General features: G+C 39.3%; 3 protein-coding genes and 1 long non-coding RNA gene across 5 annotated transcripts; 1 reads left to right on the top strand and 3 right to left on the bottom strand.

The window, feature by feature from the left end:
• Positions 1-6,935: 6,935 nt before the first annotated feature.
• On the bottom strand, positions 6,936-94,205 carry LOC139975463 (UDP-glucuronic acid decarboxylase 1-like). Its single transcript, XM_071983461.1, has 13 exons — positions 93,971-94,205; positions 83,210-83,261; positions 82,733-82,802; positions 81,541-81,584; positions 79,159-79,219; positions 78,742-78,922; positions 69,541-69,705; positions 40,813-40,934; positions 38,722-38,885; positions 24,244-24,304; positions 20,133-20,190; positions 16,921-17,024; positions 6,936-7,300 (listed from the first exon to the last, which is right to left on the bottom strand). The coding sequence occupies exons 1-13, from the start codon at positions 94,056-94,058 to the stop codon at positions 7,223-7,225; spliced, it is 1,248 nt and encodes a 415-aa protein (XP_071839562.1). The 5' UTR covers positions 94,059-94,205; the 3' UTR covers positions 6,936-7,222.
• LOC139975391 (uncharacterized) lies at positions 57,644-62,812 on the bottom strand. The gene is made up of 3 exons (XM_071983331.1): positions 62,078-62,812; positions 59,778-59,875; positions 57,644-58,098 (listed from the first exon to the last, which is right to left on the bottom strand). The coding sequence occupies exons 1-3, from the start codon at positions 62,347-62,349 to the stop codon at positions 57,836-57,838; spliced, it is 633 nt and encodes a 210-aa protein (XP_071839432.1). The 5' UTR covers positions 62,350-62,812; the 3' UTR covers positions 57,644-57,835.
• Positions 94,206-98,956: 4,751 nt separating the features above from the next.
• On the top strand, positions 98,957-101,808 carry LOC139975465 (uncharacterized). Its single transcript, XM_071983464.1, has 3 exons — positions 98,957-99,373; positions 100,258-100,480; positions 101,498-101,808. Exons 1-3 carry the CDS (start codon positions 99,326-99,328, stop codon positions 101,806-101,808), a joined length of 582 nt encoding a protein of 193 aa, XP_071839565.1. The 5' UTR covers positions 98,957-99,325.
• A 5,008-nt stretch (positions 101,809-106,816) lies between these two features.
• On the bottom strand, positions 106,817-116,640 carry LOC139975466 (uncharacterized). 2 transcript variants are annotated; one of them, XR_011795741.1, is made up of 4 exons: positions 116,606-116,640; positions 110,619-110,816; positions 108,040-110,180; positions 106,817-106,909 (listed from the first exon to the last, which is right to left on the bottom strand). It is a non-coding gene; the product is annotated as an uncharacterized lncRNA (long non-coding RNA). The 2 variants fall into 2 exon arrangements; XR_011795740.1 differs by lacking the exons at positions 106,817-106,909; positions 116,606-116,640 and having other exon boundaries at positions 109,904-110,180; positions 110,619-111,482.
• Between the last annotated feature and the right edge of the window lie 27,539 nt (positions 116,641-144,179).

The raw sequence follows: 144,179 nt of genomic DNA on the forward strand, positions 1-144,179 counted from the left end.
TTGTTCAGTTACCGTGTTTACGAGCTATTTTAGCGAAAATCAACTTAAGCCCCGCCCCTAATAAATATGCATAATATCAACTTGAAATATAGCAACATGTACCTGCCATCTAGCAACATATTAAGATCAAGTATAAATTAATCTGACATTTGGTTGCGAAGTTATAAGCATTCGGAGATTTTCACGTTTGACCCCTTGACCTCATAATTATTCATGAAATGAGAAGCAAAATCAATAGGGTTAATTTACTCACCATGGCGCATCTACGTACCAAGTATGACTTGAATCCAACTTGTCGTTGTTCAGTTACCGTGTTTACGAGCTATTTTAGCGAAAATCAACTTAAGCCCCGCCCCTTATAAATATGCATAATATCAACTTGAAAATATAGCAACATGTACCTGCCATCTAGCAACATATTAAGATCAAGTATAAATTAATCTGACATTTGGTTGCGAAGTTATAAGCATTCGGAGATTTTCACGTTTGACCCCTTGACCTCATAATTATTCATGAAATGAGAAGCAAAATCAATAGGGTTAATTTACTCACCATGGCGCATCTACGTACCAAGTATGACTTGAATCCAACTTGTCGTTGTTCAGTTACCGTGTTTACGAGCTATTTTAGCGAAAATCAACTTAAGCCCCTCCCCTAATAAATATGCATCATATCAACTTGAAAATATAGCAACATGAACCAACTATCTACCAACATATTAATACTAAGTATAAATAAATCTGACATTTGGTTGCGGAGTTATAAGCATTCGGAGATTTTCTCGTTTGACCCCTTGACCTCATAATTATTCATGAAATGAGAAGCAAAATCAATAGGGTTAATTTACTCACCATGGCGCATCTACGTACCAAGTATGACTTGAATCCAACTTGTCGTTGTTCAGTTACCGTGTTTACGAGCTATTTTAGCGAAAATCAACTTAAGCCCCGGCCCTAATAAATATGCATAATATCAACTTGAAAATATAGCAACATGTACCTGCCATCTAGCAACATATTAATATCAAGTATAAATTAATCTGACATTTGGTTGCGAAGTTATAAGCATTCGGAGATTTTCACGTTTGACCCCTTGACCTCATAATTATTCATGAAATGAGAAGCAAAATCAATAGGGTTAATTTACTCACCATGGCGCATCTACGTACCAAGTATGACTTGTATCCAACTTGTAGTTGTTCAGTTACCGTGTTTACGAGCTATTTTAGCGAAAATCAACTTAAGCCCCGCCCCTAATAAATATGCATAATTCAATTTGAAAATAAAGCAACATGTACCTGCCATCTACCAACATATTAATATCAAGTATGAATAAATCTGACATTTGGTTGTGGAGTTATAAGCATTCGGAGATTTTCACGTTTGACCTTGTGAGTTGTGACCTCATAATTATTCATGAAATGAGCAACAAAATCAAAAGGGTTAATTTACTCACTATGGCGCATCTACGTACCAAGTATGACTTGTATCCAACTTGTCGTTGTTCAGTTACCGTGTTTACGAGCTATTTTAGCGAAAATCAACTTAAGCCCCGCCCCTAATAAATATGCATAATATCAACTTGAAATATAGCAACATGTACCTGCCATCTAGCAACATATTAAGATCAAGTATAAATTAATCTGACATTTGGTTGCGAAGTTATAAGCATTCGGAGATTTTCACGTTTGACCCCTTGACCTCATAATTATTCATGAAATGAGAAGCAAAATCAATAGGGTTAATTTACTCACCATGGCGCATCTACGTACCAAGTATGACTTGAATCCAACTTGTCGTTGTTCAGTTACCGTGTTTACGAGCTATTTTAGCGAAAATCAACTTAAGCCCCTCCCCTAATAAATATGCATCATATCAACTTGAAAATATAGCAACATGAACCAACTATCTACCAACATATTAATACTAAGTATAAATAAATCTGACATTTGGTTGCGGAGTTATAAGCATTCGGAGATTTTCTCGTTTGACCCCTTGACCTCATAATTATTCATGAAATGAGAAGCAAAATCAATAGGGTTAATTTACTCACCATGGCGCATCTACGTACCAAGTATGACTTGAATCCAACTTGTCGTTGTTCAGTTACCGTGTTTACGAGCTATTTTAGCGAAAATCAACTTAAGCCCCGCCCCTAATAAATATGCATAATATCAACTTGAAAATATAGCAACATGTACCTGCCATCTAGCAACATATTAATATCAAGTATAAATTAATCTGACATTTGGTTGCGAAGTTATAAAGCATTCGGAGATTTTCACGTTTGACCCCTTGACCTCATAATTATTCATGAAATGAGAAGCAAAATCAATAGGGTTAATTTACTCACCATGGCGCATCTACGTACCAAGTATGACTTGAATCCAACTTGTCGTTGTTCAGTTACCGTGTTTACGAGCTATTTTAGCGAAAACCAACTTAAGCCCCGCCCCTAATAAATATGCATAATATCAACTTGAAAATATAGCAACATGTACCTGCCATCTAGCAACATATTAAGATCAAGTATAAATTAATCTGACATTTGGTTGCGAAGTTATATTCGGAGATTTTCACGTTTGACCCCTTGACCTCATAATTATTCATGAAATGAGAAGCAAAATCAATAGGGTTAATTTACTCACCATGGCGCATCTACGTACCAAGTATGACTTGTATCCAACTTGTCGTTGTTCAGTTACCGTGTTTACGAGCTATTTTAGCGAAAAGTAACTTAAGCCCCGGCCCTAATAAATATGCATAATATCAACTTGAAAATATAGCAACATGTACCTGCCATCTAGCAACATATTAATATCAAGTATAAATTAATCTGACATTTGGTTGCGAAGTTATAAGCATTCGGAGATTTTCACGTTTGACCCCTTGACCTCATAATTATTCATGAAATGAGAAGCAAAATCAATAGGGTTAATTTACTCACCATGGCGCATCTACGTACCAAGTATGACTTGTATCCAACTTGTAGTTGTTCAGTTACCGTGTTTACGAGCTATTTTAGCGAAAATCAACTTAAGCCCCGCCCCTAATAAATATGCATAAATCAACTTGAAAATAAAGCAACATGTACCTGCCATCTACCAACATATTAATATCAAGTATGAATAAACCTGACATTTGGTTGTGGAGTTATAAGCATTGGGTGATTTTCACGTTTGACCTTGTGAGTTGTGACCTCATAATTATTCATGAAATGAGCAACAAAATCAAAAGGGTTAATTTACTCACTATGGCGCATCTACGTACCAAGTATGACTTGTATCCAACTTGTCGTTGTTCAGTTACCGTGTTTACGAGCTATTTTAGCGAAAAGTAACTTAAGCCCCGCCCCTAATAAATATGCATAATATCAACTTGAAAATATAGCAACATGTACCTGCCATCTAGCAACATATTAAGATCAAGTATAAATTAATCTGACATTTGGTTGCGCAGTTATAAGCATTCGGAGCTTTTCACATTTGACCCCTTGACCTCATAATTATTCATGAAATGAGAAGCAAAATCAATAGGGTTAATTTACTCACCATGGCGCATCTACGTACCAAGTATGACTTGTATCCAACTTGTCGTTGTTCAGTTACCGTGTTTACGAGCTATTTTAGCGAAAATCAACTCAAGCCCCGCCCCTAATAAATATGCATAATATCAACTTGAAAATATAGCAACATGTACCTGCCATCTAGCAACATATTAATATCAAGTATAAATTAATCTGACATTTGGTTGCGAAGTTATAAGCATTCGGAGATTTTCACGTTTGACCCCTTGACCTCATAATTATTCATGAAATGAGAAGCAAAATCAATAGGGTTAATTTACTCACCATGGCGCATCTACGTACCAAGTATGACTTGAATCCAACTTGTCGTTGTTCAGTTACCGTGTTTACGAGCTATTTTAGCGAACATCAACTTAAGCCCCGCCCCTAATAAATATGCATAATATCAACTTGAAAATATAGCAACATGTACCTGCCATCTAGCAACATATTAATACTAAGTATAAATTAATCTGACATTTGGTTGCGAAGTTATAAGCATTCGGAGATTTTCACGTTTGACCCCGTGACCTCATAATTATTCATGAAATGAGAAGCAAAATCAATAGGGTTAATTTACTCACCATGGCGCATCTACGTACCAAGTATGACTTGTATCCAACTTGTCGTTGTTCAGTTACCGTGTTTACGAGCTATTTTAGCGAAAATCAACTTAAGCCCCGCCCCTAATAAATATGCATAATATCAACTTGAAAATATAGCAACATGTACCTGCCATCTACCAACATATTAATATCAAGTATGAATAAATCTGACATTTGGTTGTGGAGTTATAAGCATTGGGAGATTTTCACGTTTGACCTTGTGAGTTGTGACCTCATAATTATTCATGAAATGAGCAACAAAATCAAAAGGGTTAATTTACTCACTATGGCACATCTACGTACCAAGTATGACTTGTATCCAACTTGTCGTTGTTCAGTTACCGTGTTTACGGGCTATTTTAGCGAAAATCAACTTAAGCCCCGCCCCTAATAAATATGCATAATATCAACTTGAAAATATAGCAACATGTACCTGCCATCTAGCAACATATTAATATCAAGTATAAATTAATCTGACATTTGGTTGCGAAGTTATAAGCATTCGGAGCTTTTCACATTTGACCCCTTGACCTCATAATTATTCATGAAATGAGAAGCAAAATCAATAGGGTTAATTTACTCACCATGGCGCATCTACGTACCAAGTATGACTTGTATCCAACTTGTCGTTGTTCAGTTACCGTGTTTACGAGCTATTTTAGCGAAAATCAACTTAAGCCCCGGCCCTAATAAATATGCATAATATCAACTTGAAAATATAGCAACATGTACCTGCCATCTAGCAACATATTAATATCAAGTATAAATTAATCTGACATTTGGTTGCGAAGTTATAAGCATTCGGAGCTTTTCACATTTGACCCCTTGACCTCATAATTATTCATGAAATGAGAAGCAAAATCAATAGGGTTAATTTACTCACCATGGCGCATCTACGTACCAAGTATGACTTGTATCCAACTTGTCGTTGTTCAGTTACCGTGTTTACGAGCTATTTTAGCGAAAATCAACTTAACCCCGCCCCTAATAAATATGCATAAATCAACTTGAAAATAAAGCAAAATGTACCTGCCATCTACCAACATATTAATATCAAGTATGAATAAATCTGACATTTGGTTGTGGAGTTATAAGCATTGGGAGATTTTCACGTTTGACCTTGTGAGTTGTGACCTCATAATTATTCATGAAATGAGCAACAAAATCAATAGGGTTAATTTACTCACCATGACGCATCTACGTACTAAGTATCAACATGCCATTGTTTGAGTTAGGGCCTCACATACACACACACACAATCACCATCGCATAGATTCCTTGAGCCTTCGGGCAAAGAATCAAAAAGTGAAGTGTAAGCTGATGAATGTGATGACAATCTGCAGTTTTTCAATAGACATAAGCTAAGATTGAACGACACTGTAGTCCAGCTTGGTGGATAAAAATGTTTTAGGGGATGCTATCTCAAGTTAGGGGTAACAATCTGTCCCTTATTATGTGAATGTTATCACCAAAGCCATGAAAATGAATGCTTCTGGCTATGAATGGATTGATCATTATTTTAGTTAAGTCTGTGAGAATTGCAAACAATCCAATGTAAAATTGAATGTTATGAGCAGGGTAAATACTTAAAAACAAACACTCTAAAGAGGGTTGAGAAATGACGTAAGAAGAGAGATCATATAATCACAAGTTTTTGTTGACAAGATGCTAATTACATAAATATAACATAATTAAACACCTTGTTCCTCTTACAGACACGTGAAAATGTTAAACAAGATATGCTTAGATAAATATATATACATACATATATATATATATATATATATATATATATATATATATATATATATATATATATATATATATATATAAATAAACATATATAAATATAAATAAACATATTATATATATATATATATATTTATATAAATATATATATGTGTATATATATATATATATTTATATATGTGTATATATATATATATATGTATATATATATATATATATATATGTGTGTATATATATATATATGTGTATATATATATATGTGTATATATATATGTGTATATATATATATATACACACATATATATATATATATATATATATATATACACATATATATATATATATATATATATATACACATATATATATATACACATATATATATACACATATATATATATATATATATATATATATATATATATATATATATATATATATATATATATATAATAATTTCATTATCAGATGAGTGACCAGTTCATTTGGTGTACCTATTTTAAAGAAAGTTTTACTACTATTGTCCTTTAAACTTACAGAGTAATGGTGCATCATACAGAAAACCAGTTGCTTTCTGTTAAGTGTCATATAAAAATGTGTAGGAATTATTTACTCTTTTCACAAACATTTCAATGTCAACTCTCTGAGACAATTGAAACAAAACTGAAACAAATATTGCAAGATGCCAACTCAACCCAGTACCTAAAACCAACCAAATGCAGAGAAGTTATCTAAATTACATAACAGAAAACATGATAAAAATAAACAGAAATACATGTTGAAATTTAAAAGATGAACAAAATATGCCTTTTCCTTGTAAAGATAACTTAGTATGACATATGAGAAGTATTTTATAAAGGTTAATGGATGATCCTGTAAATACACAAAGTATAGTGATAGTTAAGTAAGAAACTCACCTATACCTTCATTGTTATCAGGCTAAATCCCTACTAATTCATGGACTTATAAATTCCTTCCACTCATAAACTTAGACTGAACTGGAAGTCCTCTTCACTAATTTGACAGCTTGGTAAACATATCTGTTACATTAACATGCACAGTTATTGTTTTATGTTATGTTTGGTAACTAAAATGTGATTCTACAGATATATTTTTTAGAAATATTGATATATATGACAAAGTAACTATTAGTTGTTTGCCATAATTATGGAAGACTCAACCCTCCACCATGGTGCTAGACATCTATTTTGTCAACTTTGGATCCAACATGTGTTACCAAATTAGCATCCGTTGGTATCTTGACAAGTCCTCTGGTTTTACCATTAGCAAGGCAGAAAATAACTTCATCTTTTATTTTGTAACAATTTAACTTCCTCTCTGAAATAATCTATAGTTTTTTCTAAACCGTCGGAGAGTGGCACCTGTGAAAACAACAATATAAGTACAGTGTTAGAAAGTGTTAACACATGTATAAGATGTTAGGAGTTTCTTCTCTTCTTAATCTCAACTAATCATAAACCATCTGGTTTCCAGTATGCAAAATAACAAAATAAGAGTGCAGTCAATGCAGTCACTTCCACAGGTCTTGAAATATAGGCCTGAAAGTGCGGCAGAGAAATTGTGGCTCATAATTTTGTTATGGTTTCAAGGCAATGTTTTGCAGCTGGCAATGTGAATGTCAATGTTTGGAGGTCACTATAGGTGATTTGATGTCAGCTATCATGAACAGTGCTTTTCAGCTATATGCAAAGACAAATGGAATGTCTATGTTGAGAAAATATCACTTAAAGTTTTGAAGTGACTTGTACAATCTATCATGCTTTCAATCACCATGAAAGGCAGCCTTCCATATTGTCTGTGTGTAACAGATGAAAAACCAATTCAAGATTTTTTTGCATCTAATAGCTAATAATGTGACCGGTAAATTATTTTGCCTTTTCTATTGACCACTGTGAGCTGATTATAATCAACTGTGGTCTAAATTAGATTTGCATTTGAAAATTCAGTTAATTACTTACTGCAAAGACCTCTTATCCTTTTGAAACTTTTTGTGCCTTTCACCAACTGAACACTGCCACTAAGTTTCATACATTTCAGAATTGTAAATGCCTTGACCCAAAAAGACCTTGGACATACTTTATCTGTTAACTTTAATGAAGCCACTGACATGGACAATAACTTGGACATCTTGGTCAGGACCATGCAAATGACATGCGGGCAACAGCCCTTCAATTGATGTTGACAGACAGATCCATTGTCTGATTTAAAATTGCTTGGATTTAAGAGTGCCTATGCAATTGCTAACCAAAGCCCAGGCACTCTCTCTACTCCATCCTTGCCACACTTTACGTGAGAACGATCATGGTATACCACACAAGGTTTCCAGGTTTGACTATTGCTACCAACAAGTTACATGCACTCAAGTGGGCAAACATATTGATCAACTTCATCCTATCTTTAACTTAGCATGTTTACAAGAAGTTTTTTAGACAAAAAGCAATACGGTTGTTGAACCTGCTATGGTGGATCTACATACCATGCACCAAGTTGATCAGTGCTTTACTTTTAAAATGATGCATTTTGCATTTTCTTAAAGGCTTAAACATCCATTCCGGGGCAAGTAGCTTGTAAATTCCAAACTTGCTGGCTTAAATATTCACAAGTGTTGGGCTTACCTGTCTCCTCTTAACCACAGCACCTCCTTCTACCGTGCCTAAAATGAACTGGTAACCTTTTTACACTATGTCCGGATATCTCAATTCAATGGATTTCCTTCTCATTAGACCACTTCCTCTTCCCAAAGTGATTCCCTATCACACACTATGGGTAGTCTAGACTACACTCACAGGAATGGCTACCCTCAGTCCCTTGGCTTTCACATTCCAACCAAGAGAAATTCATGTACAACGTACAATATACAACTTATCATATACAGCAATATAAAACTATAAAGACAGCTATAAGCAATATTGATATGACATGGCACAATCTGCAAAATAAGTGAGCAAATTGTATGTCACCCTGACCGAGTGCTGTATGCTGCTTCAACATTTTCTTTTTTAACCTAGTTACTACACTTTTCAAGTTCAAAGTTGGTTCAAAACATTACACTCACCAATAGTAACTCTGTTCACCATCTGGGTTCAGACTGATGATGGCCCTGACCTCTATTAACTTGAGCTGAACTCTCCAGGGAGCTTTAAATGTACTCTAGGGTGACCACCCCTCTGTCCCGCTGTCTCCCTAACCCTCACAGGGGAGGGAGGTGGGAATGGGACAGGTAAGCTTGTCACTCGTAAATATCCAAACCAGTGAGTTTTGGAATATTTACTTTGCTCCTCGCTTACCCTTCTTGTCACAACCTCAACTGCAAGAAGATGGGTGGGATGCCCAAGGGTAGGAGCTGGGATCTCGCATCACCGCGTTAGACTCAGCTGACTCGGCCTGTAAAGTATCTGATAAGTAACATGTGACAAAACTTGTCAGTGTTCTCCAGGCTGCCGCAAAATGGCGCCTGTGCTAAAATAAACATGTTTGTGGTTGTCGTAAAGTTTCTTGGTTCCTTCAGGTACCATTTCAATGCCCAGACTGGTCATCATAATTTATCTTTGGCGATAGAAGACATAGCGTTGATTCCTGGGATGAAAATACCCCCTGGAAGGAAATTCAATGCCCGGCTTGTGTTAATTTTACGCCATAGTCGGGAATTGTAAGTTGACATCGTAGATCTCCAGTTGGCTGCATTGGAGGCAACTGCCTGCAGAAATCCTGTGTCTGTCTGAAGGAAGCCCTGACAACTTCCAGGCAACTCTTCGATATCTGGGTATATGTATGAGCATTCCTCTCTTCTGTGATAACAGGTGGTAAGTAACCATCAGAATTACAGTGGGATTGTGAATGCTTCCAGATAATCCCAAGAAAACGATAGAGCATCTGTATGGTAAGCCCTTGGGTGGAACTGTATTGTGCAAAACAATACAGCCTGGTGTTCTGGGAGGTGGCATACCGAATCTATTAGTGGTCTTCCCAGAATCTTGAATACTGTGTCACATATCCTTGGGTACAGGGGATCTAAGTTCCCCTTCGACAGATAATCTGCTTCTACGTTCTCTTTCCCTGCTGTGTGAGACCTAGGACTACCTTCCACTCCGTGCACTGCATCAGTAGTTCCAATGTCGACTGGCACAACTTTTTGGAGCGTGCCCCCAGTTGCAGCTTGACATAGGCCACCACCATGTTGTTGTTGGTGAAGACTGTCACCTTTGAGATCCTCACCTGCTAGAGAGGCCTCCAATGTCGGTCTAACAGATTGATCTGCTCCTTCTCTTGCCAATGAGCTCCCCACCCTGTCGGTGAGGCACCTGTAGTGGATGTCATTGGTAGATCTAACTTGAAGGGAACCCCTTAGTTCCATTGTTTGGTCTTCTATTGAAGGGACTGCCAGTAATCAACTGTGGCACGTAAGAAATCTAATTAAGCTCCCAGAAACTGGACACTTTGTGTTGGGACTAGATTCGGCTTTGCCTCGTTCACCAGCCAACCTTGATCAAGTAAGACCTGCAAGGTTTGTGGACGTTGTCCCTTGTATATTCCTTTGGTTTCCCAACAATCAGCCAATCATCGAGGTAAACAACGGAGTCACCCACTTTTTTGAGAAAGGAAACCCCTGCTCCTGCACATCTGGCAAATACATATGGTGACGTTTACAAGCCTAACAGCAGTTCCCTGAACTGAAAATCTCTTCCTTTGTATCGGAAGGCCAGGTAGCATAGATGTTTCTGGTGCAGCTGTATGTGTTAGTAAGTGTCTTGGAGGTCGATGCTCGCCATATATATGCCTTTTCTCAGCAATGGAATAAAGCGAGTTAGTGTTCCATGCGGAAATGCTCTGGCTTGACACCGATATTGTTGAGGGGTTTCAAATTTAGAAAAAGATGCCACGACCTGTCCCTCTTTTTGGTTCGGAGAAATGAGGACCTGAAGAGTGTTCCCAACTCTCCCAATACCTCTACCACTGCCCATTTTGTAGTAACAAATTTCCCCCTTCAATGGTAACTTTTGGACTGGAACTGAGAATGTTGGTGTAACTCTTCTCCAAAAAGCAGACCGGACGTAACTCTATCTTCCCTTATACCTTTGATGATGTCACTGTGCCAATAAGTGCACACTGCTGGGCAATAGACCATTTTTTCTAGTTTTTACACGGGTCCAAATATTGGGAACCGGGTATCCGAGAGCCGTTACCCGTCGGGTATCTGGGTACCCGAAGAAAAATTGTTTACCCTCGTGTTTCGCCCCTTTCAAGAAATTACATATTGGATGCTATACTTCATGAATTATATTCTCCACTGACAATGTTTCCATGTTCAAATAAGGTGTAAGATAAGGTATAAAACCTTCCTCAATATTTTCTATTTGCTTCTGTTTCTTTCATTAACTTGTTAAAAACTTCATACAAATGAAAAAATAGTAATTGTGAGAATTCTTTCAATTCAGGGATGAGACTGAGCCGGGGAAAAAAAATCTGAAATTTATTGATCGCCGTCCTGGGGGAGGGGTTTAAGGGGGGTGCCCCCTCCCCTTTAGAATTTTTTTGTCAGGTAAGGAGGGCTTAGATGCAAAATGGTGGACTCTAGATGGAATCTATCACATCACGTAACTCGCCAAAAAAGTGTGGAATTTCTGCTTGTATAATTTATCCATTAGCTTTTTTGAACCAAAAAATCGATTTTTTGCTTGCTTTGTGCTACTTGATTCCACCACTGGTCAAATTCGGTGTTCCTTCCCTTCAGTCCAGCATCTTCGGCCAAAAAAAAAAAAAAAATTAAATTAAATCAAAAAAATAATAAAAAACGCGAATTACGAGAAAAAACGCGAAAATGAAAAAAAAAAAATCGGAAATCCGCGTTTCCGCGGAAGAGTCTCATGCCTGCAATTTCTTCCACATGGTAGCCTAACACCACACTAATCCAACAGGGAAATCTAGCCTAATAATCTGTTTACTTGCTGAAATTGTGACGCAGTTATGAGATATCCATGAAATACATTCATTTTACTGTTATCTTCGACCACATGGTAGCCTAACACCACACTAAGTCAATGGGAAAATCTTGCCTGACCATCGGTGCAAAAAAAAAAACAAATCACACTTTGTGTAGGATTGGGGTAATAAATGAGGAACCTGGTAGTATCGCGTCAGGTGGGTACCCATGTTATTTCCAACCCCCAACCTCCAGTTTTGCCAAGGTTGGGTGAGCATCCCTAGGGCCAGGCGGTGAACAATAATAATAATTATAATCAGCAGTTATTTTATGACACTTAAGCGATGGCAAATGTGGGAGGAACCCACAAGGGCTATGGCTACAACTTACACGTCAGGTGGCTTCCAATTCAACATTTTAAGTGAAATTTGGAATCTTTTCAATTTAGAAATTCATTCAGATGGGAAATTGATTGCTCTTGGATGAAAGACCCACTTTACTATGATTCATTGCTTCAAATACCACAGCCTTTATCTGCCTACTGGAGGAGCGCCCACTGTCCAGTCTAGTTGTTGCTGCAGAAGATCCTTTAGTGATAGTAGTGTTTACATGGGTCCAAAAATCGGGAACCGGGTACCCGAGAGCCGTTACCCGTCGGGTATCCAGGTACCCAGAAAAAAAATTGTTTACCCTTGTGTATCACGATTTTCAAGAAATTACATATTGTATGCTATAATAAATGAATTGTATTCTGTACTGACAATGTTTTCATGTTCAAATACGTAGGTGTAACATAAGGTATAAAACCTTCCTGAATAATTTCTATTTGGTTTTGTTTCTCTCATTAACTTGTTATAAATTTCATATAATTAACATCACTACTAACATCGCACTGCTGCCGCTGCTTATGCTTGCTCTCCGCCTCTATTGGATCAGACCACATAAATATCCAATTTAGCCCTTAAGCAGTTGTTACTACTACTATCTATTATGCATTATCTGCGAGATGCATTTGGAATAAACGTCTAGTAAAAAGCAACTTGTGATTTATATTTTTTAGTTATCCCATCTATAATTCATTAACCTCTCGTGAAATTCCTTGTCAGCCTTCACTTCTATGAAATAAATGAATGAATAAATAATAATTGTGAGAATTCTTTCAATTTCCTCCACATGGTAGCCTAACACCACACTAAGTCAATGAGAAATCTAGCTAAGCCTAACCATCAGTTAATTCGCTAAAATTGTGACGCAGTTATAAGATATCAATGAAATACTTTCATTATTGCTGTTACGTTTGACCACATGGTTGCCTAACACCACACTGCGTCAATGGGGTAATCTAACCTAGCTATCTGTTTATTAGCTGAAATTGTGACGCAGTTATAAGATATCCATGGAATACTTTCGTTATTGCTGTTATCTTCGACCACATGGTAGCCATGGTAGCCCACACTAAGTCAATGGGAAATCTGCCTACCCATCAGTTTGCCCACAAAAAATCACACTTTGCGTAGGATACGGGTTGTTAATTAGGAACCGGGTAGCATCGCGGCAGTCGGGTACCTTCGTTATTGCTGTTATCCTCGACTACATGGTAGCCTAACACCAAACTAAGTCAATGGGAAATCTGCCTAACCGTAGGTTTGCCAAAAAAAAAAAAAAAAAAATCACACTTTGCGTAGGATTTCGGGTCATAAATTAGGAACCAGGTAGTACCGTTGGGCTGGTACCCGGATAACCCATGCAAACACTAAGTCATAGCTCCCCTAGAGCCTATCCACAGTATAAGAACTGAGTCTACCTATTGCCCTGTTCGTGAATGACCTTCTCTGCGTATTCCCCTGTAAGACTCCTCGAACCCCTTTGGTAGGTCTTGCCTCTCTTGGTCAATAGCGTCAAGGTCTACTTCTCTCCCATGACCTGAACTCCTACTTTGCCTGGGTCTCTTTACGGGTCAACTCTTCCTGCAGCTTTAGATGGATTTTACCTGCAAATAGGTCATCCCCCCCCCCAAAAAACAGCAGTGCTATCATCCTTGTTCACCTGGTGGATGAGGCCACCTTCTCCTTTCTGCATTGTGTTACGAGGGCCCATTGTAGCCTAACGCTAGTTACTGCTAGTGAGGAGCCTAATGTTATAATATAGAAAGTATTGAAATTGCCTACGTGATAAATCAGTATTTGAGAAATTAGGTCGGGTTACTGTGTCAGAATGTTATAATACACGATTGTTCTGGTATATTCCTTATGATGACGCGCTGGTCTCTGGTTAACGTCGGTTTACGTGAAATCGCGTGTAAGCTGTGCACACATTTTCGTGGATTCTCTGGAATGTTCGCGAGATATGCAAAGGACTTCCCAGAATAGAGAAACTGGGTCAAGTGTATCGAGAAAGATCTAGATGATTCTTGACATGGCGAATCGTATAAAAACCCGCCCAGATCGGAGAGTTTCTCAGTTTCTGAACGAATACAAGCGACGACACATATTATACCATTCCACTATATATCGTCAGTGCTCAACTACCAGTAGTTTCTGAGGGATTGAGATATCGATACCAAGATTGATTCTGCACTTCCATTCAGAAGTTTGAAGAGGACTTTGCTGTGAAATACAGTTTTTCAGTCTTTATTTCGGAGAAGGTGAAGAATTTCTGTCTCCGTTGAGGAAGTTCTTTATGCCAGGAGTTGGTGGCTATAAAGCTGATTTTCGGACTGACTCTGGTAATATTTAGTCGGCGAGAAGTTCGACTTGTGCTTCACTCGATTGTGGCTGGAAGTCCGTCTTCTATTTTGGAGCATCGCCGGAAAGAAGGTGACTGCTGTTTCTGGGATCGCGAGAAACTTCGTCGAGGACCAGTGAATTTTGCAGTACAACGGACCGAGAATAGTCGTCATCAAGGTCGTGGCCGCTGAGGGATATCGCCGTTGGAAGAGACCAGCGTGTTTTAAAGTGTATCCTATCTTATTAAGTTTGTGAGTAATTTTCTATATATTTGTAATTACCACTTATTGTGGTTGGTTCCGACTCCATTGTTCAATATAGTTTACGTTCTCATTCAAATTCTCTAGACTCGTCAATTTGTCTGTGTTCCTTACGGAAACGAACCCAGGCTTGTGTCTCGTTAAAAATTAGTTATCGAGACCTCTCGCATTCCAACGTAACAATTGTTATTGATCTCTTGACACCCTGGCAAATTGATCATAAGTTAATCATTTCAACGGACCCCTTATATCAACGGACCCAACAGTAGAAGGAGCTGCCCGCACTGTTTCTGAAGACAGGCAATTGTTGATGGTATCTCATGAGGACTTCTGCAATCAGAATAAGGACCAATGTAAACTTCATGCCTGCGTTGCTATTGTGGCTCCTGAAACCCCAGTCCAATATTGGCCACTCTCACTGAGCACTAACTCCGGAGGTACCGTCATTCCCCCTGCCGAGGTGTCCTCCTTTTCCACGACTCTTGAAGAATACTCCTCTAACACTCACTGAAACCAAGAACATGTCTTCTAGACCTGAGTTTTCTACTGATGCTCTACAGTCTAGAAAATCCTCCTCTCGCAGGCCCTCTGCCATCTCTGGCTCCACTGCCATGGTGGACGTGGACACTGTTGTTTCTGCCAGGCCATATTTCTGTTCCCTTTCAAGGAGCTCGTCTCTTGCTCCCTTTTCCAAAAGAGGTTTCAAGAGGCCTGTCAACTAGGTCTTACCTATATCTAGGTAACCTGTTTCTTCTCTTCACCCTCTGATATCCTCATCTGAGGATTTGGACGACACGTCCAAGCAAGGGAACCATTTCCTACTGCTCCTCAGGGACCTCTCACACTTTCTCCTTCCCCACTGGTCTCCTCTGCTCTACTCCTGCTACCTCCTCTCCTTCCTCTCTTACTCTCCCCCATCTCTACTTCCCCCTTTTCCGAAGAGACATTCGGTTTCAGTAGCTGAGCTTGCTTCTGCAACTTATTCCTCCACTCTTTTAACCATGAGTTAATCTCTTTCCAATGTGATAGGAGAAAATTGAATACAAACTAGACAAGGATCTATTCTAGTGCACGTTCGGCATTTTGGCAAAGATCATGCTCGTCCCAAAATCTTTCTGGACGAAGCAACGAACAGTTCACACACTTAAGTTGGCTCCTTGAAGACATCTCTGAATTAAGGCAAATATGAATAGCAAATGGAGTAACAAAGGTGGATAGAATGATAAGCTTACAAAAACAGCCTAGCAAGTACGGAGGTAGCAATATGCTTCATGTAAGCTAGAAGCAAGTGGCTTACAAGGAGAGTAGTAACCGAAACCCTAACAAGAATACATAGAAATAGGCAAACGAATGGGAAAATGAAAGAATGCCAACTATAAACAGTTAATAGTCTTTGACAGAAAACTTAAAAAGAGAATGTGAAAATACAAGTCGAATATGACAACAATATGACTAGTACACAGACAGGAAAACTAGTGTGAGCAGTTTGAGGAACCTACCTTTTCCCCCGAAAATACTAAACAAAGCGAGGAAAGGGATGTCCCGAAAACCTTCCCAAATGAAAAGGTTATTTCTCAGGTTGGACACAACAACTTCAGACTTCTTCCAAAACACCAAAAAGGGGCTTGAAAATCCAGTTCAGTAGAACTGAAATGATACACAATCAGACGTACTTTGGGTGGTAGGATAAGAAGGACGTGCATTGACCGGAGGGATCCAGACAGAGCGGGCGAACTGTGTTAAAAGATTCCCAGTTCATTATTTAAAAGGTACCATGCCTAGAATGCTAGGCACGGTATCATGCAAGAGCTAAGGCTGTGAGGAGCAAAATAAATCTATCAGATTGACCACTAGTGTAGGTGTTGGGTAAGCTCCTATAAGACTGTTCATATTTTTTCTCTGTGACCTCCTTGATCATTGGGGTTACTCAACACAGACAGCCAAGAAATTAGAATGAGGAATCTATGTACCAAGTCTGAAGTTATTGTAACCTTCAGTTCCTGAGTTATGTCTATGCACCAGGTTGTCACATATGTACACACATACAATAAACATGAAGGATTGTTTGTACTCACAACTGGTTCCCACTTAAGGTGCTTCTTAGCTTTTGCTATATCTGGTTTTCTTCTCTTGGGATCATCCTCTGCTGCTTCGATGTTAGTTATTTTGCTGTCTCCCCCTGCAAGTGCAAACACTTTACTTGAATTAAAATTTCCATCATTGTTGAATATTAATTAGACACAGCGTGGCAGATTTCTCCATGCGATTCAATATTAAAATCCAAAGCAAAGCTCATTCATTAACTCAAGTAATGAAGGAAACTTAAAAATTCCTATTTTTATGAGTTTAATATATAGTAGGGCTGTAACGGTTAAACGGTTAACCGACTGAACGGCCGGATAAACGTCCGCTGTACATCGTATAAGTTTAACCGTTTTTGTAATGCCAATTACGCAGTCGCAATGGCGCGTCTTCACATCACTTTGTTTCCGAAATAGACCGCAACATTTGCTTGCCGAAAATCACGTAATAATTGCAAACTTGATCACGCATCCATACAAAAGATTTTTAAGATCGGCGGTACGAATGAAGGGATTACCAAGCGGTAGGTGACCCGTGAGGCGCCTATTATTACCCCGTTCGACAACGTGGCGAGTATGCATCTAATCCTTTCAAATTTATATTGCATTAAAGTAGTAAACGTTTTCTGTCGTATGAAGTTGACTTCAGTTCAGTGTTCTCTCTAAGGTGCGGGATTCCATTTAACTGACTCAGTAATCCCACAAAGAAAACATTTGTCAGCTGGAAATCCCCGCATCGCTTCCTTGCATTCGTGATTAGTTTATACTCAATGCACAACGTACTCACTTGATTGTATAGAAAAAAACACTCTGAAAATCAATAGAGAAACTACCAATTGTGTACGAAAGGTAAACTGGTACACCTTCAAATATTACGAAAGATCGAGCAAAACACTTTCAAATCATTCACGCGAAACTAGCATATCGTGCTAAATGTTAAAATGTCATGTAAACAAGACACTAGTACACCCATTTATGAATAAAACGTAAGAACACATCTGGTGTTAAGCGGGGGAAAAAATTATTTTCTAGAATTTCCAAAATTACGGAGAAAATAATATCCTACCATAGTTAAGTGTATAGCAAATAGCCTAACCACCTCGTTGGTTACGGATCTCACGTAACTACAAAAACACAACTAATTGTATATTGCGAAGTTGACGTTTTCTACATGAACATGGAAACAATATTAAGCATTTAGTTAATCATGCAGAGTGGCCTTTAACATGTGATTACAAGGTTTACTTTCATGTATCATGGGGAACAGACTGTTTTGCTCATGCGGAGGAATCAGTCGGCTGTTTTACTTACCTAACTGTTAATACGGGGATCATATTTTACCTACTTTTCTTAAACGTCTAAGATAATAATTCGCATTACTTTACCGAACCTTTACTGACTGACCTTATTAAATCTAGACCATGAAACGTTCCTTGGCAACATGCCAAAAATGTTAACAAACAGGTGTTAGACAGGGGAAGAGCTCACAGTTGTTTGTCAAGGTACCTTGGAAAATGTAGCCTACCATACAGTAGTTGTAGTATAGTGCAAGCTATTCATTGTTAGGCAGTCTAGAAACGGGGTTTTGCCGAACGTTGCTTGTTTCATAATATCGCATGTTTTGTAAGTTAAACTTTTTAAAGATTGTAAGACAGATAAATCTCTTTTCATTTTATAACGCTACTCTAACTTGTCATTTCAAAATTTTCATCAGTTTCGTGACAATTTAAATTAAAAAAGTTGTCAGTATTTTGCATCCACAGCTGCGAATATTTTATCGCCAGACACGCCAAATTTTCCGAGGCGTTAACCCCTGACCCCCACAAGGTGTTCCACCACATGACCCCACCGGGGGACTACCCCATGCCATTATGCTACGCATGCTACAGTAATTGTGTTCGCTGCGCGAACTCCATTGGGAAATCGACAGGGTGTTCGCGGGAAATTTAACAAAGTTTTCCACACTGCCCCCCTACCCTCTGCCTACCCCGCCACAATGCACAAATTAAATATAATTGTGACCCATTGTTGTACTTGTAGTTGCGTAGGCCTTGCCCTACTACCGTACACTCCTGTAGTAATTGCTTCCTAACAACTTTCCTAACCTTGGCCTAGCTGGTGAAAGCCTTGTAGTCTAACACTCCATATGATCGCGAACTTCAATACCCAATGCCAATATTAAGTAGGCCTAGTAATATTAGGCTTGTAACTGCCATACAATGCCTACGCTATTACAGTAGGGGCTACGCAATGAACGAAGAAATATTTCCTTCAAAATCTCTGTAACAGTTACCGATGAACTGAAAAGAGAAACAAAAATCTATTGAAAACTTCATGAAAACGCGCGATTCGTCTTTTTCAATGTAACGATCGTCAAAACTAAGCAAATACAACCTAATTCCTGACATACGTGTTATGAAAAAAACGGTACTTGCAGCGCTATTTTGAGAATGTACTTCCGCATCAAAAGTGGTGGCGCTCTTTCCGAATTATAATCTGAGATATGTAACTCTGATTTTCGGCTCTTATTTTGAGGCAACAACACTGGTTACGTTTAAACGTTAACCGTTCGGTTAATAGAAATGGTTAACCGGTTAGTGAATTAACCGGAATGACACAGCCCTAATATATAGTAATGTGAATATATAGTAATGTGAACAGTGTCTGAGTGGTTGAGATGTGAACCAAATTCACTTGGTGAAAAAATGTATGATGGTGTCTTAGTTTGATCATTTGCAATACTACTTTGATAATACTGGGTAGGTTGGTGAAGGGATTGACTATATGGTTGTTGAATAAACTCCTTTAAAGATCAAAAAGCTATTTGCAGGAATATAAAGCACTCCACAAAGATAGAGAGCCAAAATGGTAAGTGGAATTGGACATCTGAGGGAATACCAAGATGTAAAATTCTGGCTGCCTTACCACCAAAAAATATATACTGCCAGAAATGACAGGCAGCCTCAATAGTTACTTTTTAAAATGTTACTGAGCACAGGTTGACAACTTACTAAAGCTTACATCAGAATTCAAATATTGAAAGATAAACTTGAAAAGTGGTTAAAACCCAAACTTCTCACAATTTGGACAGTTTATATGTACACAAAAATCCCTCCCTCTTAGAGAGCTGTATGCAGAGCCCATGTATGTAAAACAAAGCTATTAAATATATTTTATTTTAAACATGGTAACATTATTTAACTCACCAATTTTCTCTTTGATTATGTTAGCAAAATCCATAATAGTATGCTCCTCTGGATTGCCCTACATTTAATAATGAAAGAAATGTGATCATATACCTTTGATATGTAATTGGTCTAATCCGAACAAAGTAATTTAGAGAGAATATATCCACTTTTTCAATATATGTTCGAAGTGGAGCAGGTGCTGCATGTTATCATATCCTATGCAATATCGGATTAAAAGGGTATTTATGATGAGAACTGGCAGTTATTTAGGGGCCTTTTCAAAACTCCCCGTTGCGGTGTGCCGCGGAGAGCCGAATTTCCACGGAGGCTATGAATATTCTGAATGACATCACTAGGCTTTGACCGAAAAGTCCCGAAGATTAATTAGGTAGTCAGCAGACAGAGCTTTGTCCGCGGGCACAATGGACAGCCTGCACTGAATGGAACGGCTTATGGTAGAGTGAATGAGTAGGCCTAGCCTATGCCTATTGTGTTCAGCAGAGTGAAACCCGGTCCTGCAATGCAAGTTTATTTTGTTCGGAGAGAGAAATAAACACAACCTGGCTTACTTGTTTTTTGGCTTGCTTCTTTTTTATGTTATTTCAATTGCCATTTCATATTTTATACCCTGAGAAACAAACCGAAATCCTAATTAAGTCAGGGAGTTGTTATGCATAACAACTCCCTGATTAAACTCTTAAATCGATTCGCCAACGAACAGAGTATAGTAGCTGAAGGAGTTCGACAACGTTGCCTACAGTACATACACCCATATATACTGTTAACACTCGTACAGCGCGTGTGTGGTGTTCACGACGAAACTTCGAAGTTCGAGCTGTACCTACTTCGTGTAATAATTAACGAATATTTAATCATATTTAGAAGGAGACTTAAGTGTGAATAACACATGAATAATAGTGGAAACGGTGTTTATGACGAAAAGAAATTTAGCAATCTGCGGTGTTAGCTTTGACTGCTCTACTATACTTGCTTCTTAGTAGCGATATCATGACACGTGAATCGTTGATTATTGAAACCTATCTGCAAAATAAATGTCTACGATACCCCACACTCATTTTCTTCACAGTGAACTCTTTCAACTAAAGGGCCCCTCAACTGAATACCCTGTATATAGGCCCCAAATTATAGCATGCTATAATTGCTAGAAGTTTTCAAAGGTATTTCCCTCAATGTCTTTACTCTCCAAATTGTTCTCAGACATTCTAAATGAACACACAAGATGACTGAATGTCCCAGTGGGGTAAATATCCTCCGAGGTGATAATAAAAACAGTTTAAGAATTTTGACCAAAGGTGACCATATTTGAATTTCTGGCATATTTGAGGCCAATACAGCATACCTTTAAAAACTATACATTCTAAGCGACCAACTAACTGATGCAGCGTGTTATGTTTCAATTAAATATCACTTGTCAGTTTTCTGAAGAGGATTGCAACGCAGACTGTGACAAACTTGGCAGATGATCAAACACAAATTCTTTGATTGTTTCGTTTCGTTTATTTGGTTGATCACTTCACGTGTAAACACATAAGGAGAAAGGTTATTGTTAAAATCATCGACATTTATTAAGTTATGCTTCCACAATAATAATTAGTTACGGTATTAACCGTGCACCCGCCCGACGCGATACTGTACACGGTTCCAAATTTATTACCTGAATCGTACCAAAAGTGTGATTTAAAAAAAAAAAATGGCAAACCGACGGTTAGGCAGATTTCCCATTGACTTAGTGTGGTGTTAGGCTACCGTGTGGTCGAAGATAACAGCAATAACGAAGGTACCTTCCCGACGCGACTACCCGGTCCCTAATTTATTATCCGAATCCTATGCAAAGTGTGATTTAATCAAAAAAAATTGCAAACCAATGGTTAGGCAGATTTCGCATTGACTTAGGGTGGTGTTAGGCTACCATGTGGTCGAAGATAACAGCAATAACGAAGGTATCCACCCGATGGGATACTACCTGGTTCCTAATTTATTACCCGAATCCTACGCAAAGTTTTATTAAAAAAAAAAAAAAATTGCAAACCGATGGTTAGGCAGATTTCCTATTGACTTAGTGTGGCGTTAGGCTACCATGTGGTCGAAGATAATAGCAATAACGAAAGTATTCCATGGATATCTTATAACTGCATCACAATTTCAGCTAATAAAAAGATGGCTAGGTTAGATTACCCCATTGACTTAGTGTGTTGTTAGGCAACCATGTGGTCAAACGTAACGGCAATAATGAAAGTATGGATATCTTATAACTGCGTCACAATTTCAACGAATAAACGGATGGTTAGGCTTAGCTAGATTTCTCATTGACTTAGTGTGGTGTTAGGCTACCATGTGGAAGAAATGATTATTTATTCATTCGTTTATTTCATAGAAGGAAAGGCTGACAATGAATTTTATGAGATGTTTATGGATTATAGATGGGTAAACTAAATAATATTAATCGCAAATGGCTTTTTACTAATCGTATATTCCAAATGCGATCAAATTGCGCAATATCGCGGCTAATGCGAAACTTGGGCCTGCATAATAGATAGCAGTAGTAACAACTGTTTCCTGATCCAATAGAAGCGGAGAGCAAGCATAAGCAGCGGCGGCAGTGCGATGTTAGTAGTAATGTTAATTATATGAAGTTATTAACAAGTTAATAAAAGAAACAAAAGCTAATAGAAATGATTGAGAAGGTTTTATACCTTATATTATTCTGGTCTCCCTGGCCTGTGCATAAAACCACTCTCTTCTTTATAACAATTCAACATACTGACAATCAACGACAGATGGACGAAGACTTGCTCTTTTCTAGTTTATTGACCAAAACATGTTGTGTTCTAAGGCAATAATTTCTTTATATTTTCTTGCTGTTTTGTCTTAAGAAATGTTTTGTAATAAAGATTTGTGTTCAATATGTTAACGATGGTTGTCAGTTGGTCTGTTTTGCGAAGTCCTTATAGTCTGGTCGATAAAGGTGAAAAATAATAAAGTTGTGTTGAATTTATGATGGTATCAAATTCATAACAGAATGTTGTTAAAAGGATACATAAAAAAAATTCTCTGGCGAAAAGTTTTATGTGCTAGTCAATTCGGATGCTTTAAATGGCTTTCTAAAAGTTATCGGTATTAAAACACCCAGACAAAATTTATGCCCACGATGGGAAGCACGCGTACAGTATTTCAGGTTCGATCTGCTTGCCCTCTGTTTGATAAAATTACGTTCAGTGCACATATGCTAAGCAACAAGCACATTACATATTGAGCAGCTAAATATAATTAAGGCTGAAGCCACAGACTCCTTTCTTGATGGAAACTAGGCTAGCGCTACGCGACGAGAGTTATGCTGGAATCACTTCCATATTTGAATGCGCTGCACATAACGCTATTTCACACGTAGGAGGCTAGGCTTTTTATGTAACTGCGTGACTTGGCCGTAACTCAGTGCTCGATACGGGCGAATAAACAGAATGTACAAACAGAAACAGCTTTTCCCAAGAGGTTGCATTTAAGACCTTTTTTTTATATACCATAAACTTAAAAAATTATTAACATTGAATTTTGTTAGGAAGTGACAATTTCAACAGAAAGTCAAAGTTTTTCTTTCTTGAAAGTTTATTGTGGGCCATTGGTTGATGTTGTGCAATGTAGGCCTAGGATAAGCTCATGGCCTACCAATTTGACAAGGTGTATACTGATTGTGCGTGTATTGCTATAGTTATAGTTGCGATGTTGTAAACAACAATAGGTGGGGAAACCACTTTCTTGACGAAACAGTAGGTCGAACTCGGTAAATCACTACAGTATAACTTCATGGACTGAGAGTATCGATCGTTTCTGCTCCTAGCAGCAGTGCTTTCTTTGTAACTCTAATCAGATTAAGTGCATGCTAGCTCTGTTGTGGAATATTTCTGAAAGGCTCAGGAGTGATCACTTGAGCTTGCTGCAATAATGAGACACACCTGAGTGCACACGAGCTGTGCTCTTCCGCGGCATACCACAACGGCAAGTTTTGAAAAGGCCCCTTAGTACAAATCAACATCCAAACAGTCACTTTCTGAGCCTTGATTCAAAGAAATTAACCTCCAGTAGAAGAATGAGAGTGAGCCTGAGTACTTACCAGATTGACAGGTGATGATATATTACTATTCATGAGGGCAATCATACCAGCCACAAGGTCACTGTATTAAAAAAAATACAAACAAAAATATGAATAAACATTCTAAAGAGCAAATTAACTATAACTACATGTTAAGATCAGGGTCAGTATATTTATTTAACAAAATCCAAAAGTAAATATCAATAAACATTAAACAGATACAAGTTTACTGTGATATGAAAATATTTGTGGTGGCAATCAAGCCAGCAGCAAGGTCAGATTATTTGAAAACTAGAAAGCAAACAAGCTTTATGATAACCTGCTATGTTTTTAATGAAAACATATAAGGTAACACTACATACACATGTTTTAAGTGTCAACTGCAAATTTTGACTTTCATAAATAACCATAGGGTTACCTCACATTCACTACGGTGAATCTGCAATACTAATTATGAAATTCACTCACTCTGGAGTTATTCATGTTTATTATGACTTTGACTTCTGGCAACCTGAATGACTTTTAGATTTTTCACAAAAATCTACATTTCGCTGTACTCAGTAAGGTGGATTTATTTGCTTGTATCTTAACCACCAAAATGGATCAGTGTGAAAAGCATACATTATGATCAGATAATTGGGCAAGTGAAGTTGTCAATTTCACTCAGGAATTACTTGTACCTTAAAGCTGAAATTAATTAAAGGAAAAAAAGTAAATTGAATTCATCACATGGGAATGAATGAGTGGAATATAATACAGTTCATTCCTATTATAAGTACTAATAATTCTTGAGAAGCCACAATTCCCCTGTTAGAAAAAACATCAACATCTACATCTGCAAGGGTGAAATTAAGATTTTGAGGTCCAGGAGCCACTTTCTGGGAAAGGTGGCTCCTCACTCACAGGATGCTTGGTTGACCTAGGTGCCACTTGGCAGGGACCAAGAGTCAGTTGTAATTTAAACAAAAAACATGTGTGTAGATTATATCTTGATCACAGGGGTGGGTGGGCTTGGTCAGACCATGAATATCTACAAGAAAGGCCAACTGAAAAGCCTGTCATGTAGGAGAGCCTATTCTTGAGCGACTACTTTTTAAAGAAAAAAAAACAAAAAACAATAGCTATTTGGCTAGTGTGACTATGGGTCTATTCACCCAAAAAAATTGACTTGTCCCTAATAATGCTACATTCTAGTCTCTGTAATTGTAATAGATGGCACAAGACAAGATGTAACATCATTTCTTTCCAACTAATGCTAAGTATGTACATTCTACTTCTGATTGCACACTGGAAAATGGTATCTCTGTGCTATACAAAATATATCCCTAAGAGCAAAGTGATGAACAACCTAAATTATGTCACAGAATCATTGAAGCACTGGCTGCACTCATGTTGTCCCAAGCAATTCCCAAAGAGACTTATTCCAATAATTTTCTCGTCAAAAACAATCTTGGTTTTCACAGTGTTTCAGAGTCAAATGTAATACCATGTGAGCTATGGGTTAAACGAGAGGTGCTGAGTGTACTAATGGGATTTGATGACACTGAGATTGCAGAGCCATATGTCTACAGTTGGTCCCGGTCCCATCAATACTAGAAGACCACGTCCCATCCATGTGAGATTTTTTATATAGTGACCAGGAGAAAGTTTTATGTGCAGCTCTCTCATGACTCAGAGGTAAAAGAGATGTGATAGAAAACCAGTGTAAAATATGATGGGTCAACAGAGAAACTGCTTCAGTAATTTGAGGAAATTGCACCAAAACGAGGATGAACCTACATTGGGAACTTTTTGTTGTGAAAGCAGTTGGGAATGTTTGAAGAGATATTAATTATACTTTTCATTTGGACAGTGTGGTAATTGTTTCTTTCTACAACATTACTACAAAGAAATCTGGCAAGTCGGTATTTGGACCATAAGTTACTACAAGTGTTATGAAGAATTGACCAATATCAAAGACATATGATTATGAATGTACCCTGCATTGTCCCAACACTGTGTTAACTCTTCTGAATGAAACTCAATTTTGAAGACTTTACTTTATATGAATATTCGGGGTAAACTATTTTGCATGCGTCCTATAAAAAATCAAAAAGCAGAGAAACAAAGAGTGTTGTGTCTCTTAGTTAGCATTTAGAATGTAACAGACATGAAAGCATTGAATAAAGAAGGTATATCGATGATTTGTAGTGTTCGACCGATTGTATGACAATCGGTTTTACCGATTACCGATTAATTCCTGTGACAATCGGTCGATGCCGATTACCGATTATTTCAAAATTTTTGTGGAACTGGCCTAATGTATGATTTAGTGTTATGCATGATTACCAACTTCTAGGCCAATACAATCAAAGATGTAAATGAACGACTTAACTTTTCACAGTAAAGATTAATGGAGAAAGTAAAGAACACTGTAATACGTACATAGGGCGGTGTACGATTATAACGAGGATTCGCAATATTGCAATCCCGCCACAACACAGTACTGTACAGACTACAGAAGGGGAAAAACAGTAGCCATTGGCCACAAAATGAAAAACGAAAAAGTTAGGGACAGCTTTTACAACTGCTATTAAAACCATTATCAGTGTTGCAACTCCAACGTAAATTAAGTAAAAAGTATATCGCACAAAAATAAAATATTTGTTATTTCGTTAGCCGATATCGAAATATATAATCTGATATGAAAAATAATGTGTAGGCCTAAGAGTAAGTTGGCCTGACGTTTCGATCCTAGCAGGATCGAAATGTAACGCCACAATACTTATAACATATTTTTACACAGGCTCTTTAGTGGATTTAAGCAGTTTGCTAACAGTTTTATTTTATTATGAAAAATAAAACAATCCCGAAAGTTTGCTTCAAGTTTTCAATGATTACCATCGGCGCGGTAAAACTTACGATCGAAGAGAGAAATGGGAGAAATCACACACTAAAGTCCCATTGACTTTGTCGCGCGTGTCACTGGAAATCAGACTTGCTTTTAGTCGGTTGCGGTAAGGAGTTTAGTTACTGTTAGCACGTATGGTACATGCGGCATGTGAAAAAAGTTGCTTCGGGGTTTTCGCAAAAGTATGCCTAATCACAAAATGCTGTAATGCAGTAGAACTACTGAGGACTGTCGCCAAACGTGTTTAGGGATTTTTAGGAGTATTTGGAGTCTTGATTTCATCATTTTATGCCAGTTGTAAAATCTTGGGTGCATTTTCAAACTTAACAGTTCTGAAGCTCAACCGATCTTCAGCCAGACTAGCCTAATGTACGTAGAACTCACAATGAACAAAGCCTAATGTTATTGTTTTCACTTTCCAGTTTTCACCTACGGTGAAACGGCCAAAGTGGTTCAAAAGTATATGGATTTGGTGTTTATATTTAGTATAGAAAATTAATCTTTCTTATCAATCGTTTAACAAGATGACAGGTGGCTTTGTTAGATGCAACAAGCGAAGTAAAATTATGTCGTCCCCCTAAGCTTATCGCGGGTATACTGTGTGTTGTTACGCGGGTATACTGCATGTCACTGCCAAAACTGGATAGTGTATCGAACAGCATTTGTACAAACTCGCGCGAGGGACTTACGATACCGCTTCACGGTAGATAAGCGCACCTTCCCCGGCTATGAATAGCATTGAATCAAATGACCAAAAATGTTCTCCCGTTGTGGTTGTGGTGTATCAAAAGCGCGGAAAAATACAATCCTTTATGTCGAACGTAATAATCGGTTCCAAATAATCGGTATCTCAATGGATTTTGCCGATGCCGATTATTTACCGATTGTCTGATAATCGGCCCGATGCCGATTGTCTAACCGATTATCGCTCGAACACTAATGATTTGCAAAGTGAACTAGAGATGATTCAGTAAGAGTTACGAAAACGCTTTAGCAAAAATGAATAGCTTAATCACGGTTTGGCTTAAGTGCAATTTAACTGTACTATAAGTGGTATTACAATTGTCAAGTCGCTAAGTCTCCCCTTATTTAACGATTACTGTAGACAATGCTAACTTTATGACAAAGATCAACTCCTTACTTTTTATATTTGTTTAGCCTTATAAATCTGATCGTGTTTGTCATTATCAGATTATCAAAGATTTTTCTGAAGGTGGTCTTAAAACGGTTGAATATGTTAGCTATTGTTTAGGCTTAAAAATAAGTTGTTCCACTCGCTTTTTTGGGGGCAGTAGCAAACTTTTTGCTAGAAGTTTGTTATATGGTTTAAACTTTGATAATTTGTTTATGAAAGGCGTCTATTTTGATAAAGTTATCAGCTCTAAAGTTACAAACTCCTTTTGGAAAGAAATACTTGGGTTAACATATTCGGATTTACGCAATGTGCTGGATTCTTTCAATGATGCACAGATTGCCTTAAGTCTTCCTATAGGAACAACAGCTTAACTTGGGGTGGGAATCAGCCAGTTTGTTACAGTCATTGGATTGATGAAGCAGTTTAATTTTGTTCATGACCTTGTGTCTCATAAAGGTGACTTCTTCACACTCAATGAATTTGTTAATAATCAGGGGCGGATCCAGGGGGGGGGGCCGACCCGGCCCCGGCCCCCCCTTTTCGGAAATCAGTTGCGTTTTTTTTATGTGGGAGTACTTCAAATTCCTAATAGGCATAACTTGGTGAAAGAAAAGCCTAATATATATCCAGCTGCTCTTCCCTGAAACGTTTTTATTCCAAATTTGAAACTAAGGCAATTATCAGGCCTACGCGACATCACGTATTAATTAGATACGGCTCAGTACTATAGTGCTGACTATTACTGTCAGGGAAAATCAATGCACAGTTAGCAAGTATATCATAATTATCTGAATGAAAGGGGGTGTAGGCAAAGAACCTGAAGTATTTTTAAGGGAGGGCCCGAGGAACATGAACTTATAGCATGCTCCTCGTGGTGAAACATAATTGCACCTATTAGGTCAATTGAGTTTACTGTTAATAGTAGGAGAGACTAGTGTAGGTTCTTATGACCAACTAGACCGGTTTCTGCTCTCAAACTTTATAGGAGGAGCTTCATCAGTAGTAGCCTTTGAATATTTTATATTCGGCCTGGGCGTCTCGTTCTCAAAATGCATCTATTTTCTGTGTACGAGTTTTTATGGACTCATAGTGCAGTTATAAGCATCTAAAAGAGCTTCGTGTGAACCTTGAGAGTCAGCTGATTCTTCGTTAGTATGAAACCTTGAGTTAACAAGTAAATCTTTGAGATTTTGGGCCCTTTTGTAGGCTAGAATCGGTTCTTTTGGAAACAGTTTGGATAATTCCGCGTGCAGGGGCGTAGCAAGCGGGGGGGGTGGGGGTGTCACACCCCCCAATAATTTGGTCGCTGTCGGCAAATTTTGGGTCTGTCGGCAAAAGGAGAAAAGGTGAAGAGAGCGGAAGGGGAAGAAAGAAGGAAAGCTGAATAGAGAAAAGGAGAACGGGAGCTTCTTTATCGGTTATTTCGATTTTCCAGTTCTTCATCTGATAAACTCATTCACCAATCCAATCACCCGACGCCTGCAAGTTAAAAACCTCTTGGCAAATAACTGATAATGTCACGGCCGTCAGTATAGCTACCGTAGCCAGGCTCAGCTAGACGAGTGCCAGAATCGCCGGCAACTCAGTGAAAGAAATGGAATTAAAGGCTTCCGTATAGGCCGCAGCCCATGAGTCGTGCTATCGTGTGACAACGTGTTGTTATTATCCTCTGTTCAGAATGACGTCATCGCAGATGTCATTCGTTCTCCGTGGAAAACTTAAGGACACGGCTCATGAATTGTACACAATTTTTAACGTTTCTCGCTTTTATATCAATGAATGTTGTTATTTCTCATTACCGGAAAGTTTTCTGAACATTTTCATCACGAAGTTTCACTATTTCAACGATCGGTGAAAGAGAAAACACAGTTCGATAATTGGTTCCAATTAATTCTTCTTCTGCCGACTGCCATAAAAGTAATATCGAAATGGAAATTCTACGGTTCCAAATTTGACTTAAAATATGCACCAGATTGCATCTAAGGACGTTTCAAAACTAAAAATTTAAAAAAAAATTTTTTTTTTAAGGGGAGGGGGACACCCCCTTAGACCCCTCCCCCATTTCAGTCACCACTTCCAGATCCGTCGGCAAATCAAATCCTCCACACACACACCCCCCCCCAACAAGAAAAAACTTCGCTACGCCCCTGTCCGCGTGTTGCGAGATTAAGTGCCAATGTTTCAAAAGTACATTTTTCAAATGCGTGGTTTTGATATGGGGTGTATAGGTAAGCTTGAACACCATTGGTGGTTCCTTTTGTTTAGGTTTGGTAGTGAGGTATTGCCCACGGTTTTCAAATTTTATGCCTTTCGTGGCTGAGGCAATTTCCTCTTTCTTATAGTTACGGAGTAACAGTTTCTCTGTGAACGCATTCTTTTTCTGTAAGAAATCAGTCTCATTGTTACATAGACGTGCGTATCGTAAGACTTCCCCTTTAATGAAGCCTTTAAAAGTGGCAAGTGGGTGTGCAGAGTTTCTGTCGAGGTATTGGAAGGTTTCCGTGGGTTTGGTGTAGACTTTGGTGTCTAATAACCCATTGGTTTCAAACCTTGGACCTTTGAAGATTTTCAAATCTAGGTATGTTACCTCGGTGTGTAATATTTCTACCGTAAACTTTAAGAAGCGGTGAATTTCATTCAACCTGTTTACTAGTTGTTCAAGTTCCTGAGGTGAACCGTCGTAAAGCGGAGCCATTTTAAGATTTTATTATCTGTCGGTAAAATCTGGTTTTCCAGTCTATGCATGACGATATCACAGATTTCCGGAGAGGCTTGGCTACCCATGGCGCAACCGATCTTTTGTAGATAGAATTGGTTATTGAACTCGAAACAGTTTCTTGTTAAAAATAAGTTCAATTAGTTTGCGCATGGATATGGAAGATATTTTATTTATTCCATATTCGCTTTTTTCCGCCTTTTCATAGACTTCTTGACATATATCTAATGCCTCCTCTTGGGGAGTATTGTATACATGGCGACGACATCGAGTGTAGCAAGTACTACTTTGGTAACGGGGTGGCTTCCACAATTTTCAGAATGTGATTTGTGTCTTTCACATAGGTGCTTTGTTTTAATACAATAGGAAGCAAGAAATAGTCCACAAATTCCGATATTTTTTCGGTCGGTGATCCGTTTCCGCTTATTATCGGGCCCTCCCTTAAAAATACTTCAGGTTCTTGGCGACTACGTTGCGTTAGATAGTGTAAAACCGCCTACACCCCCCTTTCATTAATAAGTATATCATAATTATCTCATTGAATATATCTTGTTTTATGTTTTTTTCTTGGGGTGAATCTGGTGTCATAATTTTCGCGCAAGAGAAAAAACGAATCGACTCAATAATAGTGTATCCATTGTACATGCACTGTTGAGCGTTGTTAAATATGTGTCTATCGAGAAAAAATATGTGCACAAAAAAGCCGTCTGCAACGTTTCTGGTTTTTCTAGTTTTTGGCGAAATGTTTCACCATTTTGCATCTAAGCACTCACAATTAACCAAAAATTTCCAAGGGGGAGGGGACAACCCCTCCCCCTAGACCCCTCCCCCAGGACGCAGATCACTAAAGTGCTACCAACGGGATGTCGGCCCCCCCTTTCTCAAAATCCTGGATCCGCCCCTGATAATTGTCAGGATCCTACACACTTTGTAGAATACTATGGCATTGTAAAGTCCATTAAGTCTTTGAGGCCAAATTGACTTATTGAATTCTGGCATCCCTGTTACTAATATAAAAGTACCAAGTACAATTGTAAGGTTCATTCGATAATTTAATTCTACCTGATGAATGTTTTTTCTAACAAAGACAATTAGTGAAGACCCTACGATTTTAGTAATTTAAGCAACTTTTCTGAGAAATGACAGTCTGCCATCACTAGCCAAATGATAAAGTCGTTGGCTTTGAGTACAGCGATTCTGTATCGTGCCGTGTTGATGTATCAATATAAATCTGAAATTGTTTGCAAAAAATCACCTACAGTGTGTGAATAATAATAAAAATTATGTGCAAACACCTAAAAGAATCATTAGCGAAATGTTTGGCCACCTCTTGTGTATTTGTATTTTGAAACGAAACTTTTTCTTTCTTCCCTTGTTTGTGTTACTAAGCCAAATTCTATCCTAACATTGTAAGTGTATGTCACAATGCAGCCTAGCCACCTCGCGGATTTCATATGCTTCGATAGTGATTTTTGTTCTTTTTTTTTTACCACAATGGCAATGTATAATGGACTTGTTCCTTACCACCTCAGCTCTAAAGGACCCTTATCACTAACTCTTGGATTTTAAACATCCAAACTCAGAATATCGTGGTTACAACTTGTTACTTTTTTTTTCGTAATTTGAGGGGCTCTGTCTGCTCCTTAAACATGCAATGTGTTTTGTCTTTTATTTGTTCTGATTATCAAATGAGGCAGTTGAAATTCCCATTATGAGAAAATCCAGAGTATTATAACCATGGATACTAAATATTTGATACATTACTCCTTCAAGAGAAATTGATGAGAAACCTCCGCAGTATTTTACTCTAGTGACAAAACATGGCATAGGACCATCAAACCACAGACCTATAGACCCACCTTCAGGATACTTATCATGCTTAGTTTGGACTATGGAAATCAATCTCTCTTGACAAACTCCAATAACTGCATACATTTTCTGACGTTTGGAGTAACAGCTATAATTGTGACTCAAGTTGTTGTCACTTCCAAAAGACATTCCACTTAGCTCTGAAGTCAGTCCAAGAAACATTTGCAGGAACTGCAATGACCACTGTAAATTCCGTATGTTTACTTACTTTGATGGCTAACGTAGACACACTACTACGTTGCTTGTATATCCGTTGCTATACACAGAGTAAGCACATGGTGATTCCTTCTCCACAACATGGCTGCAATACTGACTCCTATGGAAGGCCGTCAGTGAATAATAAGTCCCAAGGGACGCCGTACGCGACTAAAGTCCATATGCAAAAGCATAGTTAACAAACTCCCCCTCAAAAAGAATGAAGGAGAAAACGTACAAAACAAAACGGCAAAAGGAGTTCCTCAAGCAAAAGTCTGGGCTCGAATAGGAAAACTATAAAACACTATATACATGGTTCTCCTCGCTCACTCTAATCCTGAAGCTTCAGGATTCCTCCCTCAAGTAGTTCTAGAAGAGCAAGAGGAGAGGCTCCTTTCTTGGTTAAACAGTCTGCTACTTGGGATTTGGCCCTATACCATTTAACTGCTGAAATCTGCTTTGTTTGAAGTAGTTCTTTAATCCCTCCAATTTCAATTCGTAGTCTCTTTTCATGCACAAGATTGGTTGAATATATGTTATCGAAAAGGGAGTGATTGTCTGTAACGCAGACAAACGGCAGTAGAAGGGTATTTAAAACCCCATAGAGAAGCTCAGTGAGCAGGGCAGCTACAAAAACCCCTGTGTCAATTGCGTCAGCCATAGCTAGTGTTTCAGCAGCAAGAGTACTCCTAGCCACACGTCTTATCCTTTTAGATTGCCATGCAAGGGGAGCTACTTGGCCCTCTTCTCCAATAAGGAAGATGAAATAACCGCCTTGACTACCTCCATCTGGAAGATTGCCTAATGAGGCATCACTGTATATGAGTAGTTTTAATGCACTCCTGTGGCCAAGCTGTGGGAATTTAAGAGTGACATTCTCTGACTGAACTCTCCGAACTACCTTATTGGTTTCAAGGAGATCTGACACTTTGGCTTTCTTAAATACAGCACTTAGAGAACAGGCGTCAAATAGAATATCAGGTCTTGTCTGGTTAGCAATCCACATGATTTGCCCCACTTTGGAACGCATGAGCTCCAATTCCTCTGAAGTTAAGAAATCTTCTTTCTGCCTTTCTCTCTCTTTGCTTATGAGGATGGGTTGTATAGATTTGGCATAGTCCTGTTGATCCAATCTAATCATGCCTTTACTGGATCCCAAATGAAGGCCTATGTACCTGAAGGACTCCGATACCTCCAGCCCAACACAAAAATGACTCCTTATCTTGTCAATAATGTCAGTTTTAAAGCTGTCCTCCCCAGCCCAAATAAAATCGTCCACATGACTGGCTAGAAGTCCATTTAACTTGCCATTTTTGAACCAGTAAAAGACGGTGGGGTCCACCGTGGAAATGCTTGCTCCACACTTTACCATGACATCCTTTACCCTGTTGTACCAGCAGAGTGAGGCATCGCTTAAGCCATATACGCATTTCTGAAGATGCCATACAACATAATTAACTTTGGCTTCTACTGGTGGTTTAATGAAAATATTTCTCTTTATTTGAGCACTTTGTAAGAAAGCAGTTTTAATGTCCATAGACTCAAGTTGCCATTTGTTTTGTGCAGCTATGGTTATGAGAACTCTCAAAGATTCTTTGGCACAGGTAGGTGAATCTGTCGGAATTTTATTCCTATCTTTATCTTCAAACCCTCTAGCAACAAGTCTTGCCTTCTTAACACTTCCGTTTGGGGTTTCTTTGATGGTACATATCCATCTGGTTGAAATGCATCTTTGACCACTGTCTGGGACTTCCTCATAAACTGCAAAATCTTTCCACTTTTGCAATTCCTCTTGCTTGGCTTCTTTGAATAAAAGGTTGTCTAAAATGAAAACTGTTTCTGGAGAATCTCCCCTCTCCTGGGCCATACTTTCAGGTGTGATAACTTCTAGATTATTTACACTTTTAAGGTCAATGGATTGTGTCGATCCTGCTGATGAATCAGGTTTTAGGTACTGAATATTGAACCAATTTGCGTGTTTCCCTGTAGCCTTCCCGGCCCTTGACAAAACTTTGACCACATTAGTCGTCCCGTCTTCTCCAGTATATTTAAGATTTTGTCCTACCTGTGGCCTGGTGTAGTGTGGGTCCTCTAATGCTGGGTATGTTTGGGTTTGGACCTGCTCAGTTTCTGATGCAACATTTCCCACCTGATCTTCAACGCCTTGAAAATGATCCTCCACACGATGGGATGCATTCTCATCTTCTTCTTCTACCTGGTTACCCTCTTGTGGAATACCAACACTTCGCCCTTTGATTTGGTTCTCAATTATGTTCTGATACGCTCCCTTTTCCTGTCGATTATCCTGTTCCCCTACTTTATTAAGACGACATCTATGAACTCGTACATAGCTCCCTCCATGTCTTACAAATACTACCACCCCATCTCTGCCAATAACAACACCGGGCCCTTTCCATTCATTACTGTCTTGTCGTTTATAGTACACCTTATCACCAGTGACAAAGTTACCTAATGTCCTAACTTGCTTTCTCAGAGCCCTTCTAATCCTCTCTGATGACTCTACAGCAATAAATTCTCTGCGGGCTCTGTGTAAATTTTCAGCCAGGTCATGTAGCTCTGAATTATCAAATTCCCTACCATTGTCGGTCAAGATAGATTTGGGAGGCCCATGTACACCTATCCATATCTTCAATATTTTCTCGCAAATCCTGGAAGACCTTTTATTTGTGATCACCACCGCCGCACTGTACCGTGAGAAAAGATCAATAACATGTAAGTACCAAAGGTGTGGGCGAATCTCATGTAGGTCCATCGCGATCATGTCGTTAAATGCGTGAGACAATGGCAGACAAACAGCTGGTTTAGGTGGGGCACGCTTAAATTTAACACATGCGTCACATTTGTTAACAACCTCTTTAAGTTTATCTATAACTTCCTTGGAAGCTCCTGCTCCTTTAAGCAGGGGGGTCATCCTTTCCACATTGGCATGACCAAATTGTCTATGTAGTTTGGTGAGTTTCGCTTCATCCCAAATCTTTTGGGAGATATTGTCTTCCAGTTCTGTTTGCTGCTCAACCGTTGTGCCTACATTCTCCGTGTTTGCAACTAATATTTCTTCAAGTTGTTCTCGGCATTCATCTTTTGGCCCGTTTCCTTGTAAGCTGACACAATAATGTCCACTTGATGTGAATTCCAGAGGAATGTGCTGCCCAAAAATTGTGGCGGTGTCATTAGATAGATCTAGAATGGCATTGGCCCTTTTCAAAGAATCTTTACTTAGTAATAATGGAATATCAGTTAACTACTTCTGTGGCAATATTGCAGGAAGTGTTTCCTATGATGGCGGGAAGGACGACTTGTTCTTCGAGACTACTGTGACTCCATCCCCAAACCGAAATTCTTGCCTACTATTTGAATGACTCCCGATATCGCTTCCAGTTGCCTGAAGTTTCTGAGCATAGTTATCTAACCACTTCTGGCCACAAACAGTCTTAGTACAAGCCGTATCAATGACAGCTGTGCCAAAGGCTTCTGTCATGAAAATTTCGTTCTTATCAGTCTCATCAACATTGCCCAACTTGCTAAACAGTGTAATATTGACTGATTCTTGGCCTGACATGTTGTATTCTGTGTCTTTAATGGGCTGTATGAGATTGACTGACTGTGGCTTATCTTTATCTGGGCAATCTTTCACCCAGTGAAATACAGACTCACAAACAGCACACTTAGTGCGTTTACCAAACTTATTAATGGGATTGGTTCCTTTAAGCTCTGTAGTCTGAGGACTGCTGTTCCCATTCCCACTGGGCTTGTTTCTGTAACGATTGTTCGACCTATAACTCCCTTGGCCTTGCCTATACCTAGTGTCCGTAACGTATACACCTTCCACTGGTTCCTGTTTAACACTAGGCCCTAGACTCCCTATGTTTGCATTGCTGTTAGTGTTAGGCCTGACCTGGTACATGTCGTTATTACCATTACCAGGGGTACTACTACTGAGCCTAAGCCTTCCTTCCAAACTTACTGGATATTGACTATGTCTGTCGCCAAAAATTCTTTTCAACGCTGATTTCATGTTGTTGAATGTTATATCTTTGCATGCTGTGAGGGCCATTTGCCGATCTGTTGTACTAAGATTGGTGTTATCAAGTAGCTTGAAGGCCTGCATAGCATCCGGTAACTGCATATCATGCTTTTCCATTCTCTTGTAGAACAATTCGAACTGCGCTATGTATGATGTAATCGGATCGTACTCACTTTGCTTGAAGGATTCAAACGCTCTGTACGCTTCGTAAGCAGTATCTATCGCGTCCTTTTTGAATACAGAATCCAATTCTTTAAGCAAACTATCAACCCCGTCGTCTTTATTGAGGGTTTCCGCTTTTATTTCGAGGGCCGTTTCCCTAGTTTTCCCCGTTAGCGTGAGTGCAATCGCGATGGCCTGCTTTTTAGTATCCAGTTCGGTCACTAATTGCCACATTTTGACCTCGTTTTTCCATCAGTCATATCCTACATCTTCGTCCAGCTTTGGCAGAATTTTGTACGATTGTGCCATTTTCTTTCGGCTTAATAACCTCGCTCTGCTACCATGTAAATTCCGTATGTTTACTTACTTTGATGGCTCACGTAGACACACTACTACGTTGCTTGTATATCCGTTGCTATACACAGAGTAAGCACATGGTGATTCCTTCTCCACAACATGGCTGCAATACTGACTCCTATGGAAGGCCGTCAGTGAATAATAAGTCCCAAGGGACGCCGTACGCGACTTAAGTCCATATGCAAAAGCATAGTTAACAAACACTATGAGTTTAATAAAATCTCAGATTATTCCCTACACTGTTAACCAAGCTGACTTTAAACAGAATTTATCTTCAATTAATCGGTGCATTTTACAGACAAAAGTTGCCTGCACTGTTGGAAGTCAAGCAATGTTTCAGGCTAGCAGTCTATTGGAAAAGAAACTTACCCTAGGCCCTTGGAAACATATCAATACTTAGATAGAAACACTGTAGTTCCCTTAAGCCACCTTTAAAGGCTTAAAGGGGATACTTTGAGATACCCTGGTCTGTAAAATAGGTAAGAACATTCTTACAGAAACAATTATTTGGAAGATATAAATGCTGCCAATGAAGGCATATTTCTTACCAAGAGAACTATCTTTTTAAATGCTCATGACCAAAGAGCCACCATTACTTAAAACTGACATAAATTCCACAAAACAAAACCTGTGACATAAAAAATACACTAATGAAAATTGGACCTGAAGAGATGGACCTGCTGGAATCCAAACTTCCCCAACTGATAATTGCTTACAAAAGAGCACCTGCAGACAGTTCAAACATAATGGAATCACAAATTAAAGCACTTTAATGACAAGTACCCACTGAACTAGTTGTTAAGGTGAACTACTGATGATGTGGTACAACTCTAAGCATACAGTATATGTATTCCAGAAACTTGTCTAATGGACATATCTTTTTTCAAATAACAGCCAAGGTTGTTCATTTCTGAATCACTGTTTACTTTGGGTTCTACCTTATCACAATAGTATGATGTCAACTACTGATAATGTGCTTAATGTTACTTTTGCAGTCAAAATTGACTGATGTTAGTTTTGAAAATAACTGTCTTCTGAGGGTTCATATAGCATTTGTGGCAACAATCCGAGCAATTACATGTTTGCTTGTCACATAGCTCATAAACTAGAGCTATAATACAGGTACTTACGAAACATACTGGAATGACCTAGTCTGCTTGCCAGATCCAAATATTGTTATTGGCTCTCCCTTGAGAGACTGGATGATGAAATTGCTGACCACGCGACCATCGTTCATGTGCATTCTGGGACCAAAGGTGTTGAATATTCTAGCTACTCGTACTTCAACATTTTCCTAGAGTGACAGTGAAACATAAGTGACACAGAAGTATGTTAACATTACCTCAGTATCTTCAAAAGAAAATGGAATTCATTATTATAAGAGTGACAGCATGATGATCCAAAAACTCACAAACACTGAAGTAGTGACAAAACTTCAATTGAGTCAATGAAAAGTGGTTGCTAAAACTTACTTAGTTGCAATAACTGCTTCTCTTATCAAAAGTGTTGCCCAATATCTTCTTTGCTTCATTTTTCTCATAATTTCTCAGTCAATTGTATGTTCATGGATGCCAATAGTTCTTTGTTCATGTTTGTTCATTCACTGTTTATAATTTCCTAGTTACTCTTTTTTGTCATTTTGCATATATTCTAGTAGCGATTGGAGCAGGAAGATGACTGTAAACATTCTCAGGCCAGGAAAAAGGAGGTTACACAGGAACCTCTTTCCCAGGAAATTTTAGTCACTCGCGAGAAATTTTGGAGCAGAGTTAAAAAAATAAATCTTCATCATCGCGGGAAATTTTGGAGCAGAGATAAACAAAATAAAAAACAGACAGCAAAAACATGAAAAGGGAGGAAGAAAGAAAGAAAGATGGAAAGGAAAATGAAAGAATTTAGACGTGTACGACAATAAAACACCATATGTGAACCATTAAATTAGCACATTAAACTCTATTATTACCGATTTACCGTCAGTCACTATTGTGGGTCAATATAGGCCTATGTGCACTACATGACCTAGGCTACACCAAATATCGAACGTTACTTGGGCTCAGCATGTTACAGGACTTCAAAGTTATTCTGAAATTTTCGTTATTTTTCCTTCAAACGATGATTGTGAAGGTTCCCATGTACAAAATCTTACCCTTATGCATTTCACCTCATTTTGTTATAATAATTATAACGATTTAATAAATTTTGAGCCAAAACCGCAGGGAGTATATCCAGTTTAAATCTGGAACTGTACATTATAATAGCCTTGGGTACGGTACTGGTACACACTGCTGTGCGGTACTTGAGAGTTGATGCTGTAATGAAATGGATTCGTTTATGAATGCGGGGGGTTCCACAATGTCATTTATAGTTATCTTTCCCCACTTTTTTAATTTTTAAGATTTTTTGTACGAAAGATTGATATTGTACGTATTGAAAGTATATTTTCTGGAGTAAACAACAGCCGATTAACGATATGAATAAATCTGTACTATTCTTATGTATGTAGTTTATAATCCCGTATTTATGTAGCCCCTATGTTACATTGTTATTGTCTGAAGTTCCAAACATGTGGTGACTTGTTGATAGTTAAAAACTTTTCCAAACACGTGGTGACTTGTTGATAGTTAAAAACTTTTCATTGTAAACTTTTGAACTTGAAGGGGTTGCCCTATTCCAATATCATGGAATAGTGTGGAACTCCCAATTTCTTTTTTGTGTACGGATTACTAGTTTAATCCATGTGCGAACGTGATAATCTAATATCTTACGTCGAGTATGAATGAAGGATAGTGTGGGTTGCTTTTTTCCAAGGTTTGTGCTTTTCTTTTGGAAGTGTATGTTAAAAAACAAAGGCCCTAATATAGCGTGTTATTTTTTATATTTTTTATAACCGTACGTGTAAGAGTATGTACATACTGTAGCCTAGGCTATGCATATTGAATTTATGAGATTGACAGTCTCGTAACTAAGTGCTTTGAACCAATGATGAAAGTTGAGGAAAATACCGGTTGTAGTTACGATACCGGGATTCAAGTTGCAACAAAACGACTCATGTGCTACTGTAACATGGTTTAACACATGTGTAGTACACTGGCAATCACTGTAAAATGGGCCACCAAATCGCGTCAATTGGGTCTTCAATTTTCAAAAAGCTTCAGCTTCTGAGGAGGATGCTAATGAGCATACATGAATTGTTACAATTTGCATTTATAAGGAACATATACCTGCTTTGCATATGCATAACACATTGTCTCTGCTACTCTCTTGCCTTCATCATAGCAAGCTCTGGGTCCTATAGGATTAACATGTCCCCAATATTCTTCATTCTGAGGATGTTCTTGTGGGTCTAAAAAAGAAGAAAAAAGGGATCAATTCACAGATTGTACAGAAGTAATTGCAAGGCAACTATTTGGTGTGTCCGATCACCCGAGGCAGCCAAAATCATAGAAATTTCACAAGTATGTCCAGTTTATTTTAAATGATCAATCAATATTTTGAAACAAAAAATTGTTTTTGGAAAGATTTTCATTATTATTTTAGTCCTCATATCCTTGATTTTTGCTAACATAGCTTATATAGCATTTTTATCATTATTAATTAATAAAATACACCCTGGGCAGCAAAGTTGAACCAAATCAGTTCATATAATTCTGCTTCTGTTTACATTCTACTGTTCTTTGTTATGTACAGATGTACTTTCCATGAGATCTTGTTATTCTTCGTTGTTTATTGTTACAATATCTTCTGAAAACTGGACTTTTAATCACAAACACAATTGTGTTGAGCTTAAATGATAGAAATACGATGAAAATATGATGCTATAATGTTACATGATAAAATAGTCACTTGTATGACTGCCATATCATTGTTAAGAATCCTCTCTTATTGTTGAAATTATCAAATTTATTCTTGCACTGTGTGAACAAATGATATTTACCACACATTCGTTACATGTTGATATGAGCCAGTTCCTCCTTCAATTGCAACATCAATTGAGCAACTTTGCCAGTAGATGGGACAGAACTACATATGGCATATAGGGTATCTTACTAGCAATAATAAGAACACACAATAAGAATGACAAGCAGCTGTCATACCCTATCTTCTCTATAGGAAAGCAAGCTTATCAAGAGCATCTAGTTTTATGCATGCTCCAAGTTTAGCTGGTTGGTAATATATGATGCTCCCGTAATATAACAACACTAGTGTATCTTTCTTAGTTAGCAAGGGCGTAGGAACCGGGGGGGGCTGGGGGGCTCCAGCCCCCAGTGAAAAATGTGGAGGGCGGAAGTATCATTCCGCCCCCCCGGTTCGCAAGTCAGAAAACCCCTTTTTCATTTTCAAATGAGAAAAAAAAATCTCATTTGGAGCACCAAATTGCATCTAAGGCCAGGTGAAAATACAAAATTAAGTCTAAAAAATTGGAGTGGGTGTTGAAGTGTGCTATATTGCACCCCTTACACCCCTCCCCCAGGCCGGCCATCAGTCTTCAGCCCCCCCACTAAAAAGTACCTTCCTACGCCACTGTTAGTTAGGTCTTCTGATATAACAATCAGTCTACCAGGATGTGCTGCCAGAGGTATTTTAGTATCAATAGAAAGGAACATGTCTAAAGAAACCAAGCAGGCATTAGACCCTTGGTATTGTGGAAGGTCAAGGACATGGCAGGACAGTAGACATGCTTTTTGTGGGCTCTCAAATTTTCTTCACTTTGATGACTCTCACATCATCTTTATCCAACAAAAGTGGGGATATAACTTGTTGCACATATTTTCATATCTTAGCTGTCATCGGAACATTAAAATGGGAAAATATCAAGCAGCAAAATACAAAAGAAGTCTGGCTTATCGCCTACACAATGTCAACTCCGAACCTATGCTAAAGCACCAGGCAAGCTGAATCAGACAATGCATGCTACGATACTGAGTATAATATTAGATGCTTTGGAGGAGGAGGTTCAAAACATTTTCACTAAACTTAAATAGTTACAGAGAGACTTTGGAACAGCCCTTGATATTCAGTGTATCAGAGTAGAAAAAGAAAACAACATAAAAAGATCATTATGGGAAAGTTGATCAAAATGAGTTGAGAAGTTGGAAGCAGACAGATATAAACATTCTGCCTGGATTTACAACCATGAGAGATTTTCTTTCTGCAACAATTTGCGAATTGTTGGATACCCTTTGTCGGAAAAAGAAGATTGCATGGAAATATCATCAGCAAGTGTTACAGAAAGTGGGTATCCAACCTGTAAAATCAAACTTGCTCACAGAGCTGGTAAGAGTGTGAAGTGAAGAAGCCGACATAGCCAGGAAATCTGTCGTTTTTTGCAGGACAAGCTGAAGACAATAGGGGAAGCAAGGGGAGCACTAGAGAATGATAGCTTTTTCATAATTGATGATCTTACCCCAACTGACCTCAGAGAGAAAAGAAAATGGGCCGAACAAGCTTTAGACTATTTCGTAGTGGGACGAGTTTCACTTTTCTGGGCGAGTATGGATATACCAAGATGGCCCGCCTTACCGTTAGCAGTCATCAAACCACTGAGTGTTAGATCTACAACAGCTTTCTGTTATTTACACATATGAACTACAGGGATTTACTTTGCCACTTTTATATTCTAGCTGAGCCACTCCTTGTTCAGTTGACTTATGAGTGTTTTATGTGGTGAGTGTCATGTTATATTATTATTATGATACTTGTCTGCCATCATGTTACTGTGGCCTACGTGGGGCTTCTACCACCCTTTCTGGTTGACCTAGTTTCAATCGTTACTGATTGGAAAGGCTGCCAATTAAATGGATTCTCTTTTCCTTTTTGTTTCCTTTTTTTCTAGTATATGTTTGTGGCAATCATTGCTTTTTTACATAAAGAACAACTATGGAGCAGTGTTTCCTCTAAGAAATTTCCCATTGAGTCAAAATGGCTAATATCTGAATATTTGACTCACCGAGGGGAAAAATTCCTTTATCGAACTAAAAACACAATCGGTCAATGTTTTCGTGATTTTCACGATGTTACATTCTGCTGACAGTATTTGTATTTGTAGCCAGGATTTTCAAAGTTGTAGGCACGACTATCTGAGCGGAGCGCCACCATCGGTTGGCGCGGAGCGTACAAGAAAATTTTTGGTTTTACAAACCCCCCCCGATGGCCGGAAACGGCCCTTCCCGAGTGTTCATTCTGGTTCCCTGGCCTCTTGGTAACTTGAGACACCTCATTCAATATTACTTTTAAACCCCAAAACAAACGAGTTAAAATAGTACGTAATTCAATACTACATAATGTATTTAAAGTTAGCAAAGTACATGTACAGAGTAAGCCAGTAACAACAGGCAACAAAGTGCTGCAGCTCTATAAAGTCTGTCAATAAACGATAGGCTTATTTGACTGTGGAATGTTTCTCAACTGAAATATTATCTGCATAAACGGGTTCCTAACTAGATGTTAAAAAACTGACAAGATCGGATCCTAGTCTTTTTCGGCAGGTAGAGTGTTGACAGCCTAGATGACAGAAGAATAGGTCACCTAATTCAGCCGTATTCTTGCTACGTTCATTTCAATAGTTTTTCCTGTGTAGACTCTAAAACTCGTCCAGCAAGCTTATGGATTTGAGTTATGGGTGTTTTAATAAAAAATAACAAGAGCATCAATGATGCAGTATCTCAATACTGGAAGTTTTAATTTTGATTCCTAATTTCAAATCTTTGCTCTGTCTCTACAATTATCAATATCAATCATGGTACAACAAATATATAACTTGCATTTTTGCTACTTTGCCACGAATAGTCTCTGCAGGTTACACTTTATCCTGCTAGTCTTGCCTTTAGCGCTCATTGCCTGTTAGTCGAAAGAACGACGTTGCAAGGTTTAGTAATGTCATAGAATATTTAAGAACTTGTTTTTTATGTGGTATCCTTCATCTTAGGTCAGTCTCTGTTGGACTTTTTGGTCATATAGTTTGACGTCAATGACAACAGCCAAATTAGAAGAGGCGAACAACTCGACCATATTCTTGATGCCTGCCTTGAGAGCTAGGCCTATTGACCTACTGTATGTTACTGTAGACTGTAGTGGTGACTACCATCAAAACTGTGTCCACTTCTAGATATCAAAACAACCCACGTTTTTCCATCTCAATTTTTCGGACATGAAGATTTCATGGATTTATGACTTGGAAAAAATAATGTAAAAGAAGATTACAAGTTTTTATATGCAAGTGATGGGTGGCCTCCTCTTCCCCTAATAGCCACCTCAGTTCCTCTCCATTTTGTTATTTTATTTTAATTCTTTGTACATTTGATGTCAAACATTACAGGTTCAAAAGAAAGCTAAACATACTTCTTATAACCTTATACATCTTATATCCTTATAAATAAAACATAACCTTATACAATTTTTATAGTCTTATCAAAGTTGTGATGCTATGGCCGGCTCCTCTTTTACCCATCAAACAAACTTACCCTGGTCCTTCCTAGGAAAAGCTGTCTGAACACCAGTACAATGCTAATGTGGCTATCACTGAAAGCCTAATAGGCCTAGGCCTATATATATATATATATATTTTTTTAAATGCACTAGGCCTACAGTATAAAAGTAGGGGCGGCAGCTCAGTGTTGTTTTAAGAAAGAAAAATCATTTAAACATCAAATAAAGCAAATAAAAGCCATTAAATGTCATATACAGGTAGTAAAATTCTTATTAATACCTACCTGTAAACAACAAATGAAAGTTTAAAATTTTAATAAAATATATAATACATAGGACCCTGTCTTAGACGATACCACTGTTGAAAGACAGTTCTATTCTATTCTCTTTCATAAAACATAAGTTTTGGAGCGTGTGCAAAACAGGTCTGCCAAAGTGTGTTTTCAGTCCAAATTGGCCCGATTTGGACATAAATCGGTGAAAAAGTCACAGAATGAGATACAATTCTGGAATAAAAAATAGTAACTTTTGTTGGTCTATATGATATATTCTTGCTCTGGAAATTCCAGAGAAAAAGAACTTTGTTTGAAGACGCTGAAAAATTTTTAAGAGAAGAGAAAGTCCCACTTACTGTTACAATATCTCTATACATGTAATGTATTGAGATAAAAAAACTTGGCCAAAAAAGTGTAGGCCCGGGCCTACAGTGCTACATACTGGCTACGCCCCTGTGTACTAAACATCGGCCAATCCAATGTCTGATTTTAAATTGAGGCATGGAACCCTGAGCTTTATTTAAACGATGATTGCTACAGTAAATAATAGCAAATTAGTTCGTTGCATATTACGCTTTATTTTTACAAGCTAAATTTGGCTCAAATATAGTGCACCACTTGCAATGCAGGGTAGGAATTTAGATTTGGCTCTGGGGGGCTATTTTGGAAAATGAAAAGTTAAAAACGCCCCCCCCCCTTAATGTAATTACGAGGTTTTTTTTAAGGTTTAAGGGGCGTATTTCCAAAGTTCAATATGCTGTTTACGGAAAAGGTTGTAAGCATTCATCAGGATCAAGTAAGCACAATTACCCTCTTCAGGCGCATAGCCAGGAATTCGCCAAGGGAGGGGCGAAACTGTAGATTCTGTATTGCAAACTATCTAAGCGTAGCGCCACCATGGTTGGCGCGAAGCGTACAAGAAAATTTTGGCTGTAAATGCCTCCCAGATCGCCGGAAATGGCACTTCCCATGCCTTGTTAGTTGCATCTTTGCATTTTCTCTTTTGAAAATACTAGCAATATCATGAAAACCTTATAAAAGTTTGTAAAAAATATGCTCAAGGGGGGGGGCGGCTGCCCCCTTCGCCCCCCCCTTGGCTACGCGCCTGACCCTCTTCCTAGTTAGCTGCGACCGTATAGCAAATTCATTGAAAGTTTAATTGCCAAAATTTGCGATCGTTTAGCAAATAACGTCGATCCACCGAAAATATGACGAAAAACCAAAAACCCATCAACTGAAATAGAAAACACAGGTTTACTTCTACTGAAGGTGCCCTTTCCTTTATCATGTATTTTTTTGTGTGTGGATAATATCACCAACCACCAAATACGAAACTATTATACCACTGAAAAGTAATCGAAGTTAAAACCTTCAATCCATGGCCACAGCATAGCTAGGAAAATACAACATTCCCTCTCTAAGACATAGCACATACCTACCAAACAACTGCCGATTTCCAGCAATTTTTTTTTTTTGCAAACCGATGGTTAGGATACATTTCCTATTGACTTAGTGTGGTTGTTAGGCTAACATGTGATCGAAGGTTGCAGTATTTCATGGCTATTTTTGTTCTAGCTAACTGCGTCACAATTTAAAGAGATGCTTAGGCTAGATTTTCCCGTTGACTACGTGAAGTGTTTGGCTACCTTGCGCGCGACGAAAGCAGCAAGGAAAGTATGTAAACAAAGCTACGCAAAGTATATTGTTTTCTTTTTTGTTTTATTTGCAAACCGATGGTTAGGCTACATTTCCCATTGACTTAGTGTGGTTGTTAGGCTAACATGTTGTCAAAGATTGCAGTTTTTCTTGGATATTTTTATTTTTTATTTGCGACACAACTTGAGCGAATAAACAGATGGCTAGGTTAGAGTTCCATGTTGACTTAGTTTGAAGTTAGGCTACCATGTGGTTATTGTCGCTAGTACTGAAATTGCTAAGTGGAGGCCGTAATTGCAAGTGACTGCGCGAGAAGTTCATGGTGATTGTGTGCAACCCTTCCGCACTGCTTCAAATTTGATCAAATGTGATGCGGGATTGTGAGAACTGTTTGTGCGATTCATGCTGCTACTGCAAACCCTAGCTAAAGCAAAATGCAAGTCACAATTAAATTTACACAGACACCTGATATTACGAGGGCGATTTTCTTATATTTCTTTTCGCCCTCGCAATTGTGCTTTCGGAGGGCTTTTTCTTAGCACTTGCTAGGGCGAATCGCCTGTCGCCCCCGCTTATTTCTGACCCTGTTGCAATGTAATGTAAGGTAGGCTATACAGATATTTTATTTAGTACACTGGTATTGCGAACCATCGTAGTGTAGGCAATGCAACAGTGCACTTGCACATTACGTTATATGATTTAGCTTTACAACAATCGAGCTAAATCTACGTGACTGTATAGAAAAACAGCGCTACGGTAAAGTTAACGATCGCTAATTTAACATTTCTGACGATAAATTTACAGTAATAATTTCTTCACTTCAAGTTCTGAACACCATGCCTTTTGAAACGATTTTTTTTCTATTCACACTGTATAAAATTCAGGAGAAAATGAAACCCTCTTTTTTTTTCTCTCTCTCTGAATGCCAGTGCGTCAAATCGGCAAGCCAGTGCGTCAAAATCGCGTCATAGCGGAAACACTGCTATGGAGACAAATGTTTTTTTTGGGGATTTTCCATTAATTTGGGAGTTTACATACCCATAATCAACATGTGTAAAAATAATCTTCGAGAACCTCTCTATAACCCATCAAAAAACGACCACGAAAATGGACATTTTGGGTAGTCACATGACATGAACCTCTGGAATGTCTGAAAACAGAGATTGACCCAAAGTAGCCTCTGGTCACCGTGTGACGTCATAATTGGTATACCGGGAAAATCAAACGCTAAACTAGGCACTGTTTATACACAGATAGCGAACAATTGTACTGTATTTGACTTCCAATTTCGAGCGTTTGAAAAGCTGTTAGCTTAAAACAAGAACATATGAAGGTAAACAACTAGTTTAAGACAATTTTAAGCAGAAAATATATACACGGTCTACATATGTGTGATATAATGTTATATGTAAGAACGGCAAGGGCGTGTTTAGGAGGAGACTTGAAAGGGTCAATTTCACATTAGCTATGTCCGCCACAGCTGTCGAAAGTATATAAGTTTCTCAGAATGAGACATTTGCAGCATACACAGAGGCAGGGTCATGCATGTGGACTTATGGGCATGAGATACTCCAGGTGCTATAATCTTTCCGCATGGATCTCACAATTTGATCCAAAGTCTACGACGTTTTACATCGGTACTTCTACTCGGAAAGCTAAAATTATTATTTTTTAGTTATCCCGTCTATAATCTATTAGTAAAATCTCGTAAAATTCCTTGTCAGTCTTTCCTTGTATGAAATAAACGAATGAATAAATAATAATTGTGAGAATTCTTCCAATTTCTTACACCTAACACCACACTAAGTCTATGGGGTAATCTAGCATATTCATGTTTATTAGCTGAATTTTTGACGCAGTTATAAGGTATCCATGGAATACTTTCGTTATTGCTGTTATCTTCGACCACATGGTAGCCTAACACCACACTAAGTCAATGGGAATCTTGCCTAACCATCGGTTTGCAGAAGAAAAATAAAAAATCACACTGCGTAGGATTCGGGTAATAAATTAAGAACCGGGTAGTATTGCGTCGGGCGGGTACCCGGATACCCCGTGAAAACACTATCTAAAGATTAATGATATGAAGAGGTTTAGTGGGTGGCTGAGCCTTAAATACTTTTGCATCAAAATTTGCGATCAATCAATAGGCGTAGGGATAAGTACTACAAAATTTCGCGCAACTGGTATACCCATACATTAAAGGGCATCATGAAACATTTAATAAACTCACTGTATATCTCCTATATCAATCCAATAATTTTGTTCTCTGTAAATTTAATAACACCAGTTGAAGATATTTTAGTTTTGAGGCATTCTTGAATAACAGTCAACCTGAAAATTTCGTTCCGTTTTGTTGTCCGTCATGCGTTACGTTCGTTTTAGGAGCGTTACAATTCGCCTTGTCAAATAATTGTTTTGACCTATCGTTAGCAGAGTGCTACATGTACACATGGAAGTAAGGCTACTTCGTAGCAGACGGTCAAAATAAATCAAATTATCCATACCACCAGTCCAACAAAATTTTTTAAGTTTAAAGTTTTAATACTTTTCCTAAGTTAAATTCTGTGAACGTAACGGTAAATCGAACGTCACGCAGGTGGACGGAAGTTGTCAAAATGTGATTGTTTAGTTTCATTTTGTACTTACGAAAATGTTTGGCCTGACACATTTGAAGACTGACTTGATACAAACTCAATAATGGTGCGATAACAGAACATTGATGACGATAAGTTCGTTCACCTTCAATGAAGTTTCTTTGGTCATCGAGCGAACGTATGGCAAGCCGTTTTATCATTTACCTCACAATTTGACTTAAGTCGAATACAATTCACTTAAGTGGAATTCAATTTCACTTAAGCAGAATACTATTTAACTGAAGTGGAATTCTATTTCACTTAAGTGGAATACCATTCCACTTAAGCTTAATTGTATTTTACTTAAGCTGAATTCATCAACTTGTCACTGCATTTTACTTAAGTTAAATTCTATTTCAGTTAAGTGGAATTGAATGCATTTCACTTAAGTGGAATTGTAATGCCCTGTCTATATCACTTAAGTGGAATACAATTCCACTTAATTGGAAATGCATTCCACTTAAGTGAAATGTGATTGGATAGTCTATTTCACTTAAGTGGAATGTGATTGGCTAGTCTATTCCACTTAAGTGGAATGCGATTGGCTAGTACATTCAACGCCGAACTTTGCCCTGCCTTATAAACAACTTGCCGCAATACGCGTTCGTACGTTCCTTGGTGTCGATATGTCTATCAGCTGAATTTCGGCTGTCCATCAGGATCCAGCTAGCACTTAACATCCGTGCAAGGTGTGAACTTACGTACCTGACCTGGTACCTGACGAATACCATTACCAAAATAAAGCCATGGCAAATACATTACAAGTGGTTGGAGCTACAGCCGAAAACGCATTGACAAGGGCAAGAGAACGTATTACTTTTTTTTATTTGGATGAAATCTTTTATTTCGTAAAAAGTTTCACATCTAAAAGGTTACGAGTTCTGCCTATGTTACTTAAACAAGATGTAAGTCGCCTCTGTTGTGCATCATACTGATTGTTCCCCTGTGCAAGTGAGGAAACAACAATTCTAATTGTGTCTCTAACAACAACAATTATTTGATCGCATTCCAGCAATGTTAGATGTGAATGATTAGCCATAGCCATGATGTACACGTGCAACGAGGTTCGACTACATCATCATATGTGATGAGCAGTTGAATGCGTAAGGACAAACATTACCCTAAATTGTGATTATATATAAGCCACATACAGTATCAACATTTCATCTTAAGTGGAATTGTATTTTACTGAAGCAGAATAGAATTCTGCTTAAGTGAAATTGACGCCCAAAGATATTATTCCACTTAAGTGAAATTGTATTCCACTTAAGTGGAATGCATTTCCACTTAAGTGAAATAGAAATGTCCATTTCCACTTAAGTGAAATGAAATTCTACTTAAGTGAAATTGAATTCCACTTAAGTGGAATACATGTTACTTAAGTGGAATAACATTTCACTTAAGTAGATTGTATTCCACTTAAGTGAAATGTATTCGACTTAAGTCTAATTGTGAGGTAAATGTTAAAATGGCTTGCCACACGAACGTGACATGGAAGTGTGGACAGACATAACGTTCAACATCAAAGATTGCTTAATAACTCACACATATTTATAATTACTGCAATGTTTTGGACAAGATGATGACGGGCGATTTCCAATGTTGCAATCACATTGGCTGACGGGAGAATTTGTTTCTTTGTTTTTGAAGGAAATAATACATTTGATCACAAATTGGACAGAACTTTAGAAGTTCAAGGTAAAGAATTTCAATGTCTGATTAGTGAAAATTGAATGGGGAGTAGAACAAAAACTAACTATTTTTTATTTTGTTCCACTATTCTGTTTTAAGAAATGGTGGACAATATTTGAAGGGGTGGTTCATTTTAAAAGAAAAGGCCTCAAGAAAATGAGGTGTATAAACATATGGGACCCTAGTCCGTCCAGAATATAAAGTTCCACTTCATAAAAAGACTTGGGACAACAGATAAAAAAGACACCACATAAAGATCATTTTTTTTTTATTTATACAATCATATAACTGGTATCACATTTTTTTTTCTAATTGAATATGTTGCATTACCTCAACTCATATTTGAAAAGTACAATTGGACCCCTTTACTGTGAAATCTGCCAGCTCCTTTATGTGAGATTCAATATAATTAATGATCAACTTGCTCCATCTGTATATAGACTGAACGATCTCAAAACAGTAATTAGAATTTGAACACAAATTTCACCAGAATGCTAAATTATGTTCCGCTTTAACATATTGAAAAGAAATTTTGACCTGGACTATTCTTTGAATGTTAATGTTTGATCACTTTTTACTACATACTCAATTCATACTTATCCAGAAAACACACATAGAGACCATTCATTGATACCATTTCGCATACAGTAAATCTCTGCTTCACCACATTTGCTACCTGTCCAGCATACCATTTGCATTGGCCAGCGTTCACTAACACTTTTGAGAAACAAATTGCAACTATTAAAAAAAAAATAACTCATACATTATATTTCAGAAAATGGTATTGACTGCAAAGAACTTTCTATTTTATCACCCAAAAGGGGTATAGAATGCTTTATAACTTTTATGGTTTCCACTTTTCCATCATACCTAGATGAAGTCTGGAATAATTGAAACAAACAGCAAATATTTTAACCATTTAAAGGTGGGATCGCTCGTAATTTCCTCGTTAATTCTGTCCTTCACACCAACCGATTCAAAAATAATATCAATACTACCCTCTACCGGTTCGTCACTGTTGTTTCGTAATTTCTCAGCAATCCCGCATTTACGGCTAGTAAGCAATAAACGGGTTTGGTTACCTGAAGCGGTGGCCTTGGCGAAATTCCAGCATAGTTTCTTGTCTGTGGCAGTGTCAGTACAGGGAGTTGTTATGGAAAAACTCCCTGGTCAGTAGTATGCGGTAAATTATTACGTCGCGTTTTCGTGTGTGTTGTGTGATACAAAACTCTGTGGGCTGTAGTAGCTGTAGTAGCTGTACAGTATAGGTGTAATAGTTTGACCAGGGAGCTGCTACTCAAGCGGTTCCCTGCTTTTTACTCTTTTAGGCCCACATGGTGAACAGTCGAAGTCCGAACTGTTCGGATGCCCTTGTTTCGTAGTTGATTCACTGATTTGGAAAGCTCTGCATGCTTTATGCTGTATCGAATATCAGAAGTTTAGCCTATAGAAGTACAGTACTATTTTACTGTAAAAAACAGTGTATTCCAAACCTTTACAGATGCGCCAGTCTTGTACTAACCTGAGTAAAGTATTTGAAATATTGCAACCTTAGTTGCGAGCCGACATTCTTTCACAGCTCAAGAAACTTATAGTGAAGTTTATGTCTGATACATTGACTCGTGTCACAAAAAGGACAGACGCGAATGAGTGAAAAAATTGACTGAAGTGATTACAACATTGGGTATCAAACAGGGTTGGCCAGTTTTTACCGGGCGGTTTTTACCGCCCCGGTAAAAACAAGTTTTTTACCGGTTTTTACCGGGAGGTTTTTCCCACCTATAAGTGGGAAAAACTGGGAAAAACCGGGAAAAACCTCAAATTATATAGAATTCCTAAAAACTCATGTGGAACTTGTGGAGGAGCATAGAATCTACAAGAAAATGGCATCTTATGGTAGGGGGGTTGGGTTACATCCAAAGAACAGCTATGATCTTTAACTTGTGAGTTTACCGATTAGACTATTATAAATAATTCAAATAAATAATATATTGGATGCTCAAATCAACCAACTTTATTTTCCTATCGAGATGCATAATTCCATTATCTAGAGAATGGACTCGTATCAAACTGTTGGTGCCTCCTAGGGCTATGGTTCGTCATATTATACATGCCACACTAGTCCGCTCAGATCCAAATGATGATTCACATCCAAGAACGATCACTTCATGTCTGCGATAAATTGTACTCTGTTCACACTTCGCACTGTACTATGCTTATAGGCACTGTACTAAGTGACTGTTGTGACATCAACTAATTTGAGAATAAGTAACAATTGGAACAGTTACTTGTGTTGTTGATACTCATACCTCTTCAGTTGGCCTATACACAGGAAGTGCCCAGTATCACCTCACCTGTCCACCTCAAAGTGTTTAATCACTCATGCATGAAGTTGTATAATAATTGGACCATGTTTGCATCAAGGTAAACAGTTTGGTTGTGTGAATGGCTCCATAGGGCCATCGTGCGTTTAATACTTTAATTGGGCCCATGTGCCTTACAAAGTTTCAAAGCAGTTTCTATTGAGCCCCCTGGATTGAAGTTCACCTCAATAGACTGTTGCCTACTGTATTAATGGAATGAACTGTCTGAGCTCATAATATTATATTATTATATGGTTCCTTGTCCCTTTGAGGCTTTGGATGCCATGGTTCGCCACTTCGTTCTATCCTCCGCTGTTCATGCCACATAATAGGCCTGAAGAATTTAGGTGGGGTGAATGTCCCAGTGTAGACCTATAATGGTTTGGGCAATAGGCAATGCATACTGCTAAAGAGATCGTGACACAATAACTATACATGTGCAATACGAAAAATGCTCTTTTTTCCACAAAAAGTAGAATAAGAATGTGATAAAATAGCTCAAAATGAAGCTAAGAAACTCCCATATTCAATAAAATATGCCTGTCATGAAACAATATCGTGCCTACTGATGACCCTGCATTTTACGGACAATTAATACTAGTTTTCGAGACGGAGGCGGTTTTTACCGGTATTTACCAGTTTTTCCCGGTTTTTACCTGGTTTTTACCGCTTAGTGGGAAAAACAGGTTTTTCCCGGGAAAATGCCAACCCTGGTATCAAACGTATGGTCAAGTCCGTCATATGTGAACAATTGGTATTTCAGCCAATTTAGGTATTAATTACACATAGACACAGTCACAACTTACATTATATTTAATATATAAATTTTAGTTATATATCAGGAGGATTTTATGTCATAAACCATATATAGATAAATATGTATATTTAATTATTTTTGGACAACGGGCCCTTTAGGCGATCACAGAACACTTGCCCTAGCTGCACCCCATAAGGGGCGGCTCCACCCTCTTTAGAAAGGATTGGCAAAAAGGGAATAAGTACATGAACAATAAATTAAAAGTTATTTCCATTGAAAAGTGACTCGCTGAACATCTGCAGTCAAAGCAAACAACTTTTTTTTTCTAAATCACGTCAGTTTATTGCTTTCCAGCGTACTGTACTCCAGTATTGATTTTCCTGCCTCTTGTTCCGAACGGCTCCCAAAGAAATGCCAAGTCGGCAACGGGTTGGGGGTGGGTTACCCAGCCCCACCATGGGGCACCTCATCACGACTGACTCGAATTACAACTCGAAACTATAACTCAAATTGGATTGAATTTAAAAAAAAGAAAAAAAAAAGCTGTCTGCATGGCTCATACTTATCTATACTATTGTGTGACCATATAGGCGTACATATGGAAAGCCATTTTAACATTTAATCGGGAATTTCAGATATCTTAAATTGTTTCTTATTTTAGATATCTAAAATTCTATTTCAGATATCTAAAATTGAATTCGAGATATCTTAAATTTAATTCGAGATATCTGAAATTCTAATTCAGATATCTGAAATTTAATTCGAGATATCTGAAATTGAATTCGAGATATCCGAAATTGAATTCGAGATATCTGAAATTCTATTTCAGATATCTTCAATTTAATTCGAGATATCTGAAACTGAATTCGAGATATCTGAAATTGAATTCAAGATATCTGCAAATCTAATTCGAGATATCTGAAATTGAATTCGAGATATCTGCAATTGAATTCCAGATATCTGTAATGCATATGCGGAAATTCCCGATTAAATGTTAAAATGGCACGTATGGAAAGCCATTTTAACATTTAATCGAGAATTTACAGATATCTCTAATTGAATTCGAGATATCTGAAATTCTATTTCAGATATCTGAAATTCTATTTCAGATATCTGAAATTGAATTCGAGATATCTGAAATCGAATTCGAGATATCTGAAAATGAATTCGAGATATCTGAAATTTTATTTCAGATATCTGAAATTGAATTCGAGATATCTGAAATTGAATTCGAGATATCTAAAATTCTATTTCAGATATCTGAAATTGAATTCGAGATATCTGAAATTGAATTCGAGATATCTGAAAATGAATTCGAGATATCTCGAATTCAATTTCAGATATCTGAAATTCCCTGGTATTTCGAGATATCTGAAATTGATTTTAAGATATCTGCAATTATTTGTAGATATCTTAAATAAATTGGAGATATCTGTAATTTAATTTGAGATATCTGAAATTATTTCGAGATATCTGAAATTCGTTATTAAATGTTAAAACGGCTTTCCATACGTACAGGCTCTAGTCAACCAGGAGGGACACTGGGGGGGGGGAGCTTTTTTTTCTTGCCACAGAAAATTAAACATTGCCCGGAAGTTCCTAGCACGATTAATTTATTTCAAACTTCGATGACAATGAAGGACAAAGAGAACCATATAGGCCTATGCCTGACTATAAGATCATTGAACCATCACGAACAACTCCGAATAATCTTCCATTTGCCGATTCATGACACTGGGAAGTAAGGGGTGGAGCTTTCCATTTGATCCGCAAGTATAGTGAACGGTCACCACAACAAAGGTGTATAGCTTGGGACTAGCATGGGGAGTATGGAACGCGAAAAGGACCACAACATCTGATGATGTTAATGATGATCTAATTTTATACGTTCATGTACTAACAAATTTACGATCATGTACTAAACATATACGATGATGTACTAAAAAACTAAGATGTACATCAAAACATGCGATGATGTACTAAAAACGTAAGATGTACGTCAAAACATATACGATCATGTACTGAAAACTTGTGATGATGATGGAAAAGCGCAAGTTACAAAAAAGTGGCATATGAATATCCATTATTGTCGTTTGAATACGCGTATGAATATCCATATATAAGTGTCCCCAGGAATATCAAAGTTGATACCGAAGCCCCGCCCCTAATGGTTCTTAATGAGTTTACACTGAATATTCATACTCGTACGCCACATATGAATATACATACGCGTATGCAGACGCCACTTTTTTTGAACATAACATTATTAGTACATGATCGTATTTGTTTTGATGTACATCGTAGGTTTGTAGTACATGATCGTATATGTTTAGAACATGATCGTATACTTTTAGTACATGATCGTATATGTTTGGTACATGATCGTAAATTTTTAGTACATGATCGTGTATTTCTAGTACATGATCGTAAGTTTTCAGTACATGATCGTATAAAATTAGATCATCATTAACATCATCATATGTTGTGGTCCTTTTCGCGTTCCATAGGGGAGACTTGTCAACCTTGTGAACATTTTTTAGGGGGGTAAGATGTAAGGGGGGGGAGTCGGCAAACTAAAACATACAGGGTAAACAGAGGGAAGGAAAGAGGTCAAAAAAGAAAGAGTGAAAGACAGATGAAGGGATGGAGGAAGAAAGTAAAGAAAGTGTGGAGATGCAGGTTAGGGGTGGAGATAGATATGATATGAAATACAGAGAAAAGAAAACCAAGAGCAGAAAATGGAGATCACTGGGATACTGTCAAATACACAAGAAGAATATACAATCTCAATACTGGAATTAAATAATGCACCACATAAATACAGCTTATGACATCAAGAAATCAAAGGGGAAGGATATAATGTTTCAAGGATGCTGGAAAATAAGACACAACAGAAGATAATCATGGTTTCTGATCTATTAGGCTTCTTCTCCCTACTGCTACAAGGATGTAAGAGACCACAGGGACTCACACAACTCTTTAAGTTGTGATGACCTCTGACCCTTACTATGCCTAACTGTTATGTTGCCAGGAAATAAATACACCAGTGCATGAGAGGAGGTGAGAGACAGGACTGATTGATCGTGTCTATATGGGTGTTTAATATACATGTGATTCAAGAAGATAGATGTAAAATGTAGCATTGTTTGAACACTTCAAAGGGGCCCCTTCCCCACCCCCCCACACCCTCCCCACGTTCAAATCATATCCCCTCCTGCCTCCTGGCAACGGATATGAACACCAGTATAAATAAACCGATACAGATATTTAAACCCGCTGTGTGTGTAGGCCTATATACAATAATACAAAGCTGGCCATTCTCTGATTGTTACTCCTTGATTGAATTTCCCCAACCTTGCCCACCTTGACTTAAAGGGTGGCCAAGCTTCTGATTCACAGTCATAGCTACTATCGAACAAAATGGACGAAAGCAATTTATCTCAATCTGGTGATGCAGATGTATCAATAGCTGCTAATCCAACGTGAATGTCGCACAACCTGTCAATAAAAGTCTGGGAAAAGTGCTTGCCCCTGCCATATGAATGATCTCTTTTGTTCAGGATCATGTAAATGTGGCAATGTGTATTTGTATGGTCTGAGGTTTCTCTCCCATGCTGCTCCATATCTAATCCTACTGGTGACATTGGACAGAACATGGCAGATGGCTTCTTGAGAGGTGTTGAAGTAACTGGATCAGAAGTATCTGTAAAGATTACATAAAACATTTGTTACTAGATTGCAAGTATCCTGCTATAGCTACTATGGCTGTGACTAAAAATATACTTTTGTTTAGAACTTATCACACTTTCGCAGCACTGGAAACTGATATTTCAATTTAAATGGTGTCATTGAGTTTAGAGGACATTGAAGTTACAAGTATATTGGTGAAACCAAGACCACCCTCAATAAGCAGTTCTAGTCACAGGTCAATACAATGAAAATGGAGACTCCAGTAGGGGAACACTTTCAGTTTCCCAATCATACCATTAAAGTAAGACATGTCCCAACAGGTAACTAAATTCGTAGACTAACCATCTCACACATAGTACACCACAGCAGAGATAGAGAGAGTGGACGGAATGCCTTAGCACCATTCAACTGAATGGGCTCAATATACAAGAAGGACATGACTAACTTACATAGGCGTAGGAGGCGGGGGGGGGGGGGGGCTGCAGCCCCCAAACCAAAACTTTTGGTGAAAATTCGGGCAATATGCTGAGAATTTTTCGGGCACCTACTGAAAAAGGATAATTTTCAGTGTGTTTTTCACATTTTTTGGTGAAAATTCGGGCAAAATGCTGAGAATTTTTCGGGCACCTACTGAAAGAAGAATAATTTGCAATGTGTTTTCCACTTTTTTCGGTGAAAATTCCGGCAATATGCTGAGAATTTTTCGGGCACCTACTTAAAAAAAGAATAATTTGCAGTGTGTTTTTCACATTTTTTGGTGAAAATTTGGGCAATATGCTGAGAATTTTTCGTGCACCTACTGAAAAAAGAATAATTTGCAGTGTGTTTTTCACATTTTTTGGTGAAAATTCGGGCAATATGCTGAGAATTTTTCGTGCACCTACTGAAAGAAGAATAATTTGCAATTTGTTTTTCACTTTTTTTGGTGAAAATTCAGCAATAAGTTGAGAATTTTTCGGGCACCTACTGCAAGAAGAATATTTTGCAATGTGTTTTTCAATGTTTAAACTTATATTGTTATGATCATTTTTGTTTTACAGATTCCCCAATAATTTTAACCAATATGGAAGGCTTATAAGACGCAAAATGATTGTATGTTATTGGCATGTGATGTAATAACCGATGAATGCCTATATGATATGCACAACAACATGTTGATCGCGCGCGGAGCGCGCGAAAATTTCGGATATATTTTTCAGGCAAGTCGTTTCAGCCCCCCACAAATCAAATGAGGCTCCTACGCCTATGTTAACTTAATCCTGCTCCATCTCTGTATTCTGCCATAGTTCATTCCCCCTCTCTCCTTTCTTAATCATCGCTTTGTACTCCACAGTTTATCTAAATGCCTCTGCTTTCCCTGACTCCTTTTTTTCAATACACCATTAACTTCTTTCTTTGTGTTCACCATGTCCTCTAATTACCAGGCTCTATTGTGTCTCTTGAATTTCCTGTTACCAGTCAGTTTGCCTCTAAAGAAGATCCTCATTATATCAGGCCCACTGACTTTTATATAAATTCTCATACACATGTACGCTTTTTAGTGGATGAGCAATATGCTACCATTTTTTTCTTTTCTTTAGGAATTTAATGAGAATGAAATTGTATTATTTTTCTGATCACATCAGATCAGATATAAGATTAGCAGTGCTCTTCCAGTCTGTTATTCATGCAAGGATAAACATATAAATTTACCTTCTCCTTTCTGAGTGTCAACTGATCTTTCTGTGGTGACAGCTGCTGAGAATGCCTGTTTGACTTTCGGCATCCTTCTGGAAAGATGCATCTGACACCTGTTCAATGAAACAAAAAAATTGTCCGTAAATCATATAACTGAAATAGTAATTTTACTGTACACCCCAAGCTTAATTGTATGCGTAATGAATCTGGTAATGACCAAATCATTACAAACAAACATGTTTTTATCATACCTACCCAAGAAAAAATATGAAAGAGAAAAGTAACAAACAAACACTTTGGCAGATTTCAATAATAACATATTGTTAACCCACAATGATTTAAACCCAGATAAGGATGATATATTCTTTCATACTCTTCTTCAACATATCCTTAAACCGTGGTACCTTTCAAGAAAATTGTGAGGATAATTTTGTGTTGCCCAACTGCTTGCTCAACAACCTGAGCTCACATGTCAATGTACAATTTACTATGTAAACTTCCTGTCTAAGTGAACTGATTGGTTTCATATCACTAAAAGATGTCCAGTCTTTTGATCAAAGTTTGATGTACACTCATTATTTACCTACTGTGTAAACTTCCTGTTTATGTGAGCAGTTGGTTTCATGAGTGAGAATTGAGATGCTAGCTTACTCCATGACATAAGCCCACCATTGTGAAAAATTCCTGTTTACATGCATAGCTAGTTTTCAGACTACCATTAACGCTAGATTACTCTCCACAAGAGATAGTTACGGTCACCAAATTTAATAGATTATAATTTTTGAACACTAAACATCAGATCATTTAGGGCTCTTAAAATGCAATCTGGATTTGGTTGCTAGGCGGGGCCGTATCCTAGCAACCAAAAAGTTTTCCAATTTTTTTTTGCCCAATTTCATCCTTTGAGACATATCGCAAGACACCATATCAATTTCAGGCAATTTTGAGAGGGTGGGCGTGGAGGCCACTGTTGATTTGGCATGGATGGACCCATATATAAAAATATGATAACTTATCACAACATTATAGCATCAGGCCTACACAAAAAACTGGTACTTTCTTACCTCCAGGCATGGCAATATAAAGGTTTATATAGGTGTAGCTATATGTACTAATATGTTCCCTCAATTTGTGAGGCTAATTTACCTTAGTTCTTGCATAGCAGTTGGGTTCCTTCAAAAATCCCAAACGCAGAAATGTACACATGATAGAGTCAGTAGATAACATATGTACACCCTGTTGCCCAAATGAACCATTAAAACTTGATTGCGTATATGCTGGCTGTGGCTGACCTTAGAAAAACCTAAGGTATAGTTGCATATGTAGCGCTGTGAAAACATGTGAATCAGTTAGGAGTGATTCTAAAGTATTTATGTAGATGCATTATTTTTATAGGAAAAACTGCAGGTCCATGTGGTTGTACGTGTACAGCACAGTAGGCCTTCCTCACTGGTGCATATTACAAAATTAGGGGATGCAGTTACTTTGAACACTAATTTCAGATACTTATTACAATTGGCCTTAGTTCTATATATGCCTAGTTAATTATGACTGGGCAAAGATGAGGCTTCAAACTTCTTTCTTTTTTTCAAATGCTCATTCACAAGAATATCTTCTTCAAACAAGGACAGCTGATAACAATTTAGAACCTGGAGGGGGTGGGGATGAACAGATCACCTAGGCCTAGTGGTTAGAAAATATATTTCCATCAATTTGTTGAGGCAAAAACAGTTTACTTTTTGGTGATGAGAAGGCCCAGCTTTCCATTGCATAAATATGAGTCAGTCTTCTTTAGAAAGGATACTTTCATTTTTAACTGTATACAGTATCTTCATGACAAGCATTCACAAACAGTGATGATGTTGACTCAGTAATACAACTTACTGCTACTTTGTGCTAGGATAAGTATGATAAGGTTAGGATACGCTAGGCCCATTGGAAAAATAATGAATGATAGGCCTAGTTACATAGCCTAGGCATATCAAATCATGTATGTTACAAATACAATAGCATACTAGACACTGCGAAGTTCGAACACCTAAGCCTTAAAATACCCCAAAACTCCTGTATCTTCATTTTATTGACAAACATATACGTACATACTTGCACACAGGTCATTTTGGAGAGGAAATAACTGTAGCTTCGTAGTTTTTAGTGATATTGGCTTTTGCTTGTAGGTTATCATGGTGAAATCGTGTATTTCTTAGGGGTGTCCGAACTTGACAGTATTCTGTACTTCGCAATACTGATAGGCTATACATGTAACCTAGGACAACTACCCTATACAGTTTTAGCCTAGCTTAGCAAATCATTACCTTTTTGTGTGATCCTGAAGCAAATGTCCTGCGAAATATACGTTGCTCACAGAAGTCAAATCATGGACATGTTTGTAGAGTTCTTTCTCCATTTGCCAGCTTACATAGGAACGTAGAAGATAGATCTTCGTGGCATCTCTTCGTCGCTGTTGTTCCTTTGCACTGCTGTTTTTGTCAGGTCCATGCAACAAAGGCCTTCCTCCACTTAAGCTCGTTCCAGGATAAGGTCGTTTTATTTCGCCCGATTCTTCTTGCCCTGATTCTTTTTCCATGATTGTCACAATACTCTAATCGAATGTACTTGGACGAAAATCGTACAGTATTCTTTACTCAAAAGGCACACAAACAACAAACTATCGAGGACGGAAAGTCCTATGCGGTAAACAGTACAGTAAACTGAAATGCTGTGTTATAACATTATGTGTGCAATGGGTACGGGCTTGTTGCGCATACGCTTGCCTGTGCTATTCACTGATCTAAATTTGCCACCGAGGTCACGTGATTAATAGGGGTCCCATTAAACCTCGCTGAAACCTCGATAATGCTAGCGCCCTCAAAAAAAAGTCTACGAGCGATATCGCCTTTAATAAATATACAGATGTACACTGGATACATCCCTACATAGCTAATTTGGCATCCATCTGTTTTAGCTAGTATCATTTAAGTCTACAATTTAAAAATTTTTCAGAGGGGAGGACGGGGTGATCATACCCCAAACTCCACTAGAATGCTTGGTCCTATAACCACTATTGTCCACCCCTTCAAATGTTGCCCACCTGCCCCCACCCCCTCCCCGTTCAGCTTTGAGCTAGATCTGCCACTGTTGAAGATTGTTACAACTGGCCCAGCTAAGCAACAGTAGTAGCCTACCGCTATACAGTATCTTTCTTTATTGAGCTTCATAATTATGCCTTGGCTATTATCATATGAAAAACAAGTATTCATGTTTTGTTGTATACACCTTGTCACATATGAATTATGAAGTACATTGTACGATTCTTATTAGTTAAGCTTACATTTAAGTATAAGGCCTAGATGTTAGGGTAAACATCAGCTCAGCAAATGTTCAGCTTATCTTTGTTTTTCATAATCATAAATATCTGTATACTTATCGCTTAGCTCTAAAGTCTGAAGCAACTCTGAATGAAAACATGGTCATGCATGATGCACCACTCTGTGTGTATCAATACTGTTGACACCATCGAGTAAAACCTGGAGGTTTCATCCCACAGTAAAGCCACGTACCAGTCATAGAGGGTCATGTTATTATGTGTTCCAGGGTGGTACTGATAATCTGCTATACTGCATTACTCTCCCCCATTGCCCTTTGTGATTTACTAACTAGTAAATGCATATGTGGGCTTAGAGCAGCAGACAACACAAAGTTACCTAGCAATGTCTCTACCTTAAAATTATAGTTGTAGTCATTGACCAACATTTATAGGTTAGTTCACCAGGCACATTCCACAGTCCTACTACTTTGCTAATAATTCGGCAAGCAGGTCGTCTGCTCGGGACAAATCAGCCAACTTTGCCTACTACATATCACCAACCACTGAGAGTGAAAACAGATAGAATCATGAGCGATGATAGCCACCAACTCCATCAATTTTTCAACAGATCGGTTATTCCCAGAAGTGGAAGGATGCGGCTACCACCATCTCAAACGAATCAAACTTCTTCCGCATTCATTCCACAAGGCATCAAACTTTATAATGAAAACTTTCAACGTTAGATCTCGTCTGGCTGTTTCTTCTGTTCCGACTGTACTCTCTTGCCATTGTCATGAGCTTTGTATATTGTGTTACTGCATGTTTTAAAATGTCTTTCGTTTTCATATTCTTACAACTGTTTGATACTGTACGTTTTAGGTTTTCATATTTTAATAATTGTATCTCATATCCTGCTTTAAAATGTCATTTGTTTTCATATTCTTACAACTGTTTGATACTGTACGTTTTAGGTTTTCATATTTTAATGTTTGTATCTCATATCCTGTTTTAAAATGTCATATGCTTTCATATTCTTACAATTGTTTGATACTGTGGGTTTTAGGTTTTCATACTTGAATGTTTGTGTCTCATATCCTGTTTTAAAATGTCTTATGTTTTCTAATTTCTTACAATTGTTTGATACTGTACGTTTTAGGTTTTCATATATTAATGTTTGTATCTCATATCCGGTTTGCAATAATTCGCAAATTCATCGCTGAAATTTTCTGAAATATTTATGAGAGGGAACCTATAGCCACAAAGTTCAAACATGAAAAAACTATCTCAGGAAATTGTCTATGCTATGGTAGATACAGCTAGGTGGACTCTCTCCATGGGATTAATATTTGTATCTCTAGAATCTCTAATTGTTATGTTACAATGCTCCAAATGCCATGTATGCTAATTTGAACGCTTAAACGTGAACAGACCCACGTCTACTTTATTCAAGAGATGCAAAGTATGGAAAGCGATGAGAGTTACTGACAAATCGAATGGGGTGGTAAGATAATCTTTAATCATAGTTCTTCATAAAGACGGGGTGTTGCTATTCTTCTCAACCCAAATTATGCTTTTGACAGACTTAGGATTGTGCGTTTCAACAGTGGAAGGCTCATTATAGTTGAGGCTATGGTTTTGCAGTTGGTATTCACCCTAGTTATCCTGTATGACCCAAGCTTAGATGATCCATCTTTCTTCTCCTCGGTCAATCTTAAACTTGCTAATTTTAACTGGGAATGTATAGTTATTGGGGGAGACTTTAACTTTGTATTCAATTTAGAAATGGATAAAGAAGGGGGTAATCCTAGCACAAATTTTAATGCCAGGGAAAAATGCAAGGATTTAAATGAGGACCTAAGATCTAATATATGTATGGAAGGAGCAAAACCCTGGGTATAAAAGATTCACCTGGTACTCAAACAAAATTATTGCTATTCATTGCAGACTCAATTTTTTCCTTATTTCACAAATTTACTTATTCGGTGACAAGAATTTTTTCTCTGCCATTTTCAATTCTGATTACTCAGTTGTTCTTTTAGATATAAAGGTATTAAAGGAGGACAGATGCCCAAGTTTTTTGGAAATTTAATAATTCATTGCTTAATGATCCGGAATACAAGACTTTGATACTCACCAATATTTCAAGAGGTATAGACAATTATCAGGGTTGTAAACCCTCATTTAGATGGAAACTAATCTAAAGTTACCTATACATAATGCTTATGTGGCTTATAGTAAAAAGAAGGCTAGGGAGGGACGCCACAATGAAATAACTTTGATGAAGGAAATTTCAGTCTACGAACAAGATTTCTCCCATACTAACTCCCCTGTTTGTTAAGAAAAATTGAAGAATACCAAAAATCAACTCCATGAACTGTATGATTATAAAATATAAGGTATTCAAGTTCCATCGAAGGGCAAGGTTGAGAGTACAGAATCTAGAAAGGCGTAACAAAAAGTCCTGTATTATTCAAAACTAAAGATGGCAGAAGGGATTGAGATGGTGGATCGCCCCCAAATTCTGAAGGAGTTGAGTGACTTTGCAAAGTTCTTTGTAAAGTGCAATATATGCAATCCTAATTATATTTTCCATGATTTGAATGGTGACTCTCGCTCACTTTTGTAGTGGCAATGGTCTGTGAGGGGAGTCTCACAGAAGATGAATGCAAGGGTGACCTATTATCTTTGAACGACCGTAAAAGCCCAGGAAGTGATGGTTTGACAGCCGAATTCTGTAAACATTTTTGACTAGTATTGGAAATTTAGTTACAACTTCCCTAAATTATGCATATGACCACTTACAATTCTCCCCTGGTCAAGGCCGTAGTATTATTACTCTTATCGGAAGCCCCAGAAAGACGCAACTCTTGGGAAAAACTACTGCCCAATTCACTCCTTAATATAGTCTACAAGACTTGTTCAAAGGCTGTTGCTTAGAGGATTAAGTCTGTAATTACATCTCTTATCAATCAGAACTGGCTTTGTTAAAATAGATTTATAGGACAAAATATTCCTTTCAAACTTGATGTTAGAGATTTCTATAAAGAAAATAATCTGCCAGATCTATTACTCTTGGTAGAATTCAAGAAGGCCTTCGATAGATTAGAGTGGAATTTTATATTCAAATGTGAAACGTCCTTTAACTTTAAGGAAGGGTTTATTAGATGAATTCATACTTTGTATTCTAATGCTTCTGACAGCGTATGTAATAATGTCTACTCATTCCCTGACTTTCAATGTCAAGAGGGGTCAGACTGGGCTGCCCGTTAAGCCCCTATATATTTATTATCTGTGCAGAAGTACTTGCCCTTAAAATAAACAATTCTTGCATTATTAAAGGTAATTCCATTGTTAACCATGATACTAGAAGTTTACAGTATGCTGATGATACAGTAATTATCTTGACAGGTCTTTTGACAATTGATATTTTTAAGATTTTGAAAGTTCTTCAGGTTTGAAAGTCAATTACCAAAATCTAACACTTTTCCACTCCGTCCACTGGCCCATTAAAAACCGTATTTACTTAACAATTTTCACTCCAATTTACTTTTGGTCCGGTTACGTCACTTGGCATTACCTTTGACAAGGGTGATGATAGCCCATTTCACCTGAACTACGTACCAAAGCTTTCCCGTCTCAAAAGTTTGCTTATCTCTGGTCACAACGTGACCTGACCCCTTTTGGGAAAAATCACAATTGCTAAATCTTTTGGGCTTTCCCAGCTTGTCTTCCTCTTTACCTAATCTAGTGTTTACACAGGTCCAAAAATCGGAAACAGGGTACCCGAGAGACGTAATCCGTCGGGTATCTGGGTACCCAGAAAACCCTCGTGTATTGCGATTTTCAAGAAACTACATATTGGATGCTATAATAAATGAATTATATTCTCCACTGAAAATGTTTTCATGTTCAAATATGTAGGTGTAAGATAAGGTATAAAACCTTCCTCAATAATTTCTGTTTGCTCTTGTTTCTTTCATTAACTTGTTAATAACTTTATATAATTAACATCACTACTAACATCGCAATGCCGCCGCTGCTTATGTTTGCTCTCCACATCTATCATATAAATATCAATTTAGCTTTTAAACGTTTTTTACTACTACTATCTGTTTTGCAGGCCTAGGGTTCGCATTAGCCGCGAGATTGCACAATTCGTGCAATTTCATTGCATTAGGAAGAAACGTTTAGTAAAAAGCCACTTGCAATTATTATTTTTTAGTTATCCCGTCTTTAATCCATCTAAGTAACATCTTGTAAAATTCCTTGTCAGTCTTACCTTCTATAAAACAAACGAATGAATAAATAATAATTGTGAGAATTCCTTCAATTTCTTCCACATGGTAGCCTAACAACACACTAAGTAAATGGTGAAATCTAGCCTATCCATCTGTTTAATCGCTGAAATTGTGACGCAGTTATTATGGAATACTTTCATTATTGCTGTTTATCTTCGACCACATGGTAGCCTAACACCACTCCAAGTCAATGAAAATCTTGCCTAACAATTGGTTTGCAAAAAAAACAAAGTCACAATTTGCGTAGGATTCGGGTAATAAATTAGGACCGGGTAGTATCGCGTCGGGAGGGTTCCCAGATCCCCTGTGCAAACAATAACCTAATCCCCCAGAAAATTTTGCAAAGAAGATTGAAGGTTGTATTTTCTCGTTCATAGGGAAAATGGACAAAGTTAAGCGTAGTTCTCTAATTGCCCTGACTTGCAAGGGTAGGTTAAAAGTGACACATGTCAGCAGTTTTATTCTAAAGTAGCCTAAAGTGCACGTGGATCAAAAGATATCTAGACGATTCTAAAGGTAACTTATTTTTTATTATTATCTCATGAAGTATGGAAAGTACATGCTGTATGAATTTAATATCAGGGATAAGGATATTGTTATTGCAAACATGTCTATGGAAGACACAAGCAAAGCATGGTCAAAGTTAAGATTCTGGAATTCGGTGGAAAGCTGTGCAGATAAAATTATTTGGAATAATAGTAATATCCAAGTAAATAACAAAACCTTTTTTACAAAAGTTTGTTTGACCATGGTATAAAGTACATTAAAGATGTTTTCCATATTAACAACCCACTCAGTTATAACACATTTAAGACTAATTTCAGTGTTCGTTCCTGCCCTTTTATGGTTTAATAACGCATCATTGATGAGGTTTTTATCTAAATAAATTTAAGTTTATACTGCAAGTTGAAAAGTTTCTTTTAAAGAAACTTGAAAAAGTCTTTCATATGATGCATACAGAAAAGCATTTGGTAATTGTTCAATGATATTTAATTAAGAATTAAGCTCTAACTGAGCCATTGCAAAGACATGTATCTTTGCATAGGCTACATTATGATCCATTGGGTAGCTTGGTTATTGTCTGATGTTATTTAAGTTTTGATTGAGAGCTGTTAAAATGACTTGTATGAAAGCACACACATTGATTTATATTAGAGTAGCAACAGAAAGTTTAATTACTAAAAATTACTAAAACTACTAAACACGCCAAGTGTGTAAATCGCTTGGAACGATATATGTGAAAAACTGTATGTAGTTATGTATATACTATAATGAACACTATGATTCAGACAACAAAGGTAGGGAAAAAAGGGTGAAAGTAAAAAAAGGAGAAAGTATTATACCCTCATCTTTTCCACAGAAGAGGAAGGTAGTCAAGAGGATTTATTTCCTGAGTGCAAAAGTTTAGCTGGTTGGTGAGATATAGAGATTCCATGGAACAAAGCCTAAAGGTATCTCTTTTAGTAGCTCTTCTGATTTACAAAATCAAACTGAACTAACTCATGAGATATTTTTGAAGTATAACTATTCCATAAAGCTGATATTACTCTTATTTTGTTTACATTTCAAAAGCAAAACTTACCCGAAACTGGTATTCATCAATTTCCCTTTCCACAGAAATTCTCTCTTGTTTTGTTGGTATATTTGCAATATTTCTTGTTTGAATCATTGCTCAAAATTGTCCAAGGAAAGTAAAGTTAGTAGGGCACTTACATCAGTATAGCAAAGTTGGTAGTGCACAGATTTGTAATCCCAAAGGTAACTGGTTTGAATCTAGTTGATCATCATGTCTTTCCAATACCCAAGTTTCTTCATGATTTACTTATATGCTGGATAACAACCTCATTGCTTTTATGACCCTTTTACATCCTCACAGTAACTTCTATTTTAGTGGACTAAGGCACATGTTTTTAGTAATAAATACAAAAAACTTCACTCACTGCAGTAACCCTTTAACAGAAAGTTATTTAAAAAAAAGCTCACTTTGATGGCCTTCACCCAAATTATGGTAGACATTTCACAAAAACTTTTAAGTGAGGGCCTCTTTCCCGAAATAGCCACATGGCAGTGGTAACATTGAACAAAATAGACATTACAGAATGCCAACTCAGTGTCTATGCCTTTAAAAGCAAGTAGTTTTTGATAACAAAATATACTTCCTAGCCCGCCTTACCTCCATAGACTTCTGATGTTGACGCTAGAAGCAATCGAGCCTTAACCCTTCTGGCTAGACCGAGCATGTTGAGAGTTCCTATGGAACTAGTCTTGATGGTTTTGATGGGGTTATACATGTAGTGAGGAGGTGATGCTGGACATGCAAGATGGTATATCTGGTCAACTGTAGATACAAACAAGTAACAAGTTTGAAAGGAACTTTGTATTTGAATTACATTCTCCAAAATAATACAAAAGGTGTTGATAGAAATGCGTACAGCACAAATTCAGTGTTACCTTTATTTAATGGAGAGCAAATAATAATATAGAATTTCCAAATTATGAATAAAAGAAGGCAATTTATATTCAGTTTATTGTGGAATTAATAGTATTTATATCATAACAAAGAATCATGCACGAATGTACCACAGAAAAGCTCAGTTGTAAAGCAACTTTGGTAGGCATTATTCTATAAAATTATGCATTCGAAAGTCAATAAAACTTACAACAAAGAAATCAAATAATGTACTGAGGAGTTGCTTTCGGCTGGTCACTGGTTTGATTATGGTTTTTGAAACATTGTGTTTTACAACTGAGCAGGAAATCTCTCCACAGTGTGTCATTCCATTACTTATGAAAGTCAGGTAACAATTTGAGTAATAAAGAAATCATAAGGCAGCTGTGGCAGAATATCATCACTTCCAAGTGTCACAGAGTAACCCTGTAATCTATGTCATTAAAGAATAATTATAAAAATCATAATCAGAAATATTATTTATAAAATGTGAACATCCAAGTTAACAATCTTCTATGATGTTGAGTACTCAATCATATAAAGATGAATTCAGCTAAGTAGTTGACATAATACATGTATTGATGGGCAACAATACTGAAATACGTACACCCACTTCACTCCGAGTTGATCTCTCTGTGCAATAGAACAAACAAGTACAATCTACGAAATCCTACTATTTTGCAAACTTTTAGATTTATGCTTTTTAAGAACTCATTTATCTACAGAGCAGCCATTTATATTCAAAATGGGTACTTAGAATCTCTGTTATGATCTTTTTTAATCCTTTTCAACCTTTCATTCTAAAAAAAACCTTCTAATCCTCCATCTTATTTCTGATTTGTTCATGCTTTCATGATTGTACATTTTACGTCTTTTGTGTATCATTGTAATGTGTCCCATTTATAAATTTGTAATTTATGATGGAATAAAGAAATTGAAATTGACAATGTAAGCAGTATACAAAACCAGAAGACAAAACTGTTAGTGGTTCTAATGCCTAAACTTATTCAGTGTGGTAAGCCTTACATGGGTAATATTCTTGAACTTGTGCACACCAAAATGAAGAGCATTATTATTGACTAATGCAGCCAGCAAAATATAAAGGAAGGTACCAGGAATCAGTTAGCATGTTGACAAAGGCTATTTAATCACATAGCATAACCAGAAAGCCTGTCGGCTTTGTGTTTTCTTGCCATACAATTGCTAAATATTCTACATAAGTATGTGACTATTGTAGAGCAAGTGACTTAAATTTGTCTGACAATTAAGTGAGAACCAGAAAAGATCAGAGAATATCCTTTTGGATATCAACCACTGGTAAGGATTTCACAGTTTAGAGGTTTTTATTCCAATTCCTATGTGAAATATCTATACATACAGTGAATGAATAACAGCAAATTTTCTATTTTTTATTTTGAACATGCAAATCCCTTTAATAATTTTTATAAATTACTGAGCGCTCAACTGACATTGCTTAAACACCCCTCAAATATGTTCACAACCTGGTATAAAACCAGAATGAAAACATTTCATGGTTCCTTGCTGCTGTTCATTAGTTCCATTCATAGGGAAATTTCTAACAAAGCCCTAATTCAACAACAGCAATTTATGCTCACAATCTTTTGTTGCCAAAGTAATGCGAAGCCCTGATATCAATTGCACACACATCAGTGTGTGAAGACTATCTACCATTATCATCATACCAAGTTTGACGAAATTCTGACTAGTAATAGTAGCCAAGTAATTGCAATTTGGAGTATTTCAAGTTTGACCCCATGACCTCATTAATATTCATGATATGAGCACCAAAATCAACAGGGTTAATCTACTTACTATGGGCCACCCACCCACCAAGTATGGTAATGATTGGTCATTCCCTTGTTGAGTTATTGTGCATACAAACTTTTCATAACGAAATATTGCTAGGCCCCCCCCCTTATAAATATGCATGATATCAATTGCAAAACACATCAGTGTGTGGAGACTATATACCAATATCATCATACCAAGTTTGACGAAATTCCAATAAATAGTAGCCAAGTTATTGCAACTTGGGAGTTTTTCATGTTTGACCTGTGACCTCATTAATATTTTTAAACTTTGACCTCGTATAACTTCGCGCACGAAGGTCACACAGGGGTCAACCTATTGACATTTATGATCAGAAGGTACCTTTGACATCTGAAAATCGCATCGAAACTGTAAAAATCCCCAAAACACGAAAGGTCACCAGAGGTCAAATTGAGGTCAAGGGTCATCCAGATGCGGGTCGACAACTGGATTACATTGAAGCAACTCCCAACCTTAACGGACAGTTCGTTCTCAAGTTATCACAAAAATACTAGTTTTTTATCATTAATTGACCTTTGGTGACCTTGGATCACATGACCGTTAAGTTTGAAAATATTCCCCTATACCATTTGCAACTTGTCCCAAAATATCAACCGTGTCACATCTTGGAACTGGGAGTTATTGCATTAAATGTCTGAAAATTAACTTTGACCTCGTATAACTCCGCACACAAAGGTCACACAAGGTTCAACCCATTGACATTTATGATCAGAAGGTACCTTTGACATCTGAAAATAGCATCGAAACTGTAAAAATCCCCAAAACATGAAAAGGTCACCAGAGGTCAAATTGAGGTCAAGGGTCACCCAGATGCGGGTCGACAATTGGATTACATTGAAGCAACTCCCAACCCTAACGGACAATTCGTTCTCAAGATATCGCAAAAATACTAGTTTTTTAACATTACTTGACCTTTGGTGACCTCAGATCACATGACCGTTAAGTTTCAAAATGTTCCTCTATACCATTTGCAACTTGTCCCAAAATATCAACCTTGCTACACCTTGGCACTGGGGGTTATTGCATTAAATGTCTGAAAATTAACTTTGACCTTGTATAACTTTACACGCAAAGGTCACCCGGGTGTCAACCCATTGACATTTTTGATCGGAAGGTACCTTTGATATCCAAATCTAGCATCAAAACTAAACATTTTCTTTTTGCCCGTTTTCTCCCTAACAAGGCACATTTTTTCTAATGTGACCTTTGACCTTTTGACCTTGGTTTCAAATGTAGTTTGATCTGCTGATTCCAAAAATCAACACGACAAGTCTGTACAGCCATCCTAACTCCGACCGAAAACTTTGACCTCATATAAGTTCGCACACAAAGGTCACACCGGGGTCACCCTATCGATATTTATGATCAGAAGGTACCTTTGACATCTGAAAATAGCACTGAAACTGTAAAAATCCCCAAAACATTTAAAGGTCACCAGAGGTCAAATTGAGGTCAAGGGTCACCCAGATGTGGGTCGACAATTGGATTACATTGAAGCAACTCCCAACCCTAACGGACAATTTGTTCTCAAGTTATCGCAAAAATATTAGTTTTTTAACATTAATTGACCTTTGGTGACCTCAGATCACATGACCATTAAGTTTCAAAATGTTCCCCTAACCAGTTCACAACTTGTCCCAAAATATCAACCTTGTCGCACATTGGCACTGGGAGTTATTGCAGTTTTAGTATTTTGGGTTTTTGGACCATAACTGACCTTTGGTGACCTTTGTGGGCACCAAAAACAATAGGGTTCATCTACTCACCATGGGCCACCCACCCACCAAGTTTGATCATGATCAGTCAATCCCTTGTTGAGTTATTGTGCATACAAGCTAAAGCGTCACACACACACACACACACACACCAACCTGAATACATAAGGTTCCTTTGCTTTTAGCAAGGAACCAAAAAGGGCAAATTTTGAGACCAATTGAGATAACATGTTGACCCCTTGAGAATTTTTTTTCCACCAGTCAAGATAACCTGCTGACCCCTTGATGCTCAGAGAGTGAAACTTATTTGGGCCTGTGGTGAGTGTGTTTAAAGCAATACTACATATCAACTTTCAGTGAAGTTGATTTAATTTCCTGGTTGACTATGTTTTGTTGAAGACTTATAGATCCTCTTTACAAAATTTAACTGAACTGATTCTGACTAAACTAAGTTCACCAAAAGACAATATTTGTTTCTGAAAATTGACAGGTTTATTTCAGCTATAATTATGTTGAGTAATGATGTTTACAAGGTTCCCAGACTTTGACATTTTTTTACCTCTACCAATTTCAATCATGGGGCATGTATCAACCAAGCATGGCTTTGATTCAACTTGTGGTTATTGAGATACCATGTTTACAAGCTATTTTTGACAATTTTCCAATAAGCCCCAACCACCAGGAATATTATTGAGATAAAAATAAAAATTGCTATTGCATAAAACATTTACCTATGATGTAATTTGTTACATCACCATACCAAGAAGGAACTAAATCGAAAATAATTTTGTAGTGTCTATGCTTAAAACTTACTTATATACCACCTCATACTGGAAGCTTATGAATAAACGTCATATATATGTCAGTGAAGAAACTGGGAACAGAACTTACAAGCTTGGCAGTCAACGAATATCATCTAAATATATCTACTGATACCCACACATTTTTATAACTATTATTAATTGGCAAAATCCGGACAGCGCACACAACATAGTTTGGCGACGAGGATACCAAAATTCGTACTGATAAAGCCGTGTTAAAGTTGTTAGACTTAATTTGAACAGACCGCTGTAGTGTTTGTCGTATACACTAAAGTTCTTGAGTATCTTGGGACATACGCAATGTCCAATATGTAGTATACACACGAGTTAAAATTTGTGAACTTAATGATAGCACATATATGAAGACCTAGTTATTTGTTACTGAAAATTATAATACTATTGAATGATGGCTATGGATGATGTAGGCTTATCATCGTTGAAACAGTTTGAACCACATACTGCAACGTCAAGTGGATGGAGCCAGGGACGTCACTAGAGGGGGGGGTGTCTCACCCCCAATCTTGGTAAAACTGACGATAGTTGGAAAATTTGAGTGTGACAGTCGGAATGTCTGACTGTCGCAGTCTAATTTTTCCGACTGTTGTTCTCTTATTTTCACATATTCTTGTAATTTGTGAGTGACCTAAAATTTTCGGTCAAAATTGACCTCTAATCAGTCATATTTACCACGTTTTCCTTGTCACATTGAGAAATTGTATCTCGCGATCCTTATACTCCACCATACAAAAACTTTGTATGATTTTGAATACTCTTAAAAAATGCCTAATACTGTACTAAGTCAGCTTCAATTCAGATAATTTACGTATTAACTTTCCTATTGGGTGGGTTAACCCTGTTCCCTAGCTTCAAGTAAGTTCAGGGTTTACATTGTCTCTATCGTATACGATTAAAACACTCAATGCTAATCTACGGAAGCTTAAAAGTGCCATCAACATAAGAAAAACTTTGCCCCATAAGTTGACATTCTTTCTGTAAATTGTTTAGATAAGAAGATCAAATCTTATCAAAAATCAGAAAAATGTTGGATTGCTCAGTTGCTTTAACTGAGCAATTTTCTGAAAAATGTTTAATTGACAACTTATCATATCTTGTCAATTGGACATTTCTCTGCAAAATGTTTAATTGACAACTTATCATATCTCGTCAATTGGAAATTTTGCTGCAAAATGTTCAATTGTTCACTTCATTCCATTTGAGCAATTGAACAAATTTACTTAAAAGACAGCCGTCAGAATTTTATGGCTCCAAAACCCATCCAGTTGGAATTTCAGCCACTACACCCCCCCCCCCCTCAATCAACAGGCCTTAGCTACGTCCCTGGATGGAGCAAATGGTTAAAAGTTTCAAACTGTATGTTGTGGGAAAGGAATAAATGATACGACTCAAAGGAGAGCTTAATTACTGAACTGTGCTGGAACTGATGGTCAGGATATTTATTATAGTTAAGTCGGAGAGGATGGCAGAATTGAAAATAAAAGACAGACCCTGCAGCGAATGTATACGAGCAGTGTATAAATTTAAGAAATTTCAAGTGGTTGTCCCCAGGACAACCAGCTCACCAATTTTTGGTTGTCCTGCTGAAATTTTGGTGGTCCTGCAGTGGAAACATGTAAAGTAGGTTATATGTATTTGGGATGGCCAAAGGAACTCCATTAAGGAGAAGATACATTTCATTCAACTTCATCACTTTATTTACAACATCTTCTAACTAAGAGCCCCATATTGAAGACAGGGAACTTGGCAAATTAGTCTAACACAGTGGACGGAGAAAGAGAGATATATGGAGGGAACATTCAAAGAGAATCTGAGTTTGTTATGAACTGTTCCCTTGAAAATAAATAAATAACCATGGAATTTTTTGGGGGGTGAAATTACCAATTGTGTACGAAAAGTAAGTTGGTTCACCTTCCAAATTTTACACTTTCAAAAAATTCACGCGAAACTGGCATATCATGCTGAATGCAACTAATGTCATGTAAACAAGGCTCTAGTACACCCATTTATGAATAAACCGTAAGATCAAATCTGTTGCAAAGCAGGGGGAAAAGAAAGTATTTTCTAGAATTCCAATAATATGAAAAAAATAATATTCTACCATAGTTAAGTGTATAGCAAATAGCCTAATCACCTCGTCGGTTACGGATAACACGTAACTACAAAAACACAACTAATTGTATTTTGTGAAGTTGACGTTTTCTACAAGAACATGGAAACAATATTTAGCATTCAGTGAATCATGCCAAGTGGCCTAAAACACATGTTATTACAAGGTTTACTTTCATAAAGATGGCCATAACTATAGGGGCCTTGATATCATGCTATGCGTATATGGTACTGCATGCACTGTGCCTCGTGTGTCATGGGGAATAGATTGTTTTGTTCATGCGAAGGAGTCAGTTGGCTTGAGGTGTGTTTTACTACCTAAATGTTACAGGGATATTTTACCTACGTTCTGGAACGTCTAAGATAATATTTCGCATAACGATCCTTTTCTGACTGACCTAATTAATTCTAGAGTGGAGCCAAAACAATTTCAATGAAACTTTCATTGGAATCGTGCCAAAAAATGTTAACAAACAGGTGTTAGACAGGGGATGAGCTCACAGTTGTTTGGCAAGGTACCTGGGAAAATTTGCAGCATATGTAGCCTACCGTAGTATTTAAGTAGGGTTAAACACTGCAGTTGTAAACTGCTGTACGTATAGTGCACGCTATTCATTGTTAGGCAGTCTAGAAACAGGACTTTGTCGAACGTTGTTTGTCTCATAATATCGGAAGTTTTGTAAGTTAAACTTTTTAAAGATTGAAGTGACTGATTAAATCTCTTTTCATTTTATATCATAATATAGCTACTCTAACTTGTCATTTTAAAATTGTCATCAGTTTCGTGACAATTTTAATTAAAAAAGTTGTCAGTATTTTGCATCCTCAACTGCGAATTTTTTATCGCCAGACAAAAAATACCAAAATTTTCCAGGGGCCTTCGCCCCCTGGAACCCCCAGAAGGGGTTCCACCCATTGACCCCACCTGGGCCCTACGGTGGGCCCCTGGACCCCACGCCATTATGCTCACACGATACGCGTACCTTTGTTGACAAACGGACGGAACAGAAAATACCATGAATCTTGGTCTGAGTGGTCCATGTCAATGTGAGGGCTTGGCCTTCCTCAGACTAATAGATCATAGACATGTGTATACGTCTACGTATATTATTTATTAGATGAAGGTGGAGTTTGGAATGAGTTTCTTCTTATGGGAAACGTCATTTTACTTTTTGGTTTCACGGTTGTCTCCGTGTCTTTTCCCGTTTGTTTCACGGAACATTAACCAGCCTTTTCGAAAGTTTTTGGTTGTCCGCCGGGCAACCAGTAATTCACGATTTGACAAGTTTTGGTTGCCCTGCAGGTAATTTGGTCATCTCAGACGACCGCTAAATTTACACACTGACAAGGCAAAAGAGACACTAAGCAAATATTTTCATACTCAGACCAATGCTCCCTATGAGAGATTAGGTTTCAGACTAATAGAACAAGGGACAAGACAGTATTGACAACAAGCAGTTCTATGTGAGTTTTGGAGACAAAGTTGATGAACACATACAGGACCATTTTATATTTTTATTCAGCCAGGCTGGATTTCCCCGAGCACTTGGTATTTCCGCAATCCTGGTTCGGAAGGTTCGCAAGGTTTTCCAGCCCTGGGGGTTAACTGGATGCAGACCAGACACGGATCCATTCTGGTCCAATAACGAGTAAAGGTCATGTACGTCCCAAGCCCTCCCAGGACGGAACATGGAGCAGATAACGCATTTCAGTTGGCTAAGTGACTAAAACCCCACGTTAAGGGTCAACTTCTTAACAAATACTAACAAAAGTGATGGGAGAAACAGGGAAGGTGATATAATCTAGAAAAAGGTATATCTATGTAATAGTACCTTAACAACGCGCCTAGCCTTGAGGCCTGCGGCTTACAAAGGTAACAAAAAATGACCTAATTTAACCACCCCACAAAAAGTGGAGTAAACAAGTGAAACTTGAAGAGAATAAGCTCAAATTTAAGAGAAGGCAATATGGAACAAAAATATAAGGGAGAAAATACTATTACCGCATATAGCGTGTGTGTGAGAAAAAGGTGGGGAAACTAGCATAACTAAGGAGTGAAAGTCTCTCCCTAAAATAGCACCAAAACCCTCCCTATTGCAAGAAAGGATATTTATCTTGCTGCCAGAACTTCTACACTCTCTCTTAACCAGTAGATGGAAAAATCGCCAATGCTAGGTAATCATAAACGGACAAATTCTGATGGAAATTATTCACTTGAAAAATAGAGCTCCAGGCACATTGGATGGTAGAATGAAAAGGAAGGGGGGTGACAGGAGGAGCTGGTAATAGAGGGCACACAGTGTTAAAAGATTACTAGGACATTCTAGGCATGGTAGAACATGGGTGCTAAGTTTGTGGAGAGACAGGTAAGCAAGGAACGAAGTAAATCCTCATGTCCATCATACTGTACTTGCCTTCTATCATAAGAGGATTAACTACATCATGATTAATCATCTCAAAGTTTGGATGTCCGATCCAATGCTCCACATTTCGCTTTCTTCCTGTAAAGAAGTTGTCCACCACTGTGACCTCATGTCCATCTTCCATCAGCCGATCAACTAAATGCGAACCAACAAAACCAGCCCCTCCAGTAATCTACGAAAGTACAAGACAGAGGCAGACATGAGAGAAACCATTTGTCTCTGACATGCTGTTCACATCTACTATGTTTGGCAATTCTAGGTTAAGTCTTCCAATTTGTTTCTATAGCCTCTCTCTGTATGACCATCCAAATCTTGGAAAACTGTTGCACCGTATGCAGAGTACTTATTTAACATATACTTGGTCATATAAAATCTTCCAAAACCAATACTCAAGAACCCAGTACCTACCAGGATTCTTTTTCTTTCAATTTCAGGTAATTTTCTAACTTCAGGAAATTTCTTCATCGATCTGTAATGAGAAATGGCTATGATTGTTACATTATGGACACATGGCCTTACAACCAGCAGAAATTCTCTAGATCAATTCAACTGGGCATAGAGTAAATGAGATGGAGACAAAGAGGGAGTGGGAGAGGCGGGTGAAAACGATGGTGAGGGAGACAAACAGAAGAGACTTGCAAGAAGGATTTCCATCAAAACCAACAAGTTGTTACAGTCTTTATAGACCCTTCATGAAAGCAAACTTTGAACTGCATTTAGTTTCTTTGTGAATGGTCATTAATTGACAAAGATTTGAGAGATGGACCAAGAAGAGGATAGATAAGATAAGAAATATATTGCAGGATATATATGTTGAGGGTCACATCTTAGATTTTGACATAATGTTTAGTACAACTGTGGCTAAGGGGAAGGTTTTTTGTTAATTATTTGGGGAGAAGAAATCCATGCCCCAAAGGTTTTCCCCCATAAAACATTGTGAACCATAAGGTTTTGTCATCTGCAGATACATACATATTACTCCATAGTAATAAACAATATTGAAAACAGTAAAATGTTCAAATTTATTTCTTATTCCCTCACCTTTTTTGGCTTGCAGCAGAATAATCAGTTATTAATGCACCAACTGAAGAAACTAAAGGCCATTAACTTAAAACCTACTACAATTTTTGGAAGGTTTCACAAGTCTAACAGGTGTGGGTCCTACAATGTCTAAAAAATAAAAAAGCTTATAGCAGCTTACTTAATTTGACACTAAGTTTGTTATCGGTGAAAATACTATTTAGTAACTCAACTCTTGATTGCAAAATTTTTAAAATGAATAACAATTTAATTCATTAATGTCATGTAGTAGTACGGAATATATTGAACTAAAAAGCCGTAAGCTCCATTAAGTCACTCATAGCTACTGTACTCTGCAGAATTTTCATACATGCCTGGAGATTTTTACTTCACCAATGTCTCATGCTCAAAGATAAAGAAATGGTACTTTACAGTTTTTGTACATGATGCTAGTTTGTAATATTTTGGGGGTTTGCATGTTCTCATTCAATTAAAGGCCCGGTCACACTATACTGATGTTTTATCGGAATACTATCCGATTTTCCCGGAGGAATCGAAACAGCCAGTTTTTTGTTCGGGTCTTCTAGCCACATTGATAAAGGACCTGTTTTGCAATCTGTTGAGCCATTTCGTAGTGGAATAGCCCTCTCCTAACTTTTGCTATTGACTCCGTTTCCTTTTATCGGATAGCTATCCGATTTCTCTTCCGATTTTTATCGTTTTTCGATGTGACGTCACTTCAGAATGTAGTCCGTTCCAGAACCCCTCAGATTTGGAGTAGGTATTCGAATATTCCACTGCATTCATTACATTCACTACCACAAACCTCACTCTTCCGCCTAAAATCGGAAAAATCGGACCGTATTCCGATAACATATCGCTGTAGTGTGACCGGGCCTTTACAGTTCATATCTACAACATCCCTTCAATTTAGTCTCCCTCAGCTGCTTTACTGCAAGTTTCTATGCCACAGAGACTTTGCTCAGTCCCAATATGCATTCAAATCAGAAGGGTCTCATAACAATTATTTTCATCACTGGCATTTTAATTTTTCAATGTGATTCTACATGTGATTTAACATTGATTGAACTTCATTATTTTTTATGGTAATTCCTATACATAACTTAGAGGAGAGCTTAAACATGATAATCAACTCAAAGGTTTTATGTATAGGCTTGCAGGGGTGTGCCCAGGATTTCCTGAGTGCCGGGTATACTGATCGCCGTCCTGGGGGAGGGGTCTTAGGGAGAGGGGGTGTCCCCCTTCCCTTTGAGAAATTCCCTTTGAGAAATTTTTTGAATTTTGAAGGTGCTCAGATGCCAAATGCTGGCACTTGTGTACCTTTATAAGTTTTGCTAACAATTTACATTTTTTTTTTTTAATGAAATATTACATACCTGGTAAAAGTTGCATGGTGGGTGATTAAATGTGAATTGAAGCAAATTCTTTACTTACTTGGTCATTAACATTTTTCACTGGTAAAAAAATTTGAATGGTGTCTTAGTTGGATTAATTGCAATCTTATTTTTCATCATACTTGGTAGACAGTGCAAATCGTTAGTTGACAAGCTGCACATCACAATGATTCGGCCAACGAAAGATTACTTCCTTGTATAGTAAACAACTGTCCTCTGGCAATTTTGCCAACACATGGGCTAATTATATGTAACTGCAGATTGGTTACTTAAAACAGTTGCAACAGATGTAATCGGCTGAACTTTTCCCATAATATGAAAACTCAATTAAATAAAAAAGTGAATTTTAACTTACAGTTTTTCCAGTTCTTCGATTCTCTTTTGCAAAGGTTTGACAACCTGATGGAGGTGAGCACACAAACCTTTAGTACAATCACTATACCAGTTTAAAGTTAAGAGTGATGAAAATAGATCTATTTATTTTCTAGCTTTATTTTCACAGAAAGTCTGCTAACTAGCACTTAATTGTCCCAATCAGACAATTTTCTTACCATGAAATTTCTATTATGTAATACTCTTATTCATCAGCAAACAGTTACACCAACACTAAGGGAATGAACTAGTCTTAATTATTGAAAATACAAGTTCTTGGAAATTTCATCTTATGGACTAAATGTAATTGTATCTGAGCACAGACACATTGTCGATTTCAACTCAAAACCTGCCTCACAATTACATAGTGAAAATCTCTCTTTTCATGAGGCACAAATGTGCAAGTTGTAAAGTGGTTTGACAAGGATAAATTCTCTAAGAAACACTGACTAGGAAATAATTACAATTTGTAAAGAGCAAAACTGCTGGAGGGAGAGACGTCAGGATTACATTATTGTAATCCTTAGATGAATGGTTTTAATATCAATCTAACCAAATTTCAATAAAAGCAATTTCAATGGAAAACCAAACCAGCCCATGCAGTTGTCAGACAGGCAACCAATATATGATTACAGTAAGAGGAATACATCACATCTTCTTTTAAGCATAAATGATCATTTATGTTCATAGAAGGACCATGTTGTCCAACAACAACAAGCAGACTTCTGAAAACTCAATGATTGCCCAACAGATTATGCTGCAATCTATGTTTGTACACACTTATATGCATCACTAAACTTAAGGATCACAGAAAGAAAACCATTAAATGCCCTAATGCTCAATTACTAAAAGTTTGACAAAATAAACAAGTTAGATCAATAGCTTTCTTTCACCTATAATGGCTGGTACCTGGAGCTAGTACACAGGATATGAGAATGCAATTTAAGCTATAACTTCTTTTGTGAGCACTAAAGATTTAGATGACAGGGTATTTGATGATACTGCTGGCCTTGCTAACACATGCTCCACTTTTATGATGGTACCCCAAACAATCCTTTCTCCTAGATAACTGAATTGGCCAGTGAAATGTGTCATTTTTACTCTAATACTTCAAACACAACCTGATTTTTTGACATGGACAGAGGAAAGAAAAGAAAACAGCCAAGAAAACATACCTCATTTATAACACTATCCATCCTGTTGAGGGTATCAGTATCTGCCCTGCAGTGATAAGCAGAATAACACCTAGATGAATCATAACAATACAAAAATAGCTGAACTGAAGGTTAGTTATATCCAAGAAGAGATGACCTGAAAAGCAACGAAAAAGGCAAGGCAAACAGGAAAAACATACATTTGAAGAAAATGTATGTCATGTATTTCAGACAGTAGTTTTTCATCGACGCTTCCCCCTTAAAACCAGAGTGCAAAAATGGGGAGTAAATTTAACATTTTGGTGAGTAGAATTTTAGACTCGGATCGCCAGTTGGTGAGAAGTTTAAACCAATTTGTTGAGGCATGATGTACACTAAGGCTAGCACTTAAAATATTTAATGCAGCATGTTAAAGCAGTATATTATTCATTGCTCTTAGTATATTTGATATGTTATGGGTTTATATACACAAGATTAAGACCATCTGATCAACCGTACCTCTCTTCTTGTTCAACTGTATCTTCACCTCTCCCTAGTCTTCCAAAAAGAACTGAAATATCAAAGTTTAAGAAAGTTAAACTTATAAACAAATTCAAGAATTCAACCTTGTTAGACTTTAAATCTATGAGAGGAAAAGACTATGACAAAGTAATAGTTAAAAAAGTAAACTGAACATAAAACAACATTATTGAAGGCTGAATTATGTACTTACTGTATTTACTTACCCAATCGTACTTAAATAATGGGTGCTTATTTACCCAATCCCAGTCTTAATATGCCTGACGTAATGCATAATTTGGTGGGTGTATGGAGGTAATAAACACAGTATTAAGCCCAAATCCAGAGGGGTGTACATTCCCATCGACCTTTTCAAAGCACAGAGACACACAGAACAAAGGGCACCATGGTTCCTTGCTTAGTGGAATATTAAAAGAGTTGTATACCATCACCAGCTGTCATAACAATTATGTAGCAGCTCTTAAACAACTAATTTGTAGCTAAACTATGCACCATATCACATTTATCCCCAAAATTTGAGTCAGCTTTAATGACCTCACTATATACCCCCACCCCCAACACACACCCAAGTACTTACATATTTGACAAAACATTAAAATTTCTTTTTATACAATACACACTGCGAAAGTGTAATGCTGAACACTTTTGACTGTTTAGATGGGATATATAACAGATAAAAATTCCCTCTACCATGGCTTGATGAGTCTCTCAACTCACAGACTGTGACTGGGTGCATAAAAGCATGTGCACCATGCTTATTCCGAAGATCAGGTAAATAGCCACTTGATGCATTCCATTTCAAAACATGCACAAAGCATGACTAGATCATAATGTCCATCTCTTTCAGTTCGAAATGTTTATGATCAGGATTTCCCAAAATTGGGAACTAGGTATCCGAGAGCCGTTACCCGTCGTAAAAATTGTTTACCCTTGTGTATTGCGATTTTCAAGAAATTACATATTGGATGCTATAATAAATGAATTATATTCTCCACTGAAAATGTTTTCATGTTCATATACGTAGGTGTAAGATAAGGTTTTAAACCTTCCTGAATAGTTTCTATTTGCATTTGTTTCTTTCATTAACTTGTTAATAACTTCATATAATTAACATCACTACTAACATCGCACTACCGCCGCTGCTTATGTTTGCTCTCCACATCTATTGGATCAGACCAGATAAATATCCAATTTAGCTCTTAAACACTTTTTACTACTACTATCTATTATGCAGGCCCAGGGTTTGCATTAGCCGCAAGATTGCACGATTTCATCGCATTTGGAATAAACGTTTACTTAAAAAGCAACTTGTGATTATTATTTTTTAGTTATCCCATCTATAATCCATTAGTAACATCTCGTAAAAATCCTTGTCAGTGTTTCCTTCTATGAAATAAACAAATGAATAAATATTAATTGTGTGAATTCATTCAATTTCTTCCACATGGTAGCCAAACACCACACTAAGTCAATGGGGAAATCTAGCCTAACAATCTGTTTATTCGCTAAAATTGTGACGCAGCTATAAGATATCCCTGGAATACTTTCGTTGTTGCTGTTATCTTCAACCACATGGTAGCCTAACACCACACTACGTCAACCATTGATTTCTCAAACAATAACACTTTGCGTAGGATTCGGGTAATAAATTAGGAACCTGGTAGTATCGCGTCGGGCGGGTTCCCTGATACCCTGTGCAAACACTAACCTAATCTGATAATATTTTCTCGTTCATATATGGTCGGGAAAATGGTCAGAGTTAAGCGTAGTTCTCTAATTGCTCTGACTTGCAAGGGCGGGTTAAAAGTGACACATATCAGCAGTTTTATTAGTAGCCTAAAGTGCATGTGAACCAGGTAGTATTGAACCAGGTAGTACCTGGATACCCCCTGCAAACACTAGTTTTGATCATGAGTTTGTGTATGGTTCCAATTTCTTAACTGGAGGTTGATCCTAGAACTGTTCATAACTGTACATTTGCCTATATGCAATGGTTGGTATTTTATGCAATGTCTATATGCCTAGCAACATTATGTACTGTCTTCTTATTTTCATGTTCACATGTACATTGATATGATACATTACTACCAAGTTTATACTGTAAATTCCATTTGTTTTATTAACATTGTCTTAATCGAAATTTGTCAAAAATGAAAGACTGTGCTCTAGGACCAGTTTTGCGATAGTTACGTGTCAGCTAGCTGAAGACAAAATTTATGAGTTTATACAGTACTTCAACGGATATACAGACAACAGACAACATAAAACCCTGGTTAGTGTTCAACACTTCCAACAAAGCTCGGAAAATCGCTATTCTTTGAAGTAAAACTCTGCTCCTGAAAAATTATAGTAGCTTGTTGGTATCGCTCTCCATTCATATAAGAAACAACGTAAGAAATCAATCACATTTTGGTACGTTCTGTAAATGAGGGGAAAATCCCACACTTTAGCTGTATGTGGATACTGTACATATGCACTAATGGTTACATACAGTACCGTATACTTCGTACACTACAGAGTACAGGCCATGGTGGCCGCGTCCACTCTTGCAAGTTTCTACCTTACGGCCACACTAACGTATGACAAGCTAGCTGAAGTACAACGTGTATGCAGTACTATACTACTGCATAAAATGCGGGCATACCGCATGTTCATTTATAATGTACGTGCTGTATACCCTGGGCTTACCCTGTCTCTGGAAATGATTTCACTACCAGAGAATGCTCGCAACCCAACATGTCTAATCATGAATAGTGTCATACATCATATAAAATGTCTATAACTCTACCTACAGTTCTGTCCAAGATGTTTCGATCACCGTAAGACTAGTCACTAAATATTATAGGCCAACTATGGAGACTTTTCGAGGAACATAAAATCCCACCATTTTGCATGTATGTAATCCTTAACTCACTCCAATTACATTGCTGTAATTAACTTGACCAATTTCGGACGTTAAATACGTGAAAAATGGGAAGAAAAGTCAGCTGTTTAGGAAACCTATTCACACATTCCTGAACCATTCCTAAGACATTAGGTGACCATTTGACGTAATCTTTGGTATACTTATATAGGTATAGTTGTAAACTTGAGCTGCCAAAAACATCAACGATATTACTCCTTTTTCCCCGAAATGCCACAATTCTGTGTTGTTGGAGGTTGTAGTTATACCTCAGCCAGAAAAAGCATCAGCTCTTTTTAGCTTTCCGAGCAGAAGAACCGACATAAAACACTGTAGACATTGGATCAGTTTTGTGAGATCCACATTGAAAGATTTTTCAGCACCCGGAGTATCTCATGCCCATGAGTCCACATGCCTCTGTGAATGCTGCAAATGTCTCATTCTATGAAACTTACTTTCGACAAATTCATGTGGAACTTGTGGAGGAGCACAGAAACTACAAGAAAATGGCATCTTATGGTAGGGGGTTGGGTTACATCCAAAGAACAGCCATGATCTATAACTTTGTGAGTTTACCGATTAGACTATTATAAATAATTCAAATAAATATATTGGATGCTCAAATCAACCAACTTTATTTTCCTATCGAGATGCATAAGTCCATAATTTAGAGAATGGACAAGTATCAATCTGTTTGTGCCTCCTAGAGCTATGGTTCGTCATATTATACATGTCACATTGTCTTGTTACATACTGTATATATAATGCAACACCATCACAAAAACATGGAAAGTGAGCAAACATATTCACAGTGTAACTTTTACAACTTCAGTTAGCCTATACACAGGAAGTGCCCAGTATCACCTCACCTGTCCACCTCAAAGTGTTTAATCACTCATGCATGAAGTTGTATCATAATTGGACCATGTTTGCATCAAGGTAAACAGTTGGGTTGTGTGAATGGCTCGATAGGGCCATTGTGCATTTAATACTTTAATTGGGCCCATGTGCCTTACATAGTTTCAAAGCAGTTTCTTTTGAGCCCCTGGATTGAAGTTCACCTCAATAGACTGTTGCCTACTGTATTAATTGAATGAACTGTCTGAGCACATAATAGGCCTGAAGAATTTAGGAGGGGTGAGTGTCCCAGTGTAGACCTATCATTGTTTGGGCAATAGGCAATGCATACTGCTAAAGAGATCGTGACAGAATAACTATATATGTGCAATATGAAAAATACTTTTTTTTCCACAAAAAGTAGAATTAGGTTGTGATAAAATAGCTCAAAATGAAGCTAAGAAACTCCCATATTCAATAACATATGCCTGTCATGAAACAATATCGTGCCTACTGATGACCCTGCATATTACGGACAAGTAATAATAGTTTTCGAGACGGAGGCGGTTTTTACCGGTATTTACCAGTTTTTCCCGGTTTTTACCGCTTACTGGGAAAAACAGGTTTTTCCCGGGAAAATGCCAACCCTGTCGTGTATGGTATGGACTGTGCCTCGTGTATCATGGGGAATAGATTGTTTTGTTCATGCGGAGGAGTCAGTTGGCTGTTTTACTTACCTAACTGTTACGGGGATATTTTACCTACTTTTCTTGAACGTCTAAGATAATAATTCGCATAACTTTACCGACCCCTTACTGACTGACCTAATTAATTCTAGACCATGAAACGTTCCTTGGCAACATGCCAAAAAATGTTAACAAACAGGTGTTAGACAGGGGATAAGCTCACAGTTGTTTGGCAAGGTACCTTGAAAAATGTAGCCTACCGTATTATTTAAGTAGGGTTAAACACTGCAGTTGTAAATTGATGTACGTATAGTGCAAGCTATTCATTGTTAGGCAGTCTAGAAACAGGGCTTTGCCGAACGTTGTTTGTTTCATAATATCGCAAGTTTTGTTAAGTTTTTTAAAGATTGTAAGACAGATAAATCTCTTTTCATTTTATAACATAATATGGGTACTCTAACTTGTCATTTCAAAATTTTCATCGCCAGACACGCCAAATTTTCCGGGGGCACCTTTCACCCCTTGACCCCCCACAAGGAGTTCCACCACTTGACTCCACCGGGGGACTACCCCACACCATTTTGCTATGCGTGCTAATTGTGTTCGCTGCGCGAACTTCGGCAGGAAATCGGCAGTGTGTTCGCGGGAAATTGAACAATGTTTTCCAACACTGCCCCCTACCCTCTGCCTACCCCGCCACAATGCACAAATTCAATATATTTGTGACCCATTGTTGTACTTGTAATTGCGTAGGCCTAGCCCTACTACCATACAATCCTGTACTAATCGCTTCCTAACAACCGACTTTCCTAACCTTGGCGTAGCTGGTGAAAGCCTTGTAGTCTAACACTCCATATGATCGCGAACTTCAATACACAATGCCAATATTAAGTAGGCCTAGTAATATTAGGTTTAGAACTGCCATACAATGCCCAGGCTATTACAGTAGGGGCAACGCAATTAACGAAGAAATATTTGCTTCAAAAATCTCTGTAACAGTTACCGATGAACTGAAAAGAGAAACAAAATCTGTAAAAACTTCATGAAAACGTGCGATTCGTCTTTTTTAATGTAATGATCGTCAAAACTAAGCAAATACAACCAAATTCTTGACATACACGTTACGAAAACACGATACTTGCAGCGCTATTTTGAGAATGTACTTCCGCATCAAAAGTGGTGGCGCTCTTTCAGAATTATAATCTGAGCTACATAACTCTGATTTTCGGCTCTTATTTTGAGGCAACAACACGGGCTATGTTTAAACGTTAACCGTTCAGTTAATAGAAACGGTTAACCGATTAGTAAAATAACCAGAATGACACAGCCCTACTAAGCTTCGGTGTTTGCTCTGTAGTAGCTCCATGCTTTGACTTTGCAGCGCTTCCAACAACCAAACTCTTCAAAAATCACTATACCTAAAGTGTGCATATCTCTCGCTAACTTCCACACAGTTCACTGTACAACTGCATGTACATAGGCCTGTCAACTACACATGCGCAAGTCATCAAAACTTGATCAAACATTTATCCTGGGCTCTTTGCAAACAATCATCTGTACGAAAATTACAGTAGGCCTATGAGAATAGCTTTTTACGCAATGTTGATTAAAAATCAAACTACAATGTCCTAAAGTACAGAAGTTTTAACACGAATGATGCTCCAAAGTAAATTTACTGAAGCATGTGGTTAATTGGACCGCGAAAAAAGTTTGCAATAGAAACTACTGTGGTATGAATGCACATTTCACATTAGCAACTGTTATTGCAGAGAAAAGAAACATAATGTGAGATAAAATATCCTTTCAGGATCAGATATGTAAGCTTCCCACAAAATTCATAGATTGTCTCAACTCATAACATTTTGTGATCAAAACAATGATTAAACTTAAAGACCAACTATGGAGACTTTTCGATGATCAATAATCCCACCACTTTACATGTATGTAATCCTTAACTCACTCCAATTACATTGCTGTAATTAACTTTACCAATTTCGGACGTTAACTATGTGAAAAATGGGAAGAAAAGTCAGCTGTTTAGGAACCTATTTCAGACATTCCTGAAACATTCCTAAGACATCAGGTGACCATGTGACGTCACTGTTGGTACAGTATAACGCACTCACAACAATACTTTTAGTGTGTAAAGTTGTATACTTGAGCTCCCAAAACATCAACGATATTACTCCTTTTCCCCCGAAATGCCACAATTGTGTTGTTGGATTTTGTAGTTATACCTCAGCCAACAAAAGCATCAGCTTTTTTAGCTTTCCGAGTAGAAGAACCGACGTAAAACGCCGTAGACTTTGGATCAATTTTGTGAGATCCACCGCGGAAAGATTTTTCAGCACCGGCAGTATCTCATGCAAATGAGTCCACATTGTTACGTTGGAATGCGAGAGGTCTCGATAATTCATTTTAATGAGACACAAGCCTGGGTTCGTTTCCGTAAGGAACACAGACAAATTGACGAGTCTAGAGAATTTGAATGAGAACGTAAACTATATTGAACAATGGAGTTTGATCCAACAACAACAAGTGTTAATTACAAATATACAGAAAATTACTCACAAACTTAACAAGATAGGATACACTTTAAAACACGCTGGTCTCTTCCAACGGCGATATCCCTCAGCGGCCACGACCTTGATGACGACGATTCTCGGTTTGTTGCACCGCGAAATTCACTGGTCCTCGACGAAGTTTCTCGCGATCCCAGAAACAGCAGTCACCTTCTTTCCGGCGATGCTCCAAAATAGAAGACGGACTTCCAGCCACAATAGAGTGAAGCACAAGTCGAACTTCTCCCCGACTAAATATTACCAGAGTCAGTCCAAAATCAGCTTTATAGCCACCAACTCCTGGCGTAACGAACTTCCTCAACGGAGACAGAAATTCTTCACCTTCTCCGAAATAAACACCGGAAAACTGTAGTTTCACAGCAAAGTCATCTTCAAACTTCTGAATGGAAGTGTAGAATCAATCTTGGTATCGATATCTCAATCCCTCAGAAACTACTGGCAGTTGAGCACTGACGATATATAGTAGAATGGTATAATGTGTCGTCGCTTGTATTCGTTCAGAAACTGAGAAACTCTCCGATCTGGGCGGGTTTTTATACGATTCGCCATGTCAAGAATCATCTAGATCTTTCTCGATACACTTGACCCAGTTTCTCTATTCTTGGAAGTCCTTTGTTCCAGAGAATCCACGAAAATTTGTGCACAGCGCAATGGTACTTCACGTAAACCTACGTTAACCCGAGACCAGCGCGTCATCATAAGGAATATACCAGAACAATCGTGTATTATAACATTGTGACACGGTAACCCGACCTAATTTCTCAAATAATGATTGTCACGTAGGCCATTTCAAAGACTTTCTATATAATAACATTAGGTTCCTCACTAGCAGTAACTAGCGTTAGGCTACAATGGGCCCTCGTAACAACATGCATGACCCTGCCTCTGTGTATGCTGCAGATGTCTCATTCTGAGAAACTTATATACTTACAACAGCTGTGGCGGACATAGCTAATGTGAAATTGACCTTTTCAAGTCTCCTCGTAAACACGCCTGGCCGTTCTTACATGAACATTATATCACGCATATATAGACCGTGTATATAGACCGTGCCTAGGGTAGCATTGTTACAGTAGTACATGTAGTGAGTTACAACTCCCACCGGGTATGTAAATAGTCATGTTAGGATTTCATCGCATTTATCCATGTCATTTGTCGTATTCCAGTATCGTGAGTTCGCGATACATGTGTTATATTGTCCGTTATGTTTGTTCCGGCATCTGCATGGTCCAAGGAGTGGAATAAAACGGTACTATATAGCGATGGGACGTTTTATTTCGTTAGTGACTGTCTTGTGATTGTGGGATGTTACTGGTCAAGGCCTGTTTCAACTAGACCTAACTCTATGGAATAACACAAAGTCACAGTAGTATTTCGCCCAGGATTGAACGAGAAGCATGGATTTGGATATTCACTGCTAAATTTGGTTTATTGACAGGATACTTTTTCTGTGTTTGTACTTTTGGATAGTAAAACGAGTAAGTACTATGTTCAGCTGAAGCTTAGTAATGTATATGTTATCCTGGTCGATTCGGGCCAGCGTCTTCTCGTAGTTGTTCGATTATGTTTAGTATTTTTTGGGGTAATTCGGTGACAGTAACGTAAACTATTTCCCCGTCACATATCATGCATGAGGCATCTTTTAGGTCTATTCTTCTGTTCAGTTTGCGGTATCTTGCGATCAAATTGTATTACGGAATTGGCAAGCTGCTTGCATGTTCTGCAGAATATTGTAACGTACGTACCTATTGACGCTCCGCCATGTAAACGATGCCTCCATTTGAGTGGAAATTTTGCGAATAAAATAACCCATTTTACTAAATTTTCTGCTTAAAATTGTCTTAAAATGAGTTGTTTGCCTTCATGTGTTCTTGTTTTTAGCTAACAGCTTTTCAAACGCTCGAAATTGGAAGTCAAATACAGTACAATTGTTCGCTATCTGTGTATAAACAGTACCTATTTCAGCGTTTGATTTTCGTGGTATTGTAATATTGTGACGAGCCCGGCTCCTCCGATAGTAATACTATATCAGGACTCGCGATAGAAAGGTACTGGGATATCTTGATGCCGTATTTATGCTTCTTCAGGATGTCTCGAACGGAAGAAAACAATGAGTTCACAGAAAAACAATTTGACGAGATAGGATTTGATTAATGATTCGGTATAATTTCTTCTCTGTCGATTCTCTTTACAAACAAAACTAAATTACAATGATTTGACTTGACTCCGTCAATTAAGCAATTAGAAGGAGTGATGAAATCGTGACGAAGCAATGACGAAGCGACGAACTGGTGACGGAGTGATAAATTTCTGACGGAGTGCAGAATTGCGCCACCATGCCGCCTTTTATACCTTACTTAGAAAAAAATCCCTCTGCGCACAATCAGTAGGCAGCCAATACCAAGATTCAATAAGATAGTTAAAAACTTCTCGTGGGAAAACTGAATCCATGACCTAGATAAATATATAAGAGGCCTGTAAGGTGTCTCGATGGAGTTTTTCGGTAACATCAAAGAGATGGTATCACTATTTCATAACAGTATACCAAACATGACGTCACATGGTGACCAGAGGCTCCTTTGAGTCAATCTCTGTTTTCAGACATTCCAGAGGTACATGTCACGTGACTACCCAAAATGTCTATTTATGTGGTCGTTTTTTGATGGGTTATGGTAGGTTTCGAAGAGTTTTCCACATGTTGATAATGGGTATGTAAACTCCCAAATTAATGGAAAAACCCAACAAAAATTTTTTCTCCATAGTTGGGCTTTATGCTTCAGGCGATAGACTAGGTCTGTGTAGCCTAACGTAACAGTACTCACCTACAAGGCAAAATCGATACATTTTAATATTCTTATGGCTCTCGTGCAAGGCCCGCCATTTTAAAAATCCAAGTGCTTTCATTTGGACAACCAAATATGAAGGCAAGGTTGTCCGAAGGACAAACCTATATAAGTTTCTTAAAAGTGAGCCCAGGTCTGCGGATTATTTGTGGAATATTTACTACGAATATGCCTAGCCTAGTCGGCCTAATGTTAGGCCTACCAAAAATGATAGTTAAGTTGGGAATTGTTTCGGTCGTTTTTATACTGCAAGTATAGTCTAATGAGCAAGGAGTAATTGTATATATGCTAACGTTAAATGAGTCTAGCCTAGTATAGTCAGTAGTGCGAAGTTCGGCATATTGCGAAGATCGGACACCCCAAAGAAACACACGATTTCACAATGAAAAACTACAGGAAGAGCCAAATTTCACCAAAAAGTACGAAGCTACAGTTATTTTCTCTCCAAAATGACCCGTGTGCAAGAAATTACTTACATATTTGTCAACAAAATGACGAAGATCTATGAAGTCTGTTATAATTACTGAAAGAGCAACTGCGCCACCAATTTTATCACCAGCGCCACACTGTGGGTTGCGCGTCCGAACTTCGCAATACTCTAGCAAAGAAATACCAGTTCCACAATCACGAAGAATCTTCTTGGAAAACAACGTGAAAACAGTTTGCAGGAAAGAAAGTTTGGCCGTGTATCGTACTATAACACAATTCTCCCACCATATGAAGTATATTTTCTGGTGAATTATACCAGAAGATTTAGTTTTGGGGTGTTTTAAGTCTTAAGTGTCCGAACTTCGAAGTCACCATGCTATTATTACTAGCCTAGCCTAGTACTAGGCTACTACTAGTCCAGGCTACTTTCGAAATTGTAATTGTAAGATGATAGTACTTACTCAGTATTAACGCTAAAATGACGCTTACAATAAATACGTATCGAAATCGCTTTACTGTTAAGGCCATAGCAGATGATGTTACATTCATAACTGTCTTCTTGTCGGATTATGATCGAAGTTAGGCTAGTAATACCACGGCTATCATGCAATCGTTTTGATGTTATTACCCAGCACCAACTCTTCTTAGGCTAGACTAGGATTTTACTTACAGCTTAGAGGTGTGTTTCCGTCAAATGTGTACGGTGAATGTTTAAGCTAGGACGATACGAGGCAGAGGGTGACAGTGTTACAGTATGTTACCACCAATCAAAATAGATCTTAGAGAAGGTCTGGGGTTTCAGCCAATCGCTGCCAAGCACCCCTATAATCAAGTTGTCTGCAAGAATAATGACGACTCCAGCCAGACTCCAGGCGTGTACAGTTAAGATGAAGGAGCATTGATCATACTCAGTATACAGATGTATAGAAATGGCGAGGGGTCGATTCGAGTGCTTTGGAAGGGATGAAGAAGTCCGAATTTCGAGCAATGTCGCACGCACAAGCTTTTTTTTTCTCCGTTTCGCGTAACTGTGCCGCCTGCGAATTTTTTTCCGTAGTACAGCGAGGGGAACATGAATTATTCATGATCTTACAGAAATTTCCACCACTTCAAAAGTTCGCGGGGTTTTCCAGGTCTACAAGATACGTCATTCATTGGACTGTATCATGCATGATGACATTTCTCGACATACTAAACTGTGTACAAAACGGTTTTCTTGAGAAGTACTGTCACGTGAGGGCTGGGTGAAATTTCCTGTTGATAAATGAATTATTCATTTTTCACTTGTAACATACAGGGAACAGCGCTGTTGTACAACTTTGCGCACGCTCGTGATCACGTACACTGAATCATTGGCAGAAAGTTTTTTCCATCACCTACGTACGTTGCACATGAGATTATGTTGAACGTATAAAAACCTAGGAAAAAACATGACCGTAACCTCGTGTTTCTGTTCAAATGAAGATACCTACGAGAATGTCAGTGCTTGGCTGACTTCGAGGTAGGCATGAGTGTACTTTTTTACTTTACTAACTATAGTGTGGCCCTTGTTCAGTTTAAATGTTACTCTTTGTCTTTCCATTTCCTAGTCCGATTAGCTACGACCCATGGAACATGTTTTATTATTATTATATATAGGCCCCAAATTCTAGCGTGCCATAATTCATTAATTTCTAGTAGAAGTATTCAAAAAGTACTTTCCTGTTCAAAGACACAAGGCTGTAGTCTATGCTGCATCCATACCTGATTAAAAACACTTTTGTTACAGCTTGCAGCCAGGCCTTTGGCAAGTATCTTAATTGATAGACCTATAAATAGGGTTACTAAGTTGATATTTGTGTTAACGTCATATTCGTCAGTGATGAACATGATGATTTACATTTCACAGATTAAGCCAATATAGCCTACTGATTAGAGTGTGCATGGTGAAAGCAGCTGTTTATCTTGGGTCTCATCAAGTGGCTCTCACAGTGCTCAGTCACTATGTGTTTATGCAACCCAGCTACAGCTAAAACTTAACTGGTCTAACTATTGGTTCAAAATTGCCTCTTTACTTAGTACTATAATTACTACAAAAACATGTAATCCCATGTGGATGTCAGGAGTCCCATTTGGGTGTTCAACAGCTAGGTCAATGTCAGATTGGTGCCATATCACATATAGGGCCTACACCATATTGAGCTTGTAAGTTGTATTGGACACATACCTTTACTGGCAAAGTGACTAATCATAAATAGGAATTCCTGCTTGATTATTTCTTGGGAGTGATAATTAACGCATGTTCTTTTTGGCATTTTAATTTGAGAACATGATAATTGTAACTTGATGCCATCATATATCTATAGGTAAGGTATAATAAAATAATGCAGGCATTTATCACTCGATCTGAATCATATCCAGCCACTCTCTGAGCTTACTATTTAGCCAAGCTATAGAAATCAAGACTACTTGAAAGACATGCATTGGCTCAAATTTTTGCACAATAATTAAGTTAATTTTTCAAATTTATAAACTCACATCGGTGGGTATATATTCAGTGGAAATGGAGTCATGGACCCTTCCATTCAAATAGTCACCAATGTATTTGTATCATATAACCTCCCCGTCCTCCTCAAAGTAGGTTAATTTGGAACTAATTTTGCTAATTAACAAAAAGATTGCTCCTTAGAAATCTCATAGGAAAAGGAGTGACAGATGTAAATAGGTTGCAAGCATGGGCGGCGATCATGGGGGGGACGGGGGGGACATGTCCCCCCCAATATTTTAGGTGGGGGGGATATAGTATCTAATATCCCCCCAATACTTGGTGGCATAGTTTTTTTTAAGCATATGTTTTGTATTTTTTTATGGCATCGCTAGTAATTTCAAAATAGAAAATGCTTAGATGCAACTTACAAGGCCTGGGAAGTGCCATTTCCAGCGATCTGGGAGGCATTTTCGGCCAAAATTTTCTTTTGCGCTTCGCGCCAACTAATGGGGGCGCTACGCTTAGAAAGTCTGGGTACAAGCTTTGCCCCTCTCTTGGCAAATTCCTCGCAAGGCGCCTGTCTAACCGAGTCACAATTTGTTATTATATATGACCGAAAGTAGTTTTTACTTTTTTTCGAAATGAATAGCTAGACGGACCGCATCCGTAATGAAATTTGGTTTGCATCTTGTGTAAGTACGTATATGATCCACATCGATATGGGTTCACCGGGTTTCCATTTGGCCTCTTTCCTACAAGATTGCTAACCGCAGGTGCGTAGCCAAGGGGGGTATGAAGAGTGGAGATCGCCCCCCCCCCCCTCGAGCATATTTTTTGGGTATTTTTTATGATATCGAAGTTTTATAGTGACCGTTATAAGAGGTTTTAATATTTGTACACCGATAATTTAACTGTGTCTGAATTTGCGAAAATTCCTTGACCAACATTCTTCATCATATTTCCCTCTTCTCGTGCAACTTTGACCGGTCTGTTAGGGGTTGAGGGGGTTTTTCTATATTGGTTGTCCATAGATGAAATTTTGTACAACATTATGGGTATGTTTTGAAGTGAATTTATTATTCAAATTCTGAACAAATAATGGGCTTAAAACCTTGAAAGGTGGGGCTGATGGGTATTGTGGGGCGTTACGTAGAATTACCTACAAAAGCAATGATCCACAGGAGATGCAATGAGGTCGAACATGATGTGTGACTGGTGACAATCTTGAAAAAAAGGTTATGAATGAAAAAAAACTATTAGGAAAAACTTGGTTCTCAGGCAAAAGTGTACATCTGGTTGGTCAGTTTCAAGCCCGAAAAGTGCCATTTCCGGTGATCTGGGGGGCTATCAAAACCAGAAATTTTCTTGTACGCTGCGCGCCAACCAATGGTGGCGCTCCGCTTTGATAGTAATTCCCCTGCATCCAAGCAAATGTCCCCCCCAATATTTGAAACAGATCGCCGCCCCTGGTTGCAAGTACTTTTCATAAAATATAACCTTAAAATGGTTCTTTCTTCTGTTTTAGAATCTACTCCCACCTCAGTACCACCACTTTTATATGTAAGCATGTGGATGGAGAATCTGCAATTCAAGGGGAGACTACCATCAGACTGTCTCTAAGGAAAGAAGAAGATGTTTCTCAATGGTTGAAAGACTTTCAAGACTCATCTGACATAACATGGAGAAAGTCCAAACTTACACTCTATTGCAGGAGGTCTACCTCTGGGGGTTTTCATAACTAAGCATCTGAAACCCAGCAAACTATAGAAGCTGGCCTGAGGCTGCTGCATTCGATATTTCCTGATGTTGCATATTTCAACAGAAAAGAATTGGGTCCAAAAGTGGTCATCACAGATGATTGCCAAGCTCTGAGGCAATCAATTACTGCAGTTTACCCGAACACTCGCACCAATCTTTGTGTGTTCCACATATTGCAGGCAATGTGGCGTTGGCTGTGGGACTCTCAAAATGGAACTCCCTAGCATGACCGAGCAAGCTTACTCAACATCATCAAAAGTTTGGTGTATGCTCAGTCACTAACACAGCTGGATGAGCTCTATGAAACCTCCATGAATGATGCTCTGGTTTCAAAATATGGCAAGTTCAAGGAACATTTGGCATCTGTCTTTGCAAGAAAGAATGAATTGGCCATTAGTCACCGTGACTCACTCCCCGTACGAGGGAACCACACCAATAACTTCTGTGAGGCAGCAATGAGGATTGTTAAAGATAAAGTTCTATACAGAATGAAGGCTTTTAATGTGATTCAACTTGTAGACTTTATGGATACCCGATTTGAGATGTACAGGTACTACGAATGTCGCCTCACTGATTTGGCAAATAATTGCATGTCTAACTTAGTCAACTCAAAGTTCTTCCTGAGGGATCATTAAGTGAACTGTGACAACATAGAAAAGTTTGGTTGTTTCAAAAATAGGATAAGTACAGGGGCGTATTTAGGGGGGAGGCCATTGGGCCATGGCCCGCCCCTTCACGGATGTCGGAAAATTTTCCTGGCCCACAATGCTGCAGCCTACTCACTGAGCCTGCTCATACCAGCATACTGTAGCGATTCGGATTCATCTGTGCTGCGAGAATCAGCTCAACTCTTTGAGGACTTCCTTCCAGGAGGAGTAGAGTATCTTGGTGCTGAGATTCTGCGTTGGAAAGCGTATTGGGCACGGCAGCCCCCTGAGTCCCGACCAAATCGCGACTTGGATGCACTGGTTGTTTCAAAGAAACTAGGCACATATCCAGTCATCACAGCATTGTTGCAAGTTTTTGCAACTATGCCAGTTACAACGGCTACTGGGGAGCGATCCTTCAGTGCACTGAAGTTATTAAAGACATTCCTGCGCTCAACCATGTCCGAGCAACGCCTGAATGGACTGTCACACCTGTACATTAATAAGGACCTGAAGCTGAATCATGATCATGTGATCGATGAATTCGGACGGAACAATCGTCGGCTGATTTTCAACTAAGTCTTCTCTTTCAAAGGGAGCTACGGTTGTTAGTTGAACTAGTCACACAGAGAACTGTGACGTCATGAGTCCCTAACTCCCTAAGCAAATTACAGGACTTTAAACAAAACCAAGGGTGCTAGGGCCGGGGGAGGCTGGACAAACATTTAAAACGAACGTGTAAAGTTGTAAGCGAGCCATTTTTCAGATTCCAAGAACTTCTACAAATTCATGAGAAGAAATTGTACCTGGAATATATGATACGTTGCCCTAGATTCATGTGAGAAGGGGCCTATGCTGGGATTTTAAAATTGTTTGGTAATTTCTTGTGTAAAATTGTACCTCGAATATACTGTAACACAGTTTTTTCATGCCAGCCCTGGCCGATGTTACAATTGGCAACCCTCTTAGGTTGGAGAGTTGGCAACCCTCGGGTTAGTGTCCTCGGGAAGGGCTTAGCTGGACTTATCCCTTTCATGGTGGGATTAGCCTTGTTGCAATTTATAATTGTGGGTACCTATGGAATAAATGATAAGAAATCGCCCCTGAAAACCCCCAAAACACATAATGATGATGATATTGACAGGGCTAACAAAGCCCTGGAAGTGCTATTTCCTGCCATCTGGGGACCTGGAAAACCCCAAATTTTCTTGTACGCTCCGCGCCAACCAATGGTGGCGCTCCGCTTAGATAGTCCTGCATATTGGCCCCCCACACACAAAATCCTGGCTACGCCACTGGATAAGTATAGAAACAAAATAAATGTGGTTGTAAACTTATTGTCCCCCAGGACCATTCAAAACTGTAGAAAATAAGAATCCAGAAAACAGGTAGTTCTAAAATGAAATTCACCAGCAATATGCTGTCTAATATTATATGATAATAACATTACTCGTACTTGCCTGGGTGAGACTTTCATCACTTGACAAGAAAAAGCAAAAACTAGCAATTCTGTGGGCGTCACATGGCCCTTGAAGTAATAATAACATGAAAGTTCTGTGTATAAAGCAAGGCAGAAATAGTTCATTGTGCTTTTTTTCATGGCAGCTTGGCCGTCTCTACCCAACTTATCCATGCTCCTCCATACAAGCTATTTGAGTGGCATTCTTTTTAGCACATTAAATTAGAGCCCACATTTATGTATGCATGTCAGTGTTTGTGTATGAATGTATGTTTATATAAATGACATGTATGTATGTATGTGTGGGTGTATGTGTGTATGTCTATGTGTATTTTATTGAAGACATACCCACCTTAAGTAACTTTGATAAGATACAATTGAGATTCCTAGAGTGTTTATACTTTTACTTACATGCAGATAGATGACTCCAACTACCGAGTGCCAAGCTTCTCCACAGAGACCACTGAAGTTGTGTATGATGTCAACATGGATGTAGGCACATGCACTTGTCCAGTGGGAAAGACCGGTGGTCCATGTAAGCATCAGCATGCTGTCATGCGAGCATACAATTTGCAAGGTTCCAACTTTGTTCCTGTATCATCGCCTAAACACAGGCAGATGTTCTATTATATTACTACAGGTATGCATGCATGCAATTCCATGTTAGACTTAAAGGAGGATAATGCGTTTGTGGTATAGAAAATTGTCATACCCACAAACACTCAATTCAATCTACACAATGATAGACCATTCAAAATAATATAGCTGGGTATCTTTACTTGCCAGAAATGAGGTTCACACAAAGAAAACTGAACAGTTTTGTAACTCACTAATTATTTGTTCACCCAACCTTTCCAAAATTCAAACAATGCAACTTTCATAACTCATGTATTGTGTGACATTTTAGTGACACAACACTATTTTCACAGTTAGTTGTGATGACTGAGTAGCCTACAATATGGTAGAAGATATTTTTTTCACTCTCCTGTGTGATTAAATGTAAACGCATTATTCACCTTTAAGTTCAGGAGTCAGTGGGTTTGGAGATTGTCTATTTTGCATTAGTTCACATTGGTTCACATTTGTATGCATCTGAAAATATTCAGAAAAACTTAGAAGATAAAGAGCATAACTGGTCCAAAAATTTACCAAAATAATTTTTTATATCAAAATTACTGTTACAACAACCACTGTAATCATTTACCTTGCATGCTAGCTCTGTCGGCCTTCTAAATATAGTCTCTGCTTTATGTATCAGTATGCCCATCTGTCCTGTCTACACTTTGATTTAATCTGTATTATACCTCATGATTAATAATACAAAAACAGTCAGCTTATAAGAATCCTTTAAATGATTTGGAGGGATCAGAGTTCTAACACCATAAGCTACAGTATATAGTTTCAGCCCACGCATTGTGTTTATATGCTAGTACTGCAGGTGAACTTCAAGTGTGTGTTAGTATGACACTCAATGCTAATGTGAGACAATGGGTTTTGTCTTTGTTAAATCTTGTAGTTGTTGTTTACTACACTGTTTTGACCAACGAAAGGAAATTAGAAGTGCCATTCAGGAACTTTTTAGAAGTTTATTCCTGCACATATATGTGCCAACCGACCCACATACACCATGACTGAGTTATTACTATCATATTTACAGGACGAGAGGACTTGGATAAAACCTGGTTTTCAAGTCTGGATGGAATGGTGGATGTTCCCCTGCCAACAAATCCTGCAGATAACCCATCCGAGGCAACAGCTGCAGAAGACATGGTGGCATCTACAGCCTCGACTTCAGATCTATGTGCATCACAATCAATAAACTTACAAAGGGATCTGCAAAACAGATTTGACCAAAGGGGTAGGCCTGCTGTATCTACACATAGCAATTCTTCACTAAATGTTGACAGCCAGTCTGTAGAAAATTTGCCTGAAAGCATTGTTTCAGTCATTCAAGCAAAAGCTTTCTGACCCAGTCTTCAAACCAGCCATTCAGTGTTTCTTGCAAAAAATGCAAGAAAATAAAGTCGGAAAGTGCTATGGTGTCTTCCCTGTACACGTTCGGTAATTACACTGGAGCAGCTTCTATTGCCGCAAAACATCTAAAAATCAAAGCAAGGATACGAAGATGCCTTCAGACTTAAACTCAAATAGGAGTACAACCCACACCATTAGCACGACGGAAATCAGCACTAGGGGGATGCAGAGCACTGATCACTGGAAGACTAACAAAGGGGAGAAACAGGGCAGATCATTTGTACTTGAAACAGGGATCACAACCTGGGAGAGGCATGCTGCCAAAGAGGAAACCAGCAGCTCCCCATTCTTTTGCCCACTGTGTTTCTGAGGTAATCTCTCTAGGTCGTACACTCTCAGCCAAGTAATTTTAGGTATAGTCTGTATTGGCCCCAAACTATAGCACGCTATAATTTCTAGAAGTATTCAAAAAATACTTTCCTAGAGGTCTTTATTGCCCAAATTGTTCTCAGACATTCTATATGAACTCACAAGATTACCGAATGTCCCAATCAGGTAAATTTCCTTCAAGGTGGTAAATTTGACAACAGGTGACCATATTTGAATATCTAGGATATTTAGGGCCAATACAACATACCTTTAAGTTCTGGAAATGTTTCACATGTACTTGAAAGTGTATTACCATGCCTCCGAATGGCTTGAGACTGAGCTCGGACAGGTTTCATAACTTTCTGAAATATAGTGTGTCACATATAAGAAGCCTATCCACCTGTTGTCCATTTTAAATGTAATGGATATATACTACGAGTGCTTTTCACATGGTATTGTTGAGATCAGGTTGACATTGTACTAACTTAGTTAATAGTATGTCAGAGATCATGAAAGGATGGTCATTGAAACCGCAAAGCATCACTGTAAAGTGAAGAGGGAGGGAGCTGGGGGGTGTGGGTGAATTGGTTTGAGTAAGGCACATGCAACTAGAATAGTTTTGGATGATACTTTGAGTCAATCAAGTCCCAACCAATTAACAAAATTGCTTTGCCCACAAAGGCTTCTTCCTAATCAAGGGAAGCATAGGCATATAAGGATGGCAGGATCTGGACTCCACCACAATTCCCAAATTGTTTGGATGACTCAAAAATGTTGGGAAATCTTGAATATTTTCAGTAGGTTCTTGAAGGAAGTTATTTGGAAATTAAAGTTGTTAATGTTATACTTGGCTGATACTATGCATCAATCTATTTAGGCCCTCAAGGCATTTCATACATTACTGATATGTCATGCCTTGGAATTTTTGTGACATTTTATTCTATACATGCTCTACTATATCTATACAGTTACTGCATGAGGCAGTCCTTAATTGTAAGTTTTTATATTGAAAATACCAAAGTATATTGTTTTTTGAACACCACATCACTTATAAGTGAATTTGGATCAGTCTGAGGTAAATATTGGAGAACTGGCGCTCAAATGATTTATCCCCCTTGACTCTGCCAGCAGGTGGCCCTACCACAGGCCTATGGATCCCACATGACTTAAAGGTTTGCACAATACAGCAATCTGGTTTAAAGCTTGCCACCACCCATCACTGGCAATGCACCAATATGAAATTTGGTCAATTTCCTCCTTCCCCCTCCTGCTTGTTATTTCAATACATTTACATGTAATTCTGATCATCTTGGTGTGTGTGTGAAATTTGGGCAAGATTTTTCAAGAATATGTTCTCCCCCAAAATTAAATTATCACATACAGCATGTATAAAGACAAGTGAACAATTTATGATGCCTGTGGGAGAGCAGTTTCGTATGATTTTTGTACCTATTTTTTAGCTTGTAGTCTGTTTTTGTTTCCCAAGTTATTATCACCCCACCGTGGTACGTTGCACCAGTTGGCCGGTTCATTTCATTTGATGTGATACCTGAAAGCTGCACATGTTGACTTTGCATTTTTTGTCAGTCAGCAGTCAGAGGCTCACTACTTTATCTGGTATAGGCACAAAATAATTTATTAAGAATATTGCTTTACAGTAGATTTAAGAGAAATTCGAATTTGGGCAGCAGCTATTGCAATTAAGCTTCCTATATGAGGTGGAGGGATTCTGCATCTTGTTGCTGTATGTTTGATAGAGAATTAACCATGGAATGTTAAAACAAAAGCCATTTTCAACATGACATGAGTGACTTTTTGGTAAAAATAATCATTTCTGGGGTCTTGTATACATTGGTTTGGTATAATACTGCATTTTCATGCAAAATTGGCCAGTCATCATGCTAAAACAGGTTTAGTTTAAGTTATCTAAAGGTATAGGCCTTGCACAGTAGATATGCATTTTTCATGGAATGAAAAAAAGGACTGACTTTTAGTAAGAATATACCCCTCAAATGTTCAATACTGACTCTTTACGTGTGGTCTTTGTATAGTCGTTTTAATGAAGATTAAACTTACTTGTTCCAAACCCCTGAACTTGAATTATATTACTTTTATTTAAATTTTTATTTGTCATATGTCGTAGCTGAATGAGGCATGATGCAGTTCTTCTCGAACATGAATATTGCTAATTCAATCAAGGCTAAAATTATTACCCTCTGGAAGTAAACAATTGAGGATCAGTGTATAAGCAAATATGGTAGATGTCAAAATATTTTCCCATCAAACCTGAAATGACTCTTTTTACCTCGAAAGTTTGGAAAAAAGTCAATACTTTCTTTCTAGCTGGCATTTCTCCCAACAGAACAGAACTTAAACTGTGATTGGAATTGCAATATAGTTTGCGACTGATTTTGTTGGGCCGGTGAGGGGGGGGGGCAGCTAGGAAATGTCTCTCTGTCAAAGCCTTCAGGCTGATTTTATAAAGACAACTAAATTAAGACAAATCCAAAAATAACATCTGAAATGTTCAGTTTCCAGTTTAGCTGCCTTTATCGATCGCTTTTAGACGAGCAGTCAAATCCAGTATATCAAATCCCTTATATGTTATATGCATGGGCAACAGAATCTTTAGATGACTCATCTCACGGCAGAAGGTCCCACAGCTAGCCTTAGTGAAACATTTATTCATAACCACTGACCCGCGGGCGAAAGAGGATCACATATAACTAACCACAACAGAGAGTGCTGGTAATCGTCACAATTACAAGTTAGTGGGCTAATAATGCCTCTTTACACCCCTCCCCTATCAATCACTCATACCAAAACCATTGGGAATTTGCATCATGTCCACTTCGCTTTTCTTTGTGTACTTTCCAGATCCCGACATTCTTCACTGTGACTGGTCAAGGGAATTATGAGCCTCAAAAATCTGCTCGTCCACTGGATACTCGCTTCACCATACAACGCAACCACAAACTTTTTTTTTTACTAATTACACACAGTACTTACCAATCATATCGTCACACCATTCAAAATACGAACTTTATTACACATCATGTACAAGTAGTAGCCCACATAACGTTTAGTTGTTCGCTATTGCTTTTCGTGGCTCAGAAATAAGTAATCTGAATATTTATAAAATGTATGAATAATTCATGACTTTCACTGGCTGTACTACGAAAGAAAATATCGCTACCCTGCAGGGAAATATGTTGCTGTCTGGAATGTTGGGTATTAGGTCCATTCGACTGAAACGACTAGTTTGGTTATCGCATGGGTAGTCAGGATTATCATCATGAACAGCCATACGGTTCTGGATATTCCTGAACTTTAATTAAAACAGGGTAGCCATATGAACATTCACAAGTCATTCACATGCTCTGAGATCATTTCTCATGTTTTTGCTTTGTCATGACTCCTGCTTCAAGGTGTCCTGGGTATTACAGGGTATTACACAAAGTCATTGCCCACGAAACCATGAGTATGAAGTATTGAATTCAATGGATTTTAATTATTTCTAGAAGTTTATGCTCTTACTCATATGCTATGATGGATGGCTTGTTGTCAATTAGAAAAGAACAAATTAAAACCATTACACAAACACGATCATTTCACATACTGAGAGATGCCTTGTACTTACTGTGTTGGTCAGGAGAGGAAATCCATGGATATGTTGCCTTCATGTGTAAAGTTAAGTCTCTATTTTTGCATTTCATCTTTGTTTTGTGATTTGCTTGTAATCCTATCAAGAACATTGTTTCCCAGAAGACATACTATGTTTATGCTTCTAATTGGCACACCTCTCAGTTTTAGTCACATACGACCCCCCCCCCCCCCTGCACCCTAAAGTACTACAAAGTGCTGGCTGACAGGTGGTGGTTCCCAGTGTAAGCTACTATCGAATAACAATACTTGTCCATAATTTTGGGGGGTAGTTTGGCACAGAGATTAGTCAAACTTTTGGCTTTAAAGGTAGTCAGTATAGGCTCCAAATTATAGCATGCTATAATTGCTAGAAGTTTTCAAAAGTACTTTCATGGAGGTCTTTACTCTCCAAATTGTTCTCAGAAATTGTTAAGGAACAAACAAGATGACTGAATGTCCCAGTTTAGAAATTTCCTCGTAGGTTGTAAATAAAAACAGTTTAAGAATTTTGACCAAAGGTGACCATATTTGAATATCTAGCACATTTGGGACCAATACAGCATACCTTTAAGAGGAACCACACCTGGAATTAGTGATTTACTTGAAAGCCTATCAATGCATGTCCAATTTTTATACCGGGCCTCTGCATTGCACAAAACATTTTACTTATTAACTTTTTCCCTTGCAAGAATATAAAGAAATTCCAAGAGGCCTTTACATAGCCACAGGAACAGTGATACCATTTTATATGCTTATTATGCTGTCCCCAATTCCCACCCCACTCCCTTATCACATATTGTCATTTTCTAATAAATTATCAAGTGATAATTGCTATTGCAGTTGAAGTCTCCTTTTTACTGGACACTGCCTTGATATACCATTCTATGTGAGATCATACTCACCTTCTACATAAGTATGACAGACTCACTCACTATACACAACATAAACTATACAGTATGTGGATATGAATCCAATTATTCATAAAGTACCTGCACTTTTGAGGTAATGTTCCTCCACAGGCTTATGTGTGCTGTGTCTACCATTGTTCCAATTTCAAACACTTCTGGGGTGGTATACTGCCCTAAAATGGACAAAAATTAGATAGATAATATACGTGATTCAGTGACTAATGCATGTCCTTAATGGAAAACTGGGGAGCACAGAATAGCAAATAATAAGTGGGAGAAATTATGGAGAACATTATACAAGATGCACATTATTCATGATAACTTTATCTGGGGTGGTCAGTTGCAAAGTTAAGCACAAAGGGATTCCAAGTGAAAAAATGTGTTTATTTCAAGTCATCTAATGGTGCTAATGAACACTTTGGCTTTGCTGTACAAGAGGTGCTCAAAATCATCCATTGTTAGCTCAGCCATGCCAACGTGCTGTAATATTTGCATAGTTCACCAATATGCAAAACTTTGTAGTTTCTGATGAGAAACATATGCCTATGTGTGTAATAAAAATTTCTTTTCTGTTTAAACTTATGGGCCTACAGAGCAGGTCCACTTGCTCCTGTAATGCCTCTTCCTACAAGTCTCATTATGGTGCCTTCTTTACCTTCTTGGAAACTGTTTGGCTGTATGATATCTGTTGATGGAATTGAACCACCTACTGAACGAATTCTGCATCACCAGAACAGATTATATAATCGCCTAACAAATTTCCAAAAAGAAAGAAATCAATTTGGTCTGTTACTAAACACTTGCAATTTTAAAACTGAAGTCCAATTTTGGAGTTGAATGTCAAAAACCAAATCGTCTCTCAATACAATTGCCACACATAGGGAATGAACCTTTGGAGAAACATCAGCGATGAATGTACGAATATGATAAATCAATCACGGATGTGGAGTAAATCTCCACTTTTTGGAATATACATTACAGCCCACACAGCCCACAGAGTTTGAGAAGACTTCATTAGGGGAAGGATAATCTTGTGCAACCTGTAAAAATGTTTTTTTTGTTGCAGATAATGTTATTCATGGCCAATCACAAATTTGCAACGAATATTATAACATGTAGGCCTATTGAAGTTCAATGAGATTACACAGTTGGAGACCATTACATTTCAACATCTCAAACAGACCATTGTTTGTCTTCAAGTCTACAGGATATTTCTGAAATATCCTGGGGAAATAGGAATAATTAATATCCTCTTGTTTGAACAAACAGACTGGAGAAGAAACATTATACAGCCTAGACCTACCTGCCTGGAAGATCCACACGAATCTTCAACAGGTCCCACATCATGGGTTTTGTTTCCAGCTAATAAGGTCCAGGTGCCTAACGAGCTGTAAACGTTAACATTAAGTGTTAGGCCTTTGCCTAATTTAGTACTCATGTACTATGCTTTCTGGTCACTTTGCCCAACAACCATTTCGCCCAACTGCCATTTCGCCCAACTAGCATGGTCATTTCGACCAACCAGCATGGTCATTTCGCCCAACCAGCATGGTCAATTGGCCCAACCTTGTTGGTCATTTTGACCAACCATTTTTTTACTCATATTCAGTCAGAATAATATCACTTTTTTCTATTTCACTAACTGTTCAATTTGATTTATTTTGGGTTATATTACTTTGTGGTAGGTAAATAAAGTGATGTCCGTTCGTATACATAGTGTTAATCTAATGTTATACAAAGAGGAATCGGTCTCCATAAAAACCTATCAAACCTAACCCCTAAAACACTGATCCATCCTACCGACTGTAACCACGTCTTCAAGTTTCCTTAGACGGTGTGAAGACTCGCGCATAAAGAATCGTCTAATGCCGGTAATCTGACCTAGTTTCGAAAGAGGTGTAACAGAAGTGTTAGACACCACCATCGATCCCAGAAAATACACACACAGCTTGCTACCGTCGGTAATTAGACACTAGTGTACAGTCAGCAACTACAGCTGAGGTCAATACCCACAGCACAGTGTACAAACAACACAGCGATGGACATCTCAGGTCCAGCTAAAGATAACAAGGTATCATGTTTCATTACTGTCTGCATTTTGTAGTGGCACGAACAAAATGTCACTTGCAAGCAATGGAAAGTTGACTTTTTCAGATGGCCGCGCGCGGTTCGTATTCCGTAGCGATAACAATGCCCGAACGTTTCCTTATTAAATTGACCAAACCCATAGAAGTATCCCCGTCCGTTATATTGAAGTATAATATTTAATCAATGTTGGTCGAATAACCAGCAAAGGTTGGGAGAAATGACCAAATGGTAAGGTTGGTCAAAATGGCAGTTGGGCGAAATGGTTGTTGGGCGAAGTGACCAGCTTCCGCTATTACTAACGTAATTTCTTGTACACCACTGAAACCGGGGTCGGCATAAGTTTACACAAGGGTGCAGACATGTTGTTTATCCAGGAAATACCTGTGATTGGCTGAAACCCTAAAGCTTTTCTGAGATCTACTTTGATTGGTGCTAACATTCTGTGACAACTTCATGTTGATCGCTGCCAAGCACACCTGCTTGAAGTAAGCAGACATTACGAGCGGACAATTAGAGCAGACAATAAGGTAGCATACACCCATTAAAAGCCCCATTGACTTACACAATAAATCACAAAAGTAATGTGGTCTCTAAGTCTAGATAAAAGTTTCACTAGCTAAAGGCTACCCATTGACAAGTTGGCCTTTCATGGCACTATCAATTTTCCGTATCATCACCATGTAGATTTTTTGCTATTCGAGCCGGAAGTTTTCGTCACTTGTAAACAAACTTCTTCACTCAGTGGTAAACAATTTTCCTACGCTGCTCCTGGGAGGCCTAAAGGGGTCTAAAATTGCCTCAATTGACCCAATTTTCTCACCACATGTACTTCCATTCATGCTCTTCAACATGCATGATGCAAGCCACAAAAAACAAGATCATGATTGATAACAGGTCAAAAAAGATGTTCTCCTGCTGCTTTTTGGCACTTTTCCTGAAGGAGAACAATCGAGCAGATGGATATAGACTCTAATAGGTGTATGCCACCTTAAGTGAGAGATGAATTTTTTTTAATACCAAAATGATACTTTCTATAGTCGTCACAATGTAAACCACAACAGAATTCTATGCAATTATCATTTTAGGTCCATAAAGATGTATTTTCAGAGATTCAGTATGCATGGTGCAGTGTGTAAATACACATATGAGCAATACTGTGTAAGCAGTAACCAGGTCTATGTCTGCAATAACATTTCCAGTCACCAATTTTGATAAGCTTGACCAATTTGGGTGCATTTATGATTCTTGCAGGTTTTATTGGTATACCTGATCACAGTCCACTTGGTCTGGCTTGCCCTACCTGCAGAAACATCATCCAGAGAAGGGTCAGCGGGGAGGGCTTTTTCGTCTCTGGCTCTGAAAAGTGATGAAAACTACTTTTGTTTAGCTCAGCTGATTCCTCCCAAACTGACCTACAGGACATACCCCAATGTATTCCAGAACTGTTTGGAACATGTTAAACTGATATTGCATGTCACTCCAGTGCAACTGTTAAGTTACTAAGAATAAGAGAAGAGAATTGAAGGTGTTCTTTGCCAAAACTGGATCATCAGGATTTGTAAACCACAGCCTCACTGTCACAGTATGTACAGTAGTGAAAAGGAAAGCTTACTGGAATGCTATCAAGATACACTGTTCACCTCAATAGCATATCCAGTCCATTTAAAGGTTTGTGCATAGGTTGTTACAATGTTTTAAAGACAGTTATAAGGGAAGAGAGGTGGATAAGGGGCCATATTTCATGATAAAACATTCAAATTTGTTGCTCGGCAAAGAACAACAACGTCAAATTACCTTATTCTCCATTGGTGGCAAGCACTGGTTCCTATAGTTACTACAGTAGATCTCCCATGGAAGCATCAGGATATCTCTTTCTGCTGTCAGAGTCGTTTGGGATTTGTTGTTACCTCATCTAACCAGTTGAGTCATTGATACCACATCCATTGAAAGTATATAGCTGTGAATGCTGAGGACTTAGCACATCAACTTTCTCTGAAAATTGACAAAACAACAGGAAATTAATGATAGTGAGTAGGCTAAAAAAAAACCTTGATGCACTTATGCAGGAGCAGAAAATGCATACCTTTGTGGATTATTTGCTAAATAAGACTCAAAACATTCTCTGTGCAAGGTATTAGCACTCAGCAGCCACTCCACTTAGGATACAGACCTCATACAACATTGTGCTACAGCTGGTGTAGACTTGGTCTAGGATACTAATGTACAGGTAGCGCCATTATGAACCTGAGGCCTAGGCCTAAGCTAACAACATTATGGGTATTTCATGCATTGAAACTGAGTTTTTGTCATTAGTTAAACACCAGGTACTTCCAACTTTAGCAAAAATAACCTAAAATATGATTACAATGAACTTTAGGTGCTCACAGATGTCAAATTTCACTGAACTTAGTCGTTCACGTCACACACACTGCAGGCATTTGGGTCTGATTGTGAAGGATTTTGAATTTTGTGCATTTGGCACCTATTTAGCAGGTTGAAGGCAGGAATCAAAGTACTGAAGCTTTGGTAGGTCAAGGCTTAATGACCCAATAATTTATTGTTGAGAAAAAAATTAGTCAGACATGCTCAGAAGGCAGTTCTAGTCTCATGTATAGAAACGCACATGCTCTTTGTGTTACTTTAAGGCTGTAATACTAATTTATGCATAAAAATCACCCAAGCTTGAAATTTTCAGACGTTTGCTTGAAAAAACATTTTTACACACCATAGCAACTACTTTGGTCCAAACTTGGGACTTCTAGCACTTAAAATAAAAATTTGGCATTTTCGATTAAGGTAGCATAGGCCCATTAAAAGCCCCATTGACTTACACACTAAATCACAAAAGTAATGTGGTCTCTAAGTCTATAGAAGTTTTCACTAGCTAAACAATACCCATCACCGGATAGCTGACAAGTTGGCCTTTCATGGCACTATCAATTTTCCGTATCATGACCATGTAGATTTTTTGCTATTCAAGCCGGAAGTTTTCGTCACTTTTAAACAAACCTCTTCACTCAGTGGTAAACGCTGCTCCTGGGAGGCCTAAAGGGGTCTAAAATTAGCTCAATTGACCCAATTTTCTCACCACATGTACTTCCATTCATGCTCTTCAACATGCATGATGCAAGCCACAAAAAACAAGATCATGATTTATAACAGGTCCTGCTGCTCCTGCTGCTTTTGGCACTTTTCCTGAAGGAGAACAATCGAGCGGATGGATATAGACTCTAATAGGAGTATGCCACCTTAAGGAGAAAAGCTAAGACCGCCATCTAATTTCTAGCGGACAACAAGGAACGGTGAAGGTGCGTTGGTACTCATTAATTGTTTGTAAATAAAATTTATGGTACAATTCATACCACTAATGCAATGTTTATAATTAATAATCTTTGTCATAGGAATAGCAAAGAAGTGCGAAAATATCACAAGATAGAGAAATGTCCCTTCTGTCACTCTCATCATATTTGATATCGGTGATGTAACTTCTGTCTTCGCCAAATTTTGATTACCAAAAAATTCTATTAATGATTGTAAATTAATTTCACTACAGCGTGTACAAACTGCAATTAGAACTCAGTCACTAGCGAAATGTTTAAAATTAATTATCTTTAGTTATAGCAATGGTTAGATAGTGCGACATCACGAAATAGAGCAATGTCTCTTCTATCACTCTGTTAATGTTTGATATCAGTGATATGTCATGTTTCTTTGTTAATAAATATATGAGTTCTTTAAGCAATCAAGAAGAGCACAGTCGACAGTGAGTATTAACATCTTGTTATATTTGATTGCGTAACATAGTCATGCTTTACAGGACAGATACAGGACGACATGTCCAAGATTACATGTTGACAGATGGAGAGACAGGGTGAACAAGGACGAGCAGACAACATGCTCTAACTAATATACCAATATGCACATGCACAGCTCAATAACAAACAGGTGCAGATTCTAAAATGTAGTGCAACGTTTGTGTATCTTATGCATATTCAATAACATTACATGACATAACTTCTATCTTCGCCAAAATTTTGATTGAAAAATATTATTCTATTTATGATTGCGTTGCATTGCAGTACAGTGTGTACCAACAGCAGTTTCAACTCAGTCACTAGCGAATTGTTTAAAATTAATTATATTTATTTATTGAAATAGTTAGGTAGTGCGACACACATTACGAAATAGAGCAATGTCTCTTATATGACCCTTTTAATGTGTCATATATGTGACATAACTTCTATCTTCGGCAAAATTTCAATTGAAAAAAATTCTGTTTATGATTGTAATAAATTCCACTACAGCATGTACAAACTGCCATTGGAACTCAGTCACTATCAAAATGTTTAAATAAATATCTTTAGTTATAGAAATAGTTAGGTAGTGCGACACACTATGCACGAAATAGAGCAATATCTCTTCTATTACTCTATTCATGTTTGATATTGGTGACAAAACTTCTATCTTCGCCAAATTTTGATTCAAAAAAAATTTATATAATTTATAATTGTAATAAATTCCACTATGTACAGCGTGTACAATCTGCCATTAGAACTCAGTCAGTAGCAAAATGTTTAAAATTAATTATCTTTAGTTATAGAAATAATTTCGTAGTACGACACACAACACGGAATAGAGCAATGTGTCATCTATCACTATGTTCATGTTTGATCATGAGGACAAAACTTCTATCTTCGCTAATTTGCAAAATATGGTTGGTTCGATCCCGTCATGACTGACAGCTCGTGACGTCAACAATGGCACGCCATTTCTGACGATCCTTGGCAAGAGAATAAAGATCTTGAAGAGAACTCGATCCGACCAAAGATTTTATTTGGTCAAACCATCTGGTCCTGGGTCTTCCAGGTTTTCTGCTACCTTCAACTCGACCTTGCAAAATATAATTCTACTGTATTTATGATTGCTTTAAATTCTACGACATCGTGTAAAAGGACGTGCAGATGGCATCTTATATACCAATATGCAAATGCACAGCTCAATAACAACAGGTGTAGATTCTATAATGTAGTGCAACGTTTGCACACGTGTATCTATGCATATTCAATAACATTCTATCCCCCTTTCATTAATAAGTTGGGAGTCTTAGATAGGCTACAATTCAATTAAACTTTCTTAATAATTACAAGGGCTTTGTGTGAGTCTGGTAGTATTTTCAAATCAATACTACACAACTTATAAATTACAAATTATAAATCCAACATCAATCTCTTCTTCACTCTCCGACCAGACCTAGTAACGTAAAACATCTTCTTGTAGGTCTGGACTTTCTGGTTCTGGTGCCAGAATATTTTCTATTCTGAACTGGGGTCAGAGTTATGAGTTATAATGTTTCATATTTCTCCTCAGGATTCCGCCTGAGTCGGTTTGAAGTTCATACGATCGTGGTTCATGTCTTTCACGGCTTTGCTGTTTTATCATGATAGAATTTCTGTGCATTTTGCCTATCCTGCATACGCTCAAAAATTGAATGACGATCAACATTCTTATTTTGTACTCTGACAGGAAGAGTAGATTTCACTTTACGATTGAGCAGTAGTTCTGCTGGAGACGGTATTTTTCTGTCTACATGCGTTGCTCTAAGAGACTAAGACATAATAAGGCTAGATAAACATCTGTATTTGTTTGCTTTGCCTTGACCATCCTGTTTTTTATGATTTGAACTTGTCTCTCTATGAAACCATTAGACTGAGGATACCCAGGACTCAAGGTAATATGACTTAAGTTCCATTGTTTTGCAAAATCCTTAAAGCTTTGGCTTGAGTATTGACTTCCATTGTCAGATACTAGCTTTTCATGTAATCCATATTCTGAAAACACACTTTGGCACATGTCAATTACTGTATTACTAGTAGATTTGCCTTTACGTATAGACTTGACAATAAAGAATTTTGGTCTGGGTGCACACCTTGTGAGTCATAAATTGATCCAAAGGATTTAATACTTGGCTTCTTGATTCCCACTTCTCGTAATTGAACAAAAGTCCCTTCTCTCTTGCCACTTTCATGAGCCTTTTGATCATGTTCTTCCTCTGTTTTGCCATACACACCTATGTCATCTGAAATTCCCATAGTACCTGGACATAACTCCAAAATTAGATCCATCTTTGCCTGAAATATGTCATGACTAACAGACAAGCCGAATGGCAATCTTTTAAATATATACCGCCCAAATGGACTATTAAAAGTAGTTAGGAAACTGGATTCTTCATCCAACATGATAGACCAATACTCATGTCTAGCACCTAATTTGGAGAGTATGATACTGTGTGAAAGCTTATGAGTAAACTTCCTCCAATGTTGGGGTTTTATGGTAAGTACGTTTTATGGCAGAGTTTAAGTCTTTGGGGTCTAGGCATACACGCCAATTCCCATTGGCTTGTTGGGAGTACAGATCCAATCGGTTGGCTCTGTTACAGATTCAATTACACCTAGTTTCTCCATCTCATCTAATTCTTTCTTTAAATCATCTGTTATTTGTATTGGACATCTACAAGCAGCATGAACTACCGGTGGAACATCTGTGTTCATAGCAATATGTTTTTCCTTCTAATTTGCCAATCCCTTCAAATCTATCAGGGTATAATTTTCTTAAGTCATCTGCAGTGTCAATTTTAGTGGTATCAACAGACACTCCACAATGCAAAGTAACTAACTTCAATATTAGGGATAGGTTTAATCCCAAAATAGCTAGACCTTTGACATCAGCAACATAAAATTCAGTTTCTATAGTTCTAATACGAAACTCGCACTTTAAAGTATGAGTACCGAAATGATGCATGATGCTATCATTGTAAGCCATGACCATGGTTTTCATGGCTGATCACCTATAGCTATGTTCAGGGTGACAACAGCTTGATTATCAGCTAATTTTTGAGGACCATTTATACTGTAAATATATGCGGAATCAAATATTTTGGGTATTTCCAGGATGGACTTTGGTATTATACCTTTGTGCACATAGTCTACAGATATAGAGGGTGAATTTAATGCTTCCATATGTATCCTTGTAGCCTCATATGTTCTTGCTACATCTAATGCATCATCTTACTTTAGGGTTTCATCTTTGCCAAACAGAATTTGTTGCACCATCTTGTGTGATGCGCCAATTAATAGCTGTTTAATCAGTCTACTTTCAAGCTCAGTTGTATTAAAGTTACATTTACTACCCGGGATTCGGCAGCAGGTTATGAATTTATCAACATTTTCAGGAGGCATTTGTCTGAATTTTTGAAGTTGGAACCTGCTTAGCCGATAATTTGTCTTCGGTTCATTGAAGTGTTTCTCAAACAAATTGAAAATTTCATCACGACTTTCACGTTGTGTGTCTGTAACATTCCATGTATCAAAAGTGTTAATACCCTGCTGGCCCATCCACAATAGTACATATGTGACTTGTATCTTGCCTCATTTACCAGATTGTGCCATGGGACCATCAAACATTAGACAACAATCCTTTTTGAAATTTTGAAATGATGTCGGTAAGTCACTTGAATTCCAATCAAATGTTGGTGGAGATACAACATACGAGTCCCCCATTTTGGTAACAACGTAGTTTGAATACTAACAACTAGTGTAACTTTTGCTATTTCCCCCAGGTTTGATTATACCTATGCTTTTATACCGTAGCTTATATAGGCCCATGTATGACTGTTATCACTAGTGGTAGTACTAATAGTAGTACACTAGCACTATACCAAATAGACAATACTACAAGCTTAGGCTACTTTGTACGAACTTAGCTTAATGTTACGTAACACTCACCAGGTTTGTTCACCAGGTATGCAACAATGTACTAGGCCTAGTAGTATACATGATTTTTTATTTACGACAGTCATAACAAATTCGTCTTAGTTCATAAAGGGTATCTGTTGGGAACTCGGTTAGTTCAGGTCACACTCTGCACCAATGTGCGTTGAGGTTGTAATCCGACAGCCGGTGGACTGGACCAGAAACAAGTCTTGCACCCTTTACAGCAACTGCATGATGAATATCACTACACTTTCAACGTATGGAAGCTGACCGGTGTGGAGTTAGTTACTTATTCCGCGTTCCTCGTTCGACATTTGTAGTACAGTAGTAGTAGTAGTAAGTTGAGTCTCGTCTATCTGACATGCTCAGTGATTAACCTCCGCCACGTATCACGATCTTGCGCAAGGTTTATTGCTTCCTCGAAATTGTTAATATTAACGTCTTTAAATTGCGACTTTATTTTTCCAAGCAAGGTAGTCACGGGCATTCCTACTGGTTTATCAGTATGTCTCAGTGCTTCTCTTAAAGCAACCTTTGCTGGAACGTCTTCCGGAAGTCTTGCTACATGACCGAAAAATCTCAATCTTCTATGTGCGACTATGGATGACCAAGGTGTTTGGTTGGTTTCATTGTAGAGCGATCATCGTTTGATAAACAATTGTTATTGGTCCATCTAAATGTTGAGAATATTACGAAGTAGTCTCCTTTGAAAAGTGTCAATTTTGCGATCAAGATCCTTCGTTGTGCCCCACAGTTCGCAATTGTACAAAAAAATACTCTTTAATAAAGCCTCAAAAATCCTAAGCTTAATGTTTTTGCTTTTGAAAATACTTGACAGTGTGTTGAAAGCACCGTTGCTTATACCAATTCTTCGGTCCCCAGCAAGCTTCCAACATATTTACACTTCTTCCAACTTTCATTTCCTTTTCTTGTGATTGAAAATTTCTCAGTTTTGTGCAATTGATTTTCAGATTCCTTCCTGCCAGTTTCTCAGAGACTCGTTTTTCGATATCTTGCAGTATATGCTGACCAGTTGATGCCCAAGAGATATCATCAGCCAGTGGCGTAGGAAGGTACTTTTGAGTGGGGGGGGGGGGCTGAAGACTGATGGCCGGCCTGGGGGAGGGGTCTAAGGGGAGGGGGTGTCTCCCTCCCCTTTGGAATTTTTTGCATTTCCAGGTGGCCTCAGATGCAATTTGGTGCAATATAGCACACTTCAACACCCACTCCATTTTGTAAACTTAATTTTGTATTTTCACCTGGCCTTAGATGCAATTTGGTGCTCCAAATGAGATTTTTTTCTCATTTGGAAATGAAAAAGGGGTTTTCTGACTTGCGGAGCGGGGGGCGGAATGATACTTCCGCCCCTCCACAATTTTCACTGGGGGGGGGGGCTGGCGCCCCCAGCCCCCCGGTTCCTACGCCCTTGTCATCAGCGTATTGTTGGTCTACTATGAAAAAAGAATTAGTGGTGGTTGTGCTGTAATCATGATCAACTAACTGGGATGGCAGGATAACTGCATCGATATCATTATCATTTGTAGTACACATGTTACTTATTTCATAATGAATTCGATATATAACTATGGAAAGCCGAATGCTTCCGAACGAGTTTTTTTTGGAGATTTTTTGGTCGAAAAAGTACATTTTAGTGTAGTTTTCCAAAGATAATCAGGTTTAACAATGAGTCATGTGAACTCTGAAGACGATGTAGAAAATTACCACAATGCGTCTTCCCCGGTCTAAACAGTGCTTGACCAATTCACATTACCAATACACCACCACTTATTAGATGGATGTAACGGGGCCACGAAAAACTTTGGGACCTAATCAAGCACGCCCCGGACCACCAAACCAATAAGTAATATGAACTGTAATGACAAGGTCGAAGAGTATCCTAATGCATTTTCCCGGTCCAGAGAGTGCTTGACCTATTCACATGACCACTACACAATCACTTCTTAAATTAATGTAACGGGACCACGAAAAAGCATTGGGCCCTTATCCATCCAGCACGCCTTGGATCACAAAACCGATGGGTACTATGAACTATAAGGACATGTAAAAGAGTACCATAATACGTCTTACCCGGTCCAAGGAGAGCTTGACCAATTTAAATGACCACTACATCATCACTTCTTAAATTAGTGTAACGGGACATGAAAAAACCCTTTAGGCTCTAATTAAAACCAGCACGCCTTGGACCACCTCACCAATGGGTCATATGAAGTCTAATGACAATATAGAAGAGTAGTATTATGCGTCTTGCCCGGTCCAAAGAGTGTTTGACCAATAAAAATGACCACTACATCGTCACTCTTAAAATGATTTCAAAGGGACCAGGAAAACGCTTTGGGCCCTAATCAAGACCAGCACGTCTTGGACCACCTAACCAATGGGTGCAATGAACTCTAAGGACAATGTAGAAAAGTACCATAATTCGTCTCGCCCTATCAAAAGAGTACTAGACCAATTTAAATGACCACTACATAATCACTTCTTAAATTAATGTATCGGGACCACGAAAAAGCACTGGGCCTTAATCCAACCAGCACGCCTTGCATCACCAAACCGATGGGTAACATGAACTCTGAGGACATTGTAGAAGAGTAAAACCATGCGCCTTACCCGGTCTAAAGAGTGCTTGACCAATTTAAATGACCACTACATCATCACTTCTTAAATGAATGTAACGTGACTACCAGAAAAATATTTGTTGGCCCTAATCAATACCAGCACGCCTTGGATCACAAAACCGATGGGTAACATGAGCTCTAAGGACAATATCGAAGAGAACCATAATGCGTCTTGCCCGGTCCAAAGAGTGCTTGGCCAATTCAATTGACCACTACACCGTCACTTCTTAAATGAGAACAAAGGGACTACGAAAAAGCTTTGGGCCCTAATCAAGACCAGCACGTCTTGGACCACCTAACCAATGGGTCATATGAACTCTAATGACAATGTAGAAGAGTATCATAATGCATCTTGTCCGGTCCAACGAGTGCTTGACCAATTCAATTGACCAATACACCGTCACTTCTTTAAAGAAAACAAAGGGACCACAAAAAAAGCTTTGGGCCCTAATCAAGACCAGCCCGCCTTGGGCCGCCTAACCAATGGGTCATATGAGCTCTAATGACAATGTAGAAGAGTAGTAGGATGCGTCTGGCCCGGTCCAAATAGTGCTTGACTAATTAAACTGACCACTAAATCATCCCTACTTAAATGAATGTAACGGGACCTGAAAAAAAAACCTAGGCCCTAATCAAAACCATATACTGGATGTTGATAGACCCGACCCCTGGCCCCCTTTCAGGAAACATCTTGACACCCTCATTGACGTCCGTATCTCTAAATAGGGCGCTGTTCTCTCGATAGTGGTAATATTAGTGTCAAACTAAGACCGGCGGCCGATTACAGCGAAATTGGATAACCTGAACATATTTATACCGGACCAAATATACTGAATTTTGATAGAAACGACCCTGACCCCCTATCAGGGAACATACTGACCTCTTCATTGTTGTTCATATTCCCGAATAGGGCGCAATTCTCTCGATAGTGGTAATATTCGTATTAATCTAAGACCGGAGGCCGATTTAAGCCAAATTGCATAACCTGAACATATTTATGCCAGACAAAACATACCGGATTTTGTATAGATATGACCCCTGGCCCCCTATTAGTAAACATATTTAGCACCTCATTCACGTCGGTATCCCAAAAGAGGGCGCTATTCTCTCGATTGTCTTAAAAGACTGGCTGATTACAGCAAATTGCATAATCTGAACATATTTCTGCCGGACGAAACATAATGGATTTTGATAGATACGACCCCTGCCCCCTAACAGGAAACAGCTTGACCCCCTCATTACCGTCCGTTCCCCAAAAGAGGGCGCTATTCTCTCGAAAGTCGTAGTATAAATCTAAGACCGGAGACCGGTTACAGCCAAATTGCATAACCTGAACAATTTATACCGGACCAAACATACCGGATTTTGCTAGATACGACCCCTGGCCCCCTATAACGAAACATCTTGACCCACTCATTACCGTCTGAATCCTGAAAGAGTGCGCTATTCTCTTGATAGTCGAAGAGCCGCACCGGCTCTGGATAGTCGCAGAGCCGTTTATAGAGATATCAGTATAGATCTAAGACTTCCTGATTACAGCCAAATTGCCTATCCTGAACATATTTCTGTCCGACCAAATATACTGGATATTAATAGATCCGACCCCTGGCCCCCTATCACGAAACATCTTGACCCCCTCATTACCGTCCGTATCCCCAAAATGGGCGCTATTCTCTCGATAGTTGTAGTCTAATTCTAAGACCGGAGGCTAGTTACAGCCAAATTGAATAACCTGAACATATTTATGCCGGACCAAACATACTGGATTTTGCTAGATACGACCCCTGGCCCCGTATCAGGAATAATTTTGACCCCCTCATTATCGTACGTATCCCCAAAGAGTGCCCTACTCTCTCGATAGTCGTAATATTAGTGTAAATCTAAGATTGGCGGCCGATTACAGCCAAGTTGCATAACCTGAACATATTTATGCCGGACCAAACATACTGGATTTTGATCCATACGACCCCTGCCCCCCTGCCCTAACAGGATACATCTTGACCCCACCATTGCCGTCCGTATCCCTAAAGAGGGCACTATTCTCTCGATAGTGGTAATATAAATATAAATTTAAGACCGACGGCCGATTGCAGCCAAATTGCATAACCTGAACATATTTATGCCTGACAAAATATACTGGATATTAATAGATCCGACACCTGGCCCCCTATCACGAAACTTCTTGACCCCCTCATTGCCGTCCGTATTCTAAAGAGGGCGCTATTCTCTCGAAAGTCGTAATATTAGTATAGATCTAAGACTGACTGATTACAGCCAAATTGCCTAATCTGAACAGATTTATGCCAGACCGCACACACTGGATTTTGATGGATACGACCCCTGGCTCCGTATCAAAAAACATTTTTGCCCCCTCATTGCCGTTCGAATCCCCAAAGAGGGCCCAATTTTGTCGAAAGTGATAATATCAGTACAAATTGAAGACCGACGGCCGACTACAGTCAAACTGAATAGCCTGAGCATATTTATGCCGGACCAAATAAACTGGATATCGATTGATCCGACACCTGGCCACCCTATCACGAAACATCTTGACCCCCTCATTGCCGTCCGACAAATATGTTCAAGTTATGCTATTCGCTTTAATCTGCCGTCAGTCTTATATAAATACAAATATAACGACTATCGAGTGAATAGTGCTCTCTTTAGGGATACGGACGGGAATAAGGTTCAAGAAGTGTCGTGATAGGGAGCCAGGAGTCAGATCTATCAAAATCAAGTATGTCTGGTCAAGCATAAATATGTTCAGGTAATGCAATTTGGCTGTAATCAGCAACCCCATCATAGATTTATACTAATATTACCACTATGAATAACGCACATTCGATTGATCGGTACCGAACATTCGATTGATCGGTATCACGCATTCGATTAATCGGTACCACACATTCGATTGATCGGTTTCGCACATTCATTTGAGCGGTATCGCACGTTCGATTGATCGGTACCACACATTCGATTGAGCGGTATCGCACATTCGATTGACCGAACATTCCATAGATCGGTACCGCACATTCGATTGATCGGTACCGAACATTCGATTGATCGGTTCCGAACATTCGATTGATCGGTATAGAACAATCGATTGATCGATACCGCACATTCGCTTGATCGGTACCGAACATTCGATTGATGGGAACCGAACATCCGATTGATCGGTATCGCACATTCGATTAAAGGGTATGGCACATTCGATTGATCGGTACCAAACATTTGATTGATCGGTACAGAACATTCGATTGATCGATACCGAACATTGGATTGATCGGTTCCGAACATTCGATTGATCGGTACAGAATATTCGATTGATCGATACCGCACATTCGATTGATCGGTACAGAACATTCGATTGATGGGAACCGAACATCCGATTGATCGGTATCGCATATTCGATTGATGGGTATGGCACATTCGATTGATCGGTACCGAACATTTGATTGATCGGTACCGCACATTCCATTAATCGGTACCGAACATTCGATTGGTCGGTACCGCACATTCGTTTGATCGGAACTGAGCATTCGATTGATCGGTACCGAATTTTAGATTGATCGGTACCGGACATTCCATTGATCGGTACCGCACATTCGATTGATCGGTATCGCACATTCGATTGATCGGTATCGCACATTCGATTGATAGGTACCGTCCATTCGATTGATCGGTATTGCACATTCGATTGATCGGTACCGCACATTCGATTGATCGGTACCGAACATTCGATTGATCGGTACCGCACATTCGAATGAGCGGTACCGAACATTCGATTGATCGGTACCGCATATTCGATTGATCGGTAACGAACATTAGTTTGATCGGTACCGCGCATTCGATTGAGCGGTACCGCACATTCGATTGAGCGGTACCGCACATTCGATTGATCGGTACCGAACATTCCATTGATCGGTATCGCACATTCTATTGATCGGTACCGCACATTCGATTGATCGGTTTTGCACATTCGATTGATCGGTACCCACATTCGTTCCATCGGTACCGAACATTAGATTAATCGGTACCGCGCATTCTATTGATCGGTATCGTACATTCGATTGATCGGTACCAAACATTCGATTGATCGGTACCGCACAATCGATTGATCGGTATCACACATTTGATTGATCGGTAGCGCATATTCGATTGATCGGTAACGAACATTCGAATGATCGGTACTGCACATTCGATTGATCGGTACCGCATATTCCATTGATCGGTAACGAACATTCGATTTATCGGTACTGCACATTCGATTGATCGGTACGGCACATTCGATTGATCGGTAACAAATATTCGATTGATCGGTATTGCACATTCGATTGATCGGTACCGAACATTCAATTGATCGGTACCGCACATTCGATAGATCGGTACTGAGCATTCGATTGATCGGTACCGAATTTAAGATTGATCGGTACCGCACATTCGATTGATTGGTACCGAACATTCCATTAATCGGTACCGAACATTAGATTGATCGGTACCGCACATTCGATTGAGCGGTACCGCACATTCGATTGATCAGGACCGCACATTCGATTGATCGGTACCGCACATTCGATTGATCGGTACCGCACATTCGATTGATCGGTACCGAACATTCGATTATCGGTATTGCACATTCGATCGATCGGTACCGCACATTCGATTGATCGGTACTGCACATTCGATTGATCGGTATCGCACATTCGATTGATCGGTACCGAACGTTCGATTGATCGGTATCGAACATTCGATTGAAGGGTATCGCACATTCGATTGATCGGTACCGAACATTCGATTGATCGGTTCCGCAAATTCAATTGATCGGTACCGCACATTCGATTGATCGGTACCGCACATTCGATTGATCGGTACCGCACATTCGATTGATCGTTACCGAACATTCGTTTGATCTGTACCGAAAATTCAATTAATCAGTACCGCACATTCGATTGATCGGTACCGCACATTCGATTGATCGGTACCGTACATTCTATTGAGCGGTACCGCACATTCGATTGATCAGGACCGCACATTCGATTGATCGGTACGGCACATTCGATTGATCGGTACCGCACATTCGATTGATCGGTACCGAACATTCGATTATCGGTATTGCACATTCGATCGATCGGTACCGCACATTCGATTGATCGGTACTGCACATTCGATTGATCGGTATCGCACATTCGATTGATCGGTACCGAACGTTCGATTGATCGGTATCGAACATTCGATTGAAGGGTATCGCACATTCGATTGATCGGTACCGAACATTCGATTGATCGGTTCCGCAAATTCAATTGATCGGTACCGCACATTCGATTGATCGGTACCGCACATTCGATTGATCGGTACCGCACATTCGATTGATCGTTACCGAACATTCGTTTGATCTGTACCGAAAATTCAATTAATCAGTACCGCACATTCGATTGATCGGTACCGCACATTCGATTGATCGGTACCGTACATTCTATTGATCGGTATCGCACATTCGATTGATCGGTACCGCACATTCGATTGATCGGTATCGCACATTCCATTTATCGGTACCGAGCGTTCGATTTATCGGTATCGAACATTCGATTGAAGGGTACCGCACATTCGATTGATCGGTACCGAACATTCGATTGAAGGGTACCGCACATTCGATTGATCTGTAACGAACATTCGATTGATCGGTACCGCACATTCGATTGATCGGTACAGCACATTCAATTGATCGGTACCGAACATGCTATTGATCGGTGCCGCACATTCGATTGATCGGGGCCGCTTATTCAATTGATCGGTACCGCACATTCCATTGATCTGTACCGCACATTAGATTGATCGGTATCGCACATTCGATTGATCGGTACCGAACATTCGATTGATCGGTACAGCACATTCAATTGATCGGTACCGAACATGCTATTGATCGGTGCCGCACATTCGATTGATCGGTATCGCACATTCGATTGATAGGTACCGAAGATTCGATTGATCGGGACCGCACATTCGATTGATCGGGGCCGCTTATTCAATTGATCGGTACCGCACATTCCATTGATCGGTACCGCACATTCGATTGATCGGTATCGCACATTCGATTGATCGGTATCGAACATTCGATTGATCGGGAACGCACATTCGATTGATCGGTATCGCATATTCGTTTGATCGGTACCGCAAATTCGATTGATCGGTATCGCACATTCGTTTGATCGGTATCGAACATTCGATTAACCGGGACTGCACATTCGATTGATAGGTACCGAATCTTCGAATGATCGGTACCGAACATTCGAATGATCGGAACTGCACATTCGATTGATCGGTAACGCACATTCCATTGATCGGTATTGCACATTCGTTTGATCGGTACCGCACATTCGTTCGATCGATACCGAACATTAGATCGATCGGTACCGCACATTCGATTGATCGGTATCGAACATTCGGTTGAAGGGTACCGCACATTCGATTGATCGGTATCGAACATTCGATTGATCGGTACCGCAAATTCGATTGATCGGTACCGCTTTCCGATTGATCGGTATCGCACATTCGTTTAATCGGTATCGAACATTCGAATGATCCGGAACGCACATTCGATTGATCGGTATCGCACTTTCGTTTGATCGGTACCGCACATTCGATTGATCGGTACCGCACATTCGATTGATCGGTACCGAACATTCGATTGATCTGGACCGCATATTCGATTGATCGGGGCCGCATATTTCATTGATCGGTACCACACATTCGATTGATCGGTACTGCAGATTCGATTGATCGGTACCGCACATTCGATTGATCGGTAAACGAACGTTCGGTATCGAACATTCGGTATCGAATATTCGATTGGTCGGTACCGAATTTTAGATTGATCGGTACAGCACATTCGATTGATTGGTACCGAACATTCCATTAATCGGTACCGAACATTAGATTGATCGGTACCGCACATTCGATTGAGCGGTACCGCACATTCGATTGATCAGGACCGCACATTCCATTGATCGGTACCGCACATTCGATTGATCGGTACCGCACATTCGATTGATCGGTACCGAACATTCGATTATCGGTATCGAACATTCCATTGATCGGTACCGCACTTTCAATTGATCGGTATTGCACATTCGATCGATCGGTACCGCACATTCGATTGATCGGTACTGCACATTCGATTGATCGGTATCGCACATTCGATTGATCGGTACCGAACGTTCGATTGATCGGTATCGAACATTCGATTGAAGGGTATCGCACATTCGATTGATCGGTACCGAACATTCGATTGATCGGTTCCGCAAATTCAATTGATCGGTACCGCACATTCGATTGATCGGTACCGCACATTCGATTGATCGGTACCGCACATTCGATTGATCGTTACCGAACATTCGTTTGATCTGTACCGAAAATTCAATTAATCAGTACCGCACATTCGATTGATCGGTACCGCACATTCGATTGATCGGTACCGTACATTCTATTGATCGGTATCGCACATTCGATTGATCGGTACCGCACATTCGATTGATCGGTATCGCACATTCCATTTATCGGCACCGAGCGTTCGATTTATCGGTATCGAACATTCGATTGAAGGGTACCGCACATTCGATTGATCGGTACCGAACATTCGATTGAAGGGTACCGCACATTCGATTGATCTGTAACGAACATTCGATTGATCGGTACCGCACATTCGATTGATCGGTACCGAACATTCGATTGAAGGGTACCGCACATTCGATTGATCTGTAACGAACATTCGATTGATCGGTACCGCACATTCGATTGATCGGTACAGCACATTCAATTGATCGGTACCGAACATGCTATTGATCGGTGCCGCACATGCTATTGATCGGTGCCGCACATTCGATTGATCGGGGCCGCTTATTCAATTGATCGGTACCGCACATTCCATTGATCGGTACCGCACATTAGATTGATCGGTATCGCACATTCGATTGATCGGTACCGAACATTCGATTGATCGGTACAGCACATTCAATTGATCGGTACCGAACATGCTATTGATCGGTGCCGCACATTCGATTGATCGGTATCGCACATTCGATTGATAGGTACCGAAGATTCGATTGATCGGGACCGCACATTCGATTGATCGGGGCCGCTTATTCAATTGATCGGTACCGCACATTCCATTGATCGGTACCGCACATTCGATTGATCGGTATCGCACATTCGATTGATCGGTATCGAACATTCGATTGATCGGGAACGCACATTCGATTGATCGGTATCGCATATTCGTTTGATCGGTACCGCAAATTCGATTGATCGGTATCGCACATTCGTTTGATCGGTATCGAACATTCGATTAACCGGGACTGCACATTCGATTGATAGGTACCGAATCTTCGAATGATCGGTACCGAACATTCGAATGATCGGAACTGCACATTCGATTGATCGGTAACGCACATTCCATTGATCGGAATTGCACATTCGTTTGATCGGTACCGCACATTCGTTCGATCGATACCGAACATTAGATCGATCGGTACCGCACATTCGATTGATCGGTATCGAACATTCGGTTGAAGGGTACCGCACATTCGATTGATCGGTATCGAACATTCGATTGATCGGTACCGCAAATTCGATTGATCGGTACCGCTTTCCGATTGATCGGTATCGCACATTCGTTTAATCGGTATCGAACATTCGAATGATCCGGAACGCACATTCGATTGATCGGTATCGCACTTTCGTTTGATCGGTACCGCACATTCGATTGATCGTTACCGCACATTCGATTGATCGGTACCGAACATTCGATTGATCTGGACCGCATATTCGATTGATCGGGGCCGCATATTTCATTGATCGGTACCACACATTCGATTGATCGGTACTGCACATTCGATTGATCGGTACCGCACATTCGATTGATCGGTAACCGAACGTTCGGTATCGAACATTCGGTATCGAACATTCGATTGATCGGTACCGCACATTAGATTGATCGGTACCGCACATTCGATTGATTGGTACCGAACATTCCATTAATCGGTACCGAACATTAGACTGATCGGTACCGCACATTCGATTGAGCGGTACCGCACATTCGATTGATCAGGACCGCACATTCCATTGATCGGTACCGCAAATTCGATTGATCGGTACCGCACATTCGATTGATCGGTACCGAACATTCGATTATCGGTATCGAACATTCCATTGATCGGTACCGCACTTTCAATTGATCGGTATTGCACATTCGATCGATCGGTACCGCACATTCGATTGATCGGTACTGCACATTCGATTGATCGGTATCGCACATTCGATTGATCGGTACCGAACGTTCGATTGATCGGTATCGAACATTCGATTGAAGGGTATCGCACATTCGATTGATCGGTACCGAACATTCGATTGATCGGTTCCGCAAATTCAATTGATCGGTACCGCACATTCGATTGATCGGTACCGCACATTCGATTGATCGGTACCGCACATTCGATTGATCGTTACCGAACATTCGTTTGATCTGTACCGAAAATTCAATTAATCAGTACCGCACATTCGATTGATCGGTACCGCACATTCGATTGATCGGTACCGTACATTCTATTGATCGGTATCGCACATTCGATTGATCGGTACCGCACATTCGATTGATCGGTATCGCACATTCCATTTATCGGCACCGAGCGTTCGATTTATCGGTATCGAACATTCTATTGAAGGGTACCGCACATTCGATTGATCGGTACCGAACATTCGATTGAAGGGTACCGCACATTCGATTGATCTGTAACGAACATTCGATTGATCGGTACCGCACATTCGATTGATCGGTACAGCACATTCAATTGATCGGTACCGAACATGCTATTGATCGGTGCCGCACATGCTATTGATCGGTGCCGCACATTCGATTGATCGGGGCCGCTTATTCAATTGATCGGTACCGCACATTCCATTGATCGGTACCATACATTAGATTGATCGGTATCGCACATTCGATTGATCGGTACCGAACATTCGATTGAACGGTACAGCACATTCAATTGATCGGTACCGAACATGCTATTGATCGGTGCCGCACATTCGATTGATCGGTATCGCACATTCGATTGATAGGTACCGAAGATTCGATTGATCGGGACCGCACATTCGATTGATCTTGGCCGCTTATTCAATTGATCGGTACCGCACATTCCATTGATCGGTACCGCACATTAGATTGATCGGTATCGCACATTCGATTGATCGGTATCGAACATTCGATTGATCGGGAACGCACATTCGATTGATCGGTATCGCATATTCGTTTGATCGGTACCGCAAATTCGATTGATCGGTATCGCACATTCGTTTGATCGGTATCGAACATTCGATTAACCGGGAACGCACATTCGATTGATAGGTAGCGAATCTTCGAATGATCGGTACCGAGCATTCGAATGATCGGAACTGCACATTCGATTGATCGGTAACGCACATTCCATTGATCGGTATTGCACATTCGTTTGATCGGTACCGCACATTCGTTCGATCGATACCGAACATTCGATCGATCGGTACCGCACATTCGATTGATCGGTATCGAACATTCGGTTGAAGGGTACCGCACATTCGATTGATCGGTATCGAACATTCGATTGATCGGTACCGCAAATTCGATTGATCGGTACCGCTTTTCGATTGATCGGTATCGCACATTCGTTTAATCGGTATCGAACATTCGAATGATCCGGAACGCACATTCGATTGATCGGTATCGCACTTTCGTTTGATCGGTACCGCACATTCGATTGATCGGTACCGCACATTCGATTGATCGGTACCGAACATTCGATTGATCGGGGCCGCATATTTCATTGATCGGTACCACACATTCGATTGATCGGTACTGCAGATTCGATTGATCGGTACCGCACATTCGATTGATCGGTAACCGAACGTTCGGTATCGAACATTCGATTGATCGGTACCGAATATTCGATTGATCGGTACCGCACATTCCATTGATCGGTACCGCACATTCCATTGATCGGTACCGCACATTCGTTCGATCGATACCGAACATTCGATTGATCGGTACCGAATATTCCATTGATCGATACCGCACATTCGTACGATCGGTACCGAAAATTCGATTGATCGGTATCGCACATTCGATTGATCGGTACCGCACATTCTATTGATCGGTACCGAACATTCGTTTGATCGGTACCGAACATTCGAATGATCGGTACCGCACATTCCATTGATCGGCACCGCACATTCGATTGATCGGGTCCGCATATTCCATTGATAGGTACCTCACATTCGATTGATCGGTACCGCACATTTGATTGATCGGTACCGCACATTCGATTGATCGGTACCGCACATTCGATTGATCGTTACCGAACATTCGTTTGATCTGTACCGAAAATTCAATTAATCAGTACCGCACATTCGATTGATCGGTACCGCGCATTCGATTGATCGGTACCGTACATTCTATTGATCGGTATCGCACATTCGATTGATCGGTACCGCACATTCGATTGATCGGTATCGCACATTCCATTTATCGGCACCGAGCGTTCGATTTATCGGTATCGAACATTCGATTGAAGGGTACCGCACATTCGATTGATCGGTACCGAACATTCGATTGAGGGGTACCGCACATTCGATTGATCTGTAACGAACATTCGATTGATCGGTACCGCACATTCGATTGATCGGTACCGAACATTCGATTGATCGGTACAGCACATTCAATTGATCGGTACCGAACATGCTATTGATCGGTGCCGCACATTCGATTGATCGGTATCGCACATTCGATTGATAGGTACCGAAGATTCGATTGATCGGGACCGCACATTCGATTGATCGGGGCCGCTTATTCAATTGATCGGTACCGCACATTCCATTGATCGGTACCGCACATTCGATTGATCGGTATCGCACATTCGATTGATCGGTATCGAACATTCGATTGATCGGGAACGCACATTCGTTTGATCGGTATCGCATATTCGTTTGATCGGTACCGCAAATTCGATTGATCGGTATCGCACATTCGTTTGATCGGTATCGAACATTCGATTAACCGGGACAGCACATTCGATTGATAGGTACCGAATCTTCGAATGATCGGTACCGAACATTCGAATGATCGGAACTGCACATTCGATTGATCGGTAACGCACATTTCATTGATCGGTATTGCACATTCGTTTGATCGGTACCGCACATTCGTTCGATCGATACCGAACATTAGATCGATCGGTACCGCACATTCGATTGATCGGTATCGAACATTCGGTTGAAGGGTACCGCACATTCGATTGATCGTTACCGAACATTCGTTTGATCTGTACCGAAAATTCAATTAATCAGTACCGCACATTCGATTGATCGGTACCGCACATTCGATTGATCGGTACCGTACATTCTATTGATCGGTATCGCACATTCGATTGATCGGTACCGCACATTCGATTGATCGGTATCGCACATTCCATTTATCGGCACCGAGCGTTCGATTTATCGGTATCGAACATTCGATTGAAGGGTACCGCACATTCGATTGATCGGTACCGAACATTCGATTGAGGGGTACCGCACATTCGATTGATCTGTAACGAACATTCGATTGATCGGTACCGCACATTCGATTGATCGGTACAGCACATTCAATTGATCGGTACCGAACATGCTATTGATCGGTGCCGCACATGCTATTGATCGGTGCCGCACATTCGATTGATCGGGGCCGCTTATTCAATTGATCGGTACCGCACATTCCATTGATCGGTACCGCACATTAGATTGATCGGTATCGCACATTCGATTGATCGGTACCGAACATTCGATTGATCGGTACAGCACATTCAATTGATCGGTACCGAACATGCTATTGATCGGTGCCGCACATTCGATTGATCGGTATCGCACATTCGATTGATAGGTACCGAAGATTCGATTGATCGGGACCGCACATTCGATTGATCGGGGCCGCTTATTCAATTGATCGGTACCGCACATTCCATTGATCGGTACCGCACATTCGATTGATCGGTATCGCACATTCGATTGATCGGTATCGAACATTCGATTGATCGGGAACGCACATTCGATTGATCGGTATCGCATATTCGTTTGATCGGTACCGCAAATTCGATTGATCGGTATCGCACATTCGTTTGATCGGTATCGAACATTCGATTAACCGGGAACGCACATTCGATTGATAGGTAGCGAATCTTCGAATGATCGGTACCGAACATTCGAATGATCGGAACTGCACATTCGATTGATCGGTAACGCACATTCCATTGATCGGTATTGCACATTCGTTTGATCGGTACCGCACATTCGTTCGATCGATACCGAACATTCGATCGATCGGTACCGCACATTCGATTGATCGGTATCGAACATTCGATTGATCGGTACCGCAAATTCGATTGATCGGTACCGCTTTTCGATTGATCGGTATCGCACATTCGTTTAATCGGTATCGAATATTCGAATGATCCGGAACGCACATTCGATTGATCGGTATCGCACTTTCGTTTGATCGGTACCGCACATTCGATTGATCGGTACCGCACATTCGATTGATCGGTACCGAACATTCGATTGATCGGGACCGCATATTCGATTGATCGGGGCCGCATATTTCATTGATCGGTACCACACATTCGATTGATCGGTACTGCAGATTCGATTGATCGGTACCGCACATTCGATTGATCGGTAACCGAACGTTCGGTATCGAACATTCGATTGATCGGTACCGAATATTCGATTGATCGGTACCGCACATTCCATTGATCGGTACCGCACATTCCATTGATCGGTACCGCACATTCGTTCGATCGATACCGAACATTCGATTGATCGGTACCGAACATTCCATTGATCGATACCGCACATTCGTACGATCGGTACCGAAAATTCGATTGATCGGTATCGCACATTCGATTGATCGGTACCGCACATTCTATTGATCGGTACCGAACATTCGTTTGATCGGTACCGAACATTCGAATGATCGGTACCGCACATTCCATTGATCGGCACCGCACATTCGATTGATCGGGTCCGCATATTCCATTGATAGGTACCTCACATTCGATTGATCGGTACCGCACATTTGATTGATCGGTACCGCACATTCGATTGATCGGTACCGCACATTCGATTGATCGTTACCGAACATTCGTTTGATCTGTACCGAAAATTCAATTAATCAGTACCGCACATTCGATTGATCGGTACCGCACATTCGATTGATCGGTACCGTACATTCTATTGATCGGTATCGCACATTCGATTGATCGGTACCGCACATTCGATTGATCGGTATCGCACATTCCATTTATCGGCACCGAGCGTTCGATTTATCGGTATCGAACATTCGATTGAAGGGTACCGCACATTCGATTGATCGGTACCGAACATTCGATTGAGGGGTACCGCACATTCGATTGATCTGTAACGAACATTCGATTGATCGGTACCGAACATTCGATTGATCGGTACAGCACATTCAATTGATCGGTACCGAACATGATATTGATCGGTGCCGCACATTCGATTGATCGGTATCGCACATTCGATTGATAGGTACCGAAGATTCGATTGATCGGGACCGCTCATTCGATTGATCGGGGCCGCTTATTCAATTGATCGGTACCGCACATTCCATTGATCGGTACCGCACATTCGATTGATCGGTATCGCACATTCGATTGATCGGTATCGAACATTCGATTGATCGGGAACGCACATTCGATTGATCGGTATCGCATATTCGTTTGATCGGTACCGCAAATTCGATTGATCGGTATCGCACATTCGTTTGATCGGTATCGAACATTCGATTAACCGGGACAGCACATTCGATTGATAGGTACCGAATCTTCGAATGATCGGTACCGAACATTCGAATGATCGGAACTGCACATTCGATTGATCGGTAACGCACATTCCATTGATCGGTATTGCACATTCGTTTGATCGGTACCGCACATTCGTTCGATCGATACCGCACATTCGATTGATCGGTATCGAACATTCGGTTGAAGGGTACCGCACATTCGTTCGATCGATACCGAACATTCGATCGATCGGTACCGCACATTCGATTGATCGGTATCGAACATTCGGTTGAAGGGTACCGCACATTCGATTGATCGTTACCGAACATTCGTTTGATCTGTACCGAAAATTCAATTAATCAGTACCGCACATTCGATTGATCGGTAAGGCACATTCGATTGATCGGTACCGTACATTCTATTGATCGGTATCGCACATTCGATTGATCGGTACCGCACATTCGATTGATCGGTATCGCACATTCCATTTATCGGCACCGAGCGTTCGATTTATCGGTATCGAACATTCGATTGAAGGGTACCGCACATTCGATTGATCGGTACCGAACATTCGATTGAGGGGTACCGCACATTCGATTGATCTGTAACGAACATTCGATTGATCGGTACCGCACATTCGATTGATCGGTACAGCACATTCAATTGATCGGTGCCGCACATTCGATTGATCGGGGCCGCTTATTCAATTGATCGGTACCGCACATTCGATTGATCGGTACCGCACATTAGATTGATCGGTATCGCACATTCGATTGATCGGTACCGAACATTCGATTGATCGGTACAGCACATTCAATTGATCGGTACCGAACATGCTATTGATCGGTGCCGCACATTCGATTGATCGGTATCGCACATTCGATTGATAGGTACCGAAGATTCGATTGATCGGGACCGCTCATTCGATTGATCGGGGCCGCTTATTCAATTGATCGGTACCGCACATTCCATTGATCGGTACCGCACATTCGATTGATCGGTATCGCACATTCGATTGATCGGTATCGAACATTCGATTGATCGGGAACGCACATTCGATTGATCGGTATCGCATATTCGTTTGATCGGTACCGCAAATTCGATTGATCGGTATCGCACATTCGTTTGATCGGTATCGAACATTCTATTGATCGGTGCCGCACATTCGATTGATCGGTATCGCACATTCGATTGATAGGTACCGAAGATTCGATTGATCGGGACCGCACATTCGATTGATCGGGGCCGCTTATTCAATTGATCGGTACCGCACATTCCATTGATCGGTACCGCACATTCGATTGATCGGTATCGCACATTCGATTGATCGGTATCGAACATTCGATTGATCGGGAACGCACATTCGATTGATCGGTATCGCATATTCGTTTGATCGGTACCGCAAATTCGATTGATCGGTATCGCACATTCGTTTGATCGGTATCGAACATTCGATTAACCGGGACAGCACATTCGATTGATAGGTACCGAATCTTCGAATGATCGGTACCGAACATTCGAATGATCGGAACTGCACATTCGATTGATCGGTAACGCACATTTCATTGATCGGTATTGCACATTCGTTTGATCGGTACCGCACATTCGTTCGATCGATACCGAACATTAGATCGATCGGTACCGCACATTCGATTGATCGGTATCGAACATTCGGTTGAAGGGTACCGCACATTCGATTGATCGTTACCGAACATTCGTTTGATCTGTACCGAAAATTCAATTAATCAGTACCGCACATTCGATTGATCGGTACCGCACATTCGATTGATCGGTACCGTACATTCTATTGATCGGTATCGCACATTCGATTGATCGGTACCGCACATTCGATTGATCGGTATCGCACATTCCATTTATCGGCACCGAGCGTTCGATTTATCGGTATCGAACATTCGATTGAAGGGTACCGCACATTCGATTGATCGGTACCGAACATTCGATTGAGGGGTACCGCACATTCGATTGATCTGTAACGAACATTCGATTGATCGGTACCGCACATTCGATTGATCGGTACAGCACATTCAATTGATCGGTACCGAACATGCTATTGATCGGTGCCGCACATGCTATTGATCGGTGCCGCACATTCGATTGATCGGGGCCGCTTATTCAATTGATCGGTACCGCACATTCCATTGATCGGTACCGCACATTAGATTGATCGGTATCGCACATTCGATTGATCGGTACCGAACATTCGATTGATCGGTACAGCACATTCAATTGATCGGTACCGAACATGCTATTGATCGGTGCCGCACATTCGATTGATCGGTATCGCACATTCGATTGATAGGTACCGAAGATTCGATTGATCGGGACCGCACATTCGATTGATCGGGGCCGCTTATTCAATTGATCGGTACCGCACATTCCATTGATCGGTACCGCACATTCGATTGATCGGTATCGCACATTCGATTGATCGGTATCGAACATTCGATTGATCGGGAACGCACATTCGATTGATCGGTATCGCATATTCGTTTGATCGGTACCGCAAATTCGATTGATCGGTATCGCACATTCGTTTGATCGGTATCGAACATTCGATTAACCGGGAACGCACATTCGATTGATAGGTAGCGAATCTTCGAATGATCGGTACCGAACATTCGAATGATCGGAACTGCACATTCGATTGATCGGTAACGCACATTCCATTGATCGGTATTGCACATTCGTTTGATCGGTACCGCACATTCGTTCGATCGATACCGAACATTCGATCGATCGGTACCGCACATTCGATTGATCGGTATCGAACATTCGATTGATCGGTACCGCAAATTCAATTGATCGGTACCGCTTTTCGATTGATCGGTATCGCACATTCGTTTAATCGGTATCGAACATTCGAATGATCCGGAACGCACATTCGATTGATCGGTATCGCACTTTCGTTTGATCGGTACCGCACATTCGATTGATCGGTACCGCACATTCGATTGATCGGTACCGAACATTCGATTGATCGGGACCGCATATTCGATTGATCGGGGCCGCATATTTCATTGATCGGTACCACACATTCGATTGATCGGTACTGCAGATTCGATTGATCGGTACCGCACATTCGATTGATCGGTAACCGAACGTTCGGTATCGAACATTCGATTGATCGGTACCGAATATTCGATTGATCGGTACCGCACATTCCATTGATCGGTACCGCACATTCCATTGATCGGTACCGCACATTCGTTCGATCGATACCGAACATTCGATTGATCGGTACCGAACATTCCATTGATCGATACCGCACATTCGTACGATCGGTACCGAAAATTCGATTGATCGGTATCGCACATTCGATTGATCGGTACCGCACATTCTATTGATCGGTACCGAACATTCGTTTGATCGGTACCGAACATTCGAATGATCGGTACCGCACATTCCATTGATCGGCACCGCACATTCGATTGATCGGGTCCGCATATTCCATTGATAGGTACCTCACATTCGATTGATCGGTACCGCACATTTGATTGATCGGTACCGCACATTCGATTGATCGGTACCGCACATTCGATTGATCGTTACCGAACATTCGTTTGATCTGTACCGAAAATTCAATTAATCAGTACCGCACATTCGATTGATCGGTACCGCACATTCGATTGATCGGTACCGTACATTCTATTGATCGGTATCGCACATTCGATTGATCGGTACCGCACATTCGATTGATCGGTATCGCACATTCCATTTATCGGCACCGAGCGTTCGATTTATCGGTATCGAACATTCGATTGAAGGGTACCGCACATTCGATTGATCGGTACCGAACATTCGATTGAGGGGTACCGCACATTCGATTGATCTGTAACGAACATTCGATTGATCGGTACCGCACATTCGATTGATCGGTACAGCACATTCAATTGATCGGTACCGAACATGCTATTGATCGGTGCCGCACATGCTATTGATCGGTGCCGCACATTCGATTGATCGGGGCCGCTTATTCAATTGATCGGTACCGCACATTCCATTGATCGGTACCGCACATTAGATTGATCGGTATCGCACATTCGATTGATCGGTACCGAACATTCGATTGATCGGTACAGCACATTCAATTGATCGGTACCGAACATGATATTGATCGGTGCCGCACATTCGATTGATCGGTATCGCACATTCGATTGATAGGTACCGAAGATTCAATTGATCGGTACCGCACATTCCATTGATCGGTACCGCACATTCGATTGATCGGTATCGCACATTCGATTGATCGGTATCGAACATTCGATTGATCGGGAACGCACATTCGATTGATCGGTATCGCATATTCGTTTGATCGGTACCGCAAATTCGATTGATCGGTATCGCACATTCGTTTGATCGGTATCGAACATTCGATTAACCGGGACAGCACATTCGATTGATAGGTACCGAATCTTCGAATGATCGGTACCGAACATTCGAATGATCGGAACTGCACATTCGATTGATCGGTAACGCACATTCCATTGATCGGTATTGCACATTCGTTTGATCGGTACCGCACATTCGTTCGATCGATACCGAACATTCGATCGATCGGTACCGCACATTCGATTGATCGGTATCGAACATTCGGTTGAAGGGTACCGCACATTCGATTGATCGTTACCGAACATTCGTTTGATCTGTACCGAAAATTCAATTAATCAGTACCGCACATTCGATTGATCGGTAAGGCACATTCGATTGATCGGTACCGTACATTCTATTGATCGGTATCGCACATTCGATTGATCGGTACCGCACATTCGATTGATCGGTATCGCACATTCCATTTATCGGCACCGAGCGTTCGATTTATCGGTATCGAACATTCGATTGAAGGGTACCGCACATTCGATTGATCGGTACCGAACATTCGATTGAGGGGTACCGCACATTCGATTGATCTGTAACGAACATTCGATTGATCGGTACCGCACATTCGATTGATCGGTACAACACATTCAATTGATCGGTGCCGCACATTCGATTGATCGGGGCCGCTTATTCAATTGATCGGTACCGCACATTCGATTGATCGGTACCGCACATTAGATTGATCGGTATCGCACATTCGATTGATCGGTACCGAACATTCGATTGATCGGTACAGCACATTCAATTGATCGGTACCGAACATGCTATTGATCGGTGCCGCACATTCGATTGATCGGTATCGCACATTCGATTGATAGGTACCGAAGATTCGATTGATCGGGACCGCACATTCGATTGATCGGGGCCGCTTATTCAATTGATCGGTACCGCACATTCCATTGATCGGTACCGCACATTCGATTGATCGGTATCGCACATTCGATTGATCGGTATCGAACATTCGATTGATCGGGAACGCACATTCGATTGATCGGTATCGCATATTCGTTTGATCGGTACCGCAAATTCGATTGATCGGTATCGCACATTCGTTTGATCGGTATCGAACATTCGATTAACCGGGACTGCACATTCGATTGATCGGTATTGCACATTCGTTTGATCGGTACCGCACATTCGTTCGATCGATACCGAACATTAGATCGATCGGTACCGCACATTCGATTGATCGGTATCGAACATTCGGTTGAAGGGTACCGCACATTCGATTGATCGGTATCGAACATTCGATTGATCGGTACCGCAAATTCGATTGATCGGTACCGCTTTCCGATTGATCGGTATCGCACATTCGTTTAATCGGTATCGAACATTCGAATGATCCGGAACGCACATTCGATTGATCGGTATCGCACTTTCGTTTGATCGGTACCGCACATTCGATTGATCGGTACCGCACATTCGATTGATCGGTACCGAACATTCGATTGATCTGGACCGCATATTCGATTGATCGGGGCCGCATATTTCATTGATCGGTACCACACATTCGATTGATCGGTACTGCAGATTCGATTGATCGGTACCGCACATTCGATTGATCGGTAACCGAACGTTCGGTATCGAACATTCGGTATCGAATATTCGATTGATCGGTACCGAATTTTAGATTGATCGATACCGCACATTCGATTGATTGGTACCGAACATTCCATTAATCGGTACCGAACATTAGGTTGATCGGTACCGCACATTCGATTGAGCGGTACCGCACATTCGATTGATCAGGACCGCACATTCCATTGATCGGTACCGCACATTCGATCGATCGGTACCGCACATTCGATTGATCGGTACTGCACATTCGATTGATCGGTATCGCACATTCGATTGATCGGTACCGAACGTTCGATTGATCGGTATCGAACATTCGATTGAAGGGTATCGCACATTCGATTGATCGGTACCGAACATTCGATTGATCGGTTCCGCAAATTCAATTGATCGGTACCGCACATTCGATTGATCGGTACCGCACATTCGATTGATCGGTACCGCACATTCGATTGATCGTTACCGAACATTCGTTTGATCTGTACCGAAAATTCAATTAATCAGTACCGCACATTCGATTGATCGGTACCGCACATTCGATTGATCGGTACCGTACATTCTATTGATCGGTATCGCACATTCGATTGATCGGTACCGCACATTCGATTGATCGGTATCGCACATTCCATTTATCGGCACCGAGCGTTCGATTTATCGGGACCGCATATTCGATTGATCGGGGCCGCATATTTCATTGATCGGTACCACACATTCGATTGATCGGTACTGCAGATTCGATTGATCGGTACCGCACATTCGATTGATCGGTAACCGAACGTTCGGTATCGAACATTCGGTATCGAACATTCGATTGATCGGTACCGCACATTCGATTGAGCGGTACCGCACATTCCATTGATCAGGACCGCACATTCCATTGATCGGTACCGCACATTCGATTGATCGGTACCGCACATTCGATTGATCGGTACCGAACATTCGATTGATCAGGACCGCACATTCCATTGATCGGTATCGAACATTCCATTGATCGGTACCGCACTTTCAATTGATCGGTATTGCACATTCGATCGATCGGTACCGCACATTCGATTGATCGGTACTGCACATTCGATTGATCGGTATCGCACATTCGATTGATCGGTACCGAACGTTCGATTGATCGGTATCGAACATTCGATTGAAGGGTATCGCACATTCGATTGATCGGTACCGAACATTCGATTGATCGGTTCCGCAAATTCAATTGATCGGTACCGCACATTCGATTGATCGGTAGCGCACATTCGATTGATCGGTACCGCACATTCGATTGATCGTTACCGAACATTCGTTTGATCTGTACCGAAAATTCAATTAATCAGTACCGCACATTCGATTGATCGGTACCGCACATTCGATTGATCGGTACCGTACATTCTATTGATCGGAATCGCACATTCGATTGATCGGTACCGCACATTCGATTGATCGGTATCGCACATTCCATTTATCGGCACCGAGCGTTCGATTTATCGGTATCGAACATTCGATTGAAGGGTACCGCACATTCGATTGATCGGTACCGAACATTCGATTGAAGGGTACCGCACATTCGATTGATCTGTACCGAACATTCGATTGATCGGTACAGCACATTCAATTGATCGGTACCGAACATGCTATTGATCGGTGCCGCACATGCTATTGATCGGTGCCGCACATTCGATTGATCGGGGCCGCTTATTCAATTGATCGGTACCGCACATTCCATTGATCGGTACCGCACATTCGATTGATCGGGAACGCACATTCGATTGATCGGTATCGCATATTCGTTTGATCGGTACCGCAAATTCGATTGATCGGTATCGCACATTCGCTTGATCGGTATCGAACATTCGATTAACCGGGAACGCACATTCGATTGATAGGTACCGAATCTTCGAATGATCGGTACCGAACATTCGAATGATCGGAACTGCACATTCGATTGATCGGTAACGCACATTCCATTGATCGGTATTGCACATTCGTTTGATCGGTACCGCACATTCGTTCGATCGATACCGAACATTCGATCGATCGGTACCGCACATTCGATTGATCGGTATCGAACATTCGGTTGAAGGGTACCGCACATTCGATTGATCGGTATCGAACATTCGATTGATCGGTACCGCAAATTCGATTGATCGGTACCGCTTTTCGATTGATCGGTATCGCACATTCGTTTAATCGGTATCGAACATTCGAATGATCCGGAACGCACATTCGATTGATCGGTATCGCACTTTCGTTTGATCGGTACCGCACATTCGATTGATCGGTACCGCACATTCGATTGATCGGTACCGAACATTCGATTGATCGGGACAGCATATTCGATTGATCGGGGCCGCATATTTCATTGATCGGTACCACACATTCGATTGATCGGTACTGCAGATTCGATTGATCGGTACCGCACATTCGATTGATCGGTAACCGAACGTTCGGTATCGAACATTCGGTATCGAACATTCGATTGATCGGTACCGAATATTCGATTGATCGGTACCGCACATTCCATTGATCGGTACCGCACATTCCATTGATCGGTGCCGCACATTCGTTCGATCGATACCGAACATTCGATTGATCGGTACCGAACATTCCATTGATCGATACCGCACATTCGTACGATCGGTACCGAAAATTCGATTGATCGGTATCGCACATTCGATTGATCGGTACCGCACATTCTATTGATCGGTACCGAACATTCGTTTGATCGGTACCGAACATTCGAATGATCGGTACCGCACATTCCATTGATCGGCACCGCACATTCGATTGATCGGGTCCGCATATTCCATTGATAGGTACCTCACATTCGATTGATCGGTATCGCACATTCGATTGATCGGTACCGTACATTCTATTGATCGGTATCGCACATTCGATTGATCGGTAGCGAACATTCGATTGATCGGTACCGCACATTCGGTTGATCGGTATCGCATATTCGATTGGTCGGTACCGCACATTCGATTGATCGATACCGCACATTCGTTCGATCGGTACCGAACATTCTATTGATCGGTATCGCACATTCGATTGATCGGTACCGAACATTCGATTGATCGGTACCGCACATTCGATAGATCGGTACCGAACATTCGATTGATCGGTATCGCACATTCGATTGATCGGTACCGAACATTCGATTGATCGATACCGCAAATTCGTTCGATCGGTACCGAACATTCTATTGATCGGTACCGCACATTCGATTGATCGGTATCGCACATTCCATTTATCGGTACCGCACATTCGTTTGATAGGTACCGCACATTCGATCGATCGGGACCGCACATTCGATTGATCGCGGCCGCACATTCGATTGATCGGTACCGCACATTTGATTGATAGGTATCGCACATTCGATTGATCGGTATCGCACATTCGATTGATCGGTATCGTACATTCTATTGATCGGTATCGAACATTCGATTGATCGGTACCGCACATTCGATTGATCGGTATCGCACATTCCATTTATCGGTACCGAACGTTCGATTGATCGGTATCGAACATTCGATTGAAGGGTACCGCACATTCGATTGATCGGTATCGAACATTCGATTGATCAGTACCGCAAATTCGATTGATCGGTACCGAACATTCGTTTGATCGGTACCGCACATTCGATTGATCGGTATCGCACATTCCATTTATCGGTACCGCACATTCGTTTGATAGGTACCGCACATTCGATCGATCGGGACCGCACATTCGATTGATCGCGGCCGCACATTCGATTGATCGGTACCGCACATTTGATTGATAGGTATCGCACATTCGATTGATCGGTATCGCACATTCGATTGATCGGTATCGTACATTCTATTGATCGGTATCGAACATTCGATTGATCGGTACCGCACATTCGATTGATCGGTATCGCACATTCCATTTATCGGTACCGAACGTTCGATTGATCGGTATCGAACATTCGATTGAAGGGTACCGCACATTCGATTGATCGGTATCGAACATTCGATTGATCAGTACCGCAAATTCGATTGATCGGTACCGAACATTCGTTTGATCGGTACCGCACATTCGATTGATCGGTACCGCACATTCGTTCGATCGGTACTGCACATTCGATTGATAGGTACCGAACATTCG

This window comes from Apostichopus japonicus, chromosome 10 (genome assembly GCF_037975245.1).
Source record: "Apostichopus japonicus isolate 1M-3 chromosome 10, ASM3797524v1, whole genome shotgun sequence".
Taxonomy (NCBI): domain Eukaryota; kingdom Metazoa; phylum Echinodermata; class Holothuroidea; order Aspidochirotida; family Stichopodidae; genus Apostichopus; species Apostichopus japonicus.

Excerpts from the sequence above, each read along its gene's own strand:
- LOC139975391 (XM_071983331.1), bottom strand. The coding sequence starts at position 62,349 with ATGGAAAAAGAATCAGGGCAAGAAGAATCGGGCGAAATAAAACGACCT. Across the intron at positions 59,876-62,077 it reads CTTCAGGATCACACAAAAAG|GTGTCAGATGCATCTTTCCA; the intron begins GTAATGATTTGC and ends TTCATTGAACAG. Across the intron at positions 58,099-59,777 it reads TGACACTCAGAAAGGAGAAG|ATACTTCTGATCCAGTTACT; the intron begins GTAAATTTATAT and ends TAATCTTTACAG.
- LOC139975463 (XM_071983461.1), bottom strand. The coding sequence starts at position 94,058 with ATGAATGTAACATCATCTGCTATGGCCTTAACAGTAAAGCGATTTCGA. Across the intron at positions 83,262-93,970 it reads CATTTTAGCGTTAATACTGA|TTCTTTTTGGAAGACTAGGG; the intron begins GTAAGTACTATC and ends TTGATATTTCAG. Across the intron at positions 82,803-83,209 it reads ACAGTTGAACAAGAAGAGAG|GTGTTATTCTGCTTATCACT; the intron begins GTACGGTTGATC and ends TGATTCATCTAG.
- LOC139975465 (XM_071983464.1), top strand. The coding sequence starts at position 99,326 with ATGTTACAATTGGCAACCCTCTTAGGTTGGAGAGTTGGCAACCCTCGG. Across the intron at positions 99,374-100,257 it reads GGAGAGTTGGCAACCCTCGG|ATAGATGACTCCAACTACCG; the intron begins GTTAGTGTCCTC and ends ACTTACATGCAG. Across the intron at positions 100,481-101,497 it reads GTTCTATTATATTACTACAG|GACGAGAGGACTTGGATAAA; the intron begins GTATGCATGCAT and ends TCATATTTACAG.